The following is a 121,896-nucleotide window of genomic DNA, read 5'->3' as shown; positions in this document are numbered from 1 at the left end:
AGTGCGCAGTTCTGGGAGTCTGCTGACTATCAAAAGCCTTTCTTCTCGGAGTTTCTGCTGACTCGCAGAGGGGAACAGAGGGACTTTGGTCTCACCATCTGTTGACTCCTCTGGGGGCAGGAGCGCGGGGAGGATGGGGTCGGCTGGAGCGACGGGGGTTTCCATGCCAGAGAGGGGCGGCCAGTCTTCTCTCAGTGTATTTACAATCAAACCTATCTCAAACCACAGAGATTAATTTCCTTCTGAAAACATTCCCCCCAGTCTTCTGCTTGGAAATTAATATTTCCCCAAGTCACAGCATTTTGATTCCATTTCAGGAGAACCGGTAACCCTGACCTTATTATGCTAAGGAAACATTCCCCCTCCCTGCTTGGGGTCACATTACAAAGACTTCTCACATCAGCTGCTCACAGTTAAGGGGCCATGCCCAAATGGCTCCTCTGTCTTTGTGTGTGTGTGTGTGTGTGTGTGTGTGCGTGTGTGTGTCCCTGGCTACGGAAGGGGCAGAGGTCAATCTGGTTTGACCAGGCCACACTGGTGCACTGCGTCTGGCACATAGTAAGCGCGGAATAAATGGAGGTGTTATTGTTATCATTTGTAGCTAGTTACGTATCCAATATGCTTTGTTTCCATTTTTCCTTAGTAACAGGATCCTGATCTTGTCTAAAGGCCTATCCCTGCTTCTCTTACATCTAGGTGTGGCCACGTGACTGCATTTTGTTCAGTGAACTGTAGGTAGATGTACTGTGTGAGACTCTAGGAGTCTCAGCCTTTAATTCGGTTCTGACGCTAACTACCCAGGGTTGGTGCAGACCCCATAGACTAAGGGCTTAGTCCCGCGATACTGCCCCCACCTCGGACGCCAGTCACAGGTACTGGGTTCCCAGGGTACCCACGCTTCTGTCCGGCTTGGCCTCAAATCAGAAGCTCCCAGGACCCTGTCCTTAGGCTCAGTATTCTGTTGTAACAGTTCATAGGATTCAGGGAAACATTTTACTCACTATCACTGGTTTATTGGAAAGGATATTATAAACGATGCATGTGAGCAGCCAGAGGAAGAGGGACATAGGGCGGGATTTGAAATGGTCCCAAGCACAGAAGCTTCTGTCCCCATGGAGTTGGGGGGCACCACCTTTGTGGTGCATGGATATGTTCACCAACCCGCCAAGGTCTCCCAGCGCTCTCTCGTTTAGGGTTTTTTTTTTTTTTTAACGTTTATTTATTTTTGAGACAGAGAGAGACAGAACATGAACGGGGGAGGGTCAGAGAAAGAGGGAGACACAGAATCCGAAACGGGCTCCAGGCTCTGAGCTGTCAGCACAGAGCCCGACGCGGGGCTCGAACTCACGGACCGCAAGATCGTGACCTGAGCCGAAGTCGGCCGCTTAACCGACTGAGCCACCCAGGCGCCCCTCGTTTAGGGTTTTAATGGAGGTTTCGTTATGTAGGTATGGGTGGTTGAATCATTGGCCTTTGAGGATTAGCTCAGTGGGCAGCCCCTCGTCCCTCCTCAGAGGTCAGGGGTGGGGGTGAGGAAGGTGGGGCTGAAATTTCCAATCCTCTAATCCTGAGTTGGTCTTTCTGGTGATGAGCCCCCATAGTGCCCCTCCTCCCCCTCCACTCCCCCCACCCCCGCTCCCCCCCAGCCATCAGTCATCTCCTTAACATACAAAAAGACAGTTTTATCACTCTGGAGATTCCAAAGATCTTGGAAGGTCTGAAGTCTGGAACTGGGACTAAGGTCAAAGATTGTAACAGAAGATATTCCTATCACCCCATCACTCCGTTTTACAAAGATTTAGGGGCTCTGTGCCAGAATCCAGGGACGAGGACCAAATATATTTTTCTTACATCATCAAAATCACAGTCACCTCGGGGCACCTGGGTGGCTCAGTCAGTTAAGCGTCCAGTCCGCTCAGGTCACGATCTCACGGCTTGTGACTTCGAGCCCCGCGTCGGGCTCTGTGCTGACAGCTCAGCGCCTGGAGCCTGCTTCCGATTCTGTGTCTCCCTCTCTCTCTGCTCCTACCCAGCTTGTGCTTTGTCTCTCTCTCTCAAAAATAAATAAACATTAAAAAAAATTTTTTTTAAAATCATAGTCACCTCCATTGTGTGGTGGTCTGGTCTGCCCTGCAGCAGTGATCTCCAGTCTCCACTCTGCTCTGTGTCCCGGGGAGTCTTCCTGTCCCTGGTGGTTGCCTGGGGCAGGTGGGGAGACCCTGGGGGAGGTGGGGAGACCACACTGGAGTGGAGGTGGAGGTATTTACTGCCCTCCAACCTCCTGGCTTGGAGTCACCTGGTTCCGGCCTCTCAGGACAGCCCTTTCCAAAGCACTGAAGGCCATTCCCACCCCTCATGTGTCCAGGTTGCCAACCAGCCCCAGCCCCAGCCCCAGCCCCCACCCAGATACTCCATCCCTCGGGTTTTTCTACATCTCCCACTTTGGTAAAGAGCCCCTTTACGGAAAGTCTCATCATCTAATTTGAGAATGCCAGCTGGATCCTGCCAAGGTGCCGTAAAAATGAAACAGCACAAAAGAGAGGACTTCATCCCACCTTGTCCTCCAGTCCTTGGGTTCCCCGCCCCCCAGAAACAACCAGTGTTCCCAGGCTCCTTTGTCTCCATCCACCCAGAAACAGAATCACTGGCTTTTGGTTTATTTGTCCTGGATCATCAATGACTCGCGAAGCGTGAGGCCCACCGAGGCATGTGAATGGATGTGACTCCAATGCCAGACCCCGGGGACACCTGCTTGAGTTTGATGGAGCAGTTCCTTCATGTCCCTTCTCCTCACAGGGGCTCCATTTTCAGTGGGCGGAGTCCAGAAGCTATGGCTTTCTGGAATTGCCCATGTCCTGTATTGAGGCTGTGACTAATTGACTTTTGTCCATCAGCGATGCCAGGGCATAGGCACTTCCTGGTCCCCCGAATTCAGGTGCATGGGGGCCAATCTGGGAAAACTTGTAGGGCGAGGACTCTCGCCTGCACCTGCTTCCCACCCCTCAGCTGCTTTTTGGACTTGCTCAGCTGATTGGTCGACTTTTCTCCAAAGCAGCCAAGGGCCAATGTTCGTGACTCCCGAAGGACACGGTAGTTTCGTCACCCTGAGGCCATTTCATCCTGGGGCTCAGAGCCAGGCTTCCTGGGCTCCAATTTCAGCTGTCACTTCTAGCTGGGAGACCTTGGGCAAGTTGCTTAACCTCTCTGGGCCTGTCTCCTCATCTGTGAAAGGGGGAGAATAATACAACCTATTTCACAGGGTTATTGTGAGGGTTGAAGGAGCCGATAAAGTAAAGCACTAAACGTGAGGCTTGGCACATGGTACATATTAGCTATTTTTGCTGGGACGAAAACCAACAGGTCAACGCCTGCTTGTCGTATAGATTAGTTCACTGAATTTATCTTATTGAATTATCCCACCCACCCGGGGAGGCCCACATCAATGCCTACTTTGCAGGTAAGGAAACTGAGGCTCGACCTGCTTCTGGGACTTGTTCAGCCACGCAGCTGGTACATAGAAGAGCTTTGCAACAGTTTACTCTGCGGCCAGGACCGTTGCCTCGCCCTGGGGTGGCCGAGCGAAGTCCTGGCTAATGTATTCATTTGCTTACTCTGATTCCTGTCTTTGTATTCTAGTAAGTGTCCTGGGCTTGGGCTTTGCTCCTAAGGGGGGCAGAAGCCACATCTGAGACACCCGGGCAGCTGTGTGAGGCAGTTTCTTCTCCAACTTGCTTGATCCCAAGAAAATGGCCCAAGGTCTTGTTCAGAGAAGAGATTCTCTGTCATTTCTGCCAGAGTCCGATTCAGGAACAATCCGGGCGGGGCCTTGGAATCCGGACCTCTTTTACTCTGGGACTGGGGAGTTCATAGAATTTTTTTTTTTTTTTGTGGCAATTTTTGCTGCGTGGAAGTAGAGCGCCCTCTGCTGTCAATGAGGAGGATGACATCGAAACAGACGAAGGCACTCTGAGCAGGGCCCCCCCACACCCCCTCTTCCACTGGTGTTTTCCGGCCTCACCTCTTTGTTCTACCCTGAAGGGCCCCTATGTGCCCATGTCAGAACCGGGCAGGGGCAAGGGGGGTGAAAAGGTCAGGGTTCTCCTGCTTTCGCAGAGTTTACGATCTAATTTCACTGACAAGGTATCTTCAGAAAATCCTAGGAAACAGGTTCAGAAATCGTACTGGACTCCATCCCACGGGTACTGCCTGGGCATGTGCTGTGTATAGACCCCAGGAGTGTAGAATCAGAATGTATGAGCTCTGGGTGCCCAGTTGTAGACATACCGTGGGCTTTGCCACCAGGTGGGGATCCAGAGCCGAACACCTGAGATGGGAACAAAACCCTGGGTGCCACCATAGCCTGGGGAGCCTGGCTCTTTGGCAAGGGGGGTGGGGGTGGGGTAGGTAGGAGTTACCAATCAAATAAAAATAACTTTATATTAGGGCGTCTGGTTGGCTCAGTTGGTAGAACATGCAACTCTTGATCTCAGGAGGTCCTGAGTTCAAGCCACATGTTGGGTGTAGATAATACTTTTAAAAAATTTTTATTATTTTGGGGCACCTGGGTGGCTCAGTCGGTTAAGCGTCCGACTTCAGCTCCGGTCATGATCTCGAGGTCCTTGAGTTTGAGCCCCGTGTTGGGCTCTGTGCTGACAGCTCGGAGCCTGCAGCCTGCTTCGGATTCTGTGTCTCCCTCTCTCTCTGCCCCTCCCCCCACTCACGCTGTGGCTCTCAAAAAAAAAATGAATAAACATTAAAAGAAATTTTAAAACATTTATTATTTTAAAAATGTTTATTTGTTTTTGAGAGAGAGAGAGAGAGAGAGAGAGACAGAGAGAGAGCAGGGGAGGGGCAGTGAGAGAGGGAGACAGAATCCCAAGCAGACTCCGTGCTGTCAGTGCAGAGCCTGACGTGGGGTTGAACTCACGAACCAGGAGATCATGACCTGAGCTGAAACCGAGAGTTGGACGCTTAACCGACAGAGCCACCCAGGCGCCCCCCAACATTCTTTTTGATATAAAAAGTAAATATTCATGTTAAACTATTCAAATCATACAGAAAAGAATAAGCAAGAGAGTAAAAATTACCTGAAATCCCACTATCTAGAGATAACTGCAGATATATCTTTGGAGACCATCTTCCCATAACCGCTCACCGTGGTTTATACCGACACACGTCCACACACCAAATCACTTCATTTTACATGTGGTGTCTTTTTTTTTTAAGTTTATTTATTTATTTATTTAAGGGCTTACCTATTTGGGCCACACTCTGGATCTACTAAAAATCAAACCCTTTGAATGTGCAGTCAGGAACCTGTATTTCTAACCCTCAGTCCGGGGTATCCTGGTCCTGCTCCAGGGAGGTAGGGAAGGCTGGCTAGTGAAGGCTTCTGTTGCTAATGGCAATAGGAGGGGTCAGAAGGAGGATCTTCAGGACAGGTTAACAGGTGGAGGTGTCCAGGTAGAGGAAACAGCTTGTGCAAGAGCGTAGATGTGAGAGTTGCAGATGTGCTCCGGAAGTGACTGATAGTGTGGCTGGAGTTGAGGTAAGGATGGCCTTGAATGCCAGAATCAGGGCTTAGCAGTCAAAGGGGATGGGTGACAGGGCCTCTTATGGGAAGAACTTCTGCAAAAGAAGAGAAAGCCTGGCCAAGGGGAGGGGGGCACTCGTGTTCATAACCATGTGACAACACTCTTTCGGTGGGGGGTGTACTTACAACGTGCCCGTCACAGTGCCTCCTGTGTATTATCTCATTAATCTTCCTGCCAACTCACAGGGCAGATGGTATTTTCACCTCCACGTCAGCGAAGAGGAAACCGAGGCACAGAGATGTTAAGCAAGTGGCCCAAGGTCACACAGCTGGTAAGTGGCAGAGCCAGGCTCAAACCCAGGCAGCCACGAGTGGAGTCCGTGCTCTTGACCACTGTTTTATTCCTTGGCACCTTAGTCTCTTCATCTGCAAAACCAGCTCGAAAGTGTCAAGGCCGAGAGGCAGAATTGCCCAGAACCACCACCACCACCAAAGTAACAGTAACAGGGGTTTGGTGAGAGCAAACTGCCTCAAAAAAAAAAGAGGTAGCGGGACACCTGGGTGGCTCGGTCGGTTGAGTGTCTGACTTCGGCTCAGGTCATGATCTCAGGGTTCGTGAGTTCGAGCCCCTCATTGGGCTCACTGCTGCCAGCATGGAGCCTGCTTTGGATCCTCTGTCCCCCTCTCTCTCTGCTCCTCCCCCGGCTCATGCTTTCGTGAGTGCACATGCTCTCTTTTTCTCGCTCGCTCTCTCTCAAAAAAAAAAAAAAAAAAAAAAAAGGTAGCATGGAATAGTGGTTAGAGCTTGGACTCTGGCATCCGGGGGACTTGGATTCAAATCCTGGCTCTGCTATGCACCAGCTGGACAGGTTACATATCTTCCTAGAGCCCTGGTTTCTTCAGCTGTAAAATGGGATAGACGTCCCTACCTCCTGAGGCTGTTGAGGTGTTAAAGGAGAAAGTGGACGAACATTGCATACGCCAGCCACTGTTCAATAAGGGCTAAAGGGTAGAGGGGCTGGGAGGAAGAAGAGTCTGAGTCTGAATAGAGGGGGACCCTGAGATGGGGGTAGTAACTGATTTCCAAGAGAGCGTGGAGATTGGCTGAAAGGGCACCCCTCTTGTGCTGTCTCTGATGGCCAAGGGGGAAGCCTTATGCCTTCCCTGAACTTTGGCCTTGCAAATCGCTGCTCCCGGAGTGGGGCAGAATGGCGATAAAGCTCACAGCTACTGAGCTGAGTGTACTGAGTACCTACCGCGTCCACGTCGCTCGGTTATTAGGTGGGCAGGTCTCAGCCTGCGCGCAGGTGCCCCAAGGGACCGCAGACCATTTCAGAAGCTTTTTGAGAGGTCCACAGCGACACCTGCCGGAAACCTTGAAAACTGCTAGCTCTAGGTAGTTCGCATTTTCAATGTCGGAGCTTCATTCCTTCGGATGATGTTGCAACTCGGTAGAGCTGGGTTGATGGCAGTTTCGATAAAAAACAAGTATAAGGCGAAAATTACTGTGGAGCAGGAAATTAGGATGGTAATGACCAATCTAATTCCAAGGGTTGAGTTGTTGAGAGTCCAGCAAGCTCTCATTCCATTTGGGTGTACTTAGGATTATTCAGGAAGGAACTAAAATATTACTCTTTCTTTCAGCTTTTGTGTATTTTGCAAGTGGCTACTAAGTTGTTAGAACATGCAGATTTAAGAGTTGTTTTGACCTTAGGGGTGCCTGGGTGGCTCGGTCAGTCAGGCGTCCTACTTGGGCTCAGGTCATGATCTCACGGTTGGTGGGTTCGAGCCCCACATCAGGCTCTGTGCTGACAGCTCAGAGCCTGGAGCCGCTTCAGATTCGGTGTCTCCCTCTTTCTCTGCCCCTCCCCTGCTTGTGCTCTGCCTCTCTCTCTCCACAATAAATAAACATTAAACAAAATTTTTAAAAAAGGGTCGTTTTGACCTAATACTTTACTAAACGTAACGGCTAGATTTGATTTTGATGTTTTGTTTTGTTTCGCACGGGTGGGAGCAGGAGGTGCCCTGAAAAAATTTCTGAGACCCCGGGGGTGCCTCAAACCAAGAAAGTTTGGGATCTCTGCATTGCGCGCTTTACGAAAAGTCATCTTAAGCAACCCTAGGAGACCCATACCTCGTCTAGAAAGGCTAAGGTGGCCTGAGGCCAGCCAGGGGTGGGGGTCGGAGTGCGGTCAGTGACAAAGTAGGTCCTGTGTCATTCTCTAGAAGGCGAACAGCTCCTCAATTTAGCTTTATCTCCCGATTGTGGGGAAGGGCAGCCCTTTCTGCTCGTTGTTCCTTCGTCCCTGTGGAAAAGCAGGGTCAGGTTCGTGACGTTTCCCTTCTTATTCACACCAGGGAGCCCTACTCAGGGGACCCAGGACAGCAGCCTCTGTGGGTACTAGGACCGGAAGCTCCCTGGAGGCTCTGCCACCCCATCCCCCCCCCCCCCCCCCCCCCCCCCCGCCCAACCCACCTTCAGTTCAGAGTCCCAGGCTCAGCCGCCAGTCTGCGCAGCACACAGCAGTTAGAATTCAAAAGTGGTTCGAAGAATCCAGGCCCCGCCCTCCCGGTCCCTCCTGGGTGAAAGGTCGCCACTGGGAGCTGCAGGCGGCCTCCCGGCAGGGGATAGCGGCCAGGAAAACCATGAGACCATGAAGGGGCAGCACACAGCATCCTGTCCTTCAGCTTGGACTTGAGAATCCGGCCCCGCCCCCGCAGCGAGCTGCCCGCTCCCCAGAACAACCTGCATCGGAGGAGAAGCCCTGGAGGAAAGGCGGGGTCCCACTTTCCCCAGGGGCAACTGCCAGCCTCAACCTGCGCGCAGGCGGGCTGTTGGCTCTGGGGGACTCTGAACCAGTCTGAGCCCGTTCCCCCCCCCCCCCCCCCCCCCCCCCCCCGCAGATGGGAACAGCAGCACCTACTAGGCGGAGTTGTTCTAAGAATTGAATGCATTATTGGGGCGCCTGGGTGGCGCAGTCGGTTAAGCGTCCGACTTCAGCCAGGTCACGATCTCGCGGTCCGTGAGTTCGAGCCCCGCGTCAGGCTTTGGGCTGATGGCTCAGAGCCTGGAGCCTGTTTCCGATTCTGTGTCTCCCTCTCTCTCTGCCCCTCCCCCGTTCATGCTATGTCTCTCTCTGTCCCAAAAATAAATAAAAAACGTTGAAAAAAAAAATTAAAAAAAAAAAGAATTGAATGCATTATTAAAGCTTCTGCTTAGCGCAGAGCTAAGTATGCATGGTCCTTGCGCAGTGAAATTTAGCTAGCGATTCACTCTCAACAAATACTTATTGAGCACCTACCGTGTGTATGTACATTCTAAGCCCTGGGAATACAGCAGGGCACAAGCCAGGCAAAAAACACCTTGCCCTCAGGGTGCGTACCTCCTAGCAGAGTGAGACGACCATTAATAACAAACAGAATGGGTAAGTCAATTATAGAGCAGCTCCGTCCAATAGAAATATAGCGTGAACCATGTATGAAATCAAAATTTTTCCAGAAGTACCATTACAAACGTAAAAAAAAAAAAAAAACAGGTGAAATTCATTTTTCTAATGTTTAATTAAAAAAATGTTTAGGGGCGCCTGGGTGGCTCAGTCGGGTAAGCGTCCGACTCCCGCTCAGATCACGATCTCATGGTTCATGGGTTCGAGCCCCTGCGTCGGGTTCTGTGCTGACAGCTCCAAGCCTGGAGCCTGCTCCGGATTCTGTCTCCCTCTCTCGCTGTCCCTCCCCTGCTCATGCTCTCTGTCTCTCAAAAATAAACTAAAAGAAAAATTTAAAAAAAGAAATAAAAAAATATTTAAATTGTGTTTAAAAAAAATTGAAATCTCACCCAATGTATCCAAAATAGTATCATTTCCACCAGAGGCATTAGCCACATTTCCAGGACTCGGTAGCCACGGGTTTCAAAGGGTGTTAAAAGATGACTGGAAAGATGAAGACATAGTTCAGGGCAAGGGGGACAGGAGCCCCAGGCAAGGGGGCAGATGACGGACAGAGAAGGTGAATTCCCGCGGACCGAGAGCTCTGTTTCAGCGGTCAACCAGCTCCCTTTCCTCTGTGCTGGCCTGGCCTGGCCCGCAGGAGGGTTTTCTGGCCAATGACATGTCCTCTCCTCCTCTGCCCCCAAGCATGACCCTAGTTCTGCAGAGCCCTGAAAGATGCACCACCCTGCTCATTCCAGGAAATGGCGTGCACCCCTTTTCCTGGGAGCTTGGGGCCACCCCAGGGGGACAAACTGCAGGAATTTTGTCAAGGATCTTGACCTGAACTGGAAAGAGGCTGGGGGTGATGTGGTGTGTGAGGGACGAGTTCTTGCCCAGGGCTGGGATTAGCGGGAGGCCAGTGAGGACTGCAGCCCATCTTTATTTAAGATTGTGATATTTTAGGGGAGGCCGAGTGGCTAAGTCAGTTAAGCCTCGGACTCCTGATTTCGGTTCAGGTCACGAATCTCGCCTGTTTGCGTGTTCGAGCCCTGCGCTGGGCTCTGCGCTGACAGTGCGGAGCCTGCTTGGAATTCTCTCTCTCCCTCTCTCTGCCCCTCTCCTGCGCGCGCTCTCTCTCTCTCTCTCTCTGTCTCTCAAAATAAATAAATAAACTTAAAAAAACCAAACAAACCAGGGCTCAATTCAGGGGCACCTGGCTGGCTCACTTGGTAGAGTGAGTGACTCTTGATCTCCGAGTTGTGAGCTCGAGCCCCACATTGGGTGTAGAGATTACTTAAATGAATAAATTTAAAACGCTTAAAAAATAAAGTGCTCCATTCCGTGGTTTTTAGTATTTTCACTGTTGTGTGACACTGCCTAATCAATTTTAGAACATTTTCATCATCCCCCAAGAAACCCGGGCACCCATTAAGCAGTCACTCTCCCCCCCCACCCCCCCCCCTCCCCCGCCCAGTCCCCCATCCCCACCCCCTGGCAACCACTAATCTACTTTCCGCAGGCATGGATTTGCCTGTTCTGGACGTTTCCGATCAGTGGAATCCTATGCGACCTCTTGTGACCGGCTTTTTTCATTTAGCGTAATACCTTCAAGTCTCAGCATGTCACTCACTCCTTTTTATGGCCGAATAATATACCATTGCATGGATACACCACATTTTACCTGTCCATTTGTCCATCAATCGATGTTTATGTTTCTTCCCCTTTTTGGTTATTGTGAACCATGAACTATGAACATTCACAGGCAAGTTTTTGTGTGGACACGTTTTGAATTCTTTGGGGGCCTGCATTACTTTTGATTTTTAATACATTGCATATTTTTATGTACTTTAGTACACCGAATATTTTTACATATGATTACTGGAGTTTTTGATGCCCCCTTAAAATTTATACTTGAGTCAAGTGCCTGACTGGCCTCCCCCTTGCTCCCACCTTGCAAGTCCTGTCCCTTGCTAGCTGTGTGACTTTGGGCAAGTTGTTTAACCTCTCGGTGCCTTGGTTTCCTCGTCTGTAAAATGGGGATGATCCCTGTACCTACTGACAACGATTAGGGGGATACAATGAGGCAATATACACAGGGGGCCTGGTGTTGGGCCTGCACAGGTGGGTCTCAAAATGGATGTGACCTAGCCTTGACCTTCAGGAGAGCCGGCCCGCCTGCCTAGAACCCCTTGCTGCTTCAGTTCCCAAGGGAAACCCGCTATTTTCTCCCTCTCTTGTCTCGGCCTGAACCCCCTACAAAGTCCTCGGGGCGGGACCAAAGCTGTTCGCCAGAAGGCCTCGGTGGCCCCCAGCCCCTTCCGTCCCAGCTGCCCTGCCCCCTGCCACGGCCTCCCCCACCCTCCCTGCTGCCCATTCCCGTTGAAGGCCTCGGCTCCCCCGTCCCTCTGCGCTGCCGTGAGGCCTGCACTTTGCAGGGCTGAAGTCCAAAGTTCAGTCCCTTCGCTAAGCACACGGATAAATATGAACCTTGGAGAATTTCCCCAGCTCCAATGTAAACAGAGCGGGCAGGGGCCCTGATTCACTGGCCGCTGGGGCCAGAGTTGGGGGTTGGGGGTGCCCACAGGGCTTGGTTAGTGGGGTTTGGGGGGGCAGTAGGCGCAAAGGGCCTGGTTCGTGACTGCCTGCCGATCGGCCAGCCAGTAGACAGCCCACTCGGTGGGGGAGGCGGCCGGTGTGGTGGCCCCAGGCCGCGTGGCCCAGTGGTGGTGGAGCCATGGTGTCTAAACTGAGCCAGCTGCAGACGGAGCTTCTGGCGGCCCTGCTCGAGTCAGGCCTGAGCAAAGAGGCGCTGATCCAGGCCTTGGGGGAGCCGGGGCCCTACCTGCTGGCCGGAGATGGCCCCCCGGACAAGGGGGAGTCCCGCAGCGGTGGCAGTCGGGCGGAGCTGGCCGAGCTGCCCAATGGGCTGGGGGAGGCAAGGGGCTCCGAGGACGAGACGGACGACGATGGGGAAGACTTCACACCGCCCATCCTCAAAGAGCTGGAGAACCTCAGCCCCGAGGAGGCGGCCCACCAGAAGGCCGTGGTGGAGACCCTGCTGCAGTAAGGACCCCTTGCCTGTCCCCGGCGTTCAAAGAGCCCAGGGAGGCCCACCCTCGGCTCTCAACTAGCCCTTCGTCTGGGAGCTATGGCTCTTAGCCTGGCTGTGAGGAAGGAGGACAGGGCCCACGAGAGCTCAGGGCGTCCTTGCTCAGAGGCTGGAGCCTCCCAGCCCCTGAGCTGGCCCTCGGCAAGGTCCCCAGTTCCCGTGAGCCAGGGCTTTCCACCCAGTGCTTGCGAAGGAAGGGCATGCTCCAGGGGAGCTCTGAGCCGGGGGTGGGGGGTGGGGGGGGTGGGGGTGGAAAGCAGGAAAGCCCATAATTCAAGTGCCTGGAGAACCAGAGGGTGGTGGGAATTTTTAGCCACCAGGGCCATTTCTACTTCCCAAACCCTAACTTCCTGCTACGCACTCAGATCGCAGGCTCCAGGGTCAGGAAGCATGGTTAGCGAGAGGGGGTGCCGAGGTTAGAGTCTCCCTTAGCCACCCAGGGACTCAAGCATTAAGTCAGGAAAGCCCAGGTCTTACCTGAGCGAGATGGAACCTCGGAGCAGGACCTGGTTCCCCTTTCCTGCACAGTGTTAGTTAGGCCCCCACAACTCACCAGCAGGCACCGTTAGAGGTCTCCCTGTGTACCCCCATCCACTGGCTGGCTCCCCATCTCCCAGAGAACTGGGTGGGTCTGAGCACGATGCCTCCCCTCTCCTCAGCAGTGCTGACCTGGTTACTAATTACCCACGAGCTTTATTATTTCTCTTTTGTTTTATAAATTTATAAACGGTAAAAGGCTCTGATAAGGCCTGTGATCATTAACTTGTAAAGATGGCCTGGGGAGACCTGGGCCAACCAACCTCCCACCAAGCAGGGGTGGGGGGAGGGGGCCCAGGGGCTACAGGGACTTCCTCCCCAAAGGCTCCTAAACTCTAATCCTAACAGCCAGGCACTGTGCTGCAGTGTTACACGCAGATGTTCAGAAAATGTTGAGACGAACCCTGGAAGGAAGCTAGGCATAACTCTGCTTCACAGATAAGGAAACCGAGGCCCAGAGAGGGAAGGTAGCTTGACTAAGGCCACCCAGCTGAGACTCCACAGCCACTCTGTTTGGTGCTTTCAATTGCCAGGACGAGGCAGCCAGAGGGAGAGTCCCAACGACGCTCTCTAGGGGACCATCTCTTTTTCTGTCCAAGGTCCTGATCCCAGCTTGGGGTGGGGGAGCCCTCAGGGTCTGCCTGGCCTTGTGAGGGCCTGGGCAGGGGGCAGGGAGCAGCTTGGGCCCCCTGACTTGGCAGGAAGAAGAGGGCAAAGGGCCCTGCTGAGCTGCAGGGGAGGGGCAAAGAGTCAGGCATTGCCAGACCCAGGGCGAGGGCCACCGGGACAGGGTGGGGCTGGGCCAGACCTGCTCAGGGCCCCAGATGGGACTGGGGGCTTTGGGGTGGGAGTGGGGGCAGGAGGTGCCAAGGGCCTTTCTTACCTGGCTGGGTGGGGCCTGTTGATCAGCAGCCCCTTTAGTGGAATGGTGGGTGGGGGGGAGGCTCGATCCACAGCACTTGAGGGGGGAGCAGAGGTCAAAGTGCTCCCTGGGACCAGCAGAGATCCTGGAAGCTGTGAGAGAGAGAGAGAAGAGCCACTGAGGAAGAGAGAGGGCATGGGGGGGGGGGGGGCGGGGGTGAGATGCAGAGGCCTGGAGAAGCACAGGATAGCGGAGGAGCCAGGAGGGCAGAGGGGCTCACACCCAGCTGGGAGAAGGGGCTGGGGAGAGAGCGAGATGCCCCAAGCTGAGAGGAGGCTGGAGTGCTTCCCCGCCTGCCCCGATTGGGTTTTCTTTAATGCTAACAGCATGCTATTTACTTTCCATTTAAATTTGAGATGTTGCTATAAATTATCAACCAGCTCCTTGTTCCTGCGGAGTTTATAACTAACTACCTGGGTTACTTATTGTTCAGGTAACAAAAGGGATCTGAAAACGCCCCGAGGGGAAAAAGTGGGGCCTCTACCCTCAGGGCACAGGAGGGAGTGGGGTGGGCACCCGTGAGGAAGGCCTGGACAGTGGGGGTGGGGGAGGTTGAGGCTGGAAGGGATGGTGCACAGGCCAGGTTTCCAGGGGGAAGCCATGTCTTTGGAGAAGACAGTGTGTGGAAAGAGGCAGGGTGGGTCCTAGGTGAGTAAGTGGTGATCGGGAACCTGAGCTCTTCCCTCAGACTTCCACCCTTAGTTCACCGTGTGACCTTGGGCAAGTCTCTTCTCCTGCCTCAGTTTCCCTAGCTGGCCAATGAATAAAATTCAAAATCTCTGTCCTGGTTCCCTGACCTCTTCTTGAGGGACCTTCTCTCCCTCCCTCCCTTTCCTCCAGTTATGTTGAATGTGCTGATTCCTACCTCAGGGCCTTTGCATGTACAGTTCCTTCTGCGGACACTTCTTTCTAGATCTTCCCATGACCGATTCCCTCTTCTCCTTTTGTTCAAATGTCACCTCCTCAGGGAGGCCCTCCTTGACTCCCTATCTAAAGGCAGGACCCACTACAATCATGCTGTCTTCCACCACCTTCTGTTACTAGCTTTTGTCCCTTAACTTTATTTATGATGATCTATTTTTGTGTGTTCTCTATCTCCTGTCATGAAAATAGAAACTTTTCAAAGCTTCTGTGTGGCCTGGTTTACCACCCTGATATCTAGCCCAGTGGCTAACACAGAGCAAGAATGAATGGGTGGCTAGGGTTCCCTGAAGCCCTGGGGACACCTGTTAAGGTCAAGGGAGGAACCTGTACCCAGGGCTCCTTCCCGGGTCTCCTCCTGGCTCCTCCCTGTTCCTGAGCAGCTCAAACCACAACCTGAGGGTCTCTGATCCTCTCCATCAGGCAGCACCAGGGCACTGAGACCCAGGAAGACAGTGGTTAGGGTGGGACAGTCTGACATCTCTGACTGAGGCCAACCTGCATGGGTTCAAATCCCAAATCAACCCCACCCTAACCTGGGCAGGTGATTTCATGCCTCTGAGCCCTAGTTTCGTCCGCAAGGCAGAGATGACAATAACACTTACCCAGGGGGCCGTAAACGATTACTATGAGTAATAGTCCCATTTTACAGATGAGCAAACTTAAGGCTCAGAGTGGCAAAACGACTTGCCCAAGGTAATTTACAAAGTACTAAGGCTGGGACTGGGACCCCAGGTCCTCGTAAACCCTGTGCTCTGCACAGCAGCCTTGAGGTTGTATGCCCTTCCTTGATAAGCTTATTTCCTTTTTATCCTCCTGAGTTCTTCTTGCTCTCAACCTCCCATCCACTCACTTCCACGCAGGGCTCTAGAGGTCACGGTGGCTTACAAATCGTGGAACTCATTTTCTCCTCCTGGCAACCTATGAAATACTATTAACCCAGTATCACAGCTGGGGAAATTGAGGCACACTGAGGTTAAGCCATTTCCTAAGGCCACCTGGATAGTGAGTGGCAGAGCTGAGATTCAACCTGAGATGGGAACACTCCCCCCTCCACCAGCCACATGCACTGAGAACTCAGCTCCCCTTCCAGCTGGTCTCCAAGCTCCACAGCCTTGGACCCTCTGAAACCCCCGGGGCCAGCGAGCCAAAGGCCCAAAGTCTTGAACCTCTGATTGAGCCCATAATGTGTAGCAGGTGGGAGGAGGAGACGTGCGCAGATCTTCACCTCTCCTGGGTCCTCTGCCCTCTGCTCTGGGGCTGCGGGTCCCATGGCCACATCATCATGATGACGATGATGATGATGATGATGGTGACAAATTGTACTTACTGAGCATCACGTGCCAGGCCCTGCTCTACGCGGTTCACTCCTGTTTGAAACTCACTCATTTGTCCCAAGGGCACTGGGAGGCAGACGTGGGCTTCCTGCCATGGTACAGATGAGGCGTGGGGCACGCGCACATCGTGCTAGGACGCCGTGGTGGGATGTGAACCCGGGTTGGCTTGACCCTTAAACCCATTAGAATAAGAGCAGGAGATATCTGGAGATGTGGCCTCTTCGTGCTGGGTTGGGAGAACTGCCCTGAAAAGGGTCGGGTCCAGAGCAAACAACAGAGACACAGACAGGAGAGACAGAGAGAAAGAGAGAGAGGCAGAGAGAAGCTAAGACAGATACAGAGAGAGACACGGTGAATCAAATGGACAGTGACAGATAGTAAATCTTTAGTGTGAGCCAGGGAGGCCCCCCCTGAGAGAAAGACTTAGCTCATTCTCTCCTGAGAAGAGAGAAGGGAGGGAGGGAGGGTTGCTCAGGAGGGTGATGCCTACAGCGGGGGGAGGAGGGAGGCCAACAGGCAGCCTGGCTCCAGAATCAGATAAACATGTTTGCCTCGAAGCACAACACCGGACTTTGTACCTCGTTTCCCTCCTGGCTCTGACTGGCATCCAGGGAGCCGGGGAAGGGTTGACAAGGAGGATCCTAAATGCAGGGAGGAGGAAAAGCTCCAGGAGAGCTCTGGTTGGGCTGGGGGGAGGTGTCTGGAAAAAAGAGAAATATTCTGGAGTCCCAGCTAGGTCGCTTTGCACAAGCACTCCCTTTCTGAGGTTCTGTTTTCCCACCTGTGAAATGGGCACATAAGTAGCACCTGGTTCCCAGGGTTACATGGTAAAATGTAAATGACCGGCCTTTAGCGCAGTGCCTGGTTCACGGCAAGTAAGAAACACGAATTCTCACGTCGGTCATTCTTGTACAACTGGGACTTTGCCGTACCGACTGCCGGCCAACTTAAATTGAATGGCCCCGGCCTCCCTTCCCTCCCTACGCGTACGGGAACTGCTGATAAAAAGGAGAAAGTCACGGGACCCAAGCTGCTGAAAGGCTCTGTGCCTATCACACCTGAGAAGGGCATCATCAAGGGGGCAAGGCCAGGCTGGTTCTTTGGGAAGGAGGGAAGGGGAGAGGGCAGTATGAGGTGGGCCTCAAAGTGCTGGGGGGTTTATTTGCTTTTTGTTCTTTTACAATTTAGTTTTAAGTGTTATACATGCATGTATAACATATTGTACAACGATATATTACATTATTTTAAAAGTGCGGAAAAGCAACAGAGGACACCGTCCTCTCCCCCTGTCCCCGGCACTCCATTTCTATCTCAAGACCACTGGTGTCAAAAGTGTCTTCTGTGTTCTTCCGGTATCTCATGCAAACACAAGCAAATATGTGGAAATCTGTCACGCCATTTCACGTTTTACACAAATCGCACAGCAGACCTACCAGAGGGGCTCTGTTCCATCAGGGTGCAGGGAGAGCTTTCTCACTGGGTTTTTACGGCCGCATCTGCTGGAGGTAGTGGTTTCCCGTATTTTGCTGTGCCAGACATGGCGATGAACTGCCTCCCACACCTGCTATTTGTCACACGTGCGAATACCGGGAGGCTCAAATTCTAGAAGCGAACGGCTCAGCTGAGGAGGCCAGAGCCTCAGGCTCTGGAGCCACACAGAGCTGGGTTCAAACCCCGCCCCCCGCCCTTGCTCTCCTGTGTCAGCACTGTTGTGGGGAGCTGTTTTCATCCGACATATTTGTCCCACAAGCTCAGGGGAGGACAAGGCAAAGAGAGGAGGGTTGAGACAGAACAGGAGAGGGAGAGAGGGCATCTGTGTAGTACAGGCAGTCAGAGCCCCCCATTCTCCACAGTGAGCAGGGGATAAGAACATGAATCGTGGATGGCTGTCTCTCCAGTGAGAGAGTCTCAGCCCACAGAGTGGGATTCAGGTGCACACACACACACACACACACACACACATTTTTGTATGGGGCCTCTGCACACCAGCTGGCAACCTTTTCACCTGGATCTGTCTGCCCCTGTGCTCTGGGAAACTGGCCAGGCCACAGCCTAGGGGTTAGTACAGATTTTCAGGGGGTGTTTTGACCCTATGTGATTTGTACCTGATAGGTTGACTTAGAACTGAACCCCTTCATATGGGATGGGACTCTGCTGGGCTGTCCCTGTGACCTTGGCCAAAAGATGTTATGCCAGCACTCTTAGCATCAGTGACCCTGACTGTAAAATGAGAGAATTGCTTTTCTCTCCTTGTTTTCAGAACCACCCCCCGCCAAGTAGGTCTCCCTCATCCATCCATCCATCTGCTCACACCCCTATTCACTTATCCATCTATCCTCCTATCCATTCATCAAACTACCCATCCATCCACCATTCACCATCCCATTTACCCAGCCATCTACCTGTCCACCCATCTACATATTCCCCTATCTACCTATCCATCTATCTTCCTATCCATTCATCCAACCATCCAGTCACTATCTATCATATATTTATCATCCATCCATCCATCCATCCATCCTCCACTCATCCATCCATCCATCCATCCATCCATTTACTCACCCATTTCTCCATCCCTCTATCCACCTACCCTCCCATCCATTCATTCATCAACCCATCCACCATCCCATCCATCCACCCACTCACCCATCCATTCATTCATTCATGCATTCACCATGGGCATGCAGGCCTATTCTGGGTGCTGAGAACCAGAGAGTTCCTGCCTTCCAAGTGTTTATGGTCTCTCACCGTGGATAAGACACAGCCACAAACAACATTTTGAGGTAGGATGAGGTGGGGGGGGGGGGTCTTCAAAGGAGGCACAAAGGTGAGGATCTTCCCCAAGTGGCTTGTATAGCTTCTGGTGGGAGTCAGTTCATGTCTTCATGTCAGTCCATATGTCTGTGCATTCATGTTTCTAAACTTTTAACTGTGCCCACGTCTGTGTGGCACTGTTTGAGGCCTGTGTCCACACGTGTGTGTCTATAAGTCTCTGTTCCCATGTTCGTGTGTCTGCGTTCCTGTGTCCTGGCACGAGTGCCCCTCCCTTGCTGTCCCTGAGTCTAAGTGTAGGTCCCAGGATCCACGCCTGCTTTCACCCCCAACCCCCATTCTCAGGGCTGACGGGACCCCCGACCCTGCCTGCACCCCCACGCCCAGCAGGCTCTGTCCTGGCCCTTCCTCCTAGAGAGGACCCGTGGCGCGTGGCCAAGATGGTCAAGTCCTACCTGCAGCAGCACAACATCCCACAGAGGGAGGTAGTCGACACCACCGGCCTCAACCAGTCGCACCTGTCCCAGCACCTCAACAAGGGCACCCCCATGAAGACACAGAAGCGAGCGGCCCTGTACACCTGGTACGTCCGCAAGCAGCGAGAGGTGGCCCAGCGTAAGTAAAGACCACAGCCCGTCCCGTCCTCCCTGGCAGCTCTGGGGTGGGGGCCGGAAGCTCCTCCACCGCACGACGGGGATAGGCCGTCTGAGCGGAAGTCCATGCAAGTCAACGGGCGCTTAGTACCTGTTCCGCGCAAGGCACTCTGGGGGAGGGGAGTAGGTTGGTCCTGGGCATCCGCGGATGGGTGAATGGAGTCCTTGCCTTCTAAGTGTTCTGTGTAGATGGGAAGCAGAAAAGATCATCATGATACAGCGAGACATGTATTATAATGTGATAAAAACAACAGTAACGGCTAGTGTTTATGGAGCATTCACCGCGTGCCAGGCCCAGGGCAGAGTAGGACTGCGTGAAGTATTTCAAAATGTTGAGCTGGCAGAGGACCAGAGAGTAATCTATTGTCAGCGGGGAGGCAGGGGCATCAGGAGGGACCACACCAGAGGCAGAACTTTTCAGACTAGGTCTTAAAGTCAGAACGGAATTTTGGCCCATGGAGGCGGCAGGGAATGGTGTTTGGGCCAAAGGAGCAGCCTGAGTAAAGGCTCAAAGGCAAGGTGTAGGCTCAGGGAATCCTCCACTGCAAACTCCAGGAGATGTGGCCACGCTCTCTTCAGAGAATTGTGGGTTTCCTTACTCCGACCTCACACCCCACAAAATCCCAAGTGCACTTTCACACTACTGAGCCTATGTGTAGACATTAAAAAAAACCCGTTTCTTTTATGATTTATCCAAGTTTTTTAAAAAGGCAATACATACTTAATTAAAAAAAATAGGAGGGGGCACCTGGGTGGCTCAGTCGGTTAAGAGGCTGACTTCAGCACCGGTCATGGATCTCAGTCTGTGGGTTCGAGCCCCGCGTCGGGCTCTGTGCTGACAGCTCAGAGCTTGGAGCCTGCTTCCGACTCTGTGTCTCCCTCTCTCCGCCCCCCCCCCCCCCAACTCACGCTCTGTCTCTCTCTCAGAAATAAACATTAAAAAAATTTTTTTAATTAAAAAAATAGGAGAAAATAGAGTTTACAATAAAAATTAGGTGTTCTTCTCCTAAAGGACATCCCCAGTTTTATGTATACTTCCAGAGATATTTAATGCATATACTAGCAATATATATGTATTTTCCTCTGCTTTTCTTTTTAATTTTAAGCGAGATTTTTAAATTTTAAGTGCACATGGGTGGGGGAGGGACAGAGACAGAGAGGGTGAGAGAAAGAATCCCAAGCAGGCTCCGTGCTGTCAGCACAGTACCCAGTGAGGGGCTCGAACCCGCAAACCGGGAGATCATGACCTGAGCTGAAATCAAGAGTCAGATGCTTAGCTGACTGAGCCACCCAGATGCCCCTCCTCTGCTTTGCTGCTAGCTATTCTGTTATTTGGATGTACCGTTATTTGTTTAATTGGCTCCCTACCAAAGGACTTTTATTAGGGTTTTTCCAGTGTGCTGTTAGAACCAATTGCTTCAAAGAACATCCTTTTTTGTATCTATTTGTGCTTACATGAGAGTGTCTATAGAATAATTTCTAGAAGTGAAATTCTAGGTCAGAGTGTAGGTACTTGAAAATTTTTGATAGATACTCCCGTAGTTCCTTATGAAGACATAGCGACAATCTGCATGTTTGGTAATTAAAAAAATAAACTTTCCTCAGCATGCTTCCTAAACGTTTATTAAAACGTTAAAGTCCTAAATTTCACATATCGATTTGCTGTTTATTTACTTATACAAGCTGGAAATTTTTTAGAATGTTTATTTATTTAAAAAAAATTTTAATGTTTATTTATTTTTGAAGGAGAGAGACAGAACATGAGCAGGGGAGGGGCAGAGAGAGAGGGAGACACAGAATCCGAGGCAGGCTCCAGGCTCTGAGCTGTCAGCACAGAGCCCGACGCAGGGCTCGAACTCACAATTTGTGAGATCATGACCTGAGTGAAGTCGGTCACCCAACCGACTGAGCCACCCAGGCGCCCCTATGTTTACTTATGAGAGAGAGAGAGAGAGAGAGAGAGAGAGAGAGAGAGAGAAAATGTGAGCGGGGGAGGGGCAGAGAGAGAGGGAGACACAGAATCCGAAGCAGGCTCCAGGCTCTGAGCTGTCAGCACAGAGCCCGATGTGGGGCTTGAATTCACAAACTGTGAGGTCATGACCTAAGCTGAAATCAAGAGTTAGACGCTTAACCGACTGAGCCACCCAGGTGCCCTTAAAAAAACAACTTTTAAAAGCTGCGAAAAACTATGATATTGGCATTATCAACAGGCTGATTAAAACATTAAGTGAACTAACATTTACCAAGCAACCACTATGGGAAAGCGTTAATATTTTCTTACAAAGATGATCACTGATTGCTTATTCGTGCAGAAATAGCAACACCTCCTGATGCCCGAGGGGCCGGTGAGTGTCTGCGCCACCTGTGTCTGCCAGGAGCATACTCTCGGGTCTCAAGGGGCTGGGACTGTAGATGACGTACTTTGAAGGCACCAAGTGCTTTTAGAAAATTAGCATGGCTTTAATTTACGCCTCCTTAGCAGATAAAACTGAAATAACACATAATAGACACTTAATTTTAGAATAAGTGTTGATTTTCAGAACTTCTGGGCAGATGGTAGAAAGACTTCCAGTTTACCCCAGACCCAGCTTTCCCTGTTATTAACACTAGTATGGGACTTTTTTTTAAAGATTTATTTATTTATCTATTTATCTATCTATCTATCTATTTATTTATTTATTTATAGAGAACACAAGCTGGGGAGGGGCAGAGAGAGAGAGAGAGAGAGAGAGAGAGAGGAAGAGAGAATCTCAAGCAGGCTCAGCACTGTCAGCGCGGAGCCTGATGCGGGGGCTCCAAACCACGAACCATGAGATCATGACCTGAGCCTCAATCAAGAGTTGACGTTTAACTGCTCAATCGACCGAGCCACCCAGCCACCCCTAGTATGGGACATTTGTCGTGATTAACAAACCAACACTGACACAGGATTATTAAGTCCATACTTCATTATTCAGATTTCTTCGGTTTTTCCCTAACGTTAATGTCCCTTTTCTGGTCCAGGATTGTATCCTGTTGTGGAGACGCTGTATATATATAGTTGCCATGTTGCCTTAGGTTGCTCTGGCTTGTGACGGTTTCTCAGATTTTCCTTGTTTTTGATGGACTTGCCAGGATAGTTTTTAATGTTTATTTATTTTGAGAGAGAGACACAGTGTGAGCAGGGGAGGGGCAGAGAGAGAGCAGACACAGAATCAGAAGCAGGCTCTAGGCTCTGAGCTGTCAACACAGAGCCCAACGTGGGGCTCGAACTCATGAACCGCTAGATCACGACCTGAACTGAAATCAGATGTTTAACAGATTGAGCTACCCAGGCGCCCCGACAGAATAGTTTTTTTTTAAGCTGAAATATCTTAGTTTTCTGGGCCAAGTCATGTCTGGTACTCCAGATCTTGGTCCAGCCCGCTGCCAGGAGAGATGGCCAGCGAAGTCAGTTGGAATCTGAGTCAAGCGGGCTTCTAGTGGCTTCTAGGTGGGTCTGATCCCACCTGTCCCCAGAGCACTGGTGCTGGCTTCTGCCTCTTGAAACTCAGATGATGCAGGCACTCCTGCGCTATCCCCGACTCGATCTTCCTGCCTCCCCTCTCATAAAAATGGCTTGGCATTTATCTGTTCTATTCTCTTGAAGGCTTGCTCAGGGATAATCCAACAGTTTCTATTAATGTAGAACCAGCTGACAAGGGCTGGCTGGGTCTCTCCTCTCTTGGCCAACACTTGCATTTTAAGTGTGCTTTACAGGTCTGAAAAGTTTGAAATAGCTCTAACCTACTCAAGAAATGTGGTTCAAGTTTCTGTTCTACTGTGCATCCCTGGAAAGATATTTAGCCTCTCTGAGCCTCAGCTTCTTCATCTGTAAAATGAGATAGCAAATGTGTTAGTTAGATCTGAACAAATGCCAATGCTTACCTGGAGCCCTGTATTGGGAAAGATTGCGAGCTTATGTCTTGGCTCAGTAGAAAACTGTGCAGGTTTTTTTTTTTTTTTTAATTTTTTTCTTAGGAAATTTAAGATTTATTTTTTATGGGTTTTTTAATGTGTTTTATTGTCAAGTTGGCTAACATACAGTGTATACAGTGTGCTCTTGGTTTCGGGGGTAGCCTCCCATGATTGTTTACATACGACACCCAGTGCTCATCCCAACAAGTGCCCCCTCAATGCCCATACCCATTTTCTCCTCTCTCCCTGCCCCATCAATCCTCAGTTTTTTCTCTGTATTTAAGAGTCCCTTATGAGGTTGTCTCCCTGCCTCTTGGTTTGAAACTATTTTTCCCCCTCCCTTCCCCCACGGTCTTCTGTTAAGTTTCTCAAGTTCCACATGTGAGTGAAAACATGGTATCTGTCTTTCTCCGACTGACTTATTTCACTTAGCATAACATGCTACAGTTCCATCCATGTTGTTGCAAATGGCAGGACTTCATTCTTTCTCATTGCCAAGTAGTATTCCATTGTATGTATAAACCACATGTTCTTCATCCATTCATCAGTGGATGGACATTTGGGTGCAGGGGTTGATTAGTAATGTCTGCCTTGGACACAGGTTAAGACAGTGGTGGTATGTGTGCTGTGTGACTGTCATCACTGGATTAGATGATTTCTAAAAACATTTTTTTCTAATGTTTATTTATTTTTGAGAGAGAGAGAGAGAGAGAGAGAGAGAGAGAGAGAGAGAGAGAGCACGAGTGGGGGAGGGGCAGAGAAAGAGGGAGACACAGAATCCAAAGCAGGCTCCAGGCTCCGAGCTTGTCAGCACAGAGCCCGACGCGGGGCTCTAACCCACAAACCATGAGATCATGACCTAAGCTGAAGTTAGACGTCTAAATGACTGAGCCACCCAGGCACCCCTAAAAAAATTTTTTTTAATGTTTATTTATTTTTGAGAGACTGAAAGAGACAGAGCATGAGCAGGGGGGACAGAGAGAGAAGGAGACACAGAATCCAAAGCAGGCTCCAGGCTCTGAGCTGTCAGCACAGAGCCCGACGTGGGGCTCGAACCCATGAACCGCGAGATCGTGACCTGAGCTGAAGTGGGATGCTTAAGCGACTGAGCCACCTGGGCATCCCCGGGTTAGATGATTTCTAAGTTCTAGCTGTAAACTCATTTGGCTCAGCACCCTGGGAATGAGAAAGAACCGGGAGCGTGGTCAGGAGTGGGAAGGCGGGAGTGGCCAGGGCCCTGCTGATGGCTCTCTGTGCCTACAGAGTTCACCCACGCAGGGCAGGGTGGGCTGATTGAAGAGCCCACAGGGGATGAGTTGCCGACCAAGAAGGGGCGGAGGAACCGTTTCAAGTGGGGCCCAGCCTCCCAGCAGATCCTGTTCCAGGCCTACGAGAGGCAGAAGAACCCCAGCAAGGAGGAGCGAGAGGCACTGGTGGAGGAGTGCAATAGGTACAATGGCTGGTGGGTTAGCGGGGCTGGCTTGGTCTGGGCTGGGGCAAGGTTGGGAGAGGGTGGCTCTGGGTTCTGAGGGAGGCTCGCCAGTCCTTGAGAGCTCCTCCTGCTGGCCCTGGGGCACTCAACTTCCGCTCGGTGTCTGCAAACTAGCTCCACTCCCAGCACCCACTCCCCACCCACCCAAGCAACCCTTGCGTGGCTGCTCATCTCATTCACCCTCATCTAGCCGCATGGCTATTTTGCTCACTTTATAAATGGAGAGACTAAGAGAGGCTAAGTCACTTGCTCAAGGCCACACAGCAGAACTGGGATTAGGACCCAGATCTGCCAGTTTTAAACACTAAGGTAGAACCCTACCGCTCAGAACTCTCTTCGCCACCTCCAGCCCCAGGAGAGGGTTCCTCTGAGCCTGGCCTGGAGGCTCACGAGTGGCCATTTCTGCAGGGCGGAGTGCATCCAGAGGGGGGTGTCACCATCGCAGGCACAGGGGCTGGGCTCCAACCTCGTCACGGAGGTGCGCGTCTACAATTGGTTTGCCAATCGGCGCAAGGAAGAAGCTTTTCGGCACAAGCTGGCCATGGACACATACAGCGGGCCGCCACCGGGGCCAGGCCCGGGCCCTGCGCTGCCAGCCCACGGCTCCCCGGGATTGCCCCCGCCCGCCCTCTCCCCCAGTAAAGTCCACGGTGAGTGATGTGTGGGCAGGGGGGTTGAAATGTAGAGGGTAGAGGGGACACGAGTGTCGGCTGGGGAGCTGGGGAGCACCACCTCAGTGGCGGTAGCCACCCAAACCGCTCAGCACTTCAGCTTGGATCCTTATCACTCCACTCCACTCATTACAGTCTCTATCCAGTCCCCTCCTGTCCATCCCACTGACCACGCCCCTCCATTCTCCAGTCCAGCCTAACTTGACTTGGGTTACTTCCATTCAGTTCATTCATTCAAGATCAATTGAATTCAGTTCAATTCACTTCACTTCAATTCAATTCTGTCCAACTCCATATGATCCAATTTAGTTCCTTTAAATCACACTCCGTCTAATTAAATATAATTGGAGGAAATGAAATTAATTGTGTACAGCTCGGTTCAGTTCAATCCAATTCTCTTTGATCCGATTCAGTTCAACTCCACGCGCTCAATCTAGCTCAGTTCCTTTCAGGCTCAATTCAGCTGGATTCCATTTCATTGAACTAATTCCAGTTCCTTCTATTCATCAGCATCAGCTCATGTTGACTCAAATGCCTTTCACTGCACACCTACTACCTATCACATGTAGTGCGAGGCAGTGGGGGCCATGGGGCCAATAAAACTCAGGTCTTGCCTTCAAGGAGTTGGAGGCAGCCAGCCCAGGAGCCGGCGGGAGGATGTTCAGGTCAAGTTTGCCGCTGGCACACAGAAACACGGGGCAAGTGGCCTAAGCACACCAGGGCGGTTTGGGGTGATGAGGGCCAAGGAGGGCAGGGAAGTGAGGTGCTGAGGCTGGACGCTGCTCCCACTCCAGGCGTGCGCTATGGACAGCCGACAACCAGCGAGGGGGCAGAAGCGCCCTCAAGCAGCGGTGGTCCCTTGGTGACGGTGTCTGCACCCCTACACCAAGTGTCCCCCACGGGCCTGGAGCCCAGTCACAGCCTGCTGAGCACCGAAGCCAAGCTGGTGAGTGTCCTCATACCCCCCGGGTGGAGAAGCGCCTTCCAACCCCATCTTCCATCCTCCCTTGGCCGGGAGATTCTGGAGTCATCCCCAGGGAGACAGTGTGGGGCTCCACCCTCACTCAGCTTGGTTTCCCCTCCAAGGTCTCAGCAACCGGAGGCCCTCTCCCCCCTGTCAGCACCCTGACAGCTCTGCACAGCTTGGAGCAGACATCCCCAGGCCTCAACCAACAGCCCCAGAATCTCATCATGGCCTCACTTCCTGGGGTCATGGCCATTGGGCCCGGTGAGCCTGCCTCCCTGGGGCCCACCTTCACCAACACAGGTGCCTCCACCCTGGTCATTGGTAAGTTGGTGGGCATGGGGGGGGTCACCCGGGTGGGAGGGTTCGTGGGGCTGCCACAGAATCCAGAACCTGGAAGAGCCACTGGGACTCATTCATTCATTCATTCATTCACATACTTATTCAGAGCCTGCGCAGTGCCAGGTACTATGCTACATCAGTGATACACAGGTGAACCAAACAGACTGAAATCTCAATGACTCCAGTGGGGAGGCAGACAGCAAACATAATGCAGACATCACACAGTGTCTTGGAAGGCAAAATGTCTATGGGAAAAGTAAGCGGGGAAAGGGGGATCAAAGTTTTGTAGGTTTGGGGTTGCGTGTGTTTTTTTTAAGATGTCTTATTTATTTTTGAGAGAGAGAGAGAGAGAAAGAGAGAGAGAGAGAGAGAGAGAGAGAGCGAGCAAGGGAGGCGCAGAGAGAGGGAGGCAGAGGATCCAAAGCGGGCTCCGTGCTGACAGCACAGAGCCTGATGTAGGGCTCAAACTTAGGAACCGTGAGATCGTGACCTGAGCTGAAGTCGGACACTTAACCAACTGAGCCACCCGGCGCCCCTGTCTTTTTTAAGCCCAGAAAGACTTTATTTGTAGGAACCAGGATGCAGAGGCTCAATATAGAAGACAGAGAGACAGCTGCCGGGAGAGGGGAACAGAGCTAAGCTGTAGGGCCTTTGCACTGCTGTGGAACCAACCTAGTTGGACAAAGCCCCTGCCCCTATAATGAATTAAAGGCTCAGAGAGGGGGAGCGCCTTGCCTAGATCAAGTAAGTTAGTGACAGCTCCTAGGGCAAAGGTGTTTCCTGGTGGCCTCTTCCCTTCCCCCACCCTTTGGCTCTGGGAGGGAGGGACAGTGCCCCCAGGGGTCAGTGCGGGGCCAGGGGAGGCAGTGAAGGGGGTAGGAAGCCTGGCTGACTCCCATTCCTCCCGCTCCAGGCCTGGCCTCCACTCAGGCACAGAGCGTGCCGGTCATCAACAGCATGGGCAGCAGCCTGACCACGCTGCAGCCAGTCCAGTTCTCCCAGCCACTGCACCCTTCCTACCAGCAGCCACTCATGCCCCCCATGCAGAGCCACGTGGCCCAGAGTCCCTTCATGGCCACCATGGCCCAGCTGCAGAGCCCCCACGGTGAGTACCCCTAGCCCCACGCTGTCCACGAGCACGGGGTGGGCGGGTGGAGGTAGAGGGTGGCTTAGCAGCTGTTGTGGTCTGTGTGTGTGAGCGCTTCTGTGATGAGGAGGTCTGCAGGCCAGAATATGATTCAGTGTGTAAATGTGCATGGTGTTCCTGTGCGTGGAAAGGCACGTGGGCGCTCACGGGTGTTTGCAGGGGCACACCCACGCGAGAGGACACCACACGTCCTTTCTCCGCAACCCACGGGGCCACGTGTATTTCAGAATTCGCTGCCTCTCAGACTTCACACATGGTGGATCCGCCGCTCGGGCAGTATCTCGTCGTCAAAGCCCTGGGATGTCTGCAGCAGGGCACAACCTCACATCGGGCTCGGGTGGGAGTTTGCCACCAAAAGCGCTCTAGTGCCGACCTTATGAAAATCTGTGGGTTTTTCAGACCTTTCTGGAGTTCGGAACCGGGCCTGAGGGACCGTGCACCTGTGTATCTGTGTGGATTTGGTTCAGTGCACGTATTTATGTGCGTGGATGGTTTCGTCTGCGTCGATGTGAGAATGTGTGCTTGTGTGCTTTTCTGCTGGTGTCCGTGTGCGTCCTTGTGGGGCCGGGCTGTAGGTGAAACTTTGGGTGACATTTTGGAGAGGTGTCCTGGAGGCGGAGCTACACGGCCCTCTGTCCCGCTCAACCCCCTAACGGGAGCTGCCAGCCTTTCCCTCCGTGGCCCGTACTTGGCACAGTAGCACCTGTGCCTCCCACTGCCGGTCACACCTGTCGTCCTCAGGCGGTGGGTGTGGGTTCCTGTCTTCCCTGTCCCAGCCTTCCCCCCACGGAGCCAGCCTGAGCAGGGTCCTGTAGTTGGGGAGAGGGTCTAACCCCTCCATCTGGAGCTCCCAGCTTGGGATATCTGTCCTGAGTCCCCAACCACCGCTCCATCGGGCCACTTACCAGGCCCCGTGCCTCACCTCCCCCACAGCGGCCAGCTTTGAGGCCCTCTTGGGAGGGGCCCAGCCCGGCCCGGGGTGTCTGGTCTTGACCCCCCTCTCTCCTCCCTCCCGGCCAGCCCTCTACAGCCACAAGCCTGAGGTGGCCCAGTACACCCACACGGGCCTGCTTCCGCAGACCATGCTCATCACCGACACCACCAACCTGAGTGCTCTGGCCAGCCTCACGCCCACCAAGCAGGTAAGGCCCAGGCCTGCCTGGCCCCTCGCTCGGGCGCCACCCCACGGCGCACCCACGGGGGGCTCAGGAGGCCGCTCTGTTCCCCCAGGTCTTCGCCTCAGACACGGAGGCCTCCAGCGAATCCGGGCTGCATACGCCGGCATCTCAGACCACCACGATCCACATCCCCAGCCAGGACCCCGCCGGCATCCAGCCCCTGCAGCCCACCCACCGGCTCAGCGCCAGCCCCACCGGTGAGCCGCCTTGCCCTGCTCCCTCAGGCGGGGAGGAAGGTGTGTGCGGCAGACGGGAGGGTGCCCTGTGCTCCCCCGACGGGAGCCAAGAGGGGCGTGAAACCACAGGGAAGTGGGCCTGTCTTACAGGAATATCTCACTGACTCGGACGAGGAAAAGATTAATTGCGAGAGACAGGGGAGGGTGACGGTGAGGAGCCATCTGATCTGGCCTTGCTTTGGGCCAGAGGTGGCCCGCAGGCGTGCTGGGTGGCTCAGGGTTTAGCATGGAGTTCGTTGCCCACGTTTAAAGACGAGCTTTCACAAAGAAATCGTGATTTCTGGCTTTTCCTGGAGAATCGGAGATCCGTGTTCCCACGCAGCAACAACAGCGTGCCGGCTCTCTAGGTCAGCTATATCGCACTTGACCCATTCATTTCCATCCCCCGGTGCCCCGAGCCCGCACCGGGGAGTCAGGCTGCTGGGCTCTGAGGCCGGGGGTGGCCACGCGCTAAGTGCGGGACTTGGGCAGCCGCTTCATCCCGTGAGCCTCAGGTTTCTCCGTCCAGCCCTGGTGGCTGCAGCGACAGGAACTGAGGGCTCCCTGCTCTACCCACGGGGCACGCGTCATCATCCCCGTTTTACAAATGGGAAAGCAGACGCCAAGGAGGTGAGGGACTTGGTCTTGCCTCCGACAGCTACTAGCAGGTGGCAGGGCCAGGACTTGAACCCAGGTCCAAACTCAAAGCCCATTCTCTTAGCTGTCGGAATCAGGGTTCTCACAAGACACAGAACCAACAGGAATACAGTAGATGCCTGAACAACATGGTGTTTGAACTGCACGGGTCCACTTACATGTGGATTTATTTCATTGTTTTTTTAAGTTACTTTTTTTTTAAGTTTATTTATTTTGAGAGAGAGAGAGAGAGAGAGAGAGAGAGAGAGAGAGGAGAGAGAACGAGTGGGATTGGGGCAGAGATTGGGGGACAGAGGATCCAAAGTAGGCTCCTCGCGGACAGCAGAAAGCCCGATGTGGGGCTTGAACTCACAAATTGTGAGATCGTGACCTGAGCAAAAGTTGGAAGCTTAACCGACTGAGCTACCCAGGCGCGCCCACGTGGATTTTTTTCCAACACAGCACAGGACTCAGGACTGTAAATGTATTTTCTTTTCCTTAGGATGTTCTTCTTTTTTTTAATATTTATTTATTTTTGAGAGAGGGACGGGGGAGAGAGAGAGAGAGAGAGAGAGAGAGAGAGAGAGAGAGAAAGGAGGGAGAGAGACAGGGAAAGAGAGAGAGAGAGAGAGAGAGAGAGAGAGAGAGAGAGAGAGCGGGTTAAGAGAGAAGAAGAGGGAGAGAATCCCAAGCAGGTTCCCAGCTGTGTGTGCAGAGCCCGACACGTGGCTTGAACTCACGAACCACAAGATCGTGACCTGAGCTGAAATCAAGAGTCAGATACTTAACCGACTGAGCCACCCAGGCTCCCCTTCCTTATGACATTCATGATACTTTTCTCCCTCTAGTTTACCTTTTGTAAGAATACAGTGCCTAATACCTCTAACATACAAGATATGTGTCAATTGACTTGTTTATATTATTGGGCAACAGTAGCTATTAATAGCTAAGTTTTGGGGGAGTCAAAAGTTACCTGCAGATTTGTGACTACGCGGGGGGTCAGCGCCCCTGACCCTCGCACTGTTTAAGGGTCAACGGTATAGATATATATTCAAGGAACTGGCTCACACGCCTGTGGGGCCGACCAGTCTGGCAGCAAAGGCAGGATGTGATCCTGAAATCTTGAGGTAGGATTCCTTCTTCTCTAGGAAGCCTCAGCTTTTGCTCTTAAGGCCTTTGACTGATTAGATGAGACCCACCCGTGTCAGCCAGAGAAATCTCCTTTACTTGAAGTCAACTCAATACCCCCACACTGCAACACTTCAGTGTTTGGTTTCATGACTGGGCCGCAGCCTAGCAACGCCGAAGCCTGAAAGTAACCATACCGCCCCACCAGGGCTTCTCCGACGTTCCTACTAAAACGTCCTGAGGTGGCCACCCCCTGGGTGGCCCCGGAGCCTGGCTGGGGGTTAATAAGACCCAAGGGTAGAGGCGTGGCTTTGGGGGTCTGGTGATCTGCTGTAATTCAGGAGGTGGCGAGGCCCTGTGTGGCCTGTCCCAAGTGCCCCCAGGGATGGGTGGGCGAGGTGGGGTTGGGAAGGGCTTGGCAGACAGCCAGCTGTCTCACTTGCCCCTGCAGTGTCCTCCAGCAGCCTGGTGTTGTACCAGAGCTCCGACTCCAACGACGGCCACAGCCACCTGCTGCCATCCAACCACAGTGTCATCGAGACCTTCATTTCCACACAGATGGCTTCATCTTCCCAGTAACCACGGCAACCGCCCCCCAGGGGCTGGGTCCTGCCTGGAGCGCGCCTGGCGTACTTGGGGGGTGACTGGGACATGTGAGCCTGTGAAACTTCCACTGCCACAAGAGAGCGGCCTTCCCTGGAAAACTGCCACCCTGCTCTGTCAGCAACGGAAAGGAGGGTTTCAAGGCGCCCCGACCTCAGGAGGGCTGTTTCAGTGCACGAGAGGGGACTGTGGAGAGCTGGGAAGCAGAGCAAGACGCGGACAAGAGGGACTGTCCCTGCTGCTCAGGGTGAATCTTGCCACTTGGAACAGAAGGGGACAGCCTTTGGACTTTGTACCTCCAGCCTGTGCCTGTGGAGACCCCCGGGAACCCCCAAGGGAACCCTTGTAGCCGCACTCCTCGGGACACAAGCCTGCGTAGCTGTGACTCACGGAGCTCAGTGAGAGGCCCAAGATCAACTTGGCCCCGCCCTGTCACCTGTGCCCTGACCAGGCCCCTCCACCCTGCCCCAGTTCCAGCTATTGACCCCTGCGCCCCACTCACATTAGCATTCTCCGAGTGGCTACCCAGTGCCCGGGCTGGGGCTCAGATGCCCACGCCCCAGGAGGGCTCAGGCTAGCAGCCAAGGCATGCAGGGCTCTCCAGCTTCTCTCGTCCTCAGCCACCCCTCCCCTGGCTTCCAAGATGGCTGGTTCTCTCGGCCATTCATCCCCCCCCACCCCACACAGAAGGTGTGGTAAGAAGGGCACCACACCTTCTCACGCCAGCCTGGCATCTCGCCTCAATGGGAAAGCCCCCCTCAGGACTAGGAAGTCCGTCTTGCCCCACGGGAGCCTTGTGACTCTGCGCCCGGTGCCGCTGTTGAGATTCTGATAACAGCTCCTCTGGCCCGTGGGGCCCTGCAGCCCCTCCCTGGTCTGGGGGACAAGCTGCTGGGGTCAGAAGGCAGCAAGGCCTGAGCAGATGACAGAGCTGAGGTGCCCAGAGGGTGAGGGGAGAGATGAGACCGGAGAGGAGCTCCCCGTGGGGACGGGGCTGATGCCTGGAAGCTTGGGAGCTCGGCTGGCTGAGGGATGTGGAGGCCAGGGGGTCACAGCCACACCCAGGAGCCTGAGGTCCTGAGTGCCACCAGGAGGAACACTGTCAGCCCGGGGCTCTATGACCTCCTCTCCAGGAAGGGGCTGCTGCAGATAACTTGGCCTTGAGGGCTGCTCCCACCCTGGACGGAGGAAAGGGCCGGGGCAGAACCAGCACCCCCGAGGCTTGCAGCCAGCCAAGAGCCAACCTGTACTTTTATTTAACTTGTAGTAAAGGAAATGAGGAATGGAGTAGTGGAAATGCATACTGGAAACTTCTTGCTTGTCCACACGTTGCCCAGATGGGGCTGGGCAGGCAGAGGGAGGTGGTGGTGGGTCACACTCTCACATCCCGCCTCTGTCTTTCTTGCTCTGCCAAACCTCAGAGTCAAGGCCACAAAGCCAGAATTCCACTTTAACCTTGAGCTTCTGCTCTTCCCCTGCAAAATGCTGCAGGTTTCTGAAAACCGGTCCACAAGTGCTGTGGTGCTTCTCCAAGTCTTGAGGCTGGGGTGCAGAAACACAGCTTGGGGTGTAGACAGGACTCCACCTACGTGAGGTTTATTTAGCATGTCTCATCAAGATTCGGCACGGACAGGGAAGGAGCACCCAGATCACTTTGTTATGTCTGGGGTCATTTATTTTCAACAATCTGGTTGGCTCAGAGACACGATCATGTGTGGCACATTCACAAATGTGGAGAAAGAAAATTCTGGCAGCCTAGGGGGGAAAAAAATCTCTCTCCTTCTTTTTATCAAGTCTGTGCAACCTGGAGGGAGAAGTACAAAACTCTTTCTTGGCCTTGTCATCTCAGGGCCCCTTCCCTCGTTAAGGTGGTCTCCCACACCAGGTTGGGAAGGTGGAGGGGAAGGAAAAACTCTCCTGTCACTTACTCTCTTCAGACAGTGCTGGGAAGATGGAAGCTTTACCATGTGGCCTTCGGTCTTGAGTAACTGGAAGGCTCCTTTTTCCTGAGGCCATGGAATGTTCTGGCATCACAGGTCTGCCCCAGTTCCCAACGGGAGCACAGATGGGCAGGCCTTGATTAGGCTTCTCACCCTACAACCGTGTCTCTGTCCCAACCCTTGGGCAAGCCCCAATCATGGGCAGAGTCTGGACCTCTGTCCAGCCAAGTCCTTGAACTTGGAGGGAGGTGGGGCTTGGAAATGCCTCGTCCTCGGGCTAGTTGGGCCCCGTGCCTGTGGGGCTCCGATCAGTTGGCAGGCACGGCCGCTGCCCTCTTTATCGGCGGGGATGGGGAAGCCTCGCCGGCCTTTGCTTTTTTCCTCCTTCTCTTCTTTTTGGTCCCAAGTGATGTCTGGTCTCCATTGAGCCTGGGTGAATGCTTTTCCTGCTTCCCTATGGTGGCCCCGCTTGTGGTGGTGGTGGCGGCCGGGGCGACCGAGTCGGCACCGGCCTCATTCTTGGCTTTCTTTTTCAACTTCTTTTTCTTCTTCTTTGCCTCTTTCTCCACTTTGACAGGGCCGTGGATGGCAGATTCCTGGAGGATGTCGGAGGCTGACACGGCCGCCTCCCGGCACCGCTGCCACTCCTCGTCGCTGTCCTCGCTGCTACAAGGGGAGGGCACAGAGTGGGGACAGGGCCCCAGAGCCAGCAGGAAGAGGTCACGGCGGGGGCGGGGGGAGGGCGGTGCTAGAAAGCTCCAGCTTGGGAATGAGGCCGGCCTGGGTTCCAACATTGGCTTCTCCGCTTCCCAGCTGTGTGATCTCATTAAGTGACTTAACCTCTCTGACCCTCAGTGTCTCCATCTATGAAATGGGTGGGTGGGTCTCACAGGGATGCCCCAGGAGTGAGGTGTAGGGCACAAGATGATGCTCAAAAAGCAGTAAAGATCCAAAGCGAACTCCCAACAGAACCCTCTTCCCTCTCCCACTGAGGGTACTACTTCTCGAGCTCCCTGACACGGCTCCTTCTTGGCCTAGATCTGACCAGATTCTGCATGGCTATTCTGGGGGGCTGGCAAACACAGACGACGGGCAAAAAGGAGGGAACGTGAGGAGGGGGTGTGATACCTCACCTGGAGCCAGAAGGGAAGCGCTTTCGGCTGGGCTGGGGAGCAGCTTTCTTGCCGGAGTCTCCGGGGATGGATGTGAAGAAAAGGCGGAAGCCTAAAATCCAAAGGGGTCGATCGAGTCAGCACTGCCAGGGGCCAGCCCCTCCTCCCAGGTGCCAAGGCTGCCCCGCCTCTGCCCTCGAGGAGATCCCACAGATGTATGTTGAGAGGCACCGGGTGCCTCCTGGAGCCAGGGCCCGAGGTGCCAGAGGGGACGCGAGCTGCGCATTCAGAGCAGCAAGCCCTCAGAGGCTTCTGGAAGCCAGCGGTTGAGCCTTCTGCCTAAGGCAGCTTCCAAAGTGGCAGGTGGGTTGGGCGCGGGACAGACACTCAGCAGGGAGAGGCTGTGAAGTGCCGTGGTTAAGATGCCCCTGCTTGGGGTTAGACAGACAAAGGTGCTTCAGACAAGTGACTTCGTTTCTCAGAGCCTCAGCTCCCATGACACCCTGCCCTGCAAATAGGGGTATCATCATCATACCCGCCTCAGAGATCCCAGAACGTACCAAAATGTATTTCCCGGCTCCAGATACACATGAGGTGGGAGACAAGAGCTGGCCTTAATAGTATAACCACTCACCATCATCCTCCGGGGGGACTTTCTGTATTTCAGTCTTTTTCGGCTCCTTCACTACTTCTGAGATGGTAATTGAGCTTTGGAAGGAGGAAATGGTTGATTAAGGATGAGATTTTGGGTAACAAAAAATTTTTAAGTGGAGGGGACGGGGGGCATGTGATGTTAAATGCAATGGCAGCAAGCACGCCGGCCTGATAAGAACGGTTAACGCCTACAGCCATAACATGCTGATCAGCCCCCGACAGCTGAAACTGCAGTGCCTCATTTGTTTGAACCCCACTTTATTCCAGGAAGTACTGAAGAAGTTTTAAAGATATTCACAGTACCACAGAATGAATGCAATTTTGAATAGAGCAAAGAAAATAGGCCAGGAGGGACAGAAAGTGCTGGAGAGCAGGCACATGTTTTGCTTTGAGCATCCCGGCAGCAAGCATGAAAAGGGAAATAGGACCGACCGATCTAGAGAACTGGTTCAAGGTCAGCTGTCAGCTCGGACACAGTGTTTTGTTGTTTTTTTTGTTTTGTTTTGTTTTTAAGACAGATAGATTTATTTTTTAATTTTTTTATGTGTATTTATTTTTGAGAGAGAGACAAAGCACGAACAGGGGAGGGGCAGAGAGAGAGGGAGACACAGAATCTGAAGCAGGCTCCAGGCTCCTAGCTGTCAGCACAGAGCCCGACACGGGGCTTGAACCCACGAACCATGAGATCATGACCTGAGCCGAAGTCGGACATTCAACCGACTGAGCCACCCAGGCGCCCCTCTAACACAGTGGTTTAATGTAGGTCTGCAGGGCATATTAAGCAATGTCTGGACACATTTTTGGTTGTCACAACTGGTGGTGGTGTAGGATCTGGTAGGTAGAGGCCAGGGATGCTGCTCCCCATTCTATAGTGAAACAGGAAGAGCCAGTCTAAAAGATTAGTGGTGCCAAGGCCAAGAAGCCCTGATCTAACACAAGAGACCAACTAGAGCACCATTCAAGTCTCCTTGCAGAGAAACACAAAAACACCGCAGGGAATGTGCTGACTGCTGTTGACACGCATCCGGCTGGATTTCCACCTGCGGAAAAGTCTGATGTGGATCATCGCAGTGCTGGGTGGGCCTTGTTCACCCTGAAGCCGAAGAGTCATGAAGAAAAACTGCACCCATGTGTTGAAATGCCAACAGACCCTCCTACATGTTTACCACATTCTCGAGCTGGGGCACTGGTACTGAGACCGCGGCGGTTCAGGCTGCTAAGGTCTGGCCCACCACTCTATCTCAGAGCAGCTGGTTTACACTGTGATAGGACATGTTTGTCTTTTTCATGTTTCGGGACTAAGGCCTGAACATCCTCATTTCCCTTTCAAAATCTGGTAGGGCTCAGTCAATCAAGGATGGATCTAGGCCAGTGTCTCTTGAAATGTGTTCCATGCTACACCGATCGGCCTTCCATGAAGCAAAGCCACTGTGGCCAGATGAGTTTGGAAACTGCTGGGCCAAGCAAAGTCACGCATGTCCCTTTACCGCAGATTCTCAGAGCCTTGACTACACTATTAGGAATCTAAATCTCCGGGGGGCACCTGGGTGGCTCAGCTGGTTAAGTGTCTGATACTTGATCTCGGCTCAGGTCATGATCTCATGGTTTGTGAGTTCGAGCCCTGCGTAGGGCTCTGTGCTAACAGAGTGGAGCCTGCCTGGGATTCTTTCTCTCCCCTTCTCTCTGCCCCTCCCCAACTTGTGCTCTCTCTCAAAATAAATAAATAAAGGTAAAAAAATATCAGCTCTGCTCCCTCCTCCCTATGGCTTCGAGCAAACGCTCCTTCTCCCAGAGAGCCTGTTTCCTCACCGGCAGACGAGGACAACGACAGGACCTACGTGGCAGGTTGTGCGTGAGGTGACACAGCATGTGCTCCCCACAGCGCCTGCTTGCACACCCCAAGCTCCCCACCGACGTGGGCCGGTACTGTTCGTATTAATGGAAGCAGGGGAAGAGAAGGAACATTTTTGGTTACCTGTCCAGCAGGACTCCCAGTTTCTTGGCTACGTGGGCTCGGAATTCAGGGGTGGTCTGAAGCTCATTGCCATCTTGTTCATGTTCGTCCGCTTTCCGCCTGCAACGCACACGAAAGGACCTCACTTCCCGCCAGCTCAGAGGCTGCTCCCTATCCCCCCACCCACGAGGGCAGGGACGACATGTGTCTCATTCACCCCGATAGGCCAGGGTCTATCCTTGCATCTGGCACACAGTAGGGGATAAATATTTGTTTAGAGAATGGATTAAACTTGGACCCAAAGCACACAGTACCTGAGGCTTGGCTGGCTGGCTGGCAACTGATTATTTGCGGCATCTGTGGAAATAACGAAAATTGAGGCATTTATAGAGGAAATGACAGGAACAGTATCTGCTGTGCGTCAGAGGTGATTTTAAGTGATTTACACGTATAACTCATTGAATGTTGCCAACAACCCTGTTAAGGGAGTTATTATTCCCATTTTGCAGAAGAGGAAACTAAGACGAGGAGATAAGATAACTTGGCCAGAGTCACACGGCTAATAACCGAGAGGGTTGGGGCCAGACCCAAGTCATCTGGCTCCAGAACCCCCTCTTAACCACCATGCTGAACAAGAAAGTGTATTTGATTCCGGTATTTATTGAGCACCTATTATGTGCCTGGCTCTGTGCTAAGTGCTGTGGGGGACAGAGAATCCATTATGTAGATCACATTTTTTCAAGCCGAGACTGGAAATGGCTGGCCTGGTGATCATTCACTCAACTGAACACTGAAGCTCTAACATTACCCAGGTGGTGTTCTAGGTGCTGAACAATTTAGACATAGACGCCAGTCCTCACGGAGCTTACATGCTGGTTGGTGGATACGGAGGACTAAAACACACAATTAAAATATAAAATTAGATCATGATAAATACAGAGGGGAAATAAACACAGCAGGAGAGAGAAGTGGTGAGGGTAGGCGGGGGATCATTTTATAAAGGCAGGTAGGGAGGACTTCACGTATAGGTGACAGGTGAATGGATTTCAGAGAGGCAAGGGAGTGAGTCAAGTGGGGAAGTCATCTGGGGAAGAGTCTTCCAGGAAGAGGGAAGAGCACCTACAGAGGCCCCAAGGCAGAAGCCTGCCTGGTGCATCTGAGAACCAGCAAGGAAGCCGGGGTGGCTGCGGCCCAGTGAGTTAGGGGAGCAGCAGAAATGGGGACCTTATGGGGGGCCAGATCATGAAGGGACTGGTGGGCCAGTGTGACGACCTGGGCCCTGAGGGAGGTGAGGAGCCACTGGAGTCTGCACAGAAGAGGGACACGAATGGACTTGGGATTTTACAGCACATCTCTGGCTGCAGTGTGGACATAGACCCTGGTGGGGCAAGGGCAGAAGGAGGGGGACCATGGCAATCATGGAGGCGATGAGAAGGGGCAGGACTCTGGATGTATTCTGAAGGAATCGACAGGGTTTTGCTGACAGGTTCGATGGATGGTGTGAGAGATGTATGAAAGACGGTTCTGAGGTTCTTGACTTGAGTAATGGGACAAAATGTTCTTGTGAGTTTAAGGAGCCAACTGGTCAAAATGATCGCTTGGCAACTCTGGGCCCACAACAGGGCCATGTGGTGTTAAAACAAGTGCGGGGCACACAGTCCACATTGTGGTCTATGTCAAAAGCGCTGTGGAGCATAACACGGAATGCAAAGTGCCCGATGCCCCTGGAGTCGGAGAATGCAGATGGCCGGGACAGACCCAGAGTCCTTCCTTCTGAGCATGCCATCACGAGGAGGAGAAGGATTTCCTCTGTCGTGACTACGGAGCGAGGGCTGTGATACAATGTCATGGAACAGAAACAGCATTAGACCCCAGGCCTCAGAAGACAGGTTTCAGTTCAGTTCTGGTTCTTCCACTGTGACTCCGGACAAGTCCCTTTACCTCCCCGAGCCTTTGTTTTGGGATCTAGAAGGTGGGGATAAGACCTCCAACTTCCCAGAGTCACTGTGAGGATACAGAGAAATTTTACATGGGTTTGGACACTTTGTTTGCACGTCTGTCTCCCCCTGGATTTGAAAGCTGCTGGAGCACATGGTCTGCGTCTTGCTTTCTGTACGTCTCCAGCTCTTGGCATAGTGCCTTGGTGTGAAAGAAACATTGCATAAAGTAATCACAGTGTACGTTGCCTTAAAATGTAAGTGGTTTGAAGTGTGGGTGACTAGTGCTTCACTACTGGATTAAAAAGCTGTATAAGGGGTTACAGTAATAATATAGTAACCTACAGGGGCGCCTCGGTGGCTCAGTCAGCTAAGAGTCTGACTCTTGATTTCGGCTCACGGCATGATCCCAGGGTTGCTGCAATTGAGCCTCAAGTGGGGCTCTGTGCTGGGCATGGAGCCTGCTTAGGATTCTCTCTCTGCCCCACCTCCACGCTTGCGTTCTCATGCTCTCTCTCTCAAAAAAAAAAAAAAAAAAAAAAAAAAAAAAAAAATATATATATATATATATATATATAGTGACCTACATTTCCACATGGTTATGGACCAAAGGGTCAGTTTTGCCCACAATGGGCAACTGTCCGTGGCAGGGAGGGGCAGAGGGCAGTTAATAGCATGGGCTTGGAGGCATAAAGACCTAGATGGATGCCTGGCTCTGCTACTTACAAGCTGGAGGACCTTTCTGAGCATCAGCTCTCGCATCTGTATAATGGGGCTAATAGTTGCTGGATTGGTATTGTTGGAAAAATTAAACTAGACACCAAATGCGAAGTGTTTAGAGCAGGGCACACAGTAACAGCTCCACCCGTGGCGGCAATTTTTATTATCCCACGGCCCAAGAATGCGTGTCACGTGTTCAGGATCTTGCCTGGCACACAGTAGGTGCTCAATAGGTAACAAGACTTATCATCGGCAGGCACATCTACTTTGATCGGCAGAAGCTTCATGAATGCACCAAAGGGTAGGCTGTAAAAGTGGTATCTTGGATGCCACTCCTCACACGTGCATTGCTTCACATGTTGGCCAAAGCTGTTCACGTATGAGACTCACCACAACCCTAAGACCCAGGCGTTTTACGGATGAGAAAACTGTGGCTTTCAGAAATGATTTTCCTTGTCTAGGACCAGCTTCAGAGCTGGCACTTCCTATCAAGTGCTCCCTCCGCTGCCACAGAGAAATCCATCCTGCCAAGGCAGAAGCAACTGGCCCGGAAATCTAGCTGGAGTCTTGGCCCGCCCCCCCGCCTCATCAGAGAAGTGCCTTTCTGGCCAGGTCATTCATTCAAGAACTATTTTCCTGAACGCTGATCATGACCTGTGCCAGGCCCCGGGGGAGGGGATACCACGGTGAAGGGACAGGCCAGATCCCAGCCTTCATTAAGCTCCCGTCACATAACCTCTCCCTTGCCATATTTGTGGAGCAAGTCAGGCCAGGTGCGGCTCAGGTCATGATCTCGCGGTTCTTGAGTTTGAGCCCCGCGTTGGGCTCTGCGCTGACAGCTCGGAGCCTGGAGCCTGCTTCGGATTCTGCGTCTCCCTCTCTCTCTCTGCGCCTCTCCTGCTCGTGCTCTGTTTCTGTCTCTCAGAAGTAAATAAACCTTAAAAAATTTTTAATATGTGCCAAGCATTGCAGATGTATCATCTGGGTTACTTCTCAACCTTGGGGGCAGGGGTACCCACCATTATCCCTACTTGACGGGTACCTTGTCCCAATTCCCATTGCTAGTGAGCGATGGAGATGGAGAGGCAGATCTGTAGACAGAGCTTGAATGAGAAAACTCCCGAGTTTTGGTGTCCAGAGATGGGAGGATATAATACTGTTTGGCGTCTACCTATGGGACATACAATGTGGCAGGACAGCAAGAAGGGAGAGGCGGGGGAATGAATTACCAAAAGACTTGTAAGTCCTTTTACTTATTTTCTTTTTGTTTATTATTACTTTTTAACATTTATTTATTTTTGAGAGACAGAGAGAGACAGAGCATGAACAGGGGAGGGGCAGACAGAGAGGGAGACACAGAATCTAAAGCAGGCTCCAGGCTCCGAGCTATCAGCACAGAGCCTGATGTGGGGCTCGAACCCACAAACCTTGAGATCATGACCTGAGCCTAAGTAGGACGCTTAACCGACTGAGCCACCCAGGCGCCCCGACTTGTAAGTCCTTTTAAACAAAAGCAGGGGTTCTTAACCTTGCTTTGCTATGGACTGTTCCGGCAATGTGGGAAAGCTTGGATCCTTTTTCAGAATAATGTTTTAAATGCATAAAACACAACACATTACAAAGAAAGCCAATGATACGGAAATTCAGTTATCATTAATAGTTAAAAACAAACACAAACAAACCCAAATTTGGCACATTAATAATATATGTGCTTCTTTATTAATGCATTAAATCTTTATGAATGCATTACGATCTACTAGTGGGCCCAAAAATGCCTGTAATTTTTTAAATGGATTAATTAATTGATTTTTGAGAGAGAGAGAGGGAGAGAGGGCACAAGCAGGGGAGGGACAGAGAGAGAGAGGGACAGAGGATCCGAAGCGGGCTCTGCGCTGACAGCAGCAAGCCCGATGTGGGGCTCGAACTCAGGAACTCGAGATCATGACCTGGGTGGAAGTCCCATACTCAACGGACCGAGCCACCCGAGCGCCCCCCAAAACGACTGTACTTTTAAAGCAGGGATGAGTGTCAATTATTTTTTCCCAACATTTTACCGTGACTAAAATGATATTTTGATACACATGCAGACGGTAACGGGATATGGAAATCTGTGATTTTGTTAGGACCAAGTGACAGGTACTGCCCAAACTGCTGTAGCACTAGATTGTCACCGTCAGACACGTGGAGGACCCAGCTCGCTGACAGCCCCAGGGTCTGAGAAGGTGCTGGAGGCGGGGAAAGGCTGGGTGCCAGCATCCGGGAAGGGGGGCTGTCCCAGCCATCTCGGAGAGGTGGCGGGCTGCCAGCGTGCGGCAGTGAGGAAGGACCGAAGGAAGCAGAGTCAAGAGGCATTCAGGTGCCTCAGTTTCCCCGACCGGGGTAACGGAAGTACCCTCCCTGTTGCACCGGCCCGCTCTCTTGAATCTGAGTCCCACGCAGTCCCCGGAGCTTTCTCAGGGAAAGAAGTCGCGTGCCGGTCATCCCCTCCTCACCACCCATCGTCTCAGACCCCAGGGGAAGATCCCGCGCCTTTCGGCCAGACTCCCTGCACATAGCCTCCTACCGGCTCTTGGCTTCTCCGGCCCCCTCGAGGGATGCTCCAAGCCCCAGGCCGGCATCGCTGCCTCGCGGCACCGTGCCAGCTCCTCCTCATCGCTGCTGCTGCTGCTGCTGCTCTCCAAAGCGCTCAGGGAGCCACTGGGCGCGGCCATCTTGGGCCACCGCGAAGGATTGTGGGGAGCGTTCCACTAGCAACCCTTCTCCACCAAGGCACTGAGGGCGGAGACGCGCAGGGCGTTGTGGGGATTGTAGTTCTCAGGCTCAGTCCGCCCTCGGTCCCCCGGACTGCCCTGAGGGTTTCCTCAAGTATGAGAGCTGGAAGGGCCCAAGAGGTGAACTCCATCCTTTTCTTGATGAGGAAAATGAGACCTACAGAGGAAAAGGAATTGCCTAGGTCATACCAGAACCTTGACTCCAGCCCAGACCTACTGAATCGGAACTTGCATTTAACCGTGATTGCCTGGTGATTGGTGTGCACATTAAAATTCAAGAGGCACAGTCCCGGGTGATTCTGATGCACAGTTTGGTTTTGAAAACATTCTCCAATTTTTCACCTCAGGACTTCTCCACTCAGCCTGCACATTGGAAACACTTGGGGAGCTTTTACATACTGACTCCTAGGACCCACCCAGGACCGACACATTAGAATCTCTGCAGTTAAGATACTCTGCTATGTAGGATGAACAAAGTGACTTTTGTCTTTGGGATGCTTCTCTTCATGTTTTACCTTTGAGGCTGCGTGTCAGAAATTGTATTAAAATAAACTTTCGGGGTGGTGGGAGGGCCTGGCTGGTTCAGTCGGTAGAGCCATGTGACTTGATCTCAGGATTCTAAGTTCAAGCCCCACCCTGGGGCAGAAATTACTTAAAGGAAAAATAAAATCTTAAAAACAAAAACAAAACCTCTTTGGCCTTGGGCTTTTCTATTATGAAAGAGAGGAAGGTGACTTATTCATTCCTTTTTTCTTTTTTAAACAAGAATTTTCCCGTTACAACGTGGGTACTGGGGGCACTATCAAGAATAAAAGCCGGGGGTGGACTAGCCTGTCTACCCTATGGAAAGGAGGCAGTTGTTCTGTGCCTTAAGGCAAAAGAAGGCAGGGAATAGGTTACTATTGGTAAATTGCCCAGAGGCTGCTGAGAACCAATTATAAAGTACATTTTATATTCTATAGTAAGGGAGTAGTTCATCAGAAACCAGGGCAAAGGGGAGGAGTAAAAAGGAAACTTTTTACTGGTTGATGGGAGTAAACCTGATCACATGATCTCCTCTGATGATAAAGATACTGTTCTTTTCCTCAAGTCCTTGGACCATTATGTACTGTTTGTGTGTGTGCATCAGGAGTTGAAGGGATCGTTTTACACTTCATCGTCCTCGCTGTCCTGGGCTTTGTCTCTGTCTCAGTTTCCCTGCAGTCCTCGCCTCCCAGAGTTAGGAGGCTCAAATGAGTAAGCAAGAACCACCAGGACGGCATCAGCACCCGTAGAAAGAGATGACGACCACCCAAAGGAGAATAAACAAAGGTGATTTATTTCCAACTTGCTATTGCAAGGGAGTCAGCCACCATCCCTCGTAAACTGGCAGAGATTCCAAGACGGGGAAAACTTTATAGTGGAAAAAAAGGGAAGGCTTCAGGTATACTCTGATTGAAGCTGTTGGCCTGGGGAAGCAGTAGGCAGCTAATTAGAAGCAGGGCCTCCTCTGTGATTGGTTAGGGAGCCTATCTGGATTTTTCTGGTTGATTCTAAGTTGGAAGTGAGGTCGAATTAGGGAAGCTGGCAGTGATCAAGTCCTGATGATTTGGGGGTGCTTGCTGCAGAGGTGATAGTTTGGCTTCCTGGGCTAGGGGACTGCAGAGGCTGTGGGTCAGAATTCTATTGTCATGTATGGTCTGGCCATTGTCCATCGTATAGCAAGTGTCCCACATCCCTCCTGGCGGGGCTACGCTCACTATTTACAAAGCTGGTGAAGACATGGGACCTCCCCCAGGCGAGAGCTGGAGGAAGTGGTTGATATGCTGAGTCCCAGATTAGTAGGGCAGAAAAGGAAACTTTCCAGCTTTCTTCTTGGAGAGGATGAGGGTATCACTATCCCGGATACCATAGCTCCACAAAGACACCCAATCCTGCAGGACTTGGCCTTGGAACTCCAGCTGCTGCTGACTTGTGGGCAGCCCCTGCTTGTCTTCAATCTGCTGCTTCAGGCCCAGGATGAAGCTTTTGGGGTCAATGGCGTAGGCGTGGCTCCCACCATTGGGATGATTCACAAAGACCTGGATCTCGGGGGAGATGGTCTCCACCAGACAGATGCGGATGTTGGAGAAGACTCCGTAATAGGCCAAGGAGCACTGGCTATTGAGGGGCTGTCGCTTGCCACCAGGCTCCTGGAAGGACAGATGCTGTAGGCCCACACAGCCCCGGCTCTGCCAGATCTTCTCTTTAACCTTCTTTATGGGTTCATAAGGGTTCACCCTGAGGATCAGATCTGAGTAACCCCACTGTTCCACGGTCACTTGGATGTCTCGTGCCCGCTGGAAGGGAGAGAAGAGGGAGAGGGGTTAATTCCACCCTCCTCTGACATGCAAAATGTCCCTTTACCCATCCTCGTGTTTCCAACAGCAGTAAACATTTGGGTTGTGCCAACCACCTTCCAGGCCCTGGGCTGGGCACCTGTCACACTCTTCTGAATGCATTTTATTGTCACAGCAGCCCTACGACCTTGGTTCCTATTATCCCATTGTACAGATGAGGAAATTGTGGTCGAACGTGGTTAAATAACCTTACTGACCATCACAAAGGTGGTGAGGAGCACCGTGGGTATTTGACCCAAGGTCGGTCAGATTTCAAAGTCTGTTCTGAACCACCATCAGCGGCCACGCTCGAGGGCCTGGGAGTCCCTGGTGGCTGAAGAACACCACCTGGAAGGTGCTGGGGAGGGTTGGACACCAGCGGATTTTTCAAGAAGGAACATAAGCCCGGAATCCCCAAGTCTTCTGATTTTACAAGATAAAAGTCTTTGCACAATGGTTTTTAGATTCAGGAAAAACCCAGAGGCACATACTTTTCAGTCTATCTGTGGGCCTCAGTTGGCTGGTAGGCCCCACAAAGACCTGGGTGCAAATTCTGGCTCTGCTGCCCCTTTGCAGTGTGATCTTGGTTAATTAACTGAACCTGCCTGAGCCTCAGTTTCTTCATCCCTTGAGGGTAGGGGTTAAGTCTTATTTCTGCAGTACTGTTGTTCCATTGCCCCTCCCCACAGCAACCCCAAATGCCGACACAAGAGAGCTGTTGAATTGACTTGCCTGGGCTCAGCTCAGGCAAAGAATGCTCGCGAGCATGACTGATTCTCCAGGGGGTTGTGGGAAAGAGAAAGACAAGGAGAACACGAGTTTGTAAGAAAGGCTGAGGCTCAGAGGGTTGAAAAAATGTCCCCAAGTTCACAGAGCTGGTGGGTGCCCCAGCCAGGCTTCCAACTTCCTGACTCCATCGACACAGAAGTAAGTATATGCTATGCAGTTACCCGCTTCCGAGCTTCAAGCCCTTGACAACCCCGAGAGGAGCCATTACCTTCACGGTCCAGCTGGGGACTGGATTCTCCTTGTCGTCATAGCAACAGTTCTGTTTCAGGCACTGGGAGGCCCTCTGAGCGACGATGTCCCATCTGTACCCTTCTGCCACATTGTGGGTGGGGTCAGCTGGATCCAGGATGACAGGCCTGCAACACAGGGAGAGGGTTCTGTGTCTGGAGCCCTGGGCGGGCTGTCAGGCTGAGAGGACCCAAGAACATTGGTGGAGAAGAAGCGAGAGGGGATGATTATATTTCCAAGAATTCCTTTTGGGGAGAGGTGCGTGCAAGGTGTTTGGGGGGGGGGGGTGTGTGGAGTGTTGAGATGCCCCAAGGGCATGGGTAGCGATAACAGGTACCCGCTTAGGCAGCTGGGCAGAGCTTTTGTTTTGCTGAGGCTCCATAAGTAAGTTGAAGGCTAGGGCTGCTGAAGTGCTTTGGATGATAGAAACACCACCACCACCAACAACGACTGATATTTATTGAGGCGCTGGGCCACACCCTGTGTGAATTCACCTATTTTAATCCTTCTAACAATTCTGAAAGGCAGCGACTATTGTTGCTGTTGTTGCTGTTGTCCCCATTTCACAGATGAGGGAACTGAGGCACAGACTTCTTTCTATGAGTTCTCACAGCCAGCAAATGGGTGTTCTCACCCATGGGCTCTGCCTCAGTAGAGCAGGGGTTAGGCTGCCACCAAATGTCTCTCTTCTGTATAAATGGTGAATGAATTTTTAAAGAATATTGGCTTGAAGGAGGTCTAATCGCTTCCTTAAGTGGTGTGGCATGGCCATATGTGTTGGATGCCAAGCCCATGATTAAGACCTGGCCCTTATACTCCAGGAGCTTTGGGCATAGGAGGGAGCTGTGACTTTTATCCGTGACAGAATGCAACATCCCTGCATCCCTGAAATAATCCTGCCTGAAAAAGGGGGAGGTGCCAGGCTGTCCTAGAGGGTGAGATCACCTGACCCAAAGTGACCCACCAGGTGACCTGACACATAGCGCCTGTGCCCAATGGGTAGACTAGTTCCCTCTGGGGATTGGACCAGGGATGATGCAGGTTCTTCATCAAACGGAAGTAAGAGAGGAACAGGGCAGGTGTGGGGAGAGGAGCACAGGTCATGGGAAGAAAGAGGGCGTGGGGACCATGAGAGAGACAGAGAAGGAGGGTGTCTGCAGGTTTGCCTTGGGTCCCAGTGGTTTTCTAACCTCACATTCCTGGGCATCCTTATAATAAAAATCCCCTTCTCATCAGGAGACTGGGGTTTTCTTCCTTGGAAAGAAATAAAAAGACCCAATACTCATATAAGGGAACAATAAATATTGCTTGCAGCTACCCAGAGCTAATGTAAAGACTTGTTTCAGCTGGATGTCCCCAGAAGTAGGTGCCAAGAGCAGGATCTGAGTGCTAGGGGTTTATTTGGAAGGATATGTGGGGAAGCACCACATGTGGGGAAGCATATGTGGGCCACTGGCGGTCAGTTCCACTGCAGGGCCTCTGGGAAACAGTGTAGCACACGTGATCCAGATCCATCCGAGACAGGAGGGAGCTGGGGTATTTATCCCCCAGCTTCCACCAGTCATTAGGGGAGGCTGAAAACCCTCAGGCAAAGGGACCCAAGTGCTGACGCTTCAGGTTGAGCCAGCCTTCGCTGAAATGGTTGATGGCCCAGGGCTTGGGGGCGGGCGCTGGTGCTTTTCCTAGAGCTACATGTGCTCCAACGGCGTGAGCTACAATAATGAACATTTCCCCGGCATCTACCATAGACTGCACGCCATAGGCCCTTCACGTAGTTGTGCTCTGACCCTTACAACAGCCTGCACAGTGGGTGCCAGTTTCTCCTGTTTTCCAGATGAGGAGCTGAGGCTCACAGAGGTGAGACAAAAAGGCAGGACTGGGATGACACCTGGCTCTCCGTGATTCTTTCCATTTTTCCATGCTGTCGCTAAAACGCACCGAAATGGGCTTTTGGAAGCCAGAGAGGAAAGCAGGGCGAGGTTCCTTGAGGCACAGGGAAACGCCCCTCAACCCCTCCGGGCCCCTGCGAGTTTGAAAGGTGGCCAATTTTTTTTTCTTTTTTTAGTTTGGATACCATTAATTTATTATAAAAGAGAGACATGAAAATTATTTACATGATGAAAGATTTCGCAACTTCACCGGAACAGGCCGCTTCACTTCACGCCATTTCAATAATGATTTGTTTCAGTCTACATACTTTCCGTCTCTAAATAAGAGATAATCCATCTCTAAATAAGAGATGCCACCATCTCTAAATAAGAGATAATCCTTGATGAGGCACCTAGGTGGCTCAGTGGGTTGAGCATCCCACTTTGGCTCAGGTCATGATCTCATGGTTCATGAGTTCAAGCCCCACATCCGGCTCTGTGCAGACAGCTCAGAGCCTGGAGCCAGCTTCGGATTCTGTGTCTCCCTCCCTCTCTGCCCCTCTCTCGCTCACGCTCTGTCTCTCTCTCGCTCTCTCCAAAATAAATGAACATTAAAAAAATTTTTTAGGGGCGCCTGGGTGGCTCAGTTGGTTAAGCATCCGACTTCGCTCAGGTCATGATCTCACAGTTTGTGAGATCGAGCCCCACGTCGGGCTCTGTGCTGACAGCTTGGAGCCTGGAGCCTGCTTCAGATTCTGTGTCTCCCTCTCTCTGCCCCTCACCCGCTCACACTCTGTCTCTCTCTGTCTCTCAAACATAAATAAACATTAAAAATTTTTTTTCAATTTTTTTTTTTTTTAAAGAAAGAATCCTTGTCATCTAAAACTACTTTGGTGCCTCCATATTCTGGAAGAAGAACTTTATCTCCAACTTTCACATTGACTGGTTGAATCTCTCCATCCTTTCCTTTAGATCCCCATCCACCGTTCACCACTGTTGCTTGCAATCCTTCTCCTTGAGATTTTTCTGGAAACACAATGCCTCTGTGGATTACAATTTCGGCGGGACCCCTTTCAACTAAAACTCGGTCAAAGAGGGGAAGAAACTTTCTAAACGCCTGTTCTGCCATCACTCCAGCCGCCCCAGTTGGTAGTCTGAAAGACGGCCACCTGGAGGTGTGCCCCGAGTCACTGTGAAATTCCGGTTCAGTTTTACTACTTGATAAAGCCCAGCCATTCAGTGCGACACCGCTTTTGCCTCCCTTCTCTCTCCAGTCTCCGTGGGATGTGGCGAGCAAGCAGGGGCCCAGTACCTGTCTCTTTTGAACTGTTTTCTGACAAAGCCCTTGATGAGCGGGTTCTGGAATGTGTAGTACTTGGTCCAGTAGATGCAGAGGAACTTATACTCCTGGAAGCTCTCGTCCTCCTGGGCACCTACTTCCCAGGCGTAGATAGTCAGCAGCTCAAGGGCATAGACAGGGGGCAGCGCCGCCCTTGGGCACTTGGCTTTCACGTACTGTAGAAAGAGACCCGGGAGAGAGAGACCCCAAGATTGTGTGTCAGGATCCGCTCTGGACAGACCACAAACTGGAAAACCCAACTTCCTGTGTCAGCTCTGCCACCTACTGGCTGTGTGATCCTGGCCAGTCACTTTCCCTTTCGGGCCCTACATGATTTTCCTGGTTTTAGACTTAAAGGGCTCGCTCAGTTGGCCCAGTGGGTTTCAAAGTATGCTTTTTTTTTAAGGTTTTATTTAAAGAATTTTTAAAATATTTATTCTCAAAGACAGAGACAGAGAGAGCAGGGGGAGGGGCAGAGAGAGAGAGAGAGAGAAAGAGAAAGACATACACATACACACACACACACACACACACACACACACACACACAGAATCCCAAGCAGGCTTTGTGCTGTCAGCCCTGAGCCTGATGTGGGGCTCGCGAACCCTGAGATCATGACCTGAGACTAAATCAAGTCACTTTAACGAACTGAGCCACCCAGGCACTCCTTAAAAGATTTTATTTTTAAGCAATCTCTACACCCTACACGTGGGGCTTGAACCCACAACCCCGAGATCAAGAGTTGCATCCCTCAAACTAGGCTTGACATAACCCCTGGTGTGGACTTACAGAGAGATGTCCCATGGAGTGAGGGGTGGGACTCTGCTACTAGATCCCAGCCTAAGCAGCTCCATTTCTATCTCTCTTAGTGTACTGGGCTTCTGAAAGTTTTCCTTCAAAGAAAAGTCTTCTTAGCTGATAGAAAAAAAAAAAGGGAGGGGTGGGAGGTATCTATAGAATTTGTCAATAGCTGAGATTCTGTGGGGAACGCAGAATGCTCTAGCAGGCATCTCTTTCTTCTCCATTGTATAGTGGCAATGCTGTTTGGAGGATGGGATTAGCATCCCCCTCAACTCCAGGGTGGATCCTGACTGGACAGGGTCATCAGCATAAACCTATTCCCCTTGCTGAGTGATTGGTTCAAGAGAAGCTTGTGATGTGAGCTGGCAATGTGAGTGAAGCCCAGGGGGGCTGAAAGGACAGAAATCTTCTCCCATTTATGGATATGAGGGCAGAAATAGCTGTGGCCATTTTGCCATCCTGAGGTTATATCAGCCTGAAATCTGAGTTGGGAGAGAGAGACAGAGACAGAGACAGAAAGAGAGAACTTGAGGCAATTCTAGAGAAAACAGACCTGGAGACACCCCCCCCCCCCCCGCCTCAAAACAGTGCCTGAAACCCCATCCCCACTGTTACAGGTTTTCACACATGAGCTGATAATTCTCCTTGGTGTTTAAGTCAGTCTGAGTTGGTTTTTCTCTTACTTGCAAAAGAAAGCATCTTAACTTAAGCATCTTAAAGAAAAGCATCTTTTCTTAAAAAGAAAGCATACCAGTCACTTCTTGTCTAAACAATTTTTCTAGTATTCAGTTAGAAAATGAAAATTTCTGTCAAACATCCAGCTATTTGGTTCGTGGATGTGACATTGACATCTTGCCCTGTGGCCACTAACACCCCATAGTCAAAGGGGGAAAAAAAACCCTACTTCGACTTTGAAACAAACAAAAACAGGTCATCTAAAGAATAACAACTTTATTCTCAACTTTTAGAAGCATTTTTCATTGAATTAAAATTTACTTACAAATTAATGAATTTGTTTTCATAACATTTTTTGAATTCACACTTAAAACTCAAGACTAATGTAATTTTGTTAAGAATTCAAACTCATAGCAATACAATTTATTTTCTCCAGTATTAGGGAGATTTTACTAGTGGGATTCTTTTTTTAAAAGTTTATTTATTTATTTATTTTGAGAGAGAGAGAGCTGGGGAGGGGCAGAGAAAGAGGGAGAGGGAGAATCCCAAGCAGGCTCCACATTGACAGAGCAGAGCCGGACGTGGGGCTCAAGCCCATGGACCGAGAGATCATGACCTGAGCTGAAGTCTGATGCTTAATCACCTGATCCATCCGGGTGCCCCTACTAGTGGGATTCTTAAAATTTAGATGATAAATATAATGCAGAATGCCTGTAATCGTAAGATGTAAGCCTTAGGGAACGTGAGCCCTTTCATTCTCTTAGGAGCTTCAACAGACTATTTAATGGTACAAAGAAAAACAAAAAAACAAAACAAAAAAAACCAGAAGAAAACATCTGTGTTCCCTTCCAGGGCTGATCTTCAGAGGTACTTTGCTTTCTCCATGTTCAGAATGTTTCTGACTCTTGCAATGGCGCCGTCTGAGATATGTCATGACCTCTCTAGATATGATAAATGTGAGAAAATTGCCATTTTTCCATGACCAGACAAACTCTAAACCTAGTCTTGATAATTGTTGTTTCTTTAAACACCTAGTATATTTTCCACTGGCTTAAGCCTTTTCTTCTGCAGTCTGATTCCCTGGCAAACTAGCCTGCAGGTTCTTATTTAATAAGTGACTTTTGTCTGTTAGTTTCTTTTTGCAGCAGGAGGTCTGTCTCACTGAGATTGTCCAGGAGGATTTATTTCCCAAACGACCTGAACTGTGTTGCCTGAGAAATGTACCCCATGGGCTTTGACATTTGGACACGCCCCTTTTCCAGCTCCCAGGGTGGACCTTGTGTGGCAACAGCTTTACCCTTGCTGATGTTTCTTTCCACCTTCCCCAATCTGACTGTTTGTACGTCTGATCCTAATTAAGTCTGATTCTTGGTCAAATCCGATTCTGGTTCGTGTTCTTACTTATTTGTACAGGGCTGTTTATGTCCCTTTTGGTGACAATGACCTGTGCATCCAGTTTTATGGTTTGACCATTTGGTCTCTATGGGGAGACAGATGATAGGACTTTATTCTCTGCTGGGTGGCAGTTGATGGGACTTTGCTTGTATTTTGCATCTTTCTCTGTTTCTCTTTTGGCCTGTTTTTTTTTTTTTTTCTTGAGGATTCTGGTATCTCCCAGGAGGCTCACTGTTGTTGTCTTACGAGTTTTTACATTACTCAAAAAGTTGTCTGCATGTGTGAATATGTGTGCATGTGTGTGCACATGTATATGTGACTCGTGGAAAACAGCCCTATGAGATGAGGAGCTGACTGATGGCTGGATTTCACCCTGTGTTTATTTTTGACCATAATTAAAGTAGTAAAACCAAAAGTTGTAGTTCTTTTTGTTTTTGTATATAAAAGAAGAAAACATTTTACAAAAGAATGATCTGATTACAATATAATCTATTGGTAGGTAGATTTCTTTCTTCCCACTCAGAGATTGGAAATTTATGGAGCATAATTGGGAATAAATTCATATTCCCAAAAGGGGACTGAGGCAGAAGTTCACCAGATTCTTTTATTCCAGAAGCAGATGACTTCATAAAAGCAGATTGCTTAACCAAAGATCAACAAAATGAGAATTAATTACCCAGATTAATGTTCTATTTTTGATGGATATGTGACAAAAAAAAAAAGACCCATTCTTTCTTCTTAATCTAATTTCTATCCTCAATCTATGGCTATACTTGGGCAAGCTAAGTTTAAACGTTCTTTAAATGACATATTATTCCAACACCTCAGGATAAAAAATGCCTATAAAAATTCCTACCATTGATTATAATCTAACAAACCCTCAGAAAAACAAAGATAATGATGCTGTAAAAGCATAGCATATATAAATTGGCCCTGTTTACAAAACTATTCAGAATGATGGTTAAACATTTACAGAGTGATTTTATTAACTTCTTTTTCATGAATACGTAGCATTTACATAAGTTCAATACAAATTTATCCTTCTTCCTACGAGGATAGGTTTAGATAAGGCAATGTGTCAATTAACCGATAACCAATAATAAATCAAGTTTATAAATAAAATTGTTTTCATGCAAGAAATCTCATTTCATTAGGTGTGAAAATTCCACTATTAAGAATCAAAGACAGGGGTGCCTGGGTGGCTCAGGTAGTTGAGCGCCCAACTCTTGATTTTGGCTCAGGTCATGATCCCAGGGTCATGGGATCGAGCCCCACATCAGGCTCTGTGCTGGGCATGGAGCCTGCTTAAGAGTCTCTCCTCTCTCTTTCTCTCTCTCTCTCTCTCTCAGCCCCCTCCCCAGCTCTCTCTCTCTCTCACAAATAAATAAAATTAAATTAAAATTAAGAAAAAGAATCAAGGACAGGGGAACCTGGGTGGCTTGGTCAGTTAAGTGTTTGACTCTTGATTTTCAGCTCAGGTCATGATCTCATGGTGGTGAGATCCAGCCCATGTTGGGCTCTGTGCTGGGCATGCAGCCTGCTTAAGATGCTCTCTCTCTCCCCTGTCTCTCTCTGCCCCCTCTCCCTCAAAAGAATCAAGGACAAAATAAAACAGACCAGAAAGACAGATGATGTATAATTCCATTTAAATGAGGGACCCAGAGAATAGGCCAATTCACAGAGACAGAAAGTCAAATGATGGTTGCCAATGCCTGGGGAGGGGGAGGATGGGGAGTTACTGTTTACTGGGTGCAGAGTTTCTGCCTGTGAGGATGAAAATGATCTGGGAACAGACAGTGGTGAGGTTTACACAGCACTGTCAATGTAATTAATGCTGCTGAACTGTATACTTAAAATGGCAAAAAAAACAAAAACAAAAAAAACCAAAAAAACCCCAAATGAACAAAAAACCTTGTGTGAAAAGCACAACTAAAACACTGGGAAAAGTCCCATCTTGTTCCCAGAACTGTACTGAATTAAATACTTCCAAATATAAGAAACAAACATCATTTTGTCCGTAAAAGAAAAACAAAACAAAACAAAACAAAAAAAACAACAACAAAAAGCAAGAATAACACCCTCCTTTTCACACATGGAAATGATGCTTATAAAATCCCTGCCAGAAACTGATCTGATACTGTTGCAAGGCTGATAAAAGCCCAGCATTATATAGATGGCAAAAATAACACTTTGGGGACAGGCTACGAGCATGAACACACTTAGACGTCTCTAAGATCGGTGATAACCTTACAGTCAATTTGAAAGATGAAACCCCCGAGGAGCTAAGTTGTGTGCTCCCTGGTCTCCGACCCCCTAGTTGATGGACTGAAAAGAAGAATGAAATACTTCTGAGCCATGAAAGCACATGACAACTCCTGGGACTTTACAAAGCCTCCAAACAAACAAACAAACAAACAAACTTCAATCTTTTAACCACAATGAGACTCTAGTTGTGTTTACCAAATAGCATGAGCTCTTTATGTCCTTCTATATTGACCAACACATCTTGCAACACTCAGCTAAACAAAACTAGTTGAACCAAAGATATCATCAAATCAGTAACACTGAACCAAAAAACTGTTTTAAGAAACCACACGTGATCAAATCCCTGTTTTAAGGGAGAAGGCTTGAATAAAAACAGAAGGGAGGATTGTAGAAGTAAAGCTGATATGTTGTCCCATGGATATTACAAAAAAAAATGTGTATATCATATGCAGGAAGAAAACATTCAGCGCTCAAGCAAACAGACAAAGCAAGCAAATGAATCATTCTTTTGGGTTCAAATTCTTCAAGTCCACAAAACCTTGCATCATTTCCTGTAAGTAATTGACTCACCAACAAAACCAATTTTATTCTTGGCTTTGGCAATGCTGGTGTGTGAAGATACATCACAACCTTGGTTGACGTGATAATCATGTAAGAAAATGGCTATTTTTCCACCAAGTAACTGCAAACTTACTAACCTTGGAAAGTTTTTAAGTTCTTAATGTTTATTTATTTTTGAGAGAGACAGACACACACACACACACACACACACACACACACACACACACAGTGTGAGCGGGCGAGAGACAGAGAGAGAGAGGGAGATACAGAATTTGAAACAGGCTCCAGACTCTGAGCTGTCAGTACAGAGCCCAACCCGGGCCTCGAACCCACAAACTGTGAGATCATGTCCTGAGCCAAACTCGGATGCTCAACCAACTGAGCCACCCAGGAGCCCCTTGATTTTTTTTAAAAAAATACTTTTTTCTTAAAAAAAAAACAAACTTCCTTTTTAAAAATGAACAAATCTTTCTAAAATATGACTTTCTGAACATTTATTTATTTATTAAAATTTTTTTCCTTACCATTTTTTTTAAATAAGAAAGCAGCTCCCCCCCACCCTGCCCTTTTTCATTTTTGAGTTTGTTTCTGAATTTTCCTTTTGTAATTTTAGAAGACTTGTTCATGTGGATATTTTGGAATATCCTTGGTACCTTGCAAACTATCACGTGTGAACTCTAAAAAGTAGCTATTAGTGGATATATTTAGTCAATAGTGGTTGTGATAGGAACCCAACCATTTGTGGGGGGAAATTGGTGTGGGTGCAATTAAACAAAACTTTCCTCTGGTTAGTCCTTAACCAGCTGAGATTAATTAATGTCTAGAGAACTCAGTGAAGTTGACATTAGCCAACATAGACCATAACTGGGGTGTTACAAACATTTGTTTACTGAAATACTGTGTGTTCCTTATTTTCCTCCTTCCTTCTCTGTTCCTCTTTCTCCTCCTCCTTTCCCACCTTTCTCCACTGTTTCACTTTACAGTTTAAAAGATTAGCAGTTTCTTCCCCCTCCCCCAGTTTCCTGGAATGACAAATCAGTCCCCCCCTCCCCTCCCCCCCTCTCCCCTCCCCCCCTCCCCCCCCCCCCCCGCTGCTTCTGCCAGCGACCCCTTCTGCCCCCATCCTGGCAGCCCCCTCACCTGCAGGTACCAGTATTTTACCAGCCGCAGGAGGCTTTTCAGCTTGGTTGGCCGATGTTTCACAAAGTTCCTCTGCAGCTCGCTGAAGGATGGGGAGAAGTTTCCAGGGTAACCGTGGGCCTCAATCAGACTCACATAGACCTCAGGATGTGGCTGAGAGTTGGAAACAGAAGGCCCTGAGTGGGAGGAGGCAGAGGTAGAGAGTGGGGATTTAGGAAGCCCCAGGTTGATAAGAGGTCTATGGAGCTAGCCTGCTCGTGCATTGGAGTGTCTCTCCAGGGAAACCTGAGACCTCACAGTCTAAGGGAATCAAGGTTTGCCTTGCTTGATTGTACTTCTGGAGAACCAAAAGTGGGCTTTCCATTCCTCGGGTCTCAGAAGACTGTGGTCTTCTCTCCACGTCCCAATACCCCAGGTTTCCTTAATGTCTGCTTTGAATTTCTTTCTCGGGGATTTATTCCAAACTCCTGACCCCAAAAGCAGAGAACCAGTTCCAGATAAGAAAGCTGGGCTCCTCAAGCAGTGTGCTGCTGAACGCTGTGCTTTCGTGGCATGCATCACTAATGCATCTGGGCACTCTCTTTCTTGCTCACGTAGGATCCCACTTCTGACACCTTCTCTACAAAGCAACTCCTGGCAACCACTCTAGTTAACAGGAGCTGGCACAAGAGGAAACATGATCATCTGAGGTTGTAGCTGATACTGTTTACTTCAAACATCGAGGACTCTTTGCCTGAGGACAAACCAGAAGTGCTGGGGAGTTAATGGTCCTGGGAAGCAGCCGTCAGCCAAGGGTGACTGCGAAGTTGGGGAATAAACTCCAACATCCCACTTGGGATTCAGTTGAGGGGTACTGTACACAGTACAGACTTAGAGTTCTCCAGGAGCACAAAGCCCTGTGGTTCCTAATGGTGACCTTACGATGCTTCTTTCCTCCCCTGTCCCTCTCCCGTACTTCCCTATCAGCATCTCCTGGGACTGCTTGTCCTCAAACCCTTGTCTCAGGGTCTGCTTCTGGAAAAACACAAACACTACACCTGTGATAAATGCTACAGAAGCACCCCAGATTATGCTGCTAACACATTCCCCTCTGTGGGTCTCGTCTCCTCTTGCAATCATATATTTATCCACATGATTATTTGGTAAACGTTTCCCGAGTTGGGTGACACAGTGGCCCAAGTTGGGCCAGTCCTGGGCCCTGTGGTCGCTGAGCCCCCAGCTCAGAACATGGGTTGAATGGATGAATGCAGGTGTCTGCATGTGGTCATGAACGGGAGGTGAGGGAATTCGGGTCTCCCGGGGAGGGCAAGTGTGTGATTCAGATCGGCTTCCCCTCCCCTTACCCAGGGCCCTGTAGGCAGGCACGACGGTGACAGTGACGAGCTCTGCGGTCTTCCTGGTCTGGATGGTAAAGACGAGGGCATCGGGGACTCCTTGGACTATTTCCACGTTCTCGAGCCCAAGGGCCAGTAGGTCCCGGCAACACCACAGCTTTTTCCACATCAGACTCAGAACGGCTTGGTGGTACCTGGCCTCCTCCCGGAAGCTGTGGAAACAGCTCAGGAACACCACCAGTTCCACCTCCGAGGTTCTCCTGAGCACCGTGCCGTTCCCAAAGGAGCCTACCTGCGGAACACAGAGCCCCGTCACCCTGGGCCACTGCCCCTGCCAGGCAGTCCCTGAGGCTCTTTATAGGAATTATCCCACGTAATGTCCACCGCAGCCCAGAGGTACGGATGGGGGTACCGCCATCCCCCTCTTTCCAGGTGGGAAAACTGGACTTTCAAGAGACTAAGTCACTCACCCAGGGTCACACAGTGCACAGAAGGGTCTGGGTCTGAACCCAGGCAGCCGGACCTCAGAGCCCACACTTCTTATTAATGACAACGCATTGCTTCTGAGACAGGGTATTCTCAACCTGTGGAGTGACGCCTCCTCCAAGAAACCTAGTGGCGCCTTCTGTACAGCGCATTCTGAGCCTTCTGGGTGTCTGAGTAATTTCATGACAGTAAAGAGCGGGGCGCAGGATTGCCTGGTGGATAAGAACCGTAGGGCAGCCCGCGGGATGGGGCAGCCTGACTTTGACCCCGATTCTTGCCCTTGTTTCTCAGCTGTGTGATCATCGTGAACCCTCATTTCTCATCTGTGAAATGAGAAGAGTAATGGCACTTGAGTCACTGGGAGGAGTGGATGACACATAAGGCATGGCAAGGGCTTACCGCGTGCCCGGAATGCGGGAGGTCAGCAATATATTTCTCATGCTCTTCTTTGTCTAGTGGACTGAGATCATCCCTTCTGTGCCTGGGATTCTGTTTCCCCATCTGGATGGAAGGGGCCTGAGCTGGACAAGTTGGACGTGGTCTGTTTGATGTTCTGAGAGTCTAGACCTGCTCTCCCGCCCCTCCTGCCTCTGGGCGGTAGAATTGCTAGTGATGCCCCAGACCTCAAGTTGGCTACCGCTTCTTGGGGGTGGAGTCACCAAGGGTTGATTATAATCCAGCTGTCACGGGGGGTGGAGTCACCAAGGGTTGATTATAATCCAGCTGTCACGGGGGGTGGAGTCACCAAGGGTTGATTATAATCCAGCTGTCACGGGGTGAACACTCACTATATCACTGAAGGCCCTTTGCACACACAGTATCTTTTAATCCTAACACCCGCCGATTGAGGTGGGTACAGGTATGATTGTCCCCAGTGCACAGATAAGAAAACTGAGGCCGTGAGGATTAATCAACTTGCCTTGGACTCAGAGCCAGGAGTCATAGTCAGTCAGACAAAGGGGCAGAAGACAAGGGTGGTTCTTCTCCCTTTCTTTCCTGTGACCCAAGTCTCTGAGGCAGGCCCTGGTTCTGAGGAGAAGACCGCCATCTTTTCTTCCCCCACCGTTTTGCATTCTCTTCCTTCACTGAGACCCAGCATTTCTGCCCCATTTGGCAGGGCTGGGGATGGAACCCTGTGTGTGAATGAAGGGCTCATCCCCCTGAAAGCTCTAGGCTTCCTGCCGTTTTCAGTGGTAAGACCCAGGCAGAGAAGAAAGAACATTCTAGAATAATCTTCATGACTTGCTTCAGCCTGAATCTGTTTAAACCCAACTCGTTCAAGGACAAGCCCAGTAAATCAGGTTTTTGGGGGTGGGTGGGGGGGGGGGAGAGGGTTTAGGGTCTGAATCAAGCAATATTTCTCATTGACCATTGCTTTTGGGCTATCTCTTTTTTTTTTTTTTTTTTTCAACATTTTTTATTTATTTTTGGGACAGAGAGAGACAGAGCATGAACGGGGGAGGGGCAGAGACAGAGGGAGACACAGAATCGGAAACAGGCTCCAGGCTCCGAGCCATCAGCCCAGAGCCCGACGCGGGGCTCGAACTCACGGACCGCGAGATCGTGACCTGGCTGAAGTCGGACGCTTAACCGACTGCGCCACCCAGGCGCCCCTTGGGCTATCTCTTTTATTCTGTGGTTTCAGGGAGCAGGCAAGGGCTATAGTCTTCAGGCAGAGTTTGAGGGCTGGGTAAATACCACTTCCTGCCATCAAAACTCGTCCTCTTTGTAGCATCCTATAGTCTCTGGACCTGCCCCATTTCGTCTACTCCATTCTCTGGATTGTTAGGGGTGGGGTAGGCTGGGAGGCTCTGCCTGATTCAGAGCAAGAATTTATAACAACGCTTTTGTTTTTGAGCATGTTCCAGGTGCTAATTTTTTTTTTAATGTTTGTTTATTTTTGAGAGACGGGGCATGAGTGGCGGAGGGGCAGAGAGAGGGGGAGACACAGAATCCGAAGCAGGCTCCAGGCTCTGAGCTGTCAGCACGGAACCCAACGCGGAGCTCGAACCCATGAACCGTAAGATCATGGCCTGAGCTGAAGTCGGACGCTTAACCGACTGAGCCACCCAGGCGCCCCCAGGTGCTAATCTTTTAGCTTTTAGCTTTTGCTGGACAAGGAGGAAATGGTGATGAGGAGACAGAAGCTTGAGAGAGAAGAGGAGTTAAGATCACGCAGCTGGTAAAGAAAACATGCCGAGAGTCAAACCCTTGTCTGTGGAAATCATACGGCCTCAGGCTCTAGGCGCTAGGGGTGGGTGTAAGGAAGGGCTAGGGACCTGAGATTTCTAAATCCTTCCCTGGGGTGGCTGCCCCTGGAGACAGGACTAGAGCACTGGGCTGGAAGTCACGTGCCCTAATTCTAGTCTTGCTTTTGCCACTAGCTCTCTGTGTGAACTTGGGACATCTATCACCCTCTCTGTGCTTCAGTTTCCTTCATTTTTAAACAAAGGTGTGGCTGAGACTGTCTGATTCTCCAGGGCCTTTCTCGCTTTGACCTTCTTGAATTTTGGCTCTAGCCAGGTCAAGAAGCAGCTGAAGGAAGGGCTTGGGGGGACATCTCAGTGAGGGCAGCCTGGAGCCCGGCTGTGGAATCAGATAGATCCTGGTTCAAATCCCGGCCCCACCACTAGCTGTGTGACCTTGGGTAAGTCACCTCGCCTCTCTGAGCTTCCGTTAAAGAAAACTTCTTTTTTTTTTTTTAAGGTTATTTTCTTTCTTTTGAAGGCTTCATTTAAATTTTTTTTTTTAATTTACATCCAAATTAGTTAGCATATAGTGCAACAATGATTTCAGGAGTAGATTCCTTAGTGCCCTTTACCCATTTAGCCCATCCCCCCCCTCCCACAACCCCCCCAGTAACCCTCAGTTTGTTCTCCATATTTATGAGTCTCTTCTGTTTTGTCCCCCTCACTGGTTTTACATTATTTTTGTTTCCCTTCCCTTATGTTCATCTAAGAAAACTTTTTTCATCTAAAACTTAAAATGTAGAAAAATAGAAAGAGAACACAACGAGCACTCATAGATCCAGCCAGTGAGATTCAACAGGTTTACACTTCTCGCCACATTTGCATCATCAAAAACACTTTAAAGCAGATTACAGATACTTTTTCCCTGAATACTTTAGGGAGCACATTTCCTCCCATAACCGCCAAACTATTACACCTAATAAAGTCAACAATGGCTGCCTTAGATGACCTAATATCCAGGCTGTATTAAAATGTCCTTAATTGTCCCCACACTGTTATTTTCCAGATGGTCTATTTCACACCTGGATCCAATCAGAGACCTCGCATTGCATTTGGTCACTAGGAACCTTAAGCCTCCATTGTGCTCATCTGTAAAATGGGCAAAGGACAGTGCATACCTCACAGGGTGCATGGATTAGAGACAGGGTATGTTAAGGGTTTGGGCTATCACTAGTTTCCTTATCAGGCTTGTTCGGCTCAAGGCAGACAGTACGTACGTACGTACTACAGGGTGCACGCGGCTAGCTGGGGTGTCCTGACGTGTCAGCAGCGCGGGCTGAGGATAACGAGGCGAGACGTCCCCAAGCATCCTCTGACGCGAGGACCCTCATGCTGCCTTTGCCGGGCCCTGGCCTGTGGATGGGAGGGACTAATCTCACCTTGACCACCTTCAGCACCCGCGCTTCCTGGTCCAGCCCATGCTCCCCCTCAAAGTGCTCTTCCCTCAGGAATTTTTGCACCGTCCGCACGGCCTCCAGGACCTCTTCTTTCCAGTCCCGGCTGGGCTGCAGCCACTGAGTCACGAAGGAGTCCAGCCGGGAGGCAGGGGTGTCATAGAGCTCTGGGGTCAGCGCCATCTCTGAATGAGGAGAGTACCACTGGGGCACAGATTTATAGCCACGCACCTACCCAGCTCCCTGCACACACCCACTTCTTTAAGGGGGCTCCCCCTCGGCTGACTGCCAGCGTCCTGTGGGATAAAGGGACCAGAGAGGAGACGGAACCAGGGGTGTCTGGGCTGACCTGGGTTCCTCTTCTTGGAGACCCCTTGCCGCGGCGAGGACACTGAGGGAGAGCGAGCCAAGCTGGGAGATCTGGGGCCACCTTAAAATGCTTGGCTTCCAGTCCACCTTTTTGCTGTTGGTTTCGATTCTCAGCTTTTAGAGTTTCTAGAGTTTCCCTTTCATGACGTTTGGAAACTGAAATTGGCTTGGGTTTGGCCCCAGAGGAGGCAACTCTCCCAGTAGGTCAGAGGGATGGCATCCATCGGCCCGGCCACCCCCTCTTGTCACACAAAAATGAGGCTCAGAAAGACAAGGGACTTGCTCACCGTCGGTTGGTGGTCGGTCAGGGTGAGCCAGGGGAACCCCAGAGTCCGGCAGAATAGACTGCCCGCCACACTCTTAACTTCTGTGACCCTCGCATAATTCATCTGTAAAAAATAATGCTAACCCACCCCCTAGGAGGTTGTGCAGATGAAGCACTGAGCATTGAGCACAGAAAGCACCCGGTAAATGCAGATATTATGATTCAGTCACTAAACACCTATTGAATGCCTGCTAGGTGCCAGATGCTATGTTAAAAAGACAATGAGATGTAGTTCCTGTCCCAGGGGCTCCCAGAGCAGCAGGGGAGCCGGACAAGAGACTCTGAGAGTCCAGTGTGAGCCTTCAAAGACTGGGGATGCGGCCAGAAGGGAGAGGGCGTTCCAAGAACAAAGTAAAAGTCCGAACGATCCCGGTGTGTGCCAGGGACTCAGCTGTCAACTATGTGTTGGCACAGAAGGTAAAGGGGGGGGGGGAGAGGAGAGGGATGGGCCTGAACAGTTGGGCAGGAGTCGAATCTTGGCCATTCATTCATTTATTCAACAAATATTGATTAGCTACTATGTGCCAGGCAGGTGCTGGGGATACAGCAGTGAAGAGACAAAAATCCCTGCCTGCAGAAGGCTTGCATTCTGATGGTGGAGACAGACAATAAACAGGATAACTATGTCAAATTTTATAGTAAATAAGATGGTGAGAAATGCTAAGGAGAAAAACAGAGCAAAGCAAGAGGTTAAGAGGTACCCGGTATGTGTGTGTGTATGACTGTTTAGATGTTCGGTCTTAAATGACGTGGTTGGAAAGGCCTGAAAAGGAGATATTTGAGCAAAGACATGAAGGAGGCGAAGAGTGAGCCACATGTATGCTAGAGGGAAGAGGCTCATTCGTGGCAGAAGGAGTAGCAGGTGCAAAGGTCCTGTGGTATCAATGTGCCTGGTGGGTTTGAGGAATAACAGCATGACTGGAAGGGAATGACCAAAGGGGGAGAATGGGAGGGGATGAGGTTTAAGTGGCAAAGGGTGGGGAGTAAATGCTATGGGATCTTCAAGACCACTGGGCCTGACTTTTACTCTGAATGAAATGGGGAGCCACTAGAGAGTTTCAAGCAGAGGAGTGACATGGTCTGACTTTTTTTTTTAAGTTTATTTATTTATTCTGAGAGAGGCAGAGACAGCGCGAATGGGGTTGGGACACAGAGAGAGGGAGAGAGAGAGAATCCCATGCAGGCTCCACGCTGTGGTCACAGAGTCGGATGCGGGGCTCCAACTCACGAAACCGCGAGATTCTGACCTGAGCCAAAGTCGGACGCTTAACTGTCTGAGCTGCCCAGGCGCCCCTCTCCTGTGTTATTTAAATGTGAATCCTAGACATGACATCATTTCCCTGTGTATATTTTGAATACAAACAAGTCTTGCTAATGGATAGAATATGATGTGAGACAAAGACTAGACTCAAGGACCACTTGGAAGCTTTGGGTTTAACAACTGGAAGGATGGAATTGTCCTTAACTGAGTCGGGAAAGACTGGGAAGGGCGTGTTGTGGAATGCCTCTAACCCTCAGGATTCTCACCTGTAAAACGGGAGAGAAGGTGTTAATCCTACTCCTTCATCTAACTTCCGGGGTTGGGGGGTGGGGAGGGATAGGGATCCAATGACATCATGGTGGTAGAGAATCTTGGTGTCAATGCCATGTCGACGCATGGAACTATGAATTTAGTGAAGAACAGAGAAAAAGAATTTTACTGAGCTGCAGAAGCAGACCTTAGTCAAGGCTTTGTGATCTGCTCAATTTAGACTGATGAAAGGTTGGGGGGGGATTTGATTTTTTTTTTTTTAATGTTTATTTATTTTTGAGACAGAGAGAGACAGAGTGCAAGTGGGGGAGGGGCAGAGAGAGAGGGAGACACAGAATCCGAAACAGGCTCCAGGCTCTGAGCTGTCAGCACAGAGCCCGACGCGGGGCTCGAACCCACGAACCGTGAGATCATGACCTGAGCCGAAGTCAGATGCTCAACCGACTGAGCCACCCAGGCGCCCGATTTTTTTAAAAGGGCAGGTCTAACAGCCCCCCCCCCCCCCCCCCCGCAGTGTCTCTCCCTGGGCCTGTGTAAGGGCTTTGGATTCTCTCTTGCTATGCGTGGCTCCAGTGCTCCATTGTCTGCGTGGAGGGGTGTCTTTTTACTCACCTGTAGACTTGAGCTGAGGCTGATCTGTTCTGACTGCATTTCTGCTTAGATGTTCACCCTTATTTAACTATACTGGGAACTGGCCCCACCCACCAGGACTCAAAATCTGATAGGCGAAGTAAAGCCAATAGATGGATTCTATGCTGGGTCAGCTGATTCCTTTGCGTGGTTAGGTTTGGACAGATGAGTGAAGCTATTGGGTAGGAGCATGGAATGGTCTACGACTCCAGCACCGGGCTTGTATGGGGGAGAATGGGCAATCTCAAAGAATGAGACGTAGCTGGGGGACGTAGTGGGGGAGCATTCCAAACCACGTGGTCTCCAAAACAGAACTGGCTTGAGACCGTCAGGAAGATAATAGGGAAGAATTCAAAGTCATTCTTTGGTTCGTTTGTTTGTTCAGCAAGTACGTGCTGAACACGTACATCAGGCCAGCAGCATTCTAGACCACGGGGACACAGGAATAAGGCTCTTGTCAAGTCTCTTTAAATCAGGGAGACTTGGGGCGCCTGGGTGGCGCAGTCGGTTGAGCGTCCGACTTCAGCCAGGTCACGATCTCGCGGTCCATGAGTTCGAGCCCCGCGTCAGGCTCTGGGCTGACGGCTCGGAGCCTGGAGCCTGTTTCCAATTCTGTGTCTCCCTCTCTCTCTGCCCCTCCCCCGTTCATGCTCTGTCTCTCTCTGTCCCAAAAATAAATAAATAAATAAATAAATAAATAAATAAATAAATAGGGGCGCCTGGGTGGCGCAGTCGGTTAAGCGTCCAACTTCAGCCAGGTCACGATCTCGCGGTCCGTGAGTTCGAGCCCCGCGTCAGGCTCTGGGCTGATGGCTCGGAGCCTGGAGCCTGTTTCCGATTCTGTGTCTCCCTCTCTCTCTGCCCCTCCCCCGTTCATGCTCTGTCTCTCTCTGTCCCAAAAATAAATAAAAAAAAATAATAATAAATAAATAAATAAATAAATAAATAAATCAGGGAGACTTATGATCCCCACATGGGAACACAATGAGGGTCCCAAGTGCTTTCACGGAAGGTCTGACCCGGGTGTAGGGGCAGAAGATGACTTGGAAGGCTGGTTAAGACACAGATAGCTGAGTCCCACCACCAAGCACTGGCTCGGGTGATTCCAACATAGTTGTTGAGAAATCTCATTTCTAAGATGTTCCCAGGGGATATGCCAATTCTGCTGGTCTGGGGTCCATACTCGGAGACTGACTTAGAGATGTGCGTGTTGAAAGACGAAAGCATGGGGAAAGGAATAGTTGATTCACAGTCATGGAGGTATGATCCGGCATTCAGTGCTCTGGAGATGCAAGGGTTTGGGCACATCTGGTGTGTTTTGAGAGTGTTGAGGCGAGATTAAGAGGTAAGCAAGGGCTAAATTGTCAAGGACCTTGAATGCCAAGCAAAAGAACTTGAACTTTATTATATAGGTAATAGGGCCATTGGAGGACTTCATGCAGGGGAAGGGTCTATTCATATTTATGCTTCAGAAAATCACAGTGGCCTGGGTAGAAGGGGGTGGGTGGGGGAAGAGGGCCATAGAAGTCTAAATCATGTACAACCCGACCGTGGGCACTCCTAGGGGCCTGTGGCTTCTCCTAATGAGCATGATGGTGTCACAGTCTTTGATGTGCAGGTCTGAGAGGCTGCAGTGATTCCTCAGTTTCCGATTCTGGAACTTTAGTATCTGATCCTCCACGTAAGGTCCTTCAGCCTCCTCAATCTTCTCTTTCAAGGCATAGATAGAGTCGTCAGGGTGGATGGCATAAGGCTTGCTCTGGCCACTAGAGTTCTTCACGAAGACCTGGATCTCAGGAGGGAAGGTCTCCAGCACCCGGATGCTAACCTTAGAGAAGATCCCGTAATGGGCTAACGTCCGCTGGCTACTGAGCAGCTGCCGTTCCCCTCCCGGCTCCTGGAAGGAGAGACGCTGTTGCCCTCTGAGGCCAAACGTCCTCTTGATCTCCGTTTTCATCTTCCAGATGGGACTGTAGGGGTCCACCGACAATATCCAGGCCTCCTCTCCTGTCTTTTTCACCATCACCTGGACCTCTCTTGCTGGCTGGAAGGGAAGGAGGAGCAGACAAGGATATGTGACGGTCGTGGCTGTTGCCTCCAAATCCTCCTCTTCTTGTCTACCGATGATATGATGTAGCGCCTACCAAGACACTTGGAGTAGAAAAGGGGGCTATCGATGATTATCGCAGCCAACGGGTATAAACCAGGACTGTCCCAGGCAAAACAGAACATTCGGTCGCCCTCGGCTTACAGGACCACTGGGTCACCCTCTGTCCTGTGACTCACCCTGATCAGAGTAACAAGTGGCAACCGTTCTCCAAAGAGCCACTCTTCCTGTGTGGCATTATTGAGAGTCCCCACCTGTCACACGGGGATAACATTTGCGCCTACCCCACAGGTGCATCATAGGGTTGTTCTAGGTTAAATAACCTAACAGATGTCAGGCACTGGGCCATATGTTCAAGGATATTCACTGTTATGGCAAAAGTCTGGGAGCAGCCTAAAGAATCTTTCAGCAGGGTGGGTAGTGGTCATAAAAACTTTCATTCACTGCATCATGCATGACACAGCTGTTAATCCAGGGTGACCGATGTCCCTGTTGGTCTAGGGCAGTCCAGGTGTATGTGCCTTGTCCTGGCATAATTAGCCTCACCCCATCTCATGCTCAAAAATATCCTGGTTTGGAGTTTATGTTAGATGGTTACGCAGATCTGCCTTTGAGGCCAGCCTCAGAATTTTCCCGCGAGATGTGACATGTGGGAGGGGCAACAAGATTTCTCTGGGAGTGGCAGGTTGGGGAGATTAGCTCTCAGATGAGCTAACAGTCCGGGTCTTTGAAGCCTGGATTCCTATGTAGTGTTCAGACCCAAGACTGCTATGATGGTGCAGGAAAAGCTGTGCCCAGGGGCTTCACCACTGGTATCCTTGTCTGTGGTCAAATCCTATGTTCCTCACTGACTGTTTTGGTTGTGTCTATTAAGTCTCTTTCTCTTTCTTTTTTTTTTTTTTTACATTTTTTTCTTTTTTATTAATGTTAAAAAAAGTTTTAAACGTATTAACTTATTTGGAGAGAGATAGAGACAGTGAGTGGGGGAGGGACAGAGAGAGGGAGAGAGAGAATCCTTAGCAGGCTCTGCACTGTCAGCACGGAGCCCGATGTGGGGCTTGAACTCATGAATGGTGACATCGTGACTTGAGCTGAAACCAAGAGTTGGACGCTTAACCGACTAAGCCACCCAGGTGCCCTGATCCCTCTCTCTCTCTCCTTCTTTTAAATGCTTATTTGTTTTTGAGAGAGAGAGAGAGAGAGAGAGAGAGAGACAGAGACAGAGACAGAGTACAAGCAGGGGAGGGGCAGACAGAGAAGGAGACACAGAATCAGAAGCAGGCTCCAGGCTCTGTGCTGACAGCTCAGAGGGGCTCAAACTCATGAACCGCAAGATCATGCATGACCTGAGCCACCCAGGTGCCCCTTGAGGGGATTCTTGGGGAGTTGACATGCGGTCATCATTGAATCATGACTGGGGGTTGGGGACAGGGACTGTACCTGTACATGCCAGCCCTGGCTGGGGTCTTCATTCCTACAGCAGGCCTGCCTCAGGCAGTGAGCAGCCTCTCTGGCCACCAGGTCCCATCTCTTTTCCTTTCCCAGGTTGTTGGTAGGGTCAGCTGGGTCCAGGATCACTGGCCTGGGAGAGAGAAAGGGAGTGGATCTCCATCACACTTAGGATCCTGGCCTCTGTCACTCAAGTCTATGGGATCGTACATGCTTGTGTGAAGGGAAGCCTTCCTGCAAGCTCAAGTTCTCGGTTCATGATTGGATTAGGTTACAAATTGTAACCCAATCAGAGTGAGCCTCGGGGATTTTGCTTAGAATCCTAGGACAAAGGTGTACTCCCTCTTGCAGTGGAAGGAAGGAGTTCAGATGAGAAGACTAGAAAAGATGGAAGTCATGAAGAGATGAGCCTGAATTCCAAGGTAAACCTCCCCGGGAAGGGCAGATTTCACAGAATGGGACCCTGAGGACATAGTGAACATCTGGATCACATCACACGTGAAGCTTCATTCATCTTTGGACTTCTCAGTTACAAAAGCCAGTAAGTTCCCCTTATTTTGAAACTCGCATGAGTTGGGCTTTCTATTCCTTGCAGCTGAAAGTAATACTCACCTGCATTCCTTCAACTGTTGTTTGATGTAGATTCTCACAGTCTCATTTTGGAAATCATAGTACTTGGTCCAATAGACGCAGATGTCTTCATAATCTATGAGGAGTTCCATCACGGCTCTAAACCCTTCATCCAGGTTGAAGTTCTCACTTTCATCTGTACCTATTTCCCAGGCGTAGATGGTCAGTAGCTCCAGCGCGTACTTTGCGGGCAATGCTTTGTTTCGATATTTAGGTTTCAAGTACTGCAGGGTTGAGGGGTGGGGAGAGGGAAAGAGAGAGGGAAGGAGGGAGAGAGACAGAGAGAATGGATATGAGATTGCTACCCTGGCAACTGGGAGTTTCCAGTTCTGTTTCCAGGTCCCAGTAACATTCTGTCAACTTCAGGGGTGCCTGGCTGGGTCAGCCAGTGGAGCACTGACTCTTGATATTAGGGTTGTGAGTTCAAGCCCCATGTTGGGTATAGAGCTTGCATAAAAATAAAGAAATGAAATAACTATTTTGTCAACTCCATTTTATATCTGGATTATGTAGCACATCCATGAAACCTGAAATGAGCCCAGCAGCTTGGGCTCTAGATGGATTATGTCCTGGGGCCATCAAAATTTCAACGAAAGAGGAAACCGAAGCCTCTCACGGACCTTCTGGGCCAGTGAGTCGGAATGGGGGAGGCCATATAATATAGTGTATATGGGAGCCAAATAAAAACAAAAACACATCAACACACTGAAAACATACAACAAAATCGGAACAAACTGAAAGATGGAGAAGGTGTAATCATGGGAAATTTTCAGTTCCTCAAAAATTAATTTAGAAATTTATTGTAATTACAATTAGCATCCCACTGGTGTTTTTTAGTGGGAGAAAAATGATCTTAAGATTCAAATACAGGAATAAATGCTTAGGAGACCCAAGAAAATTATGAAAAAGAAAAACAGAGAGGTTGGTATTTGTTTTCTCAGATATGACTTAGAAAGCAGTTGTCCCCCAAATGGTGTGTTTTTGGTGTCAGTATAAACCGTAGCCAAGTGTAACAGAACAGAGTGCCCAGTGGATAGAGAAATTTAACAACCGGTAAGGGTGATGAACAATGGGAAAAAAACGCATAATCCAACAAATGATGCTGGCGCAACTTGTCAGCCAATTTGGAAGAAAATAAAGATGATCCCACTGTCACACCAAATACCAAAATAGATTGCAAATGGAGTAAAAAATATATATGAGACATATGAGAAGAAAATTAAAAGACCACCTACACACTGCCGGCAAGGTAGAAAAACGACAACCCAGAAAAGTCAGCCCTGTTTGTGTAGTGTAAAAATTAGAAATAATTGTATTGCCAAAGATACGATAACTAAGGTCCACAGAGGAGCGGTCGATTGGTAAAAATATTTGCAACACATGAGAAATAATGGTAAATATTTACAAAAAGGTCTTTCAATTGATAAGAAAATGTCCCAGTGGGAGAAGATGCAAAATACATGAACAGGTTAAGTCCCCAAAGTTCAACTCCAAAGGTCCGTAAGCAAATGCGTTTTTGTAAAGAGTGTACCATAGAAAGAGTACACGTGATAGGATTCCACTTAAGTAAGCTCCAGGCATGAGCTGTGTGAACACAGATACAAAGAGGGGCGTAAGGCATAGTCTCCAAAAATGTTATTAGTATCATCTCACACATCTCATGTAAATTTAACAGATTTTTTTTAATGTTTATATATTTTTGAGAGAGAGAGAGACAGAGCATGAGTGGGGGAGGGGCAAAGAGAAACACACAGAATCTGAAGCAGGCTCAAGGCTTTGAGCTGACAGCACGGAGCCTGATGTGGGGCTCGAACCCAGGAACTGTGAGACCATGACCTGAGCCGAAGTCGGACACTCAACCATCTGAGCCACCCAAGCATCCCGCATTTCGTGTAAATTTTGCCTTCTCTCTTATGCTTTTTTTTTCATCACTTGAATTTTTCATGAGCCCAATGTAACATACAAATAATCAGAAAAAATAATTGTTATTATGAAAATTATGATTATGAAAAAAATTATTATTATTATTTTAAATGTTTTAAATTTATTTTGAAAGAGAGAGAGAGTGAGAGAGCGGGGGAAGAGCAGAGAGAGAGGGAGAGAGAATCCTAAGCACCCCCTACACTGCCAGTGCAGAGCCTGATGCGAGGCTCAAACCCATGAACCATGAGATCATGACCTGAGCAGAGATCAAGAGTTGGACACTTAACCGACTGAGCCACCCAGGAGCCCCATGAAATAAATTATTATTGTAAAAAGCCAGGTGGCATTGTTGATTAAGAGCACACAGGCAGGCACCTTTGTGTTCAAATCTCAGCCCAACTTTAGCCCTTGAGCCTTGGCTTTTTCATCCCCGAAATGGGGCTAATGAAAAATACATACATTACAGTGCTGTTGGAAAGACTGAGAAAAAAAATATGCAGAGCACTCAGCATAGACCACGGCAGACAATTAATGGTTGATACATAGCGGGGCGCGGCTCAGTCGGTGAAGCGTCTGACTTTGGCTCAGGTCATGATCTCACAGTTTGTGGGTTTGAGCCCCGCGTCGGACTCTGTGCTGACAGCTCAGAGCCTGGAGCCTGCTTCGGATTCTGTGTCTCCCTCTCTCTCTGCCCCTCCCCTGCGCACACTCTGTCTCTCTCTCTCAAAAAATGAATAAACGTTAAAAAAATTAAAAAAAAAAAAGGTTGATACGTGGTAGCTTTCTTCTTACTGTTGTATGAAATGCCTGAGGTCTGAAGCCTGTGGAAAATCACATTTGTGCATGTCAGGAACCATTTAATTGTCCTTTAGAAACCAAGAGGCTGTGACCAAGGCACGGTGCATTAGAAGTTAAGAGAATATCTGCACAGAGAAGGCAACAATCAGCAAAACTAAAAGGCAACTGACGGAATGGGAGAAGATAATCGCAAACGACATATCAGATAAAGGGTTAGTATCCAAAATCTATAAAGAACTTATCAAACTCAAAACCCAAAAAACAAATAATCCAGTGAAGAAATGGGCAAAAGACATGAATAGATACTTCTCCAAAGAAGACATCCAGATGGCCAACAGACACGTGAAAAGATGCTCAACGTCACTCATCAGGCAAACACAAATCAAAACCACAATGAGACACCACCTCACACCTGTCAGAACGGCTAACATTACCAACTCTGGCAACAACAGATGTTGGCGGGGATGCAGAGAAAGAGGATCTCTTTTGCATTGTTGGTGGGAATGCAAACTGGTGCAGCCACTCTGGAAAACAGTATGGAGGTTCTTCAAAAAACGAAAAATAGAACTACTCTACGACCCAGCAATTGCACTACTAGGTACCTATCCAAGGGATATAGGTGTGCTGTTTCGAAGGGACATATGCACCCCAATGTTTATAGCAGCACTATCAACAATAGCCAAAGTATGGAAAGAGCCCAAATGTCCATCGATGGATGAATGGATAAAGAAGATGTGGTATATATGTACAATGGGGTATTAGTCGGCAAAAAGAATGAAATCTTGCCATTTGCAACTACGTGGATGGAACTGGAGGGTATTATGCTAAGTGAAATTGGTCAGAGAAAGACTAAAATCATATGACTTCACTCATAGGAGGACTTTAAGAGACAAAACGGATGAACATAAGGGAAGGGAAACAAAAATAATATAAAAACAGTGAAGGGGACAAAACAGAAGAGACTCTTAAATATGGAGAACAAACAGAGAGTTATGGGAGGGATTGTGGGAGGGGGGATGGGCTAAATGGGTAAGGGGCATTAAGGATCATTGTTGCATTATATGCTAACTAACTCGGATGTAAAAAAAAAAAAAAAAAAAGTTAACAGAATAGAGCAACACCAAAGAACAGCCACAATAATGCAAAATGCTGTCCAACTCCCTACAATTCAGTTTCCAATTACATCACCTCCCTACACTATTTAGCTCTATTCTTTTTTTTTAATTTTTTAAAAGTATTTATTTGTTTATTGCGAGACAGAGGCGGGGAGGGGCAGAGAGAGAGGGAGACGCAGAATTCGAAGCAGGCTCCAGGCTCTGAGCTGCGGGTACAGAGCCCAATGTGGGGCTCGAACTCACGAACTACAAGATGGTGACCTGAGCCGAAGTCGGACGCTTAATCGACTGAGTCACCCAGGTGTCCCTATTTAGCTCTATTCTGAGATGGCTTGTTTCCATCTTTTTCTCTTAAAAAAAAAAAAAATGTTAGCGTGTACCTGCTCTCCTTGTTGTCCCTGCACCTCCCAGCCCGGCAGCCCAGCCTCACACCTGCAGGTACCAATGTTTCATCAGTCGCAGAAGGTTCTTCAGCTTGACAGGGCGACTTTTCACAAAGTGCCTCTGCAACTCTGTGAAGCTTGGCGAGAACTCCCCAGGGTGGCCGCCACTGGTTATCAAATCTTCATAGATTTCCGGAGATGGTTTCGAGTCCGGGCAAAAATTTCCTGGGAGACAAAAGAACCTGTGTGAGAAAATCCACTCTTTGAGGAGAGGAAGATGGGAAATAAAACCACGAGGTATCCAGTGGACACGAATTGTCTCCTGCACGAACAGCATTATGTTTCCCATTTTCCAACGGAAGCTTAGAGGGTTTGGTGGCCCCCTCAAAAGTCATATAGATTTTAAAGAGCTCCCATTGACCAAAGACTTAGCATGAGTCAGACACTGGGTGAAGCTCACAGAATCCTTAGAACAGCTCCATGCAGCAGGTAAAATTAAGTGGAACCATAGGGAGTGCCCTTTTTGAGGCTCAAGCGTGGTCAAATGTTGCCGATTTCCTATGGTTCAACCTGACATTATGCCATTTGGCAGGTTGGTATATTGAGTCTTGGAGGTGTTAGATAGCTTGCTCAAGGTCGTATAGTTAGTAAGTCTTAGTGCCAAAATTTGAAGACATTAAGAGCCCTGGTTTGTTTGTTTTTTTAAGTTTATTTATTTATTTCGAGAGAGGGAGAGCACACACTTGCGAGTGTGTGGGCAGAGAGAGAGGTAGAGAGAGAATCCCAAGCACGCTCCACACTGTCAGCACACAGTCTGACTTGGGGCTCGATCTCACAAACCGTGAGATCATGACCTGAGCCAAAATCAAGAGTTGGCCGCTTAACCCACTGAGCCACCCAGATGCCCCAAGAGCCCTGTCTTTAAGAATGATTCCGACCTAGGGGCGCCTGGGTGGCTCGGTTGGTTGAGAGACCGGCTTTGGCTCAGGTCATGATCTCATGGTTCGTGAGTTCGAACCCCGTGTCGGGCTTGCTACTATCATTGCAGAGCCCTCTTGGGATCTTCTGTCCCCCCCTCTCTCTCTGCCCCTCCCCTGCTCATGTTCTCTCTGTCAGAAATAAAGAAACATGAAAAAAAAGATTCCAATCTAACTCCAAAGACCCTGAAGTGCCTACTTGCCCTGGTGTTTCCCAGAAGGTCAGAGAAGAGTCTCCTCCCTGGGTTGGGTGGGAATCCAGAAGTTCCCTAGCTCCCCGGCAGCGGGACGTGGAAACACATGAGTTTATGGAAGGAATTAATCTTCAAGATATAGCTCCAGTCCCAGCCCTTCAGGGAAAAAAAGGCAAACTCCACTCTCCCCGCTCTGGCTTCCACTTTCCCAAACCTCCCCCAAGGCCAGGTTGGTGGAGGGCCCCTGCCTAGTTTCTCTGGCCCCGCCCCATTGTTGTCTTTACTCAGAGCGTCATAGGCTGGGAGCACATCCACTCCAATGGCTTCACTGTTCTTCCTGGCCTGGACGTGGAAGGACAGGGAGCGGGGGACCCTGTTCGTCTCTCTCTGCGGGACCATGGTGATGCTGTAGGCCAGGCTCCTGCCATACTGAGTCAGTCTCTTCTCGATGAAACTGATGACAGATGCACGGTGTTCTGCCTGGTCTTGGAAGCTGGGGAAGCAGCTCAGGAACAAGACCAAGTCCACGTCGGAGCTGTAGTTCAGTGTCGTTCCCTTCCCGGAGGATCCACCCTGGGGAGGACAGTAATGTTGGAGCTTCACCTCCCCTGGGGACTGAAGCTTTGAGGCTGGGGTGAAGCCAGGGGCCTCATGTTAGGCTGTCTACACAGGTACCAAAAGGAGCTCCTGGTTTCCTCCGTACATGGTGGCCTTTGCCGACCACGTCTTTTCATTCATTTAGAAAAATTAAGTACATGATAAACAGTTCAAAGAATATAAATGAAACGTAAAACCCTCCTGTACCTCAGGCCCTAAGCTCCTTCTGCAGAGGCCCCCACAGTTACCAGCTTCTTCTAGCTCATTCCAGAGATGTTCGATGCCTAACTGCGTGCCGTCCAACATGGTAGCCAAGAGCCACATGTGGCTGCTTAAATTTAATGTATGTTTATTTTTGAGAGACAGAGTATGAGTGGGGGAGGGGCAGAGAGAGAGAGAGAGGGAGACACAGGATCCGAAGCAGGCTCCAGGCTCTGAGCTGTCAGCACAGAGCCCGATGATGTGGGGCTCAAACCCACCAACTGTGAGATCATGACCTGAGCCGAAGTCAGACGCTCAACCAACTGAGCCACCCGGGTGCCCCTGTGGCTACTTAAATTTAAATGAAATGAAATTTATAAATTCAGTTTCATAGTCACACCAGCCTCACTTCAAGTGCTCAACAGCTGCCCACAGAGAGTGATGATTACATTGGGGGGCACATGTGTAGAACATTTCCATCACTGGGAAAGTTCTATTGGACAGCTCTGGCCTAGACAACCATACTTGTACGTATGTATTTTGTACATATGTTTTGTGTGCGTATGCACAAATACAATTTTTGGACTTTGTGTGTGCGGATGTGTGGGTATGCAGGGATGCTGGAAATTCCAGTGTGTAGGTAACATATGTGTTCATAGAACAAGGCACAGCGGTAGCCTTGAAAGATGCATCACAAATCTCTCCTTCTGGGGGCGCCTCATGATGTCGCCGTTTGTCAGTTCGAGCCCCACGTCAGACTCTGTACTGACAGCTCAGAGCCTGAAGCCCGCTTCAGATTCTGCGTCTCCCCCCACCTCTCTCTCTGCCTCTCCCCCACTCACGCTCTGTTTGTCAGTCTGTCTCTCTCAAAATTAAATAAACATTAAAAAATTTTTTTAAAAATAAATCTTTCCTGGAAAAGAAAGAAGTAGGGAAAAGGAATTCGGATGTCATGGACAAGCATCAAAATCCCGGTACAAAGTGAGGATGGGGTCCCCCTGCTGGAGGGGCACTGAGGACGGAAAGTCCTGCCTGCCCTTAGTTCACCTGCAAATGATCTTCCTCTGGCCTTGTCCTTTCCCCCTACTTAGTGCCGATGCAGTTGCAGGGAATGAACTAGAAAACTACATGTTCTTAATATTTGGTCAAAAGAAACCTCAACAAGAGAAGGAGAAAATGTGTTCTCTTCCGCCAAAGTGTGGAAAGGCAGCCACTGTCCTATGGAATGTTATATATATTGTTAAGTATATATATATATATATATATACACACACATATATATATGTATACACTTATGTATAAATATATATATATACTTATGTATGTATATATATACACACACACACTTATGTATAAATATATATATATATTTAAATAAAGCTTATTTATTTGTTCCCCTGTCCTGGGGAATGTTATTTTTAAAGACTCAGTTTTCGGGGAGCTTGGGTGGCTCAGTCGGTTTAGCGTCTGACTCTTGGTTTCGGCTCAGGTCATGATCTCACGGTTTGTGGGTTTGAGCCACACGTCGAGCTCTGTCCTGACCGCGTGGAGCCTGCTTGGGATTCTGTGGCCTCTCTGCTCCTCCTCTACTCACTCTCTATCGCTCTCTCAAAAATAAATACATAAACATTAAAAGAAAAATAAAGACTCCCAAATTCCAGGGGTTGTTGCTACGTCTGAGGGGCTGTCTCTGCTCCTTGGCCGGGTAAACAGCGCTGAAATGAACATGTGCTCTGAGGAAGGGGGATCTGGGGGTCTCCTTCAGTAGGCAGGGAAGGGGGCTGGCCCTTCTCCCCCGCACAATAAATTGATTTTTATTTTGAAATAACTACAGGTATGCAGGAAAATAGTTTAGACAGGTCTGCAGTTTCCTCCCAACGATCACACCTTATCTAAATATAGCCAGGAAATCAACATCGATGCAAGGCATATGGTTCTAAGACATTTTACGCATGTGTAGATTCCTACAATCACCACTGAAATCAGGATACAGAACTATCTCATTGTATTTCCTCCTTCTGCTCTTTTAGAGACCTAACCACCTGCCCCCCCCCCCCCCATCTCTAAACCCTAGAAACCACTAATTTGTTTTCCATTTCCATAATGCTGTCATTTCAAGAAGGACACAAAGGCAATTGTACTGTATGGGACTTTTTAGAAGCCGGCTTTTTTTGTTTTCACTGAGCACAGTGCTTTTGACATCCATCTCTGTTGTTCCATGTACTGCTAGTTTGCTCCACTATAACCACCTTTGTTACAGGTTGTTATTTGAGTTTTGACTTCGGTCCCGAATCTGCCTAATGTTGTTTACTTTTCAGAGTTCTTAAACACTTGTTTTTTGATGTCTGTCCAGAGTTTTAGCTATAATTTGTGTGAGAGTTTGTAAGAGCCTTACTTCATCTAGGTTGGTGCCAGAAATTACTTGTATAATTTTTAAAGGGCGCCTGGGTGGCTCAGTCGGTTAAGCGTCCGACTTCAGCTCAGGTCACGATCTCGCGGTCAGTGAGTTCGAGCCCCGCGTCGGGCTCTGGGCTGATGGCCCAGAGCCTGGAGCCTGCTTCCGGTTCTGTGTCTCCCTCTCTCTCTGCCCCTCCCCCGTTCATGCTCTGCCTCTCTCTGTCTCAAAAATAAATAAACGTTAAAAAAAAAAAAATTTAAAAAAAAAAAAAGAAAAGATATGGGGTGCCTGGGTGGCTCAGTCGGTTAAGCGTCCGACCTCAGCTCAGGTCATGATCTCGCGGTTCGTGGGTTCGAGCCCCACATCAGGCTCTGTGCTGACGGCTTGGAGCCTGCTTCAGATTCTGTGTCTCCCTCTCTCACTCTCTGCCCTTCTGCTCGCGCTCTCTCTCTCCTTCTCTCAAAAATAAACGTTAAAAAAAATCATGAGGGGCACCTGGGTGGCTCAGTCGGTTAAGCATCTGACTTAGGCTCAGGTCATGATCTCGCGGTTGGTGAGTTCGAGCCCCTTGTCCGGCTCTGTGTTGACAGCTCCGGGCCTGGAGGCTGCTTCGGATTCCATGCCTCCTTCTCTCTCTGCCCCTCCCCCACTTGTGCTCTGTCTCTCTCTACCAAAAATAAATAAATCTACAAAAAAAAAATTTTTTTTTTTTTAAATCACATGAGGCTGGGGCGCCTGGGTGGCTCAGCTGGTTAAGTGGCCGACTTCAGCTCAGGTCATGATCTTGAGGTTTACAGGTTCGAGCCCCGCATTGGGCTCTGTGCTGACAGTTCAGAGCCTGGAGCCTGCTTCAGATTCTGTGTCTCCCTTTCTCTGCCCCTCCCCTGTTCAAGCTCTGTCTGTTCAATAATAAATAAATGTGAAAAAAAAATTAAAAAAGTTATGAGCTAATTTTGATCTCAGGTTCCCGTGTAGCCTTGATTTTGGCATCGGGTTCCTTGACCTGAGAAAATAGAATAGTACAAGGAAGAATATAGATGTCAAAGGATGGCCGTGATCAAGCACTGCAGGGGATATCTTTGCAAAAGTTACTGCTGGTCCCAGAAGACTCTCTAGGTCACTCATGGTAGGAAATCCAATGGTATCGGTACATGTAACTCAAGAAAGTCACAGTACTCTCACCACCATATAGATAGACGGAATCAGGAAAACTAGATGCAACTTAGAAAATCTAGTGCTTACCAAGGTCCAGAAAGGCAGAGAGAAGGAAGTGTTGAATTAGTGCAATGTAACCTCTTCCTTCCTCCTCACATAGAAACAGAAACATTCATTACCAGCGTGTGTCCTTTTTGCAGTTGCTGGTTTACCAGTGTTTATCCAAACAGGGCGTTTAACTCCATAAACATTCCTTCTAGGCATTTCTGATACAGCTCAAAATACTTGGGACATAGTTATTCCAGGAGTATTGAAACTTCTGGAAATAAAGATCACTGAGAGAACAAGAGGGAAAGGGAAAGTGATTGTTTTCTTCTTCGTCGTCAAATAGTCTCCACTTGACACATACCCCTAAAAGTGAGAATGGGAACTTCAGGGCAGGGGTATTCGCAGTAACATAAATGACATGTAGAAAATGCAACGTGCATCTCCAATGGAAACACAGCACTTTCAAATTCATGAAAGAGCTCTTTTTGCGACATATGTTAAAATACTTGAACACTTTCAAACCCACCCTTCAGAGAATATTGTCCCATTTCTGGTTCTTTTTTTTTTTTTTTTTTTTTTTCGGTCCCGAAAGCATACATTACAGTCCCTCCAGGAAGTTCAGCTATGTGGAACAGTCAGAGCCCAGCGGTGCAAAGTTTGTATCTTTTTAAGTAGAGAGTTTGTAATTCTTGATTTCCATTTTGGAAGCTCCTGCTATGCTGGTGACACCCCTGACTCTTTGGTTTCCACCCTTTATTTAAAGATTCTTAAAAAAAAAAAAAAATTCCTTAAAGCCGCGGGTCCTTCCTTTGGCAGCCATACCACCCCCAAGGCAAAGCCTGATTTACTTAAGTAAATTTTAGATATATGAAAATTAAGGGAAACCTCACAAAATGGGGTCTGAGGCCAGAGGGGGAGGCCAGCAGGAGGAGCGGTACCACTCAATATCAATTGCAGGAATTGTCAATTACAGACCCCAACAGAATTGTAAACAGACACATCAATTGCAGTGCCCCGCCCCCCCCAAAAGATGCACGTTGCATTTTCTGCAAGGAACCGACTACCCCTGCAACTCAGCCAATGAGAAAGTGACCAGCTTTTCCTGACCAGCTTTTCCTTCAGAACTCTGACCAGCTTTTCCTTCAGAACAATCCCTCCCACCTTCCTCTTCCTTCCGGTAAGTCCTCCTCTACTTTGCGGTGGGACTTGCTTATTATGGTTTGCCAAAGTGGGCCTGTGTTGAGTTGCCATTCTTTGTTTTTCCTGAATAAACTTATTTTGCTGGTAAGGTAATTGGCTACTTTATTATTTTTTAGGTTCATAGATATCTTTCATCTAGCGAAATTAGCAACATCTAGCCTGATTGATGGTCAAGGCACTTTTGACTTAGGGTGATATGTTAAAAGTTGTATTACAATTTAGTACTTTCCAGGAAAAACCATGATATAAGTGAGTGTTGAATTACATGGTCAGTCCGTTTAATCCATTAAGTACTCCTAATTGCTAGGTAGATTTTTTTTTAAATATTTATTTATTTTGAGAGAGACAGCAAGCTTAGCCATATTTTTCCTGCCACCCTGGCAACCAGCTTGATCTCAAATAATCATCATCATCCCTTACCATCCTTCAGATTTATAGGATGATTTACTGTTTAAAAGCACTTGTCCACACGGTAGGGTCCCCTCCCTAAGGGGGAAAAAACACCTCAAGGTAACCTGGCTATAGGCATATATGACAACATCCCTCACAACCTTGTAACATGAAACCACTCAACCAGACTACATATTTGTGTGTTACCATATATGGGAGACAAAAAGTAAAAAATATATGAAAAACTACGCCACATGGCATTGGGGGCTCACTTCTTCCCGTAGGAACCCAAGTGATCAGTGCCAGCACGAATAAAGTTGCTTCCTGTAAAGAAAAGCCTGGGTGTCACGACTCTCTCTGCGAGAACCCTGCTACACCCACGCTTTAACTCATTTATTCCTTGTAACAAATCTAGGTTAAAGACGGGGTGGGGGGTGGGGGTAATGAGGCTTCCAGAGATGAAATGACCTCTCCCGCAAGGTTACATGGTTTCCAAGCGCAGGGCTTGGGATTCAAGTCCCCCACTCAAGTTCCCCCTGGCTCACCTTCACCACCTTTAACACCCTGACTTCCTGGTCTAGAACCAGCTCATCATGGAAGCATCGATCCCTGAAGAAACGTTCGATCCTCTGCCAGGCATCCTTCACTTCCTCCTTCCAGTCCCCCTCGGGCTGAAGGCTCCGCTCCACAAAGGCGGACAGCATGTCTGCGGGGGTCTCATACAGGTTCTGGAAGAGCTCCATCTCTACAGGACCAGGCTGCCCCTTGGGGTGAATTCTCTGGGCTTCTGCCTTGCCCTGTAAGGGGTCTAGCCTTTCTCCGGAAGGCTAAAGGACGGGGGGAACACATTCCATTCCTCCTCGGGCGGCCTCAGGCCCAGAGGCGGTTCTTTCCCGGGCCTCGCTCACTGGGTTTGGAAACCGAAAGTGAATTTGCTCAGCTGTAATTTTCTTTCTGTTTTTACGTGATCAGGAAAAAAAGGGCTGAGTGTGGGGCCGAGCGCCCTCTGGAGATCACTCACTGACTCTCAGTTTGAGCGTTTCCCAGTGCGCTGGCCTTCCCTGCCCCCCCCCCCCCCCCCCCCCCCCCCCCCCCCCCCCCCGGAGCTGGCGCCTTCTTGAGGGTCCTTTCTCTCTCCCTGCCTCTGTTAATCCTTTCCCTACTCAGGGCCAGGCCCAGGATGAACTGAGCTCTTTCTTTTCTAAGAGCCAAGGTAAACACACCCTTCATTTGCCGTTTTGTTCCTCACATCCAGGCCAACGTCTCCCTTATCCCCAGGGTGTGCAAAAACTTGCCGGGGTCGGTGTTATGAAGTCAAAGCCGCCCTCATCCAAACTCCTTCCACAAAATGCCAACAAAATGCCAGGAGGATTTTTCTTCTCTTTTTTTGTTAACGGCAAGGATAAGATTTGGCCATTCATTGAGATCGTAGGTATGGGGCACGTCTGGGGAAGCCATGGCTAGGAGGAGGAGACTGGGTTTTGGAAATACGGATGCTAAGGTGTGGTGAGGGACCAGGAGAAGCTGACTTCTGGCTGCACGGGCCACTCCAGATTTTGTGGGAGGGAGAAAAGCATGCAAAGTGCCAAGCCCAGAGTTAGCAACACAGGGTCTGATGTGTCCACGGTACTGTGGATCTTTTTTCTTTCTTCTCTCTTTCTTTCTTTCTTTCTTTCTTTCTTTCTTTCTTTCTTTCTTTCTTTCTTTTTTTTTTTTGCCATTCTTATTCCCTCTTGTCCACGATAAGTATTTTTCCATTCTTACACATTTTAATTAAAAAAAATAAGGCATCCCATCTGTAGCAGGATCAACCATTTACTACTTTTCCAGCCTCCTAGTTTTCCAGCAAGAGGCAGTGCAGTGCAATGAGAATCAAGATTTACAAATGTGGGGTTAATTTTAATATTCCCTGAACTTTGTCCTCTTCTATTATTCAATCTGCCAACTCAGATTACTCTAAGGGGTTCGAGTCCACTATTATTTTCTTCTTACTTACTACTTGTAAAGGAAGAATTCACTGAGTGGAGAGAATTTCAGGTGATTAATGCATATAAAGCACTCAGCATAGTGCCTGGCGTATATAAGCAATACATTAATGTTAGTAATCATTGGATCCATAAGAGTAAGCCAGCTTGGTGCCCAGTTCAATCTCAAAGCACTTTTATTTACCCCTACTTTTCCCCTAAGCCGCTTAGAACCCCTGGCCATCAATGCCAATGTTTAATTAATTAGGGATAAGAAACATTACAATAGCCAACAGTTTTAGTGCGTCCCCCAGTGTCTAAGCACTTCAGCTTCTTTAATACTTTTATTTCTTTAAAGTTTATTTATTTATTTATTTATTTTGAGGAGGAGGTGGGGAGAGGCAGAGAGAGAATCCCAAGTAGGCTCCATGCTGTCAGCACAGAGCCAGACGTGGGTCTTGAACTCACAACTGTGAGATCATACAAGAGTTGGGTGCTCAACCTACTGAGCCACTCAGGCTCCCCGCAGCTTCTTTAATACCTTTTTCTTTCTTTCTTCCTTCCTTCCTTCCTTCCTTCCTTCCTTCCTTCTTTCCTTCCTTCCTTCTTTCTTTCTTTCTTTCTTTCTTTCTTTCTTTCGAGACAGAGCATGAGTGGGAGAGGGGCAGAGAGAGAAGGAAACACAGAATCCGAAGCAGGCTCCAGGCTCGGAGCTGTTGGCACAGAGCCCGATGCGGGGCTCGAACTCACAAACCGCGGGATCATGACCTGACCTGAAGTCACAGGCTTAACCAACTGGGCCACCCCTCTTTAATCCTTTTAAACGAAGCTAGTGACACTCTTTGTGGAAAGGGTTCAGGGTTCCTGCCAAGGAACAGCCTTCCTCTCGCAACACCTGCATCCCTCCTCGAGACCAGAGGGAGCGCGGGAGGAGTGGGTCAGCATCCCTCCGGGAGGCGGGTGGCTCTGGTTAGACGCCCTGCTGAAGGTGAGCACGTTTTGGATATGCATTTTCATTTCTCTTGAGTGTATACTGGGTCACACCGTAACACTGTTTCACTATTTGACCGCCCACCTGCCAGACTGTTTTCCAAAGCGGCTGCACCATTTCCTGGACGATAGATCGCTGTGGGCTGTGATTGTTCGCCTTTCTCTCCAACACTTGACGCTCATCTGTTCTTTCGATGATAAGTCACCCTCTGGTGGTTGTGAGGTGATACCTCACTGTGGTTCTGATTTGTCTTTTTCTGATGGCTAACGATGTTGGACATCTTTTCATATGCTTGATGTCTATTTCTGTATCTTCTTTGAGGAGATTGTTCAGTTCACTTGTCTTTTTTTTTTCTTTTACAAAGATGCCTTTTCTAGTATAGGGTTCCTGCCACTTCCTTCTTTCTCCTCCTAAATCCACTTATCCATTCTTTTATATTCCATGTTGTATCATCCTGGGTCTGAACGTTAAATTCCTTTTTTCTTTACAGGTCACTTTGTTACCATAATCCTTTACTAGCTTGGATTGCGATTTTAAAAAAATTGAAGTCTTTTTATAATTGAATCATAGTAGTTCTTTATTCTAGATACAGGTTTCTTATCAGATTCATGATTTTCAAATTTTTCTCTATATTGTGGCTTGTTTTTTTCACTTTTTAAATCATGTCCTTTAAATCGCAAGAGTATTAAATTTTGCTAATGTCCAATTTATGCATAATGGAGTCTTACTAGTTAGAAATTATATAGACTTTAAGTCACATCCTCATCAATATTTTGGTTCTGTAAATTAAAAGTCAACTGTGAAAGGATCAGGGAAAGGTTTAGATTAGTTCTAGATCAGAAAAAGTTCATTGGGGGTGCCTGGCTGGCTCAGTCAGTAGAGCACAGGACTCTTGATCTCAGGGTTGTGAGTTTGAGACCCACGTTGGGTGTAGAGCTTAGTTGGAAATGAAGTCTTAAAAAAAAAAAAGTTCATCAGGAACAGGTCAGTCCCCTGCAGAAATCCTCCGGTGGCTTCCTACCTCCTCGTCTGTGGTTAAAGTTCAGGCTTCTTCGTGGGGTTGTGGATCAAGGTGTCTCCGATTTCAGCCTGCCTCGTCTCTCATTACTCTCCTACCTATGTTTTCATCGTTGCTGCCACTTCCCCAAACATCCCAGCCTTCGGATCTTCTCGTGATGAGCTCATTACTGCACACCCCGCATTCCTTCCATCTGCTGAGTCCCAGTTGTCCTTTGGGAGCCTCCTTCCTCATCCCTGCAGGCAGACGTCATCCTTGTCTTCGTGCATCCTCCATCCATCACTACTGTCTGCTGCTACAAGGAGCTGGACCTGAACTCGAGCTTCCTGTCTGGGAGGCGCCTTCCATAGAAGGCAGGATGTGAGAGAGAAGTTCGCTTGCAAGGCGGACCGGGTTCCCTTGCTCACCGCTTGGTCTCGAGCGCCTGTTGGGTTGTTTGCTGAATGAAGGGTGATTGAAGTTAATCGGAAAGATCTTGAGGTCAGTGCACGTCTCGGATTATTATACACGTCTTTGTGGCCTGGGCTGAAGTAACGCGGAGTCATTCCCCTCTGCCTTTCTGGCACCCGAGTCCAGCTGTTGCCAAAAAATTGCTCAGACGTAAAACCAAGCGTTTGAAGCATTTGTCCAAGGGCGGAACATCCTCGCAGGTTCTCTCCCCTTGATGACCAGCGGTGACTGGTGCACAGCCTTCTCAGTAGGACAGATGGCCAGGGAACATTTTTAGTTTGGTAGGATTTACCACGCCAAATGGAGGCCAGCCCTGCTGGTGTGGAGTCGGTCAGTACTGGAACCGCCTCTGTGTATACCTGATAACGGGTGTAAACTGGGTGTTCAGGGCACATGCTTTCTTGCTTTTCATTCTTTTTTCCCCTGCTTTCTTGCTTCCCTCTGAGCACCTGAGTATTCCTTATTTTTTTCCTATGTTCATTTTTTTTCTTGTTTTCATGGTATATCTTTTTCTCATCCTTGCATTTTTTAAATTAATAGACTTAAAAACATTTTTTAAATGTTTATTTATTTTTGAGAGAGAGATAGACAGGGTTGAGGGGCACAGGGGCAGAGAGAGAGGGAGACACAGAACCCAAAGCAGGCTCCAGGCTCCGAGCTGTCGGCACAGAGCCCGATGTGGGGCTCGAACCCACAAACCCCGAGATCGTGACCTGAGCTGAAGTCGGACACTTAACTGACTGAGCCACCCAGGTGCCCCCATAGACTGTTTTTAAGAGCAGTATAAGCCTATGGAAAAATTGTTAAATAAACAGAGTTCCCATTTATCTTCTCTTTCTCAACCCCTCCCCCCCTGCCCCAGTTACACCTCTAATTAATATCTCCCATTCGTGTGGTGCATTTGTTATAATTGATGAATCAGTATTGATACATTATTATTACCTAAAGTATGTAGTTTACATTAGGGTTTATCTATGGGTTTTGAGGAATGCAGCTTGACACATATCCACCATTAACGCTATTACACAGGAAAGTGTCTCTGCCTTAAAAATCTCTGGGGCCCCTCGTGGCTCAGTCAGTGAAGCGTCTGAGTCTTGGCTTTGGCTCAGGTTATGATCTCACGGTTTGTGAGTTCAAGCCCCGTGTTGGGCTCTGTGCTGACGGTGTGGAGCCTGCTTGGGATTCTCTCTTACCCTCTCTCTCCACCCCTCCCATGTGTGATTCTCTCTCAAAATAAATAAACTTACGCTTAAAAAAAAAAAGCCAACAAAGTGTACAATTTTTAATTCCCACCAGGATACGATGTTGAGCCTCTTTTCATAAGCTTATTTGCCATCTGTATATTTTCTTTGGGATTGTCTTTAGGTCTTTCTTCTCCTCCTTTTCCTTCCTCTTCTTCCTCTCCTTTGCCTCCTCCTCCTTCTTCTCCTCCTTCTCTTCTCCCTCCTACTCCTCCCCCTCCTTCTCCTTCTCCTCTTCCTTCTTTCTCTTCTTCTTCTCCTCCTCCTCCTCCTCCTTCTGGCTTTATTAAAGTATGACTGACATATAACAGTGCCTAAGTTTAAGGTGCATGAAGCGATGATTTGATATACCTATTTATTGTGAAATGATTACCATAGTAAGGTTAGCTAATGCATCCATAGTAGGGTTAGTTAACATATCTATCATCTCATGGTTATATTTTCTCGAGTATGGTGAGAGCTTGTAAGATCCACTCTTTCAGCAACTTTCAAGTATACAATACAGTAGACCTTGAACAATGCAGAGGTTGGGGCGCTGACCTACCCACACAGTTGAAAATCTGGATATACCTTTTTTCTTTAAAAAAAGTTATTGGGGCGCCTGGGTGGCGCAGTCGGTCCGTGAGTTTGAGCCCCGCGTCAGGCTCTGGGCTGATGGCTCGGAGCCTGGAGCCAGTTTCCGATTCTGTGTCTCCCTCTCTCTCTGCCCCTTCCCCGTTCATGCTCTGTCTCTCTCTGTCCCAAAAATAAATAAAAAACGTTGAAAAAAAAATTGTAAAAAATAAAAAAAATAAAAAAAGTTATTTATTTTGAGAGGGAGGGAGGAAGAGAGAGAGAGAGAGAGAGACAGCGAGCATGCACATGAGGGGGCGGGTGGGCAGAGAAAGAGAGAGAGAGAGAATCCTAAGCAGGCTCTGTGCTATCCGCGTGGGGCTGGACATGGGGCTTGAACTCATGAACCATGAGATCATGACCTGAACCGAAACCAAAAGTCAGATGCTTAACTGACTGAGCCACCCAGGCGCTCCTGTGTATAACTTTTGACCGTCTGAAAACCACTAATAACCTCCTGTTGACCAGAAGCCTTACCGATAACAAACTGCCAACCACATACATATCTTGTATGTTATATGCATTGCATATCGTATTCTTACAATAAAGCTATCTAGAGAAAAGAAAATCATAAAGAAGAGAAAATACACTTTATGGTATTGTACTTTATTTGTCAAAAAAAAAAAAAAAATCTGCATGTAAGTGGACCCTCGCAGGCCAGGCCCATGTTGTTCGAGGGTCAGCTGAATTGTTAACTGTAGTCACCATGCTGTAGATTAGATTCCCAGGATTCATTCCTCTTACAACGATGAAGTTTGTACTCTTTGACTACCTTCGCGCATTCCCCCTCACCCCACTCCCACTGCCCCAATCTACTCTCTGTTTCTGTGAGTTCTTTTGTTTGTTTGTTTCATTTATTTATGATTCCACATATAAATGAAATCATACAGAATTTATCTTTCTCGGACTTATTTCATGTAGGATAATGCCTTTGAACTTTATCTGTGTTGTCGCAAATGGATTTCCTTTTTTAATGTGGCTGAATAATATTCCATTTTAGTTTATTATGTTTTTTTTTAAGTTTATTTTTGAGACAGAGGGAGACAGAGCATGAACGGGGGAGGGGCAGAGAGAGAGGGAGACACAGAATCGGAAGCAGGCTCCAGGCCCTGAGCCATCAGCCCAGAGCCTGAGGCGGGGCTCGAACTCACGGACTGCGAGATCGTGACCTGAGCTGAAGTCGGACGCTTAACCGACTGAGCCGCCCAGGCGCCCCTAGTTTATTATGTTTTAATGTTTATTTATTTTGAAAGAGAGAGAGAGGCAGAAAGAGAGAGAGCGAGAATCCCAAACAAGTTCCGCACTGTCAGCGCAGAGCCTGACGGGCTCGATCTCACGACCGCAAGATTGTAACCTGAACCGAAATCAAGAGTCAGACGCTTAACAGACTGAGCCACCCAGGCACCCCAATATTTCATTTAACATATCACATTTTCTTTATCTGTTCCCGGATCCCCACTCATTGTGGATTCCAGATTGAGGGACCACATCTGTCTCACAGCTGGGTCCCCAGTCCCAACACCGTCATGGCCATAAACAGATGCTCTCAAGAAAGATTCTTTACTTTTATTTTTTTTTCAAATGAACTGTTTTGAAATAGTTTTAAAATTGCAGGGAAGTTGCAGAGGCAGTACAGATAGCTCCTGTATCTCCCCTACCTGGGTTCTTCCATTGTTATCACCTCCTGTTACCATGGTACCTTTGTCACAATGAAGACAATGCTGTTGTTTATTTCCATTAGATAAACTCCATACTTGATTTTGCCAATTTCTGCCTTAATGTCCGTTCCCTGTGCAGGATCCAACCCAGGGCACCACGCTGCATTTAGTTGTCATGCTTACCCAGTGTCCTCTGGTCTGGGACAGTTTCTCCGTCTTAGTTTTCATGACCTTGACAGTTTTGAAGGGTACTGGTCAGCTCTTTTGGAGTATGAGCCTTCATTTGGGTTTGTCTGATGTTCTTGTCATGAGTTGGCTGGGAGTATGGGTTTTTGGAAAGAATACCACAGAGGTGAAGTGCCTCTGTGCCTTCTCGTCCCTTAACAGCCGGGGGCGGGGGGGGGGGGGGTGCCTGAGATTCACAGGACATTGCTGCTGACTTCTGTCATTCAGTTAAGGTTGTGTGTGCCAGGCTGCTCTGCTAAATCACTGTTTCCCTGTCTATACTCTGTTATTTGGAAGCATGTTCTAAATCCAGCCCTCCTTTGCTCGAGGTGGGAGATGGGGAGGATTCAACTTCATCTCCTGAAGTGAGGAGTCTATTATTTGGAATTCTTTTAAAGGAAAATTTGCCTCTTCTCCCCCATTTGTTTGTTTGTTCATTTGTTTATATCAATATGAACTCACGTACATTTATTTCATGCTTTGGTTATAATCCAATGCTGTGTTACTAAGAAGTATTTTTGAATGACAAAAAAAAAATAATGAATTTAAGCATCTCAGCAACTCTCTGAGATTGGTACCATTATTATGCCCACTTTATGGATGAGGAAACCGAGTCCTAATGTCAAAATGGCAGAGGCAAGATTTGAATCCATCTGGGTCAAGCAAAAATTGTCCCACCTCCTTGGGGGAATGGCTCTCTGTTGGATGACAGACAAACACTTTCCTCTCTCCAGAGTTCAGAAGATTCCAGAGCATCCAGGCCTCCCTTTCTCAATTATCTTCTTTCCTATCCCTTACCCCAATTATGTTCTGTTAATTCATTTGGTCTTTTATAAAGCCTCTCTCACCAGAATGTAGAACAAAAATCACATCTACCAGTCCCCCACAGCAGTTACTTCTATCTTATAAGTTCCCTCCCTGTCTTAACCCCTTGACACTCATTGTTTTATACTCTGTTAGCTCATGTGGGTACAAGATTTTACAGTTTATAAAGCGTTTTCACACGTCATCTGAGCCTCATGATGACCTTGTGAGGTAAGTGTTACAACCAATGTGTTTCCCATTCTATACATGAGATAGTTGAGGTCAATGAGCCCGAGAAACTTGCACAGGACCTACTGCTGGGAAGTGGCAGACCCTATAAGGCAGAAGGAACAACACGTGAAATGACTCAAAGGCGACAACCAGTATGGGACATTTGGGCCAGTGTCTGCTGTTCATTGTAGAGTATCGATGTGTAGCACGTTGTGGCTATTCATATTTTCTACTCCTTTTGATTCATTCTCGGTAGGTTGTATGCTTCTAGAAAAGTATCCATTTCCTGTAGGTTATCCCATCTGTTGGCATATAGTTGTTTATCGCTGTCTCTTCCAATCCCGTGCATTTCTATAGTGTCAGTTGTGATGTCTCATCTTTCGTTTCTTTTTAAGAACTATTTGATGCCTCCAGTGCTTTGATTCATGACTGAAGGAGCTCCATGAGGAAGTTTTGCTGTGCCCATTCTGTCTGTGGTCACTCAGAAGGAAAAGATCAAGACAAATGGTCAGCTGGGAAAGCTGGCGTCCAAGATCGAGAACCTGGAGCCACCGCTGAGAACTACTCAACAGCTTAACTCAAGGATGCTGAAGGTCCAAGGTGAGGCACCTGTCCTGTCTCAGGTCCTGTGACTCACATCCGGGGACAGGAGGTAGGAATTGGCCCCGGCTAAGTAAGATGTTGAAACACAAGGTCCAATCAAATGTAGGTGACCCTTACAGACCAGACACTTTCCGGTGGGCAAGGAATGCTTTACCACTGTCCCAGGGGAAGGCAGGTGAGCTCCTCTCTGTGCAAAGCTCCAGTTGGGGAACCTAATGTAAGGAATTACAGGAGGAAAAGGCCAAGGCCCACCTGTGAGGAGCAGGTGTGCTAATGACACAATGTGAGAGTGGTGACCCTGCCCACCACCCCAATAGGCAATACAGCCCGTCATGACACCTGTACAGTCACAATGTACAGAGACCCGAAACTCCCCCCTCCTTTCCCTCACTTATAATCCTTCTTAACACCCCGCCAAACTTTGCATACGGCTTTCAATGAAAAACAATCATTACGCTTCATATTAAAATCATTAATTGTATGGCTTTAGTGTATTCTGGCAAGGTAAGGTCACAGAAGACACTGCTTTTTAAAATATAATGCAAGTAATATTTATTTACAAAATTGGAAAGAGGAATGTAAGTAACTTGTAACCCTAACTCCTTAACCTATCCCAAGTTTCCCCTGCATTGAGATTCCTTCAAATTTTTCTGTTCTGTTTGGTTTTTACATATATGTGCAAAATCTATAGAATCCCAGCCTCAGAAACGGTGCCATGAGGTGACCAGGTCGTCCACAGGGCTCCTCAGAGGCTGAGGGGCCCCCAGGGCTTGGGCAACTCCCAGCCCGGACTGGAGGCTGTGGTGTCCCCTCCTTGATGCTGGGCTGCTATGTACCCACGGGGTTGCAGAGCTGGGCCAGGGGAGCCTCCCTCCACCATGGCAGGGAGCTCCGGGGACTCTGTCCTCCTCACCCCTTCCCCAGGAGCCTGAACTGGGAGACTTTGAGCCCACCTCCGCACTATCTCACCATATTGATTGGCTGAAGTGCTCCCTGTTTACCTTGAGAGGGTTGGGCGGGATAGGGTCCTGCAGAACTGGGTTCTTGAACCCTCCAGGGACACTTTCCACAAAGAACACGATGTGACCTGCTCCTCCTGCAGTCCGGCACACGGTGGCCCAGCAGGTGCCTCCAGCCCTGTCTCCCAAATTCAGCAGCCAGTGGAGGCCTCGGTCCAGCAAATGTAGGGTGTCCACTCCCTGGGAAATGTTGTCAGTACATTCACTTGTGGCAGTGGCCATGACCTTCGTGTCCTCCCGAGAGGTCATGCGCATTTACAGCCACCCCAGCGTGCTCCTGGAGGTTGAGTTTCCCTGAAGGGCACTTGCTTGCCTTCTGCCCTTCCTCCTGCCTCTCTGCACTCCCATTTCCTCCTCCTGTTCCACTCCATGCCCCTTCTTTCTTGATTCATTCTCTTGAGTCCAGGACAGGAGGATTGCTGGAACCAGATTCCTGATGGAATAATTCTTTTTTTAAAATTGTGTGACCTTAGTAGCTGTAAGGCAGAAGACAGTCATGTGATTCCAGAGGCCCCCACCCCCTCTCTGGGGCAGGAGAGCACCAAGAGGGGGTCTGCCAGGGCAGACCCAGGCTTCCAGGGGGGCCCTCCAGCAGTGTGGGCCCAGCCCTCCTCATTCCAGCCCTGCTCTTGGCCCACCACTCAAGGCTGCTCAGCAGGATTCAGTCATGCAGAGCTCAGGTCTGGAGCCAGGGTGCTGCTGAGAAAGTGGGTGAGGGGGTGGCGGGGAGATTGTATAGACACTGGAGATGTGAGGACCTCCTATGCCTGGACGGGACTGGGTCCTTCAGGATGAGAATCGTCCAAAGAGAGAGCAGGGAAGAGTCACACAGGAGATTTATGGGCAGGAAATAAATAGAAAAGAGCCGGAAGTGGGAAGTAAATTATATGCAGATGGCTGGGGTCTGCATCCTAATCCTCAGGGTCTATAAAGCAGACTTCTGCGCACACAAGGGCAGCGACAGTGATGGGGTGGCCTTGGGGAAGGGAGGGTGAGGTCAGGGTGAGGTGAGAACTCAGGCCGCTGCCCCCGGGATTTGCCCCAACCCCGGATGGCAATTCTGTCCTCAGGGCTGCAGTCCCCCTGGAGCCCTGATCTGATCCTTTCTCCAATGTGATGAGGAGCAGGTCCAGGGTCTCTAGGTCCTTCCCAGCGCTCAGATTCCATACCTGGGACCAGGAAGCAGCACCTGAGCCACCCCATCCCTCCGAGTGGCAGTCACTGTCCCCAGGACTTTGTGTGCAAGACACTGCCCGCCTCCCAATTTCCCTCCCCCAGTGACCACCTGGCCTCCTTCCTGCCTCCTGATTCCTGTCCATTTCCCGTCTCCTGGTCAGCCTCCACCTTTGATTTTTCTCCAATATGGGGACAGTGGAACCACAACCATGGGTACACTGCGACCTTCCCTAACCAGTCAATCCATCAACTAATCGATCCAGCCAAATCCAGGGGCACCTTCATGGTTGTGCTGGGCCCGTGGAGAGTGACCACCAATTCCCCATATCATGTGACCTGTGCCTGCTCTGACCTTAGGTACTTGGGAGACACTGGACGTTCACACAACCTTGTCCTCCACATGGGTCCCCGAGCCCCTTAGGGAGGGTGACCATGACATTAGAGGTAATGTAATTTATCCAAAGTGGCCCAGTCTATAGGCAAAGCAAGGGGAAAACACCCACAGGTGCAGCCACAGAAACACCTGTGCCTGCCAGCCTTTGCCCTGAGCACTGGGAGGAGTAGGGGAGGGCCCGGGCAGGCACAAGAAAGATCACAGTGTGGGCTATAAGCGTGGTGTGGGGAGCAGGCCCATTGCTGTGTGGTTGGAGCAGTGGGATGTGACAGGGGCAGGAACCCCAGCCCCACTGCCTCTATCCTGGGCCTGTTCAGTCCTAGGAGACAGCTCAGCGGGGCTGCGAGAGCCAGTGTGTGCGGCCGGCCCGGAAGCCTTCACACAGGCCTCTAGAATTCCTGCCAACGAGGGAGGGCCTCGGGACAGCCGCACAGAGGTCTCTCTCACAGGGAGGCAAGTACGGGATTTATTCTGGTCCAGGGACCCAGGATTTGGAGGAGGAGAGGAGGAGAGAAATGTGCTCCAGGGAGCACCTCTCACCTCGATTCTGCAGAAGGTCCCGGGAGCACGCGCAGGAAGGAGGCCTAGAGGGAACATTCTCAGTGATGCCCACCCCGGGAGCGCCCTTTCACCCACGGGCAAAGCTGCGGGTGGCCCATGGAGGTGCTGCTCCGTGACCTGAAGGTGGAGAGGGAGAGGGTCCCCGGGTCCCCAGCGCCCGGCTCACACGGAAGCACCTTGTCTCCAGTTCAAGTGTGCGTGACAGAGTGCCTCATCGGACCGCGTCTGTCACGGGTCGCACCAAACCCGACCCAGTAACTGCCCCTGCTCGATTCCCAAGACGTGCGAGCCTAACATCGCCGAGGCTTTGATGCTTGGCAGAGGCAGAGCGGAAAAGAGCCGGTCTTGGGGGAAAGAGAAACTTTAAATAACAAAGCAAGAAAAGATGATTCAAAACAGTACACCCTAAGCCAACAGACACGACAGCTCTTATTCCTACATCATTAAAATACGAGAAGAACACACATTTCCTTTTCTCTCTGATTTCACACCCCCCCTTCCTCAGTCTCCAAAGCTGCAGGTATGACCTGACTGCTCCCGGGAACCGTTTCCTGATGCACCTGAGGGCTGTTCCCTCCCTGCGGGTTCTGCGTCCTCGCTGCTCGAATCCTGTCTTCTGTGGACGATCCAATCGGTAGTGACACAAGCATGAGCAAGCAGGTTATTAGAGAGAGGGGCTCCCCCGTTCCTGCTGCTCCCGCTGAGGCCACGCTCACCCGGCCTCACCTGCCCTTTCTCTGGGTCCTCAGACCTTCCCTGGGCTCGGGGGAGTCAGAGCCCTTCAACAAGACATTGGCCGCAGTTGTAAACCTTTAATGAGAGAGCATCCCCCTTCACCTGGCACTTCCCCAGCCGCACGGGATCATGGCTGTCACCTGCGACGGACCAGACTGACCTTCCTGTGATGGACACACGTTGGGTTAGGTGGGTTCCACGAGCAGACCCTGGGCCAGGCTCAGAGCAGCTGCCCAGGAGAGACGTCTGTGAGGATGGAAATGTTCTCTGTTGTAAACATGCACCTGCTGGGCACCTGAACCGTGGCTAGTGTGATGAGGGATGGAATGTTTAACTTCCTTTGCTTTAAGTAATTTAAACGTGAGCCGGCACGTCTGGCTAGTAGCTGCCCCCCCCCCCCCCCCCCCCCCCCCCCCCGCCACCAGCCCAATAGCGCAGCTCTGGCTTCTAAACATGAGGAAGACGGGACCTTCCTGCCCTCGGGGTTCCTGCAGAGGAATTTGCTGGCCTGATCTGATCTTTCAATCGTAGGTTCTTCCAGGGCTCATGCACACGTGCCAGGCACTACGTGAGGCCCTGGGGACACTCAGGATGGTCACCACCAAGTCCTAGAGGAATCCCAGCAGGGGCCCACTTGTCAGAGTGAAGAGTATACCTGCCCCCCACCCCCACTTGTAAGGGATGTGATCAGAGCAGTGGGGAGGGGTGGGGGGGGACACCTCACCGTCCTCAGGAACCTACCCTTCTCTCTCTGATCCAGACTAGAGCCGGGACAGACACCTGGCTTAGTGTGAGGCCCAACAGGCCTCACTGTGGGGGGAGCACTGTGGGGGACAGGAATGAGGGAGAGGCTGTCGGTGTCCTTGTAGTGACCACCCAGGGCTAGGGCTCCTGTGCCCATGAGTGGAAGGAAGGACACAGATAGGGTTTGGAGCTGAGAATTCCAATACCTTTCAGACAAACTCTCCAACTGATGTCCTCGGGGCCAGGAAAAGGTACAGCAAGGACCACCTTAACCCTGGGATCACCCCCACCACTTTGCTGAGCTCCCTGTGCACCGGAGCCTGAGCCCCTCTCACCTCCTCTGCAACTAGAATGTTCTACAGCTGCCCCGGTCACGTGGGGTGAGATCCCTTTCGTATGGATGTGTTTCCAGCCAAACAACCCTTGGCCAACGGTGTGTAGACAAGGACTGGTTGTCAGGTGACCCCCAGAAGCAGGTGAAAAGTACAAACTGGTCCCTCCTGGCCCAGGTGGATCAGGCCCGGGAACCTCCTTGTGTCTGGCCTGGCTCTGGTTACATCTTTGCTGATGTGTCCCGGGTGGGAGAAAGGAGACCTGACTCCATTGTCTGCCCCTCCCCAGTGTCGATGAAGGAAAGAGTCGGATAGACGGAGAAGAGGCTGGGACGGGAAGGACGCCCCTCTCCCCAGGCTTTTAGGAAGATGTCGATGCCGTGCTCTCACCAGCCATGCCGGCTCGTCCTGCCCCATCCCTGCTCATAAGTGGTTCCCAGGCAGTGGAGGCGTGAGAGACAGTACGTGGGGCTTAGGGCCAAGGGCCTCAGTGCCTGGCTCCCCATCCACACAGGCTGTGCTATTCCCCTGTAATCCATCACCCTCTCTGGTCTCCCTTTTCCCAGGGACCAATTAGATACCATTAGGGCTTCTTCTCTTTAATCAGAACTGATCCACCTGCCCTGGGGATAAGGAAACAGCGTGCTCAGAGGCGAGGTCTATCATTAAATGAAGTGGTTCTTGACCCATTAAGGGTGATTCTCAAACAGCTTTGTCTGCTTAGAATGCTGTGAACCCTTCCTAGCTGGCCACGGGATTTCCCCCCAAGTGCTAATAAGCATACACTCAAAGTGCAGAATTTGATCAAGTTTGAAATACATATAATTGCATGAAACAATGGTGATGGGAATTTTCACTTAGAAGCTGATGTTGTCAACTGTGTTTTTGGAGGGGACACCAGTCTAGGGACACACACACACACACACACACACACACACTCAGAGCCACACCACCTAGATTCACACAGGGAAGAGCCCACCGCCATGCACGCAAACCCTCACCACCCAAAGGGAACAAAAGTGCTTGTGAAGAAATGGCCACGGTTCTTTCCCTGTAGGGTCAGCCTCGTTCCCCACATCCCCAGCCCCCGTTCCCAGCAGGCACCCAGAATCGGGGTGGCGTTCCCGATGAAAGCCAGCAGGAAAGCCCCGCGTCTCTTACCACCTCGATCTTTCCCCAGCAAGTGTGGGACTCAGCAGAACTTACTATTTTCACTTTCTCCCGAGACCACCTGCAATGACAGAAAAGCATGAGGATCAGATCGCTCCCATGTGTCCTCTGGGGGACTTTAGAGACCTAGCTGAGCGACCTTCCCGTCGAAGCCCCCAAGGCCAGCATAGAGGACGCTGCTGAAAATTCCTGGATCACGTCCTCTCAAGTTCATGTCGGTTGCCAATCGTGAAATTCTTGATCTGATGGGGGGGGGGGGGTTTCTGCTAAGGAAAGTCCTGCCCCCACACAGTCTACATGTCGGTTGCCAATCGTGAAATTCTTGATCCGATGGGGGGGGGGGGTTTCTGCTAAGGAAAGTCCTGCCCCCACACAGTCTACGAGCTGCTGTGGCCCTTCGCAAACAGCCACGTGAACCTGGTGTCACTGGCGGGACTCGACACCCATCCCCAACAAGGAACTGATAAATATCGTCTCTGATGAGCATGCCCACATTTTCACACATGAATTCAACCGAAAGAAAGAAACCTAGAAAGCAGGGTTTGTGTCTCAGACAAAGGCAGGTCAGCTCACCGTGGCATTGGACGGGGCCTTTGCCTCGGCCCTGTCCCAGGATGCTCCCCCACCAGGCCCTTGGGGGGCAGCTAGGAGGACACAGGGTAACTGTCAGTCACTGGCGGTGCTGCTGGGCTCACGCCGGGGGGTTCTGCTTGACGTGACATGGGCCCAGCCTGCCTGGCAGCAACGGGTTAACAAGCAAGAACTGAGCTGTTCCGGGCCACCCGTCTTGGTGAAGGAAGGAGGCAAAGGAGAGGGGCGGGAAGGGAGAGAGAGGCAGAGTCCGGGCTGATAACGAAGCGCATATTGAGTTCCTGTTTGTCACTGTCCCCGGGCCACTAGGCTCACACAACCCAACGCTTCCAGGGCTTGTGGTGATCCTATTATTAAATGCCCTAAAGTATCTCCCCGAGTCTTACCTGCTTTGGGCCAGAGGCTGAGGAGTGACCCCAGCACGGACAGGTGTTGACCTACATTGTCCGAGGTGGCCTCACACTTCTCAGAAACTGTGGGCCGACCGGGAGCACAGGGCTTCCTCCGTGCATTTTGCGCTAATGACCGTGCCGAAGTCGGCTGAAGGCACTTGTGGCTGCGAGGGGGCTGCGTGACCGATGAGGCCACTTTGTAAGGCTGGCAGGATCGGGGACCTGGGTAGACTCTGGCGCTCCAGGCATGTTCCCAGATGCTGTAACGCCCTCGCCCCACGTCGAGTGGGAGTGAGGAGTGCAGGTCAGAGTTCAGAGCTGCGGCCACGGGCCTGGGCGCCGCATAGTAGCTCCTAAGCTTGAGCCCTTCATCTCTGCACCTCAGCCCCTCTCTCCGAGGGGCGGGGAGAGAAAGCCAACGCCAGCACAGCTGTGGCGAGGGGTGAACAAGACAATGTATGCAAAGCGTGCGGGGTGATGGGGTTCTCTCTGAGAAAAGGGCCCCGGCGTTGTGACGTGTACGTGGGGCCTGTCTCCTGGGGAAACACGTGCTCTTACCCACAGGCACTGCCCACACCACACGTTCACACCACACAGACGCACACAGAGACCCCCGCTCCTAAAGCCCATACACACAGACCCACACCGCATAAGGGAGCGTGGCTGTTCCCAGGGACTGTAGGACTGGCCATGGTTCTTTATCTGGAAAATCGGTCCTTACAGAGACGTCCCCTTTCCTCATTCCCAACAGGAAGCTGGAAATGGGATAACCTTCCAGAGTAAAACCAGCCAGAAAGCCCCACCTTTCCTTTCTTAAGGATTTTTCCTCCATAGGTAAATGATTCTAAAACACATACCATTTTCACGGGCCCTTGAGTCCCCCTGCGATCGTAGAAATGAAAACACAGTGAGAGTCAGGTCATACTGTATTCTGCTTGCACGAGGGTTTTGTTCTCTTGGTGAGTCTAGAAAACCAGATGGGAAAAAGCAGTTGACTCAAGGGAACCCAAAGGCAAGAGTATGGCAAATGTACTTATGCCGAAAGGCACCGACTTTTCCTGGAGAATAGGTCTCAGGTCCATTTTGATTGGCAATTATAAAATTCTTTTCCAAGGAAGAGAAATTCCAAGAGGCTCACCACTGTCCAGTTTGGAATGGATGCTGTCATTTTTGAGTGCCCTCTTGACTCAGGTATCTGTGGTTGAGAGACTCCCAACTGACCCTCTCCCCACCATGGAAGTTGCATACGCCATCTATAATATACGTTGTCAGATCGTCCCGTGTGAAATCAATCAAACGTGAAATAAACCGCCAAAGCAACATATCAATCTTAGACATAGACAGGAGACCTTACCTTGGCATTAGATGGAGCCTCTTCGTCTGCCGTGTCATGAGGAATTTCCTCAATAGGCCCTCCGGGGGATCCAGAAAGATACACCAGTCATGAGTGGTGCTAGTCGAGACTTAGGCAGGTTTGGTTGACTGGGCAAGGAAGGCGGGGCGCTTACAGAGCCGGTTAGTTAATAACCATGACCAGGGTTTTCCTTGGTGGAAAAGGAAGGCAATGGGGAGAAGCAGAAGAGAAATGAGAAACAGAGACTTTTGACTTTCTAGTAAAGTCTAAGTCACCGTGAAGTGTTCATGATTGCAACTGTATGACATTTTGGAAAGGGCAGATCTGGAGAGACACTACAAAGACCAGGGGTTTCAAGGAAAGAGGGAGGGGTGAACAGGTGAAACCAGGGGATTATTAGAGCAGTGAGACTATTCTGGTTGGTTGATAGCAGGTATTATATATTTAAAAAAAAAAAACATAGAAATGGGAGCATCTGTGTGGCTTCGTTGATTAATAAGCATCCGACTCTTGATTTCGGCTCAGGTCATGATCTCACAGTTCGTGGGTTCGAGCCCCGTGTCAGGCTCTGTGCCGACAGCTCAGAGCCTGGAGCCTGCTTCGGATTCTGTGTCTCTCTCTCTTTCTCTGCCCTCCCTGCTTGCACTCTGTCTCTTTCTGTCTCTCTCTCTCTCTCAAAAATAAGTAAACATAAAAAAAACAAAACAAAACCCATGCAGCAGACAGGCTGTGAGAAATACCTTTCCTTAAATGAGGCACTATAGAAAGTCAGCAGCGCATCGTGACTGGGAGCATGGGGTCGGTGCCCGATGGCATCTAGTGGTTCAAGTCCCACTAGAGACCACATGAAGCCGGGAAGGTTGGGCCATCCCTGTGTGCCTCAGTTTCTCTGCACTGTCCTATGAAGACTTCAGTGGAACCTACTGTTTCATATTACGGTACGAAGCTAAAAAAAAAAAAAAGATTACAGGTAAAGCCTTCAGACGATGACTGTTACTTCCCTACACGCTCTGTAAGTGTTCAAGGGGTGGCTGCCTCCAGAGAGGGGAGTTGCATGGCTCCAGAGCCGGGGGGTGGAGGTTTCCTTTCCATCCTTTCCATGGGAAGGATCTTTACAGCTCCTAAAGGATATCTGTAGTCATCTCCTGCGATCTCCACGTCAGCCCTGTGGGGTGGGCCGAGCAGGGCCTGGGGACCCCTATCTTATAGTTCCCGGCATGGAACTTTAGAGACATTCAGAGATTAACAACACCGATGAGTGATGGATCTGGGACAGGAATGCAACGGGTTCCCGGGGACAGAGATCCCTGAACCCCCAAGCAAGTCCTTTGGATCATGCCCTTGACTCCTGAACCAAGGGCTTCCCTCCCTTCAATCCTCAACTCCTCCTGCCCCAACGTTCCTCCTGGAGGAGGCGTCTGAGCCAAAAGAGCAGCCTGAATCACAGCTCGGCCTCTTCTCTGTGTCTACCAATCCCTGACCCAAGCCCCACTGAAGGAGCAGGGGAAGCCCAGCCGTGCACATCCTGCCTCCACACCTTCACACCATCAGCCACCTCGTGTGGAGACTTCCCCAGTGGCCAGCTGAGCACCGTCAGTGGCCAGGCGTCTGCTCGGCTCCCAAGCTGACTCAGAAGCCAGGACGTCCCAAACCAACCGTCACATGGTGGCTCTACCAAGAATTAGGTTCCCTTCAACTGGCCAACCCTGGCTGAGCAGCTAATGTGAACCAACTGGGAACGTGTCCCGTTGAGCTGGTGCTTTGGTGGTTTATTGAATGAAGTCTGGGACTCTCAGTGTTTCACTGACTGTTGGTCTGGGTAACCGTCCAAGCAGTCTGGGCTAAGGCCCGCCTGACAGCAGGAAGGGGTTGTACTGGCTCTGAGGGGGCACCTTCCCTGCTCCTTCCTTCCTCCCCCAAATCTAGGACTCCTCATCCATTCCTAGACCCTGCAGTGTCAGGGGACAGAGTCCCATCTCCTCTTAGATGGTCCACTCACTCCTTACCCACAGCCTGTGACCGGCCCCAAGATTTTCCTGAGGATCCCCAGACCCTCACAACCTCTGCTACCAAATGTTTATTTCGCCACCCTGATAGCACTGTCCCTTCTCACCACTCTCCCAGGCAAAAGACAGGGGAGAACACTGGTTTGTTCTGGATGCTTTTGGCAGAAGGAGGAGGGGGGAGGGCTGTGGGCAGGGGTGCGAGGGGGGCGGGGGGTGGGGGAAGGGGAAGGGACAGCGTGGTGACCATCCCTGCAGAGACCAGCAGAGACAGAAACCCAAGGAAAGACCTGGTGTCAGGGGGACGCAGGCCCAGCTGCTGACCAGGGGCCCAGAGCCGTGGAGATGCCTCAGCTGCGCCCTGCGCAGACCCCTCTCCTGCTCGGGCATCCTGAGCCCTGGGGACTTGGGGGCAGCGGAGGCAGCACCCTTAGCTGGACACAGTACAGATGGAGCAGAACAGGGAAGATGGGCCTCTGAACCCACAGACCCGGAGACCGGCACCTGGGGGGGCCAGGAGGGAGGGAGGCAGGGAGAAGGCTCCTCCCGCACTGGTCCTGAGTCCTGGGTCCTGTTAAGGGGACCTTGTCTGACCTCCTGTGCTGAGGCTGCCAGCTTATGCGGGTCACATTCCTGGCTTCTGCGCCAACCTCTGTCCCAGCCTCTGAAACTTTCTCTTCCAAATGTCCTTCCCTTCCACTAGATGCTGCTCTAACGTCCCTTACAACACCCCCATTTCTGATTCCTAGGTCCTTGTGTGGACGAGGCACGGAGGTGATCTGGGGAGTCCTCCCCATTCCTCAGAAGGCGAGTGGAGATCCGAGCGTTTACCTGGGCTCTTGACATTATGGTGACAATATTCACTCTGAGAGCTAGAGCTGGACAGGCACTCAGCATGTTTTTTTTTTCTTTAATGTTTATTTATTTTTGACACACAGAGAGAGAGACAGACAGAGCACGAGTGGGGGAGGGCCAGAGAGAGGGAGACACAGAATCCGAGGCAGGCTCCAGGCTCTGAGCTGTCGGCACAGAGCCCGACACGGGGCTTGAACCCACAAACCACGAGATCATGACCTGAGCCGAAGTCGGATGCTTAACCGACTGAGCCACTCAGGTGGCCCCCAAATGGCTACTTTAAAAGGAAGAACGTCTTCTCATCTATAGACACCATAAAACGGTAAACCACAGAGTAGAAATGCTTTCTGCATACATATGTCCAATAAAGAACTTGTGTCTACAGAGGGAGAGAGAGAGACAGAGAAAATAGACAAAGATGTGAATACACATTTCACAAAAGAGAATATCCATTGATAAAACTCAAATGAAAATATGCTCAATCTCATCAGTTTCCAGTGAAATGCAATTTGACCCCTCCATGTGAGGCTGGCACACAGGCACCAGGAAGTCTAAGTGAAAATTGTCAATATCTAGGGCTGCTGGGGATTTGCAGGATCTGGAACTCCCTTCGGTGCCGACGGCTGCGTAAGTGGATTCGACATTCTGAAAGACTATGTGTCAGTACATTCATGCCCTGCGCGCCACGATTCCCCTCTGTATGGTCCCAACACAGATGCGTACTTATGCTCACAAATGCAGACAAACTGGAAGGTTCTGTGAGCACCACTATTCGTAAGTGCCCCGGACATGCACCTATCCAAATGCCCACCTACACCGCAGGATAAAGCACGGTAGTCACACAGTGGGGATGCCATACGGCATGGAGAATGAAAAAAGGCCCAGTGCAGGCAACAATGTGGATGAGTCTCACAACCACAGAGCCGAGGAAATCAGACCCCAGAGTATCTACTGTTTGCCAGGTAACGGGGTAGGCAAGTGACGCACATTGTCTCATTCAGCCCTAATCACGAGACTTTGACCTGCTGCAATTATCCCATTGTGCAAACAAGGAGACCGCGGATCTGAGCGTTTAGGTGTCTTGTCTACATTCAGAGCTCGTATGTAACAGACCATACAGTGCCCATCACACCAAGAGCTGGAAACAGTGCCCGGCCCCTTCCCACGGATGTCCTAGGACAAGGCGGGTACAGGCTGGTCAGACCCTCGCAAATGGGAGAGCACTTACCCGCCAGCTCCCCTGACACTGCACGCTAAGAACTGATTCTTTTCCGTTCTGGGTGATGTTCCTGTTGTTCAGGACCCTGAATAATTCGACCCTTGGTTCAAATGGTTCCAGTCCATGTGACTGGTGGCCACCATCCAGTGGGCTCCTCATCTGTCTCCCCCCCACCCACCGCAGCCCCTCTGGCCTCTTACCCGCACTACAGCCACAGGGGGACCTTTAAAATGCAAATATGGGGGCGCCTGGGTGGCTTGGTCGGTTGAGGTTGAGCGTCCCACTTAGGCTCAGGTCATGATCTCACGGTCCGTGAGTTCGAGCCCCGCATCGGGCTCTGGGCTGATGGCTCAGAGCCTGGAGCCTGCTTCCGATTCTGTGTCTCCCTCTCTCTCTGCCCCTCCCCCGTTCATGCTCTCTCTCTGTCTCAAAAATAAATAAACGTTAAAAAAATAAAAAAATAAAAATAAAATGCAAATATGACGTCAAGACCCTCTCCTCCAGTGCCAGGGGCTGAAGAAAATCCTTCACCGATTCCCCTGGGTTCCATTTATGGGTCCACTGGGAAGGGCTATGATTAGTATTATTTTTTTCACGTTATGTCCTTCTGTTCTTCATGTGTTAAGATGGTCTTCCTTTTTTGAAATGATACAGATACGTACCTGTTGTTGCTTTTCTAGTCCCAAATAACCAAAATAGAAAAAAAAAATTATATATAAATATATATAATTTTTTTTTTCTATTTTGGTTATATATATATATATATATATATATATATATATATATATATATATATATATTGGCTGTCGGGGGGACACAGTTGGTCTTTTCTGCCATTGGTTTATGGCTTGGAGTCTTGTCTCCATTACCTCTTGGCTGTGTGACCTTGGGTAAGCAATCCAGCTTCTCTGCGCCTCGCTGCCTCCTCCCCGGGGCCTTTGGGAGGGTTAAGCGATCGAACCTGTGGAAAGCCCTCCTCCTTCAGCCCGCTGCCTGAGCCACAGCAGGGGGCAGGGATCATCGTCCTTATTCCCGGGGCAACGGCGCCACCTAGTGGCCCTTTATCCCTGCCGCACCGGGTGCCGCTTCTGCCTGGCGATGATGAGCGGGATCCCTGTACATCCGCCAAGGCTGAGGCAGAAGCAGGGAGAAAAGCCATAAATATTCATGGCCTCGTATAAAGCAGAGGCCTGTCCATCTCCCTGAGAATAAAGTTTGTGCTCTGTCCAAGCTGTCAGCTCTAGAAGAGGAAAGAAAATGAAATCTCTCTCCCTGGCCCTGGGGGTGGGGGTGGGGGGCGTGGGTTGCTCTCTGGGGAGGGGGGAAAGCTGTGTCTTCACCCTGGCTGACAGGGCAGTGGGGCTTCGGTCTTGTCAGCCACTGGGGCCCAGGCTGGGTGTCAGGTCGCGGCCAGCCACAGGCTCTCCTTGCCTCTTGCTTTCCTGCGAGGTCTGAAGAACGCAAAATAACAGTCAGCTGAAGCGGGAGCCCTTTTTGGGACAGTCACCAAAGAGGGACAAATGTAAGCTCCGTGCTCCCTCCGGGAAGGGTCTTGTGGCCGACAGAGCCACTAGCCATTGGAAACAGCCCTCGGTCCTCAGAAAAGTTGCTGCAGGAGAGTCTGTGAGACCCAGAAGCCACAAGAGCACCCTCTCGTTTTACATTCCTGCCTGCATGTGAGAGACTGACATTGACTTTCCTGTCTGTGCTCGGAGGCTTTGATTTAGCCTGTGAGCCTGGGAAGGAGGCTCAGCAGGGGGCCAAGGAGGCTGGCCTCTGGGAAGAAGCAAGCTTGCAATCAAATCCCCGTTCTGACACTTGCTGACTGTGTGGCCTTGGGCAAGTCGCTGTCTCCTTGACCTTGTTTCTGCATCTGTAAACTGGGGGGTGACCATAGTATACCCCTCAGGGATCCGATGCGGGATTTGAGTGTGCTAATCTATCTCGCCACCGCAGGTGTCTGCAGAGGCCAGGTAGGCCTTGGAAATGAGGGAGATGAGCCAGGAGCAGGGCAGCAGGGACTGGGGACAGACAACTCAAAATCCCAAGATTTGGGTGTCGTATGTTTGGTTTTGCACAAGAGTCCGTGGGTCGCCTTTGGCACCGTGGGGCTTCGCTGACCTGACGGGATAGATTTGGTTAGCAGGGGAGTGTGGTAGAAAGAAACGTGGCCCCCGTGCTGCCAGTTTTTCTCAAACGTTCGAGAGAAACAGGAAATCAGCCGCATTTTTCAATGCTGGCCATTAAACGACACTTTATAAACAAGGCACCGGGACGCAGACAAAATTCTGCGTCAGCTGTGTGACCTCGAGAAAGTCTCTGAACGACTCTGAGCTTCTGTGTCTTCCGTGAATAATGATGGTAAGAATACACCCAGCTCCTGATCTTAGCCATTTACAGAGATTACTCTGTTCAAACGTTCCCTCCGTGTGATGAGCCACGGATTGCTTTTAACGCTCAGTTTACAGGTGAGGAAACGGGGGCACAGGGAAGCCAAGGAGCTTGCCCAGAATCCCACAACCAGACAGGACTGTTGTGAGGCTTCAGAATGAAATCGTGCATGTAAACAGTTAGTGGCTATTAGCTGCGGTTATTTGCATTGTCAGTATCACTACTGTTATTGAGAACAGAAATGGCTCATGGTCAAGGTCTCACGTTTAATTGGATGACCGAAGCAAGCCGCTAGACTTCAACCTGCCAGGCAAAGACAGAGGCCAGCTCTAAATGATGCTTTATATATATTTGCAGGTTGCTCTTGACCATCTTAACGTGTTTTTTTTTGTTTTGTTTTTTGTTTTTTTGGGTTTTTTGTTTGTTTTTTTACACACAGGCACCAGGCTACCCTGCCAATGGGTTTCCTGGGACGATAATTAGATTTAGACCCCTGGTGCAGTGGATAGATTTTCATCTCAGGGTGACCAAGCCAATCCTGACCTGTAATTTACAGCTTGAGTTGTTCTGAAATCAATATGGATTTGCTCTTCGCCGAGTGGGCTGTAAAACATGGGTGATGGGCAGCCCCGAAAAGCAGTTGACAAGGGAGCAGAGAGCTTGCTGGGGCCTGGAGAGAGAGGCCAGGCTACTTGAAAGGCAAGGCGGAGGGGGCGAGACACCAACCTCGGTCCCAACGGGCTGGGGTCAGAGCCGCCCAGCCTTCCCGCTGGGGTCCGCACGGGACCCGGTCTTGCTGAGAGAGTAGATCGGATTGGCAGCGAGGTGTGGTAGGAGGAGAACCAGTTTTGGAGTTGGGTAGAACTGGGTTTGTGAGCCAACCGTGCAGTTTTTCTGCCTGTGGTATGCCGGGGGGATTGGGCTCCATTCCCCGACACTCAGTTTTCTCATCTGTAAAATGGGCAACTACGTGAGCCTATTGCAGAGATAAAGACGAGATGAGCCAGAGTTAGCAAGGCCCGTGCTTTACTGCCCCGTGAGTCTATCAAGCTCAAGAGTCTGTGGAGTCAGGAGGACCTGGGGGTGGAATCCTGCCCTTTTCCCCTTTATGCCCAGCAGCCTCAGGTAAGTCCCTCCACCACCCTGAGCCTCATTTTCCCTATTTGGGGCTAATCATCAAAGCCCCTACCTACGGTGGCCGTGATCGTTACATGAGCTAACGCACACGAGATGAATTAGCCCCATGCACAGAACACAGCGAGGGCTTAGCGAGAGGAAGGCGCTATCTTTTGCCAGGCTGGTTCTTTGCTACCTCACGCCGGGCACAGACGAGGCTCTCCGTGAACACTGGCTCCGTGGCAGGGTGGATTCGTGTCTTCTCCAGGAAATAGAGAGCATCTTCCAACTGGTCACGTGAGGAGAGTTTAACGTAAAAAATCAATGACACCGAAAACATCCAAAGAACAAAAGAGTCATTAGAACGACGCACACATGCACTCTTTGCAAACGTGTGGATGAGGCATCAGACAGGCATCGTGGCGAGAGCCGGGCGGCACGGCTATGCCAGTAGAATACCACCCTCTCCACCCGTTTAGCAAGTGTTTAATAATTATCCATTAAAAAAATTTTTTGACATGTACTTATTTTTGAGAGACAGAAATGGAGTATGAGTAGGGGAGGGGCAGAGAGAGAGGGAGACACAGATCTGAAGCAGGCTCCAGGCTCTGAGCCATCAGCACAGAGCCCGACGCGGGGCTCGAACCCACGAACCACGAGATCATGACCTGAGCCGAAGTAGGACGCTTCACTGACTGAGCCACCCAGGCGTCCCCAGAATTACCCATTATATGCCAGGGCTTGTGATGGGGGCCTGGGACACATGTGACTAAGACATGGTTCCTCTTCCTAAGAATGTCTAGATCCGGGGCGCCTGGGTGGCTCGGTCGGTTAAGCGTCCGACTTCGGCTCAGGTCATGATCTCGCGGTCTGTGAGTTCGAGCCCCGCGTCGGGCTCTGTGCTGTCAGTTCAGAGCCTGGAGCCTGTTTCCGATTCTGTGTCTCCCTCTCTCTCTGCCCCTCCCCCATTCATGCTCTGTCTCTCTCTGTCTCAAAAATAAATAAACGTTAAAAAAAATTAAAAAAAAAAAGAGGTGGACGCCTAACAGACGGTGCCATCGGACGCCCCAAAACTCAACCAGTTTTTAATAAGATATGACAAACAGGAGGTAACATCTTGTGCTGGTTATGCACGTGGGCTTTGAAGCCATCTCAACGTGACCTTGATGGGGGCCCTTGCCCGTGCTAGGCGAAGGTCCCTGTGCCAACCACAGCACCATGCCAAACCTCAGTTTCCACATCTGCTAAGTGGGAATGATGGTTGCATGTATTTCAGGGAATCACGGTGAACACTCAACACGGTAATGTAAGTAAGTCAACGTGCTGTGAGGGGGCCGCGTGGCAAGGAACTCGGATGCCCTCCAGGAACTGAGAGTGGCCCCAGCTGACAACCAGCAAGACAATGGGAACAAAGAACTGATCCTGCCGACGGCCGACCGTGTGGACTTGGAAGGGGACCCTGAACGTCAGCAAGGGGCTCACTGACACCTTAGATGCAGCGGCTGGGGCTCTGAAGCTGTGCCTGGACCGGCGACTCATGGAAACCACAAGATGTTAATCGTGTGTTATTTTAAGCTGCTAAATTTGAAGTCGTTCGTTTTGATCACAAAGACATCGCGTAACACCAAGACGCTAAGACGTGTTGGTCGCTAAGACATTAGGTAACTTGCCCAGGTCTACACAGCTCCTCAGGGATAAGAGCCGAGATTCAGAACAAGAGGGAACCGCCACACCGATTGAAACCCCACCAGCCAGAGGGGTTAAAATGCAAAAGATTTTCTGATTAGCACTCGGCTGACTGGAAAATTCAATTCATCAGAGTCTCTAACTCCTGGGCCTTGTGATGAGTCAGGGATTTTCTGGATTAGAAATCGAGTTTTCTGGGACGCCTGGGTGGCTCATTTGGTTGAGCGGCAGCCTCTTGATTCCTGGTCAGGTCATGATCTCAGGGTGGTGAGATCGAGCCCCGCACTGGGCTCTGCGCTCAGCACAGAGCTTGCTTGGGAGTCTCTCTCCCTCTCTCTCTGCCCCTTCCCCACTCACGCTCTCTCTTTCTCAAAATAAATAAACTTAAAAGAAAAAAGAAATCAAATTTTCCATGGCGATCGGGACCAATACCGCGGATGCCCAGCGGAAGGGCAGCGACCCCAGAGCCAGGAGAAGGAGGTTCCACATCACGCGTTACACAGAAGTCTCATTCAGAATAGCCACCTGTTTCCATTTTGAAAATGCAGTGGGGTTGCTAACCTAGCCGCAGTCACCTGACCCTGTGCCTCTTCTGTGCCCCTCCCCACTGGGCCCCAGGGGCTGAAAAAGTGATGTCTTGGGACGTAGGACTTATTCCTTTTGCAGACAGAGCGCGACTCCAACGAGAGGAGATGAACGTCCACCAACCAAACAGCCACCCCCACTCCCAGTGTAACACTAGCGGCTCCCAGTCATCCAGCCCAGAGCCCGATGCGGGGCTCGAACCCACGGACCGTGAGATCATGACCTGAGCCGAAGTCGGACGCCTAACCGACCGAGCCCCCCCAGGTGCCCCGCAAGACAAACAGATTGACCTAGGCTCGGCCAGCCATTCAATGGCAGAGCTTGGACATAAATGTGATGCAGACCGTCCCCGAAGCCTGTGCTTTGGCTCATTCTGTTGGACGCTCTGAAGTAGGATCCAGCACACCGTGGGTGCACATGTGCTGTTGTTGAGGGCTGACTGTACCCGGGCTGAGCCCCCGCTGCAGGTGACAGACTCGCCGTGAGTCTGAGGAACCTCGGCTTCAGCACCCCTCTGGTGTGGTCCAGACTCACGTGTTTCCACAGTTCCGGCTCCATCCATTCATTCGTTGAGATTCACAATGACAAACACCCAGTGGGGAAGCAGACAAAGTCTCTGCTCTCGGGGAACTTGAATTCTAACATAAAGGTAATCCTGATAAACAAGAAAAGCCGGAAATCAAGTAGTTTTTAAAGATACGTGTCAGGGTGCCTGGGTGGCTCAGTCGGTTAAGCGTCCGACTTCAGCGCAGGTCATGATCTCACGGTTCGTGAGTTCGAGCCCCGTGTCGGGCTCTGTGCTGACGGCTCAGAGCCTGGAGCCTGCTTCAGATTCTGTGTCTCCCTCTCTCTGTTCCTCCCCCGCTTGCACTCTCTCTCTCTCTCTCAAAAGTAAATAAAGATTAAAAAAAATTAAAGAAAAGAAAAGATACTGAGATATGAAGGAGCCACAGGGGGATCTTCATAGGGAAACCAGAGAAGACCTATCTCAGGAGCAGAGCTGAGACGAGAATGGAGAGAGGGAGGGAGCCAGGCTGGGACTTGGAGGAAGAGTGCTCCAGGCCCATGGAAGAGCAGGTGCAAAGGCCCTGGGGTGGGAATGAGCGAGGCCCACACAAGGAAGAGAACGGATGCAGTTAGGAGGCTGACACACAGTACACACGGTGAAACACAGGGGGCGCTGGTGTGGCATGAGGTCAGAGAAGGTCATCAGGAGTTTTAGGATAAAAGGAACTTGGACTTCGTCCTGCGGCCACAGACGGCCAGGAAGAGGAGAAGCAGGATCCAAGTTGCACAGACATTCCAATGTCCCTGACTGCCATGGGGAGATTGGAAGAGACAGCTCTAAGAATGGGGGCAGGGAGAACAGGTTGGAGGCCCAGCAGTGGTCCTAGCCCGGCCACCCTGAGGGACTTCTTGCTTTATCCCACTCCAGAGGCCCTGGGATCCTGACCCTCAATTCACTAAGCTCTTTCTTGCCTCCAGGTTTCTCACAAGGCATTCCCTCATCTCACTCAACGATGAAAGAGACAATCCCCGAAAGCTCCTTTCTCTAACCACCTCTCCAGCTCCTTCTTTACACCGGCTTCCCTCCCTTCACGTCTGTTCACCTGGGAAGCGTTCTCTGACCCCACGTCCAAGTAAACGCCCGTGGCATCTAGCTCTTTCCGTTGGAGCTACAGTTTGCTCAGAGCTAGTGAAGGCTACTCAGCCCTTCCCCTCCAAGAGCCTATGAAGGCAGGAAATACATCATTGTGCCCCCCACAGGAAGCACATAGAAGGCCTTCAGCAAAGCTGGGGCGCCTGGGTGGCTCAGCAGGTTGAGCGACCGACACTTGGTTTCGCCTCAGGTCATGATCTCACAGTTTCGTGAGTTCAAGCTCCGTGTTGGGCTCTATGCTGACAGGGCGGAGCCTGCTTGGGATTCTCTCTCTCCCTCTCTCTCTCTGCCCCTCCCCCACTTGTGCTCTCTCTCTCTCTCTCTCTCTCTCTCTCTCTCTCAAAATAAATAAGCTTAAAAAAATCTCAGCAAAAATTTAGTTGATGGAATCATATTTTGTTGAAGCTAGTGGCAATTTGAGATTTATGCTGCTGACCCCAAATGCTTTTTAAACAATTAAGTAGGGTCAGTCTTTCAAACGAATGTGTTTGTCGAGCAATAACCGTGATTGGTAGCATGCCTCGTGTGTGCTGGGGACAGCGCTAAGCGCATGAACTCTACTCGCTCGTCTAATTATCTCCATAACCATAGGAAGTGGGAGCGCTCACCCCCACTTCTCAGATGGGAAACTGAGGATGGAAATGGTTAAGAAACTAGCCCAAGAACACCTCGTGACTGGGTAATGGAGTCCAGTGGCTATGCGATTTGAGTCCACGTCCGTTTGGGTACAGAGCTCATCATCTTTTGACCGCTGATTCCTGAAAATAGGTACAATAATTCCTTCAGCAAGTATTTACCAAGTAGCAGCTTTGCAGGTGGAGGAGGTTGCACTGTGTATTAGCCAGGGCTCCTGCCTTCTAGGAGAGCAGCATCTAGTAGGAGAGATGAGACCCGGAGGGACGGGTCAGGGCAGCGCTGATAACCTGGGATCCACATGAACCAGTTCCGAGAAGCACTGAGATCAAAAGAACAATTTAACAACCCCAGGAATACCAGCAAAATGACTCACATTCACTTATTATAATTCTCCAACGCTGTGAACTCATAGTGCACCGCAAAATGTCTTAAAACTCCTTTTCCAGACCAGCGTCACCCCAAACTACCTTCTACACTCTTGACTGATACACTTTTTTCCCTTCTGCCTTAAGATTCCTTATCACCAAAGCTACAAACAGCAGACAAAACCTGAACCAGCGCCTTTGACAGGCTGCGAAGGCCGTGTTCTCCCAGAGACACGTTTCAGTGCAGACACACGCACCCACACGCACACACACACGCACAGGCACACACACACACACACACACACACACACACACACACTGATTTCACTGGTTTGCCTATCATTCCACGGGGTCCGCAGACCTCCGGAATCTTACCCGCTGTTTCCGAATGAGGATCCCCACCGCTGGTCACCTGAAAAGGCTTCAGTGCCTGAGCATTCACCAAAGGAAAAGAGCCTCTGCTCCTTCCGAGTGCATGAGAAAACTTCAGAAATGTGTGTAAAAACAGGTGCACTCCCAACCAAATAACCCGCCCCTTGCTGCTTCAGAAGCTTGTCTTTCTCCACAGTCTCCAGCCTGAAGTGGCTTTTGTTCCCGGGGAGCAGGAAACTCTGTGATTAGGAGAGGAGATGACAATGGCCTTAGCTGCCCTCCAGAGCTGGAGCTAACTCTCTCCTTTTTGGTCTGAGTTTGGGTTCTCCATACCCAGGGTGGTTTTAATGCAACTGCATCTTATGGTTCCGGAGACCAGCAATTCTCAGCCGCTGCACCTCCTCGCCGCTGGATGGCCATCACCACCAGGGATGTTGGAAAACAACCTGAACTCTTGGTGAAATATCACAGTTGGGAAATGATTGGCTTCGAAAATAAATTGGAGAACACTCAAGTTTCTCTCTAGCATGATGCTGCTTTCAATGCCCTCTTTTCAGATGTGCTTTCCTGAAAACACGTGGTGGGGGATGGGTGGGAATGGGCAGTGGGTACCGTCTGGGGGAATTCTGAATAACCCTAGGATACCCACACAACCCTTCATGATTCCTGATTTTTTTTTTTTATGTTTAGAAAGGCCTTCGTTAACCCCAAGGGGTTTTTTTGGTCACTATTTTCACTCCTTCCAGAATAATGTTTCCAAACCCCAGTTATTTGAATGTCGCTTTCAAGATTTTTGTCCTATCCCTTATTATTTTTTATCTAATATTTATTCCAATAGGCACCCTTCTGTAGTCTTACAATAATAATCATGAAATCATGGGGTTAATGTGTTTGTTATTTCCCCTCAAGACGCATTAAAATGAGGGCTCAACTTTAAAAATAAAAATCACTTGGGGAGCCTGAGTGTCTCAGTCAGTTAAGCGGCTGACTTCGGCTCAGGTCACGATATCACCGTTGGGGAGTTTGAGGCCCGCATGGGGCTTTGTGCTGACAGCTCAGAGCCGGGAGCCTGCTTCGGATTCTGTGTCTCCCTCTCTCTCTGCTTCTCCCCTTCTCGTTCTCTGTCTTTCCCTCTCTCTCAAAATAAATAAACATTAAAAAAATTTTTTAAATAAAAATAAAAATAAAAATCACTATCCAGGTACAATGAAAAATCATTCCCTATATTCCCCTCACCCAGTGGTACGGTTACCACATTTTTTAATGTTTATTTTACTTTTGAGTGAGAGAGAGAGAGAGAGAGAGAGAGAGATACATGCGCGGGGGAGGGGCAGGGAGCGAGGGAGACAGAGGATCTGAAGCAGGCTGTGCATGGACAGCACAGAGCCCGATGTGGGGTTCGAACCCACGAACCATGAGATCAGGACCTGAGCTGCAGTCGGATGCTTAGCCAGCTGAGCCCTCCAGGTGCCCCTGTTTGCCACATTTTGAGGACACACTGTTCTAATAAGTAAGTGCCTTCAGGAGTTGAAAGAAATTACCTTTGATCCATTTATTCGTTGTGAATTGCATTTCATCTTTTAAAATCATCTGTTACAAAAAATCTGTCAGTTTCTCACTATGTAGCAGGCACTGACCTGAGCACGTGCACACTCACGATGGTTGCCATTGCTATTCCCATTTCACAGATGGAGAAAAAGAGGCACAGAGAGGTCTGAGGGTCTTGCCCAAAGTCACACAGCCTATGCCTTCCAGGGTGGACAGAACCAGGTTCCTGTCTTCCTGTCTAACAGTCCCCCTCTAAACAGCCAAACCACAGCGCGGACATTTGTTTGTGAAATATGTCGCTGTGTTCCGGCAGTCTAGAATATTTCCAAGAGTTTCTCAAAATCCAGCAGAATAAATATCAGATTTTTTATTGCCCACCACATAATAGGAATAGGACTTATTACTGTCGGAGCGCCAGACTTTCGGAAGCCTCCATAAATCTGGCGCTCCAATTGACTCCATATGCATTTCAGCAAAACCCGGCCCGCGCAGGGGAGCAGTGGATGTAATTGTAATATGGAGTGGGGCTTTTGGATTAATCACATTCTGAATATTAACTGTGCATTATGCTGATTTCCTTGTAAATATATTCAGAAGCCCCAGCGTGTGTACCTGACTCAGGCTTACACAATCAGAATAGCAAATGTCCTGAATGTGGGGCTGGAAACAGTCCCATCTGCAGTGCGTGAAGCTGAGTTTCATTTCCCCCGAGAGAAAGAATATTTCCGCCCTCTCCAGGAGGCCTCAAAACACAATGTATGGTTTTCCGACACCAGGGAAGGAGCCGTGTTTGTTTTCAACTGCCTGGTTCAGAATGGATTTTGTCAAAAACAAGAACACATTTTCTTTCCCCCCAGCGAATTCTTGGAGGATATTTCTGGCCCTAGAACTTCTTTACGAATAAGCCCTTCCGTATGAGTGTCTTTACCAGGTGGGTGGTGGGGGCAGAAGGTGGCGGAGGAGAGAATAGGATGGGGAACAGTGTGACGAAGGACTGAGGTTTAGAAGGAAAGTCCTGGGGGCACCTGGGTGGCTCAGTCGGTTAAGCCTCTGACCTCGGATCAGGTCATGTTCTCATGGTTTGTGAGTTCGAGCACCGCATCGGGCTCTGTGCTGACGGTGCGGAGCCTGGAGCCTGCTTTGGATTCTGTGTCTCCGGCTCTTTCTGCCCCTCCCCCACTCACATTCTATCTGTCTCTCTCTCAAAAGTAAAAAAAAAAAGTATTAAAAAAATTAAAAAGAAAAAAGGAAAATCCTGGATCACAGTTCTGCTAAGGACACAGCTGGGGTAAACTTGAGGCATGAGAACAGACAACACCCCCTGGAAGTCACACAGTTCATCATTCACAAAGAAAGGCGTGTACTTGTACAATTTCATCCCGCACTCACGGCAATTGTGAGAGGTAGGTGTTATGATTCCCACTTTGCAGATGTAAAAACTGAGATCTGAACAGTCTTGCTTTGAGGAAATGTGAGTAAACCAGCTGTGGGCGAGGGGCCTGGAGATGGGCACAAAGCTAAAGGGGCACCGAAAAACTCAGCAATCAAGAACAAGAGTATTTTAATGCCGTAATTTATAATTACTGCAAAAAAGCTATGATGAGCAAAATAGCAACATTTTAAATAAAGACAGGATTAGTAACAGTGCTTTGCTGAGCCTTCTGGAGCCTGAGACAAAAGGACATATCAGTAATACTGACTCATCTTTAGCTCAATTAACTGAGTTGGGTTTTTTTTTTTTTTTTTTTGGTGTGTGTGTGTATTTTCTTTTTGTTTGTTTATTTGTTTGTTTTTGGCCTCTCCTTGAATTTTGTGGCTCACTGGCCTCAACCTAGTTCCAACCCATCATGGGAGCCAGAATTATCTCCCTAAATCACACATGTGCCCATGTCAGGCCTCTGATCCCATCCTTCGGAGGAGGAGGGATCCATATTACCTACTGGAAAGAATCCAGATGGCCAAGCCTGCCTTGGAGAAGCTTCTGGAAGAGAGGGAGCACTGTGGCTCTGGGATTTACATGCATCAAATGATTAATAAGCTTTGGGATAACAACACAGTTTCTGGACTTCGGTGGCCTGTGTTGGGAACCTCTTCTATCATTTACTGGCAATGTGACCTTAGATGATGAAGTAAAAGTCCCAGGATTGCGGTTTTCTCTCCTAAAAATAGGGAGGGCAGCCATGCCTGTCTCACAGAGTTGTTAAGAAAATTCAAAAGTAAGAAACAACAAGAATCATTAGAAAATAGCATCATTTATCGAGTACCAATTTCCCCAGCATCTGGCAAATATGGTTAGTGCCCCATCAATTCATTCAACTAATATTTAGTAAGCATCTACTATGTGCCAGGTACATAGTGCTAGATCTTTCGAGCCTCAGTAAGGGCTAGTTATCGCTCTTGCTGTTCTAGCAACAGCCCATGAGGCAGGTACCACTGTTTTCATGCTCCTTCTATAGGCAAGGAAACTGAGGCTCAGAGAGATGAAATTATACCCCCGAGATGAGCCACCGGTTAAATTGAAGAGCCAGGATTGGACCCCATTTAGGTCTGGCTCCAAAGCCCGCTGAGTTCTCAGTGAAGTCCGTTAGACGCGTTTCTGAGTGTGTTTGTCTCTGCCTTGGGACTGGGAGCTTCCAGAAGGTCTGCCCTGTGGGCAAAGGCCCAGCCTCTTGTGTCTGCAAAGGCCCAGCAAAGGGCTTTGTTTACAGCCAGTGCTCAACGAATGGCCCACAAAGTAAACTGAGTCTTGTCTTGCAGCCTTCTCGAGTATGCTTTGAGGTTTGTGCCCTAGGATTTACCCCCATGATGGAGACTGTATGTGCTTCTTCTCTGAACTCCTGGTTCTTTGCAAGAAAAGAGAAGCCGGCTGGGATGGTGGCGGTGGTGGTGTCCACAGTGAAACTTGTCTTTTGCCCCCACGTGCCTGCTCCTTCTCGAGGCTCCTGTCTCAGTGGACGTAGCACAGTCCTTGGTTCACACGAGACAGCGGGCATCGCTCTTTCCTTCCTCCTCCTCTCTTGTCCCCTGGCGGTCACTCAGCTGCCACGTGCTGGGGATCCCACCCCTTACGTCTTTTCCCATCGGCCGCTTCTCTCCTTTCCTCCACCACCTCAGGCCAAGCTGCCTCCAGTTTTTGCTTGGATGCCTGAAACCACCTCATCCCTGCTCTGTACCTGCTTCCAGCCTGGCCCCCCTTCCATTCCACTCTCCACTGGGCAATCAGAACCGCTTTTTCAATCACAGATCTGACCCAGTCTCTCCTCCGCCTCAAACCCTGCAAAGGCTCAGTTTCCCATAAGCTGGTCTCTGAAGCGGGGCATCCACAAACTGGGGGCGATGGATGCTGATCCTCCCGGCCGAGGGAAGAAGGTATAAGAACAACTCCTACTGTTTATTTTCTACTGTATCTGTTTGGAAGCTCTATTTTGAGTCACGTTTCATGATGTAACAAGTTCTTAGTTCAATTTCCCTGGAAGCAGAGCTTGAGGCAAGGATTTGGATGCATGGGACTTCTTCAGGGAGTGCACTTAGGAGGAACCTATGAGAGAGTAAGGGAAGTTAGATGGAGTCGAAGGAAAACGCTACCCAAAGGTGTGGTCTCAGCTCTGGAGTCGAGCTTCAGCTTGATCCAACTGGGAGCTCTAGAAGGTGAATTGCACCACAGGGTGTTGACCTTCTGTATACCTCTATCAGCCGCCTGACCCTACGGTGATGGGCAATGTCCACTTCCAAACGAGGCAGCTGCTGTTGGCCAAGGACAATCTTTTAGAGGGGAGAGCAGCTCTTCTGTGATGGGCATTCCACATGGAAAAGGGAGGGGATCAGGCACCGAGAGTGTTGACTGTATGCACAGGGTGTGGTAAGAAGGTATTAGACTCTCTGTTAGTATCTACCTTCCACCTCTTCCTTTTACATTTTCTCCATATTTTATAATAGACACCTCACCACCGTATATGTAACATATTAGTACAAGACCATGGATGCAGTTTAACAACAACTAGATCAGTGATTAGGATAAAAGCTCATCTGGGTTTTTTTTTGACTCCCTAGGGTTTATAGGTGAACTTGAATCTATGTCTGATTCCCGAGCCACATGGGTAGAATCAAGTCATACAGAGAAGCCAGGGCCCAGATAGGCAAGAATACACCTCAAGCAGCGGGAATGTGGACATTAGAGGGCTCCAGGCTTGTTTATTTTGGAATCCAGCATTTGAACGCTTTGGCCCAGTCTCTTCTGGTCATTTCATCACTCACTGGGAACGTGGGAAGGGAATGATTGCACCGAGGGGAGCCCTTGCAGTGGTTTTCAGAGGCTCTAATAATTCTGACATCTTTTTACCTTTTCTTGTGCCTCAACCCTTAATGGACCCTTCAGATGCTGTGAAATCCACAATCTATCTCATCCTTGGCCAAGAACGGCAGCCAGAGTGGAAAGTCTCATGGGAACCAGCCGTGTGAAGGCAATCCGCTTTGAAACCACAGGGATTCCTGCCTTATGCCCGCCTGGGCCCTGCATGCAAATTACTCTGATCTGAGCTTCTGGGCTGGTGCTGAGAGGTCTAAATTCAGCTCCCACCTGGAATAGAGTCTAGTGAAGAAGGAAGGACTCGGAAGTCAGATACAGTGGGGACCCAACCTCACCTTGGCCAACTACCAAACCTTACAGCTCTGTGCCCCTGGGCAGCTTACATAATTTGTCTGAATTCAAGGTGTTTTTTTTTTTTTTTAAGTTTATTTGTTTATTTTTAGAGAGACAGAGACAGCATGAGTGGGGGAGGGGGTGGACAGAGAGAGTGGGAGAGCGAAAAGCCCAAGCGGGCTTTGTGCTTCTGGCACAGAACCTGATGCGGGGCTTGAACTCAATAAACCGTGAGATCAGGACCTGAGCTGGAACCAAGAGTCAGACACTTAACGGACTGAACCACCCAGGCATCCCTGAAGTCAAGGTCTTTACAACATCTAGGTCAGTTTCCCAGAGCCAAACCCAGGACAGACAAACCACAGGACTGTGCTCAATAAGACGTGTATATCTATATGTATATGTGCATATATGAAATGTGGGTGTACACATACATGTATATCTTCTAATTTAATAATCTCAAAAACCCTGTTAGCTGGGCACATTGTCTTAATTTTATAGATGAGGGACCCGAAGCTCAGAGAGGTTGAGTCACTTACTATAGCCACTACGCGATGGAGCTGGGATTCGAACCAGGCAACTTACCTCTCGCCCTTCATTGCTTCCCAGATCCTCCCTTACTTAAGTTATTAGCACCCAGCTGCAGACTCCGAACACTTCCGAGACGGTGACGGCTTCGTTCGCAGGCGCTTGGAACTCATAATCAGAAAGCAGACGTCATCTTTATTAAATCCCACGTGGTAGCCAGTTGGTTGTAGAAACAGCACGAATCTCATGGTTTGAATGTCTTCTTTATCCCGGTTGGTGCCTACCCTAAATTAAAATCCCCCGAAGGTACCGCTGTCTTAATTAACAGTTTGCCTGGTTAACACGGTAAACATTTTCCTTGTTGTGGAGTGGATCGTGCCAATTAAAGGCACAGATGATGCTGAGCAGGAGGGCAGGGTGTGTGCGCCTGCTGGGAAGCCCAGCCTTTTCTGGCCAGCTGCGGTCCCCACATCCCTGCTGGGGGTTCACTGAGACCCAGGGCTCTGGAACGACAGCCATTTCTACCCAGGATGCAGCTGCCATGCGCCATCGGCTACCCGTGCCGGTTGGGGGCGTGGGTTTGGAGCCATTGAGACATGCCTGTGTGTCTGGCCCCCTCCCTGTGTCCGTTTCCTCAGCAGTACCTGCCTCATGGGGTGCTACAGAACTTGCTTCATGAGCAGAGGTGAAGCCTGAATGAAGAGACGCGTACACAGGTACTCAGCAAGGGGCTTGGCGCTCAAGAGTGGAAGCCCTTCTCCCCTCCCCCTCCATCTGCGCTAGTGGATATTTTTTGACACCCTTTTGGCCAGTGAGCATCATTACAATGTTCTTCCTCAGTGGGGGCATTTTCCCTTAAGAGTCCTGCTTATTCAAAGAAAGACTGAAAAATTCACTTGCGAGCATGAGACTCAACCCCGGGACTCAGTCTTGGAAGACTGGGATTGTTTTTGTCCTTGTAAATTTCCTATGCAAGAATCACATGGTGGGGGGCACCTGGGTGGCTCAGTCAGTTGAGTGTCAAATTCTTGGTTTCAGCTCAGATCATGATCTCACAGTGGAGTTCATGACCTCAAGCCCCGCCTCCAGCTGCAGGCTGAGAGCACAGAGCCCGCTTGGGATTCTCTCTCTCCCCTCTCTCTGCCCCTTCCCTGCTGATGCTCTCTCTCTCTCTCTCTCACTCTTTCAAAATAAATAAACTTAAAAAAAAAGAATAACATATGTATAGAAAATCACACACAGCTTAATTATGTCCTTTATTAAATATTTACAAACCAACTATTTTCCTGTATCCAGGCATAAAACACAAAATAGAATGTTGCCAGCTCCCCTGGAGACCCTGCTGAGCCCCCTTCCCCTTATTATTCCCCAGGGGTATCTGCTGTCCACACCTCTAAAAGCACAGGCTAGTTTTGCTCATGTTTGAACTCGGATGAATGGAATCAGGCAAAGTTGTATCTAGAGAGACATTCATGGAGTTTCTATGAAAGGGATTAATGGAAATATAAGTGGGGTGGAATATAGATAGAATCGAATGAAATTATATAAAGAATACATAAACTGTGTCTGTCTTCTTTCATTCAACACTTTGTGGGCTTCATCCGTGTTGTCGCATGTAGCTGTAAGTCATTCAATATTATTTCAGTGTAGTGCTTCACTGTGTGACAATTCATTCACTCAACTGTTTAGGGACATTTGGATTGTTTCTGGTTTTCAGCTAATACAAGTAGGGCTTCTATGAACATGCTTACACGTCTTTGTTGGTGACCAGACGTGTGCATTTCCTTTGAGTAGAATTGCTGAGTCGTGGCGTATGTGTGCGATTGGCTTTGCTAGATACGGTGAAATCAACTTACGAAGGTTTATGTCAAGTTACGCTGCCACCAATAATATATGAGAGTTTTCGATTGCTCAGATGCTTGGTGTTGTCTGTCTTTTTAATTTAATTATTCTTATTTTTTGTTTTTAATTTTATTTTTTATTTTTTAAAATTTGCATCCAAGTTAGTTAGCATATAGTGCCACAATGATTTCAGGAGTAGATTCCTTAGTGCCCCTTACCCATTTAGCCCATTCCCCCTCCTACAACCCCTCCAGCAACCCTCAGTTTGTTTTCCATATTTCTGAGTCTTTTCTGTTTTGTCCCCCCCCCCCGTTTTTATATTATTTTTGTTTCCCTTCCCTTATGTTCATCTGTTTTGTCTCTTAAAGTCCTCAAATGAGTGAAGTCATATGATCTTTGTCTTTCTCTGACTAATTTCGCTTAGCATAATACCCTCCAGTTCCATCCATGTAGTTGCAAATGGCAAGATTTCATTCTTTTTGACTGCCAAGTAATACTCCATTGTACATATATACCACATCTTCTTTATCCATTCATCCATCGATGGACATTTGGGCTCTTTCTATACTTTGGCTATTGTCAATAGAGCTGCTATAAACATGGGGGTGCATGTGTCCCTTTGAAACAGCACACCTGTATCCTGTGGATAAATACCTAGTAGTGCAATTGCTGGGTCGTAGGGTAGTTCTATTTTTCATTTTTTGAGGAACCTCCATACTGTTTTCCAGAGTGGCTGCACCAGTTTGCATTCCCACCAGTTCTCAGTGCAAAAGACATCCTCTTTCTCTGCATCCCCACCAACATCTGTTGTTGCCTGAGTTGTTCATGTTAGCCATTCTGACAGGTGTGAGGTGGTATCTCATTGTGGTTTTGATATGTATTTCCCTGATGATGAGTGACGTTGAGCATTTTTTCATGTGTCAGTTGGGCCATCTGGATGTCTTCTTTGGAGAAGTGTCTATTTACGTCTTTGGCCCATTTCTTCACTGCATTATTTGTTTTTTGGGTGTTGAGTTAGATAAGTTCTTTACAGATTTTGGATACTAACCCTTTATCTGATATGTCGTTTGCAAATATCTTCTCCCATTCTGTCGGTTGCCTTTTAGTTTTGCTGATTGTTTCCTTCAATGTGCAGAAGCTTTTTGTTTTGATGAGGTCCCAGTAGTTCATTTTTGCTTTTGTTTCCCTTGCCTCCGGAGACGTGTTGAGTAAGAAGTTGCTGTGGCCAAGGTCAAAGAGGTTTTTGCCTGCTTTCTCCTTGAGGATTTTGATGGCTTCCTGTCTTACATCGAGGTCTTTCACCCATTTTGAGTTTGTTTTTGTGTATGGTGTAAGAAAGTGGGCCAGGTTCATTCTTCTGCATGTCACTGTCCAGTTTTCCCAGCACCACTTGCTGAAGAGACTGTCTTTATTCCATTGGATATTCTTTCCTGCTTTGTCAAAGATTAGCTTGCCATACGTTTGTGGGTCTATTTCTGGATTCTCTATTCTGTTCCATTGATCGGAGTGTCTGTTCTTGTGCCAGTACCATACTGTCTTGATGATTACAGCTTTGTAGTATAGTTTGAAGTCTGGGATTGTGATGCCTCCTGTTTTGGTTTTCTTTTTCAAGATTGCTTTGGCTATTTGGGGTCTTTTCTGGTTCTGTACAAATTTTAGGATTATTTGTTCTAGCTCTGTGAAGAATGCTGGTGTTATCTTGATAGGGATTGCATTGAATATGTAGATTGCTTTGTGTAGTATTGACATTTTAACAATATTTGTTCTTCCTATCCAGGAGCATGGAATCTTTTTCCATTTTTTTGTGTCTTCTTCAATTTCTTTCATAAGCTTACTATAGTTTTCAGTGTATAGATTTTTCACCTCCTTGGTTAGATTTATTCCTGGGCATTTTATGGGTTTTGGTGCAACCGTAAATGGGATCGATTCCTTGATTTCTCTTTCTGTTGCTTCATTGTTGGTGTATAGGAATGCAACCGATTCCTGTGCATTGATTTTATATCCTGCAACTTCGCTGAATTCGTGAATCAATTCTAGCAGTTTTTTGGTGGACTCTTTTGGGTTTTCCATATAGAGTATCATGTCATCTGTGAAGAGTGAAAGTTTGACTTCCTACTGGCCAATTTGGATGCCTTTTATTTCTTTGTGTTGTCTGATTGAAGAAGCTAAGATTTCCAATACTATGTTGAATAACAGTGGTGAGAGTGGACATCCCTGTCTTGTTCTTGACCTTAGGGGGAAAGCTCTCGGTTTTTCCCCATTGAGGATGATAT

The 121,896-nt window shown here is 49.6% G+C and overlaps 4 protein-coding genes and 2 long non-coding RNA genes across 7 annotated transcripts; 2 read left to right on the top strand and 4 right to left on the bottom strand.

The window, feature by feature from the left end:
- Positions 1-5,230: 5,230 nt before the first annotated feature.
- Positions 5,231-15,323, bottom strand: LOC131489203 (uncharacterized). The gene is made up of 4 exons (XR_009250429.1): positions 13,750-15,323; positions 11,804-13,621; positions 6,790-7,839; positions 5,231-6,272 (listed from the first exon to the last, which is right to left on the bottom strand). It is a non-coding gene; the product is annotated as an uncharacterized LOC131489203 (long non-coding RNA).
- Positions 11,575-32,811, top strand: HNF1A (HNF1 homeobox A). The gene is made up of 10 exons (XM_058691065.1): positions 11,575-12,024; positions 18,975-19,174; positions 24,412-24,598; positions 25,049-25,290; positions 26,106-26,257; positions 26,398-26,599; positions 27,531-27,722; positions 28,785-28,906; positions 28,995-29,139; positions 31,373-32,811. Exons 1-10 carry the CDS (start codon positions 11,696-11,698, stop codon positions 31,498-31,500), a joined length of 1,899 nt encoding a protein of 632 aa, XP_058547048.1. The 5' UTR covers positions 11,575-11,695; the 3' UTR covers positions 31,501-32,811.
- Positions 32,758-42,587, bottom strand: C11H12orf43 (chromosome 11 C12orf43 homolog). Of its 2 annotated transcripts, none has more exons than XM_058691082.1 (6): positions 42,405-42,587; positions 37,499-37,541; positions 37,206-37,304; positions 35,211-35,284; positions 34,598-34,688; positions 32,758-34,127 (listed from the first exon to the last, which is right to left on the bottom strand). In XM_058691082.1, exons 1-6 carry the CDS (start codon positions 42,550-42,552, stop codon positions 33,773-33,775), a joined length of 810 nt encoding a protein of 269 aa, XP_058547065.1. In that variant the 5' UTR covers positions 42,553-42,587; the 3' UTR covers positions 32,758-33,772. The 2 variants fall into 2 exon arrangements, with proteins under 2 accessions (XP_058547065.1, XP_058547064.1); XM_058691081.1 differs by having other exon boundaries at positions 32,758-34,130; positions 42,405-42,586.
- Positions 42,588-43,909: 1,322 nt separating this feature from the next.
- On the bottom strand, positions 43,910-61,698 carry OASL (2'-5'-oligoadenylate synthetase like). The gene is made up of 6 exons (XM_058691073.1): positions 61,479-61,698; positions 57,374-57,656; positions 56,031-56,206; positions 49,167-49,369; positions 45,967-46,114; positions 43,910-44,930 (listed from the first exon to the last, which is right to left on the bottom strand). Exons 1-6 carry the CDS (start codon positions 61,674-61,676, stop codon positions 44,430-44,432), a joined length of 1,509 nt encoding a protein of 502 aa, XP_058547056.1. The 5' UTR covers positions 61,677-61,698; the 3' UTR covers positions 43,910-44,429.
- Positions 46,133-49,099, top strand: LOC131489208 (uncharacterized). Its single transcript, XR_009250433.1, has 2 exons — positions 46,133-46,244; positions 48,827-49,099. It is a non-coding gene; the product is annotated as an uncharacterized LOC131489208 (long non-coding RNA).
- A 4,028-nt stretch (positions 61,699-65,726) lies between the features above and the next one.
- Positions 65,727-80,846, bottom strand: LOC131489197 (2'-5'-oligoadenylate synthase-like protein 2). The gene is made up of 6 exons (XM_058691072.1): positions 80,459-80,846; positions 74,209-74,497; positions 72,803-72,978; positions 68,517-68,758; positions 67,896-68,037; positions 65,727-66,392 (listed from the first exon to the last, which is right to left on the bottom strand). Exons 1-6 carry the CDS (start codon positions 80,654-80,656, stop codon positions 65,877-65,879), a joined length of 1,563 nt encoding a protein of 520 aa, XP_058547055.1. The 5' UTR covers positions 80,657-80,846; the 3' UTR covers positions 65,727-65,876.
- Between the last annotated feature and the right edge of the window lie 41,050 nt (positions 80,847-121,896).

The sequence above is a fragment of the Neofelis nebulosa genome, chromosome 11, assembly GCF_028018385.1.
Source record: "Neofelis nebulosa isolate mNeoNeb1 chromosome 11, mNeoNeb1.pri, whole genome shotgun sequence".
In the NCBI taxonomy this organism is placed as follows: Eukaryota; Metazoa; Chordata; class Mammalia; order Carnivora; family Felidae; genus Neofelis; species Neofelis nebulosa.
This window is presented reverse-complemented; position numbering and strand designations above follow the sequence as displayed.

Coding starts and splice junctions, on each gene's coding strand:
- HNF1A (XM_058691065.1), top strand. CDS start 11,696: ATGGTGTCTAAACTGAGCCAGCTGCAGACGGAGCTTCTGGCGGCCCTG. Junction 12,025..18,974: donor GTGGTGGAGACCCTGCTGCA/GTAAGGACCCCT, acceptor CCTTCCTCCTAG/AGAGGACCCGTGGCGCGTGG. Junction 28,907..28,994: donor GCCTCACGCCCACCAAGCAG/GTAAGGCCCAGG, acceptor CTGTTCCCCCAG/GTCTTCGCCTCAGACACGGA.
- C11H12orf43 (XM_058691081.1), bottom strand. CDS start 42,552: ATGGCCGCGCCCAGTGGCTCCCTGAGCGCTTTGGAGAGCAGCAGCAGC. Junction 34,689..35,210: donor AGTCCCCCCGGAGGATGATG/GTGAGTGGTTAT, acceptor TTTGGATTTTAG/GCTTCCGCCTTTTCTTCACA. Junction 34,131..34,597: donor CGCTTCCCTTCTGGCTCCAG/GTGAGGTATCAC, acceptor CTCCCCTTGTAG/CAGCGAGGACAGCGACGAGG.
- OASL (XM_058691073.1), bottom strand. CDS start 61,676: ATGGCGCTGACCCCAGAGCTCTATGACACCCCTGCCTCCCGGCTGGAC. Junction 56,207..57,373: donor GCCTGCCTACAGGGCCCTGG/GTAAGGGGAGGG, acceptor CCTCCCACTCAG/GGCCTTCTGTTTCCAACTCT. Junction 46,115..49,166: donor AAACAGTTCAAAAGAGACAG/GTACTGGGCCCC, acceptor CCTGTGTTGCAG/GCCTGTCATCCTGGATCCAG.
- LOC131489197 (XM_058691072.1), bottom strand. CDS start 80,656: ATGGAGCTCTTCCAGAACCTGTATGAGACCCCCGCAGACATGCTGTCC. Junction 68,759..72,802: donor TGAAACATTGGTACCTGCAG/GTGTGAGGCTGG, acceptor TCAACCCTGCAG/TACTTGAAACCTAAATATCG. Junction 68,038..68,516: donor CAACAGTTGAAGGAATGCAG/GTGAGTATTACT, acceptor TCTCTCTCCCAG/GCCAGTGATCCTGGACCCAG.